Source organism: Lethenteron reissneri, chromosome 41, assembly GCF_015708825.2.
Source record: "Lethenteron reissneri isolate LAM-NWPU_2019-01 chromosome 41, ASM1570882v1, whole genome shotgun sequence".
NCBI classification, from domain to species: domain Eukaryota; kingdom Metazoa; phylum Chordata; class Hyperoartia; order Petromyzontiformes; family Petromyzontidae; genus Lethenteron; species Lethenteron reissneri.
The window spans coordinates 12766401-12891566 of NC_083819.1; the positions used below are offsets into that span (position 1 = coordinate 12766401).

The window sequence follows — 125166 nt, forward strand, 5'->3', positions numbered from 1 at the left end:
CGGACTCGCGCTAGGTCGCGTTACTTTTTATGACCTACCACGTGAGGAGTCGAGGCAGCCGGAGCGCCTCGTCACTGCGTTTAGTCACAGAGACACTTGGCGCGTTCGTTTTCTAGAGTTCGCTTTTATTGTGTTGTTCGCCGGGCTGTACATTGCTTCTTATTTAAGTGTTGCTGTTGTGTTGTTGTTGTTGCGTTACGGGGCACACTGGGGGGTGGGGTTTTGTTGTGTTGACGTTGTGTTGTGTTGTTGGTTAGCAGCCGGGCCGGCTGCGAGCTATGTGGGAGGGGGTGATGTAGTGGTGATACGCGCTGGGGTAGGGATCGTGTGCCAGCGCTTAGTGATTGGCTGTGTGGGTGGTGACGCGCGCTGACGGTCAAGGATCAGGAGTCAGCGCGGGGTCGTGGGTTATGTGGTGCTGATTGGCTGTGTGCCGGTGACGCGCTTGAGAGGGAGTGATCAGGTGGCAGCGCGGTGTGATTGGTTGGGTAGTGGTAACACGCGCTGGGGAAAACGGATCGTAGGAACAGCGCGTCGTCATTGGTTAACTAAGGAGTGATGCTCACGTCGAGGTCCGCATCCGCTCCGTCTCCCGTGAGCGGGGACTATATAAGGGGATGCACACAGGCGCACGGGCAGAGTGTAACCAGCGAAGACTGAAGACGGGCAGGAAGAGATAGGGCCCTGCGGTACCTAGTCCCGCTGTCCTAAAGGGACCGGGACTCTGTGTAACCCAGAGGCGGAATGCAGTGTGTGTAGCCAGAGGCATAGGGTCTACACGAGTCAAGTGAAGTGTGTGTAGCCAGAGGCATGGGGTCTACACGAGTCAAGTGAAGTGTGTGTAGCCAGAGGCATAGGGTCTACACGAGTCAAGTGAAGTGTGTGTAGCCAGAGGCATAGAGTCTACACGAGTTAAGTGAAGTGTATAGTCAGAAGAATAGAGACCACACGTTGTATCGTGACACGTCAAGATTTAATAAAAAGTGTGTTACCCGTCAAGGAGTTCCTGCCGTCATTTCCAATACTTCACAGGGGTTGCCGGTATGCGATGATGAACCCGAGTGGCTGCGGCGGTTGTGTGAGGAAAATCGGGAATTGACATCTGAGCAGCGGGCGCAACTTCGCCAGCTTTTGCATGAGTTTAAAGACGTTTTTAGTAATGGCAAATATGATATAGGCCAGACAACCCTATTACAGCATCATATTGATATGGGGAACGCACCTCCAATTCGATTGAATTCCCACAGGATGAGCCCACGTGAAAAATATTGCATTCGGCAGACAGTGGAGGAGATGTTGGCGCAAGACATTGTCTCTCCCTCCACCAGCCCTTGGGGGGGCGCTCATTGTATTAGTCATCAAGCGTGACGGCTCGTTGCGATTTTGCATGGATTTCAGGAAACTTAGTAAGCTTTCTGTTGCGGATGCATACCTGCTTCCGCGCATGGATGATTCTTTGGACGCCTTGTCCGGAGCGCGATTCTTCTCGACCCTCGATCTTTTGTCGGAATTTTGGCAATTGCCTTTGGATGAGGAGTCAAAACCAAAGACGGCTTTTCATACACCACAGGGGTTGCATCACTTCAAAGTCCTTCTGATGGGACTCCACTCTGCGCCAGCAACCTTTCAGCACCTTATGGAATTGGTTTTGTCTGCGTTGCAATGGGAATCGTGCCTTATTTAATTGGATGACGACATTGTTTTCGGGCGAAATTTCTACGAGCGCTTGCAGCGGCTGCGCTCTGTTTTTTCCCGGGTGCAGGACGCTAAATTGAAATTCACAAAAGTGTCACTTGCTACAGACGTCAGTTAAGTATTTGGATCATGTGGTTAGCACATCGGGGGTCGCTACTGATCCAGAGAAGACGAGCTGCGTGTGCACGTGGCCAACCTCCAAATCAGCGTCAGAGGTCCGCAGCTTTGTGGGGTTTGCCTCGTATTACCGCAGGCCCATTAATAATTGCACAACGATCGTGAAACCACTCCATGCATTAACAGCTAAAGGACACAAGTTCCATTGGAGCAAAGCACAGCAGGGTTCCTTTGAAGTGCTTCTTGACACACTCGCCGATGCGCCGCCGCTCATTTACCCAGATTTCTCGAAGAGGTACATCCTCAACACTGACGCTAGTGATACGGACATAGGTGCTGCCTTGTTGCAGGTGGTCGACGGAGTGGAGAGAGTAGTGGCGTATGGCAGCCGTGTTTTGTCCGCTGCTGAGCAGAGGTATTGTGTTGCACGCAGGGAGCTGCTTGCCATGGTCCACTTTATAACGTTGTACCACCCATATCTGTGTAATAAAAGACTTCATCAGGCACTGCTGGTCTCCGTTGCTCTTTTATTTAGTTTCCTTCTCGAACCCCGCTGGTCCTGACAGCGGACCAGCGTCTCCTCGCGCGCGCCCCGCACGCGCTCCCTCGTCAGCTCCTCCTCTCCTTCTCACACTCCGCTGGTCTTGACAGCGGACCAGCGTCTCCTCGCGCGCGCCCCGCACGCGCTCCCTCGTCAGCTCCTCCGCTCCCCCACTCCGCACACCGCTGGCCGACGGCGTGCTGAAGCTCCTCCAGCCACGTGGCTGATGGCGCGGATCCCCTCCGGCCACCCAACGTGGCTCAGCTTCTTTACTCCAGTAACTGACCCAGAGCCCTTTACCACGTGATCCTGACTCCTCCCCTTCCGGATCGTCAGATCCGGCCTTCCCATACTGCCCTGCTGGCTCCACCTCCATTCACCACGCTTCCGATTGGACCCGAGGTGAACGGCGGCCCCTCCCATACGCCCCCCATACTGGGCTCCGCCCCCCATTACCCCGGGCTGTGCGATTGGGCCAGAGCCCAGTAGCAAACCCCGTTTACGCTCGCATTACATGACCCCCCCCCCCCCCTGATGTAATGCGAGCGACGGCAACACATTTAGGAATCACAACCGACACTACGCAGAGCACAATAACGACGAACACGATCAACGAAAGGGAAGGGATCTGGAACGAGTGCGGGTCGCCAGCCCGTCCTTCACAAGAGGCGGCGCCCTCGGAGGTCGCAGTCCCGACAGGGTTTGAGGAGTGGCGGAAATGGAATCATCCGCCGCTGGTGGAGGCCTGTCCTTCCCAGCACCCCGTTCACCAGAGAGGTCCGTAATCGGGGCCTCCTGCAACTGCAACCGCGGCGGGGTTGGAGGGGCAGCGGGACCAGGTGTCCCCGTCACTGTGGTAGGCCCACCCGGTGCAGGAATCTTTTCGTCCGGCAGGATCACCGCCGGGCCATCTACAGGAGGCACGACAGGCGCGCTTGCAGGTTGAACAGGCAAGGGCAGTGGCGCGTCGGACGCGACAGACACCAGCAAGGCAACATTAGGAGATGACACATCGACACACGGGGCAACGTAGGGTTTCAATCGGGATGTGTGAACGTACCAATGTCGCGACCCGACCCGAACGCGTGTGGACTGTGGGCTAGGAACCTCAATCAGCACCACCAGCCCTTGCCAGGGTTTGTGCAACTTAGGGGAGGTCTCCACCGGCACCTGTGGGCAGTGGAGCCAGGCCATGTCCCCCACTCGCCAAGGGGACCCACGATGAGAGCGCCGGGTGCACCGTTCGTTCCGGGCCTGGGTCTTGGCCGTAGCCAATCGGGCCGCGTCCCGCGCCTCCGCCACGCGCCGAGCGGCATCGCGAATATACTCGAGGAGGGGTTTAACAGGACCCTTCGCCCGTGTGCCAAGTTGCACTTCCACAGGCAGCACATTCTTGCGACCGTACATCAAAAAAAAAGGTGAATACCCCGTCGACGCATGTGGTGCCATCCGGTAAGCGGAGAGCACTCCCGGGATATGCAAATCCCAATCGGCCTGCTTCTCGTTAACCGTATGGCAGAGCATGGCCGACAGGGTTCGGTTCAACCGTTCAACCATCCCATCAGTTTGTGGATGGTAGGGAGAGGTCCGCACCTTCTTAGTTCTCAGTGCGTCGCACACATCCCGCAATAGGTTTGAAGAAAAATTTCGTCTGTAAGCAGCCCCCTTGTCCATCACGTACCCGAACAGGAATGCCTCCGTGATAGAGGACGCCGACTGGTCGGGCAAAGGTCAAGCTATTGGCCATCGGGAAAGATATTCGACCCCGACCAGCAAAAATTTGTTCCCCCGAGCGGAGGGGGGAAAGGGCCCCAGAATATCCAACGCCACCAACTCGTAAACCCGCGTCACTTGAATCGACTGCACTGGGGGAACATACGATTGTTTGGGTGGCTTCCGCCGGGCACAGTCGGCGCACGCCCGAATATGCCCGACGACATCAGTCGTCATACCGTGCCAAAAATAATGACGTTGCAACGTCAACAAGGTTTTCTGCACCCCAAGATGTAACAACTTCTCAGCGTGCAGAATCCGAATCAACTCGTATTGCAACGACGACGGCACAACAAGGCGCCAGCGACCCTGCAAGCCCTCCCTCCACATCAACAACCTGTCACGGAGAGCTGCTCCCGGCATCCCATCAGACGACGGATACCCCTTCGACTTCGCAGCCTGACTCCGCAAGGCCCCAAGCGAGTCATCGAGCAATTGTTCACGAACCCACACAGAACGCGGCAAATTCAAAACCCCGTCGGCCGGTTCCAGACACGTGGAAGCTGCGGGCATCTCCACAGCAGACACGACAGGCCGCGGGGGCTGTGGAACCCGCGTGCACCTATTCGTGCCAGAGGCACACGCGCAGGTGAACCCCTGTGGCAATTGGGAGAGCGCGTCCGCATTAGCGTGGCACGAGCCCTTACGGTATTGAACTTCAAACGAGAACTCCTGCAAAGTTTCCAGCCATCGTGCCAGCTGGCCAGATGGCTGGTAAACTTTCAGGGAGTATTGCAAAGCCGCATGGTCCGTGCGCACAATGAATTTCCGGCCATACAAATACGGGCGGTATTGTCGGACAAAATGCACAATAGCCAACAATTCCCGCCGGGTGACGCAATAGCGGGTCTCCGCCGGAGAGAGAATGCGGCTCCCGTAAGCCACAATGCGTTCGACGCCACCCTTACACTGCGATAGGACGGCGCCAATACCCATGTCACTAGCGTCGGTATCCAAAATAAAAGGCAGAGCGAAATCAGGGTAATCCAGCGTCGGTGCTGATGCCAAGCGATCGCGTAGGCCGTGAAACGCCACCTCCTCCGCCGGCCCCCATCTGAACCTCTGGTTCTTTGCCATAAAGAGGTGCAGCGGCCTAGCGATCGTAGCAAAATTTGGGACGAATCTGCGGCAATAGGAAGCAAACCCGACAAATCGATGTACGTTTCCCACCGTGGCCAGATTCGGCCAGTCTCGAACGCACGCCGTTTTGTCCGGGTCCATGGCCACACCATCAGGGCTGACAATGTGACCCAAATAGCGCTCGGAGCGTTGCAAAAGGTGACACTTCTTGGGCTTAAATTTCAAATTGGCGGAACGCACCCTAGCAAAAACAGCATCAAATCTCTGAAGATGCTCCTCAAACGTGCTGCTGAAAACAATAACGTTGTCCAAATATATCAGGCACGTGTCCCACTGCAGGCCGGTCAACACGAGTTCCATCAACTTCTGGAACGTAACAGGGGCAGTGTTTAAACCCATGGGGAGACAATTAAACTGAAACAGGCCCTGCAGTGTACGGAAAGCCGTCTTTTCCCTCAACGATTCTTCCAGGGGGAGCTGCCAGAACCCCGAAGAGAGGTCAAGAGTCGAAAAAAATGTTGCCCCAGACAAGGCATGGAGGGAATCATCCATACGCGGCAGGGGGTAAACGTCTGCAACCGACACTTTGTTTAACCTCCGAAAATCAACACTAAATCGCAGGCTACCATCCTTTTTTTTTACCAGGACCACCGGAGCGCCCCATGGGCTGTTGGATGGAGAGATAATGTCGGCGGCCAGCATATCATCTGCTACGCCGCGGACATGATCCCTCTCTGCTGGGCTCAACCGATGCGGATTCATCAGTATGGGACTAGCATCCCCGGTATCAATGTGATGGGAGAACAACGAGGTGCGTCCCAGATTGAAATCATCTTTGCTAAAGACGTCAGAATATTTGGACAGCGGCGCGCGAAGCGCGGACCGCTGGTACGTAGTCAAGGACTCGTTTTCCTGACACAACCCGGCGATCCATCGATCGTCCTGCGACGTAGAGGCCGAAACCTCCGCCACGAGACCCTGGTGATCCGGATCATCATGGGCCGTGAAAGCGGTCATGGCATGGGCCAGGACCGTACCGGCCGGCACCACAACATTGTCCGCGCCTCGTTTAACACTTGCAAAAACGGAGGCTGACCCGGCTGAAGAATGGTCTGGGCTGCGACCAGCGCCAGGCCGCCCGTAACAGCGTTGGACAGCGACAACAACACATCCGCCGCCCCCTCAACTCCAGGCACGGGCTTCCGATAGTGCAGCAGAATGAGCATCTGCGAGCCCGGCGGCATGTCGACCGAAACGTCGGACAACGCCTGCACCTGGAGGTCCGGGGTGGACCGGCCCCACGGTGATGGCAAAAATAAAATCTTACGGCCCGCCGGTAACTCAATACAACCCTGATCGACCCTTATCTGAATCGGCATCTTCGCCAGGAAATCGGTCCCCAATAAGCAAGGCACAGCGAGGGACCTGGAGATCAACACCATCCCCAAAGCCGACACATCCCCAACGGAAATGCGTGCTTCCACCTGACCCACGATGCCCATACTCCCCCCGTTAGCAGCAACACACGAATCGAAAACCGGTCATACCCGCGACGGTGGAATGGATAGGAGATGGAATATAACGTCTGAGATGATAGTGGCGAACACGCCCGAATCGACTAAAATCCGCACGTCAATCCCCTGTATAGAGCCTGGCACGGTCGAAGACCCAGTAGCGGCTGCGACCACTCTGCGAGCCAGTTTCTGCCACTGTGTCATCGTCCGACGCGGATCACTTAGAGTCCCCCCGTTAAAACAGGCCCCCAGAACGCACTCCGACGGTGATGAATGAGATGACAGGCCTTGCCGGGTGTCTGATGCGTACCGACTTGCCTGACACGGGTGACTGTTCGACGTGGATGGCGCGTCCCTGGTCAGGGACTCCGGGCGAAGAGGTGGACGAGGGCGACTCCGGCAGTCACGCGCGAAATGTCCGAGACGTCCGCAGCGGTAACACGCCAAGTCGGCCCGCCGCCCGGCTCCCCCGGCGATCCATCGATGAGGGCCCCGAGCGCGACACCGCTCCCCCCTGAGGAACCCACTGGGCCACCGCCGCAGTGAGATCGCTAGGCCCCCTCTCGTCCGGGATGAAGACGGCCTTCGACGGTGTCCAACCAACGGCCTCCCCCTCCGCGGTCGGACCCCCCGTCCAGGTGGCCATTTGCGCCCAACGGCGCAAGTTGAACTGCGCGTCGAGGCACTTGGCAGCCAACCGGGAGGTCAGCTGCTCATGGCCGTATATGAGCAATGGAATGCCCAGGTCCTTCGACAGTTTCAACATCTTCCCCAGTATCAAGGACTCCAACAAGTCGGGCTCAGTCTCGGAATACGCGGCCATGGCCAGCTCAACCACAGCGCCACGGAAGACCACAGGTGATTTTTCCGGCGCCCGTTGTTTCTGGACAAATCTACGGTGTGCGTCATCCGGAGGCTCGTATACTTCCATCGAATGCCCCTTTCAGCGTCGCCTTCTTCGCAGCCGTGATGGAGCGGAACATTTTTAAGGACTTGTCATCCAGGAGCGTCGGCAGGACCTCCAAGGCTTCTGCATCCGTCCACTTGGCCGATCGGACAGCCGACTCAAAACGCCAAGCGAATGCGCTCCAATCCCCTCCGACGGTAAATTCTTTAATAGTCGTCAGACGGTGGCTACGAGTCCCCCCGCTGCTGTCATCCGAAGCAGGTGCCCCACGTGGCAGTGACAAGATGGCGGCTTCCCGCCAGTCAGTCGTGGCCGCGCCCAAGATGGCGGCGTCCTGCTGCGTGTCGGGAAAGGCGGGAAGCCTCGCAGAGGCCGCAATGGTGGATGGCTCGGCCCCACCCGAAGTTTCCCCCCAGAGATGCCCGACGTGTGGCTGTCCCGGAATCGTCTCTGGCGCGACCAGGGTGATCTAATCCAACAAAACGGCCCGTAGCGAATCAATTTGCTCCGCCACGAGCCGCCATCCGTCCTCGGCACCCGTTGACGCAGACGGCCCGGCTGCCGCGACGACATCTTGTACCCCTGTCGTGTCACTCGCCGCCGCTTCGCTCGCGCCCGCCGTGTTTAGGACCGCCACCGCCGGAGGAAGGTCCTCTTCGTCCTCTGAAGAAGGCGTAGGTAGATTCTTCTTCTTGAGATGACATTTCGAAGCACTTCTGACCCCAATGTAATAAAAGACTTCGTCAGGCACTGCTGGTCTCTGTTGCTATTTTATTTAGTTTCCTTCTCGCACCCTGCTGTTCCTGACAGCGGACCAGCGTCTCCTCACGCGCGCCCCCCGCACGCGCTCCCTCGTCAGTTCCTCCACTCCTTCTCGCACCCCGCTGGTCCTGACAGCGGACCAGCGACTCCTCGCGCGCGCCCCGCACGTGCTCCCTCGTCAGCTCCTCCACTCCCCCACTCCGCACACCGCTGGCCGACGGCGTGCCGAAGCTCCTCCAGCCACATGGCTGATGGCGCGGATCCCCTCCAGCCACCCAACGTAGCTCAGCTTCTTTACTCCAGCAACTGACCCGGAGCCCTTCCGGGCTCCCACCTATATCCCCTGTACCACGTGATCCTGACTCCTCCCCTTCCGGATCGTCAGATCTGACCTTCCCATACTGCCCTGCTGGCTCCACCTCTATTCACCTCGCTTCCGATTGGACCCGAGGTGAACGGCGGCCCCTCCCATACGCCCCCCATACTGGGCTCCGCCCCCAAATACCCCGGGCCGTGTGATTGGGCCAGAGCCCAGCAGCGAACCCCATTTACGCTCGCATTACATCTGTACGGCAGGGACTTCCTTGTCTTATCTGACCATGCTGCACTTCAGTACTCTTTGCGTGTAGACCAACCCTCCAGCCAAATGGCCCGTTGGATGGAAATTTTACAAGGGTACTCCTTTACTTTGCAGTATAGGAAGGGGATACGCCATGTTAACGCAGATGTGCTGTCATGCCTGCCCCCGCCGCCCGACTCATGTAGGTGCATGGCGGGCTCATCAAGGTGCGGGCCGCCCCTGCAGATGGCCCCTGATACGGTCGCCGCAGCCGTTTCGGGCCCTGCAGGCGAGGTGCACGCGCCGGACGATCGCATTTTGGGGTTCGCCCTCAGTGAGTGGGGACGCCTACAGGTGGAGGATTCCTCCCTGTTGAGATTGCGGCGCCGCGCTTCCCGGACGCCGAGGTCAGTTGAGCGCCCCTTATTACGGCTCATGGATGGACTCCTTTTGTGATGGAATGTCGAGCTTCAAAAATGTTGTATTGTTGTGCCCACGAGCTTATGAAGCAAACTTGTGCACATGGTGCACAATACATTGATGCATTTGGGAGTAAAGAAAACGTCATTACTTTAAAGACAGATTTCTATTGTCCGGGTATGGAAAATGATGTGCACTTGTTCGTTAAAGCTTGCCCTGAATGTGCACGTCGGAAGGCGCCCACACAACCGTACAAGGTGGCATTGGATATTTTGGGTCCATTTCCCGTTACCCAGAGGGGGCACAAATAATTGCTGGTAGGGGTTGAGTATCTCACCCGGTGGCCGATGGCATGGCCGTTGGTTGTCCAATTGGCGGCGTCCATAACCGAAGCCTTTCTGCAGGGGTTTGTGCAGGACAAAGGCACACCAGAAAATTGTGTCACTGACCAGGGTAAACATTTTTAAGCTGTTAAAGGAGGTGTGTGATTCCCTCGGCACTAAAAAGATTCGGACTTCCCCGTACCACCCACAAACAGACGGGATGGTTGAGCGCTTACATCGAACCTTGACATCCATGTTGTGTGAACAAGTTAATGCAGCACAAACCGACTGGGATTTGCACATCCCGTGCGTCCTGGCTGCCAATAGATTAGATCCACACGCCTCGACGGGGTTTTCACCCTTATATTTGATGTACGGATGGGAACTTGAGGCTCCCGCATTGGTGAAATTAGGCGTGCGTCCGCCAGGCATCGCGTCGGCCATACCGATTCCCATGCAGGTGACCCTTGAGCGGTTGAGGGAGGCTCGTGAGACCTCCATAAGTAACCATGGCGGGAAGGTGACAAGGCGTGGCTCCATTGCCCCATGGTGCCGGTGGGCACGTCACCCAAACTACATCGCCCGTGGCAAGGGCCGGTAGAGGTTGTTGATATTCAGCGCCCCAGTGCGTGCATATTCAATTCGGGCGTCGCCGGTGGTATGTGCACCCATCAAGGCAAAATAAATTTGAGCCACTGACTCACGATGCATCCAATCCTCAAATGGCCTGTGTCAGATGCGTCCGACAAGCCTATCACGCCGACCCTGGAACCCTCGGGGCCTGACGTCCTTGTAATGGCTGGGACCGAGCGGCCCAGTGGTCGGGACCTGTACTTTGGCTGGGTCAGGTCAGAATAGCCTCCCCTAGGTCACCCTTAGCCGGAGGACCCAGAGACCATAGCCCCAATAGTCGGGCACATCAATCCAGAGGCGGTACCTCCTTAGGCAGCGGGTGAAGGGGCCGCTACCCCTTCAAGTGTTAGGGTTCCCTACGTGCTGTATTGTAGCCATTGTTTATAAACGTGTTGTCTCTAACTGTCCGTCTCCACTCTCGTAAAACCTACACTACATTTGGTGTTGGAAGTGACCATTGGGATGCGTGGAAAAACACGTACCCGGAGCACGTACGGCGACATCAGTGACCGTCCAGCTGCGGGGCCGGCAGATCCGGCTGAAGACGGCGTCGCACTGCCGGCCGAGCAGCCGTCCGCTTCACCGCCCGCTTCACCGCCCGCCGCTCCCCCCTCACCGTAAAGCCCGCTGCGGGAGGCGCATCTTCGCCTCCATCCTGGGCAACATCCATCAAGTGGAGGCTGCTGCAAGAATGGGGGAGGCGGCGCAGCATTCAATGGACGCTCCCGCCAATTTTTTTGAAACTTCCACCATGCCGGGAGGAACTTCCGCCGGGCGCAAGGTGCCCGCTGGGAGCCGCATCACTTCCGGCTCCGACGGGAACCAATGAAGTGGCGCCGCGTCATCAGCGCCACGACCTCCACCAACAGGCGACATCTTGGCCAGCGCTGATGCTACTGTACCAACGACATCTACACCCACATCGCCACCTGAAGGACGCGCACCCAACGTCCAGCATCGCCTCCCGGCGCTGAAGGAGTTTTCCGCGGCTGGCGACGACTGGGCGGCCTTCCGGCGCTGGTTCACCTCCCACATGGATGACCGGCTGGTCGAAGGCAGAGGCGCTCCATGCCCTCCCGGCCACACTGGATGATCACGCCCTCGCCGCGTTCATCACGATCCCGCTGGTGGACCGGTCTGCACTGCAGAGCGCCCTCCATCAGATGCAGGCAATTTATGAACCGCCATCCGATTCCTGCCACCGCTTCGACATCCGGAGGAGAGTGGACTTGGAGTCGGCACTGGCGTTCCGCAGTGTGCTGATGGCCCTGGCGAGGGCCGCTTATCCTCGCATTGACCACGACTCGCTGGTGCTGCAGAAGCTCCTGAGCTTGGCTCGGGAGCTTTGCATTGCCTTGCCAGCGGCTGACGAAGACGACTTCTCGTCCCTGCGCGCTGCCAGGTGCATCCAAGCGCACCTGCAGCTTCAGAGGGAGGCGACCGTCGCTGCCCATGGTCACGACGCAGAGTCGGGCCATGACCAGGCCTTCACGGCATCATCGACAGGGAGCCAGAGGCCGGCCAATCGTCGGCCCCTGTGGGACTACCGCCAGCGAGACCGGCCGGCCCCGTGCCAGGATGGCACATCCATCACCTGCCACAACTGCGGCAGTTGAGGACACGTGGCGTCCGGCTGCCGAGCCCCCCGACACCGCATCTCCGGACCTCAGCCCCTGGCGCCTCGCTCACCATTGGTTCCATGGCGGATCCAAGCAAGTCGCGGCACCTCACGCTCTCGGTCCCCGCTGACACCGCGTACACACCTTCACACTGCACAGGGTGGCCGTGCGTTGGACGGGCTGGATCCGAGGGGATCGGTAACTGACCGGGCGCTCGGACCAGGTCAGTGGTCTGAGTTGGCCCATAGGGTCATTGCCGCGGCCACGGGATCCTCCGCCGTGGTGGGTTCCATTGAGGGGGTCGACATCCGTATGTTGGTCAACACAGGTGCGTTAGCGACTATCATATCGGATCTAATTTTTTACATTTTACCCGATAGATGCTGTCCCCTGTGGCCAGTTGATGTGCCATGCTTTGCCGCGAATGGTGGTTCATTGGGCATCATTGGACGAATCAATGCCCGGATCCGCATTGGCGACGTTCAATTTGATGGTCTCATTTTGGTTTCGTCGACCCTCGCCGTTCCATGCCTCTTTGGAACGGATTTCTAAGGGAAAATGTCCATAAAAATTCGAATTAACCAGGGGTGTATCGAACTCCTCTCCGGCTGATGCATGGCTTTCCTGCCCTCACCCACTTGGTTGTGCACTGCCATCGCGTACAGTTCGCATTCTGCCCGGGTCTCAGATGCTGGTTCCCCTCCGGCTTCGGAAACCCCTTGACTCTGATGCATTGCTCGGGCCTTCGAAAATGAAGGTGCGTGTGTTGGACCTCGTCGGTGTGCAGACGCTCGTAGCAGGTGACCGTGAGCCTTTTATTCAGGTCCTCAATGCAGGGTTGAGAACAGCCGTCATCCCCAGAGGTATGGTGCTTGCCCATGCAACACCGGCCCTTTCAGGGGATTCAATGGTGGGTTATGTGAGGGACGTGTCCCATTCTGATTCGCATCCGGAACCTGATGATAAATGGCTCGACGTGCTTTGCTCAGGTTGTACAAATTTGCTGCCGTCACAGCGGGCTAAATTACGAACGTTGCTGCACGGCCTTGCGGATGTTTTTAGTCAGGGGAAATTCGACATTGGCTGTACCAAATTACTCAGCCACCACATCGACACAGGTGATGCCGCTCTAATTCGACAAAACCCGTTCCGGTTGAGTCCGGTTGAGAAGGAGCAAGTGCGGGTAGCCGTCAACGATATGTTGGCGACTGATATCATTGCGCCATCCAACAGTCCATGGGGGGCACCGATCGTTCTTGTCAAAAAACACGACGGTAGCCTCCGGTTCTGTGTGGACGTCAGAAAACTTAACAAAAGCTCCGTGGCCGACGCTAACCTGCTTCCCAGAATGGACGAGTCACTCGATGCCCTGGTGGGTGGATCTCCTGTTCTCGCTGGGCTCCAGCGAGGACCAGAATATTGTTAGCCGCTCCGGCATTGCAACGGACCCAGAAAAGACCAAATGCGTACGCTCATGGCTGACCCCTACCTCTGTTGGGGAGGTGCGAAATTTCGTGTGCTTTGCCTCTTACTACCGGCGGTTCGTGGTGGAATTCGCGACTATAGCAAAGCCCCTTCACACGTTGACAGTGAAAGACGTCACATTCCGTTGGGAAGAATTAGAACAGGCCGCGTTTGACGCCATTCAAGAGGTGCTGGTTGATGCCCCTCCCTTGTCTTATCCAGACTTTACCATCCCATTCATTCTGGATACTGACACCAGCAACACCAGCATTGGGGGGGGGTGCTGTTACAAGTCGTCAATGGGGTCGAGCACATCGTCGCCTATGGCAGCAGGGTGCTATCACCCGCAGAGCAGTGTTACTGTGTGACCCGTCGCGTACTGCTCACTATCGTCTTTTTCGCATAGCAATATAGACCGTACCTATATGGCAGACACTTCACTGTGTGTTCCAACCATGCGGCGCTTCAGTATGCTTTAAGGGTTGACCAGCTGTCTGGGCAGCTGTCGCGCTGGCTCGAGATCCTCCAAGACTTTGCATTCACGGTTGTTTACCGGAAGAGGATCCGCCATGGAAACGCCGATGGGTTGTCGTGGCTGCCAACCGACAGGTGATGCACTTGTTTCCTTGGTGCGGGGCATTGTAAGCAGCCTGAATTAGGACCGCCCCCATCCCTCGCTGCCTTGGCTGGGGATGGGGTCGATGAGCATGGGGCTCCTCTCATGCCGATCGCACAGGACGCATTGCTGGTCCTCGGTTTGGACGAATGGGAGCGTCTCCAGACGGAAGACGTCTCCCTTCTCAAATTGTGCCACCGTGCACAGGATTCAAATGGGGACGGAGGCCGGAGAAGCCCCGTCTCATTCGTCACTCAAGACGGTGTTCTCTTGCATTGGGACGGCGGTTCCCAGGAGTACAAGTTGGTCGTGCCATCCTCCCTGCGGGGAAAGTTTGTGTGGGCAACCCACGGTCGTCTCTTACATCTGGATGTCCAGAAGATGCTTGCGACACCCGGGCATGGGGAGGGACATGGCTGACCTTCACGGTTGCACCGAATGTGCCTGGCAGAAACCTCCGGTGAGGCCGTCCTGCCCGCACCTCCAATCTATTCACGTTTCACGGGTAAACAAGATTGTGGCTTTGGATATCTTAGGTCCATTTTCCGTTACTCCTCGGGGTAATAAGTACTGATTGGTTGGGGTGGAATACTTTACCCGGTGGGCCATGGCCTGGCTATTCCCCAACCAATCAGCAGCAGCCATTATGGAGGCCTTTATTCAGGGCTACGTCCTGGATAAGGGTGCTCCCGAACGGCTGCTGACCGATCCACCTTGTTGCAGGACGTGTGCAACCTACTGGGTACACACAAAATTCGGACCTCGTCGTATCACTCACAGTCAGATGGTATGGTAGAGCGACTTCACAGGATGCTCACCTCCATGCAAAGCCACCAAGTGTCGGAGTCGCAGACTGAGTGGGACCTCCACGTCCCTGGCGTCCTGGCCGCTTATAGAATTGCGCCCCATGCGGCTACGGGTACTTGCCGTCCTACCTCATGTATGGCAGGGAAGTCTGCCTTCTGGTGGACATCCAATTGCGCATTACGCAGCCCGCACCCAAGATTAAAATCGCCGACCACATCCTTGCCAATGTCCGTCGCTTGGTGGATGCCCGGGAGGCAGCTAAATACAATTCCGAGGCATGTCAACTAGCCAGTGAACAGTTGCAGAACCTTCGCACGTCTCACCATGTTTGGGCGGAGGGGGACCGTGCCTGGCTCCACTGCCCCCAAGTACCACTAACTACGTCGCCAAAGCTGCTTAAGCTCTGGAGAGGCCCGGTAGAAATCGTCCGCGTCGTCCGACCCCAGTGCGTGAAGATCCAGCATGGTAGGCGGTCCTGGTTTGTCGACCCATCATGCCTGAAACCTTATGTCCACCCGCACACACCACCCACACTTCACGAGGGTCGAGAGCGCGAAGTGTCCGACGAGCCGGGTCGTGCCACTGAGGATTATAACTCTCAGCCGAGCTGTGTTGTTCAACCCTCAGATGCCGCGGGAGTGAAATTGCCCCGGCCGCCGGCGACGACCACCCCAGCAGGCACCCACTTGCCTGCCCAGTCGGGCGGCCAGAAAACCGGACGGACCCCGGACTTTCTGCCCCCACGGGCCTCGGCCACGCCAGATGGGCCAGCCACAAGGACTCGCTCGAAGTCCAGACATTTTTCTTGATCCCTGCCCATGAAATATTGTCCCAATCCACCCAGCACTTACCTTGCATTTGATTGGCCGAGTCCGTCGTTTCTCTTCTCTCTTTCTCTCTCTCTCTTCAACGTGGTCTAGCGGCCATGGGCCGCTCTGTCGCCATGTGCGTCTTGTTGGTGTGGCTGGAGCTTGGGATCGTACTATGTATATTGTGTAAATAGTGTATTATTTGTACAGGTGGGCTCGGGTATTTATGTGGGTCCACGCAGTTTTTGTTTTCGTTCCCGTTCAGTTGAGGCACACGTACACGTTTTTTTTTTATTATTAAGGTCTTTATTGATGTTATTGTTACAGCTAGGTCGGCTGGGTGCTACGAGGGGGGGGGGGGTGATGTTGCGCTGTAAATAGGGCTATAAATATACTTAATGGGTCGCGCTACTTACCTGTAGTTGCAGAAAGGGTCCACCAGGGGCAAAACCTCGAACCGGGACAGGGGCCACTAGATTTCTCAGCTCCGAGGCAAGGGAGGGTTGCGGGATGTGCTGGGATCCCCCGGGACCCCCTTGAAACTCTCTGGGAGGGAGGTGTGGCCATGGTGAAGTGTGGGGGCTTTCAACCCCGCGGTGAAGTGTGGGAGCTTTCAATCCCGCGGTGAAGTGTGGGGGCTTTCAACCCCGCGGTAAAGTGTGGGAGCTTTCAATCCCGCGGTGAAGTGTGGGGGCTTTCAACCCCGCGGTAAAGTGTGGGGGCTTTCAATCCCGTGGTGAAGTGTGGGGGCTTTCAATCACGCGGTGAAGTGTGGGGGCTTTCAACCCCGCGGTGAAATGTGGGGGCTTTCAATGCCGTGGTGAAGTGTGGGGACTTTCAATCCTGTGATGAAGTGTGGGGGCTTTAAACCCCGCGGTGAAGTGTGGTGGCTTTCAATCCCGCGGTGAAGTGTGGGGGCTTTCAGCCCCGTGGTGAAATGTGGGGGCTTTCAATCCCGTGGTGAAGTGTGGAGGCTTTCAGCCCCGTGGTGAGGTATGGGGGCTTTTAATCCCGAAGTGAAGAGTGGGGGCTTTCAATCCCGTGGTGAAGTGTGGGGGCTTTCAATTCCGTGGTGAAGTGTGGGGGGCTTTCAATCCCGCGGTGAAGTGTGGGGGCTTTCAGTCCCGCGGTGAAGTTTTGGGGCTTTCAACCCCACAGTGAAGTGTGAGGGCTTTCAATCCCGTGGTGAAGTGTGGGGGGTTTCAATCCCGTGGTAAAGTGTGGGAGCTTTCAATCCCGTGGTGAAGTATGGAGGCTTTCAATCCCGCGGTGAAGTGTGGGGGCTTTCAACCCCGCGGTGAAATGTGGGGGCTTTCAATCCCGTGGTGAAGTGTGGGGGCTTTCAATCCTGTGGTGAAGTGTGGGGGCTTTCAACCCCGTGGTGAAGTGTGGTGGCTTTCAATCCCGCGGTGAAGTGTGGGGGCTTTCAGCCCTGTGGTGAAATGTGGGGGCTTTCAATCCCGTGGTGAAGTGTGGGGGCTTTCAGCCCCGTGGTGAAGTATGGGGGCTTTTAATCCCGCAGTGAAGAGTGGGGGCTTTCAATCCCGTGGTGAAGTGTGGGGGTTCTCAATCCCATAGTGTGTTGACAAAGAGCTAAAATTAACATGAGAAAGGTGTTTCATTTAAATAGTCTGGCTGCGTCAGCACCACTGTGCATGAGGCGTGTCTCCCGTGTAGCATCGGTGCACACCCAGAAAGATTCATTTGCTGGGGTGTGTGGAGGTGGCTTGGCAGGCCTCAGCGCTCCTTCACAGAGCCTCCTCGTTCAGTATCTGCTGGTAAGCAGCCTTGAAATCGTCAGTGCTCATGTGGGGAAAGTTGTGAATATACTGCGGTAAAATATTGCTACTTCTATCAAGTAACGCACTATAGCAGGTAAAAAATATATATTAAAGGACGTTCTCAACATTTCCATCAACATGGCCTTTTCATAAAATAAGCAGTGCGAGGAAAAACTCCTCTTATTAAAATGATCATCTCTTGATACGAGTCCCGCCACATGTGCATGGTATTTACATTGTGTTGAGTTAATTACAATGTCTTATTTACATTATCTACGTCATGTTCTTGTTGTGCAACTGCTTTTAACTCCTTTTATCTGCTTGTGTAAACCAGGTCTCCATTAAAAAGAGAGACGGGCAGTCTGGTTGGAAAGGAAAGGAAACAACCAATTCCATCCAGTCGCATTTCTTGTGTTCCCCTGGGCTATAAAAAATAATTCGTTTCAGGTTGGGTTAGATCGTGTCAGTGTAATGCCGAAGTTTCTCAACGATAGCCCTCCACCACCCAAAAGAGCCAATCCAATCTAGTTATCGCATGGGCAAATATGCAGATTTATTTTGCATTTTAGCAAACCGGACGAATGTTGTAAGTTGAGCAGTTTTCAAGTCAACATTTTGCTGTTCTACGTGTGGCGACCGCCAATCCAAGTGATATCCAGGCTCAAATCCGCTTAGCTTGCGAGATCTGGCGAGATCGGCCGTGTCGCGGGCGAGCTGGCCCATAGATACTGCGCTTGGCTGTGTAATTGGTTGTCCTCCCCGCCCCCGTGAGTGCAGGTGGCGTTGGGCACTGTGCGAAGTCGTCAGCCTGCGATAGGGACGAGCAATGGGCACGCAGTGGGCGCAGATCGCCCTGCTCCTCCAGCTGAGCAGCGTGGCGCTTGCAGGTACCAAACTCTGTATGATTATGTTGAACTTATTTTGCAAATTACGTAGCTAACTGTGCTAATCGGAGGTGTGTGGGAAGCACAACAAACTAAACACAAAGAAATAACTTATAAAGAAATTAGTTTTCAATCTAGATTTAAAAGTGCATAGCTCCAGTCGCTTCCTAATTTCGGAAGAACGTTCCAGACGGCCGCAGAAGCGCATATGAAAGCATGCAAATACAGTGACCGTCTGTCTTTGTGTGGCACACTGTGAAACTATGGATTTCACAGGTCACACATACATCGACTCTCTTTGTTTTATCGTGAAAAATCATGAAGTTGCTATCACATAACCACATTGCTTATGTGATATTTGTTCTCAATCTTTGTGTGTAAAAGTTCCATCAACGAGAACCATCCAGTTCTCTGGGTACGAAGGCAACGTGTCTTCCCGAGACCATGTCCCAAACGACACAGATGTGGATTTCACCTTCCTCATTGTGGCCGTCTCCCGAAAGGTCATCAAAATCAAGTTTGAATGGCTCAGGTAAAAGCCCCCTTTGTGTGCACGCGCATTGTTGGAGTGCACAGATGGGCATGCACATCAAGGGCACATGTGCGCGTCTGGCCGTGTATAGAATGGATGTCCCATTGTCTCTGAGAAAACAATAATACCTTCCTCAATCGTAATCGCATGCCGTTTCACACAATCCGCTAACCCCACAGAAGCTAAAAATAAATGTGAGGTGCGTTTTAACATTTACTTTTGTACACGAGTGGATTTAACCACAGACGTCTTATTTTACGTTTAGAATGTTTATTTTTTATTTTAACACCACTGTATCCTCCGTGTATTTTTCAGACAGTTTCGCCATAAGGGGCTCATATTTTTTTAAGATTACACATTTGTTTAGGACCTATAGCTTCAGGCTCCGGCTGGAATGTTGGCTGTCTTATCAACAAGAACACACATAAAGTCAATTATGGCCTGAACTTTAAATTCATAAAAATATTTCCTGGGCAAATTCAAACCACCAACAAATGCAGCTCACGGACCAGAGTGGTGATCGAGAGCAGCCTAGGTGGGAAACGTCTGTAGTGCCACCAATTGTTTTCTTTACACTGCATGACCAATGAAATAAAATGATTTGAACATCACGATTAGTGTTGAAATGTATTTCCAAACCCACCGTCTAAAACAACTACAGCTACTACGTCGGGTGGTACGGGCTAGTGATAATCTGGTATGGAGCCGTGGGCTAACCGGGCTTCAACGCCACGTGTGGGCATTTAAATGCCAATAGTAATCACATGTAAAATGTCTTCAGTTATGATCCTCTCATTACGTGACTTTGAATTTTCACTTTTTTTACTTCCAAAAAATCTAAGCAAACTTTGTTTCTCGAGTTGAACTTGTGATTGGAAATTACATTGGCAACTTGCAAAATGCTTTCACCTTCTGGTGTGGCGGCAGACAGATTTTCTATGCAGAGTGTTTGTTGAATCGGTGGTGGGAGGTTGCATCTCAGTCAGTCGACCCATGGCACCTGGATCTGTCCCGTGACCTCCTGGCGTTCGACACTTCATGTGGCCTCAGCGTGCACATCGCCTGGCACAATCGTTGTGGTGACGTTACCGCCACTTAGTGGCGAATGGCGGTGGGAGTTGGGGGGTGCTTAAGGTAAGCCGAAGCAAACGGTGGTGACTGCGGCCTTGTGCTTATTTGACGGACCACAGCCTGCGGGAAGACGTGGTGTGCGCAAACGAGAGCCTCTCCGTTCTGGACGGAGCAGCGAGGGCCAACGCCCTGGTCGTGCTCTGTGGGACCTCCATGCCCTCCGTCTCTTTCAAGTCCACGCAGAGCAACCTGACGCTGGTGCTGAGGTCCACAGGGCCCCTTGTGGGTACGTCCGCCGCAGCTTTCTACTCCAACATAGTTTTTTTTTATTTCCCACTAGACAACCGAGCCGCGCCAGGGCTAGTACCGAGCCAACCTGGCACAGCTCACGAGGCGCCCGGTTGTTCATCCTCTTGAGAAGCGGAGTCGTGCTGCCGACGTGATGTGTCGCAATCCGCGCTCATCGATGTGGCACACACGCTTGAGTTGAGATTAATTGATACGAGTTAGAAAAAGCATCATAAGCAATGATGCCATTTTATGACGATTCCATTGTAGTAGATACCCTGTGTATACGTATCGTTGCAATGCTGTATGATGTAACTTACAGTTTAATGTTTTTTTTTTAATAAAATCCAGAAAGGGGCTTCAGGCTCAAGTACAGCTCTGTCACAGCTACGCCATCATCTGCAGGTGAGTGCAAGTTTTGATTTATTTACAAAAAAGCCCTCGCGTCCTGTGGACGTAACCGTCTATCCATCCTTGCTCATCCCTTCCTCTCACCAAGCCGCTCGCCCGCACAACTCGCCATCATAAACAACTTTTCAGAATTAAAAATACCACTTCACCCAACGCCTGTATTTCTATAAAGAAGCTGAGATCAAATTGGTAACTAAATGTCCGAGACAAAAGTATTCGACAATACCAATAAAAGTGTTACAATAATAATCACAGTTTCATCGTTGCCCTGTTTTAGCCCCATGCTATGAGTGTGCGCGTGTTTGTTCGCAGCCTGCGGAAAGACATCAGACTGGAGGAACTTCCCTTGGGATGTGCAGCTGTTCTTCAACAGTCGCTTTGCGGCCAACGGCACGATTATTGGCAGGAGGTGGATCCTAACGACCGCTAAGCAAATCGTCACTGCGTGAGTACCACCGGTCGCCGTTCTTCGAACAAAAAACCTCCTGCACACGCACTCGAGTCAAAGTTCACACTGTGGCACGCGCACGTGCACTCGCGATTCTCCATCTACATTATCTTTTACTTGTCTGTTGTATGGAATTTGGTGCACCCTTACAGTTGGACCCGCCAACGAGTTCCGGCAGGTGCACTAAATTAATATTGTTTTGAACCGAGCGTGTGTTTTTAAAGGTTCACTATCCCCATACAAGAAGACAGGTCTTGCTCATTAATTGCAGAGATGACCCAGGTGGTTGTAGGAATCGAACCGTTCCCTCGGCACGAGCTGGCTCGCGCCTCGTGCTTCGACCACTTGGCTGCCCCATCACTTTTCGCACTTGCAAATAGGCGCGGCGGGTGCGTCTCTTGCAGCCAAGACGTCCCGAAATGGACCATCAGGTACAGCGATGGCGTGTTCCACAGCGTGGGAATCATTTCAGTACACAGCCGATTCAACGCAAGCACGCACGACTACAACGTCGCCGTGGTGGAGCTGAGCAAAGCAGTGCCGTTCTCGGACGCAGTGAGTGCGGTGTGCCTGCCTCACGCCACGCGGCATTCCCCTGCTGCAGGGAAAGTCTGCTACCTCGGCAATGGTACGTATTCAACATCCTCTGCATCGTCTCCACACCTCCGATTATTAGCACGGTTGGCTACGTACAGTGCGAAAGAAGTTCAACATACATACATTCTCTACGCCGGGCGTGGTTTGTTCCCTGCGGTGAACGATCACACAAGTCGTTGTGTCCATCGTTTGTCACTGGAGTTGCGCTTCTCGATCATTTTCTGCGCATTATTTCAACTCGATCGTGAAGTCCTACTTTGCAGATGTCTTCGGCTCGTGACACGAGAAGGCCCAGCAGCCTCGATTTCAACGGACACACCGTCCCCCGTGACCCTTCATGAACTCAAATCCCAGTTGCCTTCATTCATAGTCAAGCCAACGGTAGTTTTTTTTCCGTGGAAAGATTCAGCCCCGTCATAGGACATGTTGAGCAGGAAATAACTTTGGCGCATTAACATTATCGTAAGTGAGACCTCCTGTGTTTCAGGGTACGGACTTCCCTTGGGAATACTCAGCCAGAGTGACTGCGCGTCTGCGCAGTTCTACGGCAGCGCCTTATCCAGCCGCATGCTCTGCGCACAGAACATTGAGCACAGTGGGTGCTGGGTGAGTATGCACACAAAGACAAACATCCCCCGTATACTGTTAACAGACTGTTGCGGCAAGTGCTGTTAGCGAGTACGCGTACGCACGCACGTGGGTACGTGATCATTTAAAAAATAACGAAGCGAAAAAAGACAAAAATGTCTTATAATTGTTTAACAGTTGCTGAGCATAGGTCCAAAACATCAAGTAGTCAGCAATAAACACCACTACTCTCTTAACTTAACACAGGGGTTTGCAATCAATAATATTACTATTCATAGCTGATGATCGGGTTAGGGCTACATAACGATCTGTTCAAATATTTGTCGTTAGAAACACACCACCACCCGCGTTTAATGACACTCCAATTCTCTAAACGCACGTTGATTCTAAATGTGGAGTGTAAAACCGGAGGACCCCGAGAAAAATCCATGCGACCACGATGAGAGAGACTTGCAAAGTCCAAATATATAGCAGGCATCGTCAGGGTCGGGATCAAACCCATGATATACTGTATACCAGGCAAGGTAGTTAACATACTCTTAGGTTTTTTCGGTAAAGTCATGTAGGTAAAAAATAAAATTACTAAAAGTAATAATAGAAATAAAAGAATAAATCACGACGTTTCGGAGGCAACACAAGTCTCCGTCATCAGGTGGGACCGTCACAGCTAAAATTACTGCATCAAGTGAGGCACAATTCCAAGAGACCAGCCCTTAAATACAAGTTAAGGGGGAGGGGCTTATCTGAATGTGGTAACCAGGGAATGGAACGTGGGGGTAGTGGGCGGGGCTACAAGAGAAATTGGCCAATGTCATCAATGTGCAAGAGAACAATCGGTGTACCTCGACCTAAACCGGTGTTGGTTGAGAATCCAAATACAAAAAAGCAGTACTGTTAAACGCTGGGGATGTCAACACTCGGTAAAGTAGAAAAGTACCTGTCAAATAAGATGGTACAAATATGTGTAGTTAAATCTTTTTTGCATGGTTAATAACATCTTTAATAACATCGGCAACATTGCCGATCATTGCTACAACGCTGTAGGCTCTCATGATATTGTTTTTTTCCGAGACCAAGGTGCTCTGCAAACCCTCTGGCTACCATCAAAGGTTTGTACACGAAGCCATCCAGATTTACAAACACAGACATAACTTCAACTGTGATGATGGGTACAAACTGAGTAATCATTGGAAACATGTTATTAACCATGCAAAAAAGATTTAACTACACATTTGTACCATCTTATTTGACAGGTACTTTTCTACTTTACCGAGTGTTGACATCCCCAGCGTTTAACAGTACTGCTTGTATATTTGGATTCTCAACCAACACCGGTTTAGGTCGAGGTACACGGATTGTTCTCTTGCACATTGACGACATTGGCCAATTTCTCTTGTAGCCCCGCCCACCACCCCCACGTTCCATTCCCTGGTTACCACATTCAGATAAGCCCCTCCCCCTTAACTTGTATTTAAGGGCTGGTCTCTTGGAATTTTGCCTCACTTGATGCAGTAATTTTAGCTGTGACGGTCCCACCTGATGACGGAGACTTGTGTTGCCTCCGAAACGTCGTGATTTATTATTTTATTTTATTTCTATTATTACTTTTAGTAATTTTATTTTTTACCTACGTGACTTTACCGAAAAAACCTAAGAGTATGAATCCTTGCAGTCACGAAAGCTTCAAATCAAGGTAGTTAACATCTCGCCAACGCGGCAATCAATTTTCACATTGCTATATCTGGCTGTGACAATTGTTAAAGTGCTTCAAACGGAGTTGGATCTCGGTTGGGGTTGACTCACCCCTTCATCCTTTCAGGGTATGACAAAATAGGTACCACTTTGATAGAAGTCATCAGAAGTTTTCCTATGTATAGACTTGTTCTGGCCACAGGTATGTGGATTTCCCACCACTCGCTCAGGACTTTAAACGGGAGATGCGCATGGCCTCATGTTTTTACTTTTTGATTGGACAAGCCGTTCATGTACCCGTTTGCATTCTTCCCCACCCTTATTGGCGAAATGTCCAGAGGGCCCTCGTCAGCCAGTGCCCGATGAACCCTGTGAGATGAAACTAACGCTCATTCTGGCTCGCATCAGGTCGCAAATCCAGATGCCTGGAACGTGCTTCTTTCTCAGACCTACAATTCCCCTCAAACGACATTCAATTTGTTAACGCACACAATTCATAAACATTGGAGGAGCGGTGGTGAAGCAGATAGCGCACTGTGCTCTTTATCGATTGATGTCTGAACCAATCCTGGGCTCCTTGGTCGCCAACCTACACTGACCAGTGTAGTGAAGTATGGTCAAAATAATCCCCTTGACTGACACGACATGGGGAAGCCTTCGTCCAGCGGTGGATGGACAAAGGTCTGTAAAGAATTATGAATGTGGTAACTAGATAGGGGGTTGAAACAAGCCATTGATGGGGGTATACAGCTTTTGACCAGCCCTCATTTGATGTATGTGTAGTGAGTCCAACTGAGTCGTAGACGTTGTTCTTTAGAGGCAACACTTTTATTGTAACATCAACCCGTTAACACAAAGGGGTAACTGCCCCTTCACCAGATACAGCCTCGGGTGGTATCCACCCAGCTAACTACTCTATACGTAAGAGTTACAGCTACGAAGGGTCAGACCCTCACTCGGGTCCCCGACCACATGTTGATGCCTCGTAGAGATTCCAGCTTGTAGACGTGGAGCTTCCAGCTTGTAGAACGAATAACCTGGTCCCTCCCAGGGACCCACCTTATATCCCCTCGGTTCGGGGCCGCTCCACCCAAGGCCCCACCCACCTTCTCGAGCGTTCTAGCTCCCTCTCGATCCCTCTCGAGAGCTCTCCCTGGACACGTGATCACCCCCTAGCCCCCCCACCTGGGCCCTCTCTGTGGACACTCCGGATCACGTGTCTATGGGGTCAACCAGAGTGCCATGGCCCGGGGCATCCCTGCCCCTGGGCTGGCACTCTCCCACTCCCCCTGGTGGGAGCCGCCACTACACGCTGTGCGTGGTGCCCGCGCTATCCCAGCGCTCACCAAGCCCCGTTAGGGCTGGTACTACACACGCCTACGGGGTGTACGCGATGACGGTGCATCGCACGCCGTGCTGTGCTAGAGCCGGCCTCACATAGCAACCCACCCGGTGCTGTCCGCGATGTAGGGACATCGTATGCCACGGCCCTCTCGGGCCGGCACCATACAGTGACATCCCGGATGTCACTACATATGTATGGAACAGTATAACATACACGACTAATACTGTGTGATCTTTGTGCCACTTGGCGGCCGGGTAGCGCAGTGGGAACGCTTGTGCCTCAGCAAGAAGGGCCTGGGTTTTTATGCCTGACTCGGGCGCCTTTCTCTGTGAAGTTTGTATGTTCTCCCCCTGTTCTACACGGGTTTCCTTCCATAGCTACAAAAACACACACAGTATAACTGTTATGGGCCACGCATCGCAATGATAAAAAAACGCCTGAAATCTACTTACTGTAGTTGGGATTACACGCAGCAACATCGCTCTCCATTGCGAAAACTTGGCAGCACCCTTCTGAAAAGTGTCTCGATACAAACGTGATGGTAATGATGAACATAGCGTTGCAGAGGGTCTCAGTTCCTGACGGACAGTTAGGCCTTGTGTTTAGCCCCTATCCGAAATATGTTGAGCAACTTTTCCCATCTTTTCTTACCTACTGCCGGCATTCTCCATTGGAGAGACATTTTGCAGTGCTATTTTCATCACGTTTTCTCCACCGCGTCTTAAATTTTATTTTGCTGCTACAGATGTCCAAATGATGTGCCACTTTGTTGCGCTAACATTTGTGGCCAGGTCGCTTCTGAAAAAGAAGTTAATACATCAGTGGGCTTTGCCTAGTAGGATGGGGATGGTTTAGTTTAATTTGTGTTTTGGTGATTTGTTTACCTTTCTTGTACTTTGCACTACTATCGTGTTTTAGTTTAGTTTGTTGTTGTAACGTTCTTACCCGCCCCTACTGCACATATGTGAAAAATAGCTCATCGGATTATTCCAGTAATAAATATTCTGATTCTGAATTTCTTTCTGAAACGTAATTATAATCATTATTTGTGTTTTAGGCAAACACGGCCCAGTCGCTGGTGTGCAGAGAGGAGGACGACAGGTGGTATGTTACTGGCTTGGCCAGCTGGGGCAACCAATGCAACTACCTACCAGCACGTGCATATCCCGGCGTCTTCACCAGGGTCTACAAGTTCCTCGGTTTCATCGAGGGCATCGCAAACTGACGCGGAACCATCGCTCTCAAACGGCTCGGCACACTCCTCCACCGGAGCAGCGCTGCTCCACAGTGTATGTCATCTCTGTGCTATCGGAACTGGACACGGTTCGCTCAGCAGTCGCCGAAGTACATCGAGGAGGTATATCGAGTTGGGTTTCGTTCACCGCATTGCCACATTGTGCACGAGTCGAATTCGAGGCGAACTGTAGGATACATTGTTCGTAGAAACTAATTTTAAGTAAAGTTGTAGAGGAATGTCATGTTATGTACAGTACATTTAGTACGAGTGTAGTTTGGACACAGTTTAGGCTTTCCACGTTGTGTTAAGGTTGAAACTTGGCTGTATCATTACAAGTGTAATAAACGACTTCCACGACGACTCTGAACTGGTGTCTTTCATTTAACAGAATGTCTGCATAGCTCCGTGCTCTCTCTCTCTGGGTAGTGTGCTTCCGGTGTTCAGAGGCCTGCTTAAGGCACGGCTCCGGCTGGAGCACGCGTACCACACACACGTCGATGATGTGCATGTATTCTTCGAACGCTGGGGAGCCGGAAAGGCCCTTTGCACCAGCGTGGACGGCACCCTCATGTTTACTTTCTGAAATGCTCGCTCGTCACCGTGACGTGCGCGATGACACCACAACCACGTGACTTTTTCTTTTGTGTTGTGTGCTGTGCTTTCAGCACCACAGCACGTAGATTTGTAACGATTATGTAACGTTTGTTTTCTTTTCGGTTGCTGCTGACTGGGTTTCGAATTGGAGTCGCCTCCGGTGCTTTTGCTGCTCGCGGCAATAAAAGTTGTTTAAAAGTCAAAGTCTCTCTGGGTAGTTCTCTCGCTTCCTCGTCCGCTGCTGTGGTACGTCTCCCTCTCTCTCTCCGTTCACGCCGCTGGCTGGGTGCGCTCCCGGAGGAGACACGGCTTCACTGGAGGTTCGCCACGTGGTCGTTGGCGAGGAGAGGTAGAGCGGTGATGCAGTCCAGACACAAGGCTTCCCACACTGACCTCAAGTACTCTCCTGCCTCCGCTTATATGCCCCCCGGCGGAGCTAAGCTCCACCTATGGCCACGCCCCCTCATGGAACGCTCTAGATCAGGCATGTCCAAAGTCCGACCCGCGGGCCAAACACGGCCCGCGGTCAGATTTCATATGGCCCACAGCTTCGGTCTTATAATGTGTTATTTATGGCTCGATAGCTCTGTCAGAATAAATAAATCATAAAACTTTAAAGATGTAATTCCTCCTTTCACCACACGGTGGCAGCACCATTCTAATGCTATCTGGCTCTGCATCCGTGCCGCGAACCCTTCTCGAATCATTTCTGCCATGGCGACTGCAAAAAAAAAGAGAAAAGTTGACAGTGAGGGCTGCCGCTTTCAGGAGCGGTGGGAATTACAATACTTCTTCACTGCAAATCGAGGCAACTGTGTTTGTCTAATTTGTAAAGAGACGGTTGCCTTGTTTAATGATTTCAACGTAAAGAGACACTACGAGACTAAACATGCTGCAACATACGACAGGGAGTGACCGTGCTAAAAAAGTGAAGCAACTCCAAGCTGCTCTGGCATCGCAACAGCGATTCTTCACGCGGGCCTGTGAGTCAAAGGAAAAAATCACCAAAGCCAGCTACGAAGTGGCCATGTTAATGGCTAAACATGGCAAACCTTTTACTGAAGGTGCGTTTATCAAAGACTGTGTCATGAAAATGGTGGAGAACATTTGCCCCGAGAAGAAGCAAGAATTTATGAATGTTTGCCTGGCACGCAACACTGTGGCATGGAGAGTTGAGGACATATCGTCAGATATTCAGAGACAACTGGGGGACAGGGGAGTGGCTTTTCATTATTTCTCATCAGCCTGCGATGAAAGCACCGATGCATCTGACACTGCACAACTACTTATTTTTTAAAGAGGAGTTGATGACAACATGAACGTGATAGAGGAGCTGCTTGACCTCAAAAGCCTTAAAGGGCAAACCAGAGGAACAGATGTATTCGTTTCTGTTTGTGAAGCTGTTGATGATATGAAACTACCATTGAGTAAAGTTTCTGGGATCATTACCGATGGTGCGCCTGCCATGGCTGGTGAGCGAAGTGGATTGTCCACACTGATCTGCAATAAAGTCAGCGAAGACGCAGGTAACACTATTAAACTTCACTGTATCATTCACCAGCAGGCTCTCTGCGCCAAACATCTCAAATTTGACGATGTTATGAAACCAGTGGCAAAGGCAATCAATTACTGTATATTTGCTCTAAAGCTCTATACCGCCGACAGTTTCAGTTCTTGCGTGACATCCAGGATGAATACGGTGACGTAATATATCACAACGATGTGAGGTCGCTAAGTCGGGGGTCTGCACTGCAGCGATTTTTCTCTCTCAGAGGAAATTGGACATTTTTTGGGTGAGAAGGGACAACCAATGGAAGAACTGTCCGATCCTGTATGGCTGGCAAATCTGGCTTTTTTGGTTGACATAACGAAGCATCTGAATGCGCTGAATGTTAATCTTCAAGGAAAAGATGCAGTATAGCCAGCTATACACTCACAACAAGGCCTTTGGAACCAAACTGCAACTTTTCCATAGACACTTGTCCCAAACAGAGGCCTGCACTGCGCACTTCCCAGCTTTGAAAGAGGTCATTGACAGTTTTCCACAGGACAACATCGGTGCGTAAATGAAGTTATGCAACAGCTATCGCATCTCTTTTTGTGGAATTTAAGAAACGCTTTCGGGACTTTGCAGTTATTGAAAAGGACGTTGCTTTTCTCTTCTCCCTTCTCCGTGGACCCTGATGATGCTCCTCCACAGCTGCAGCTGGAGCTCATTGAGCTGCAGTGTGACGATGAGTGCCGCGGAAAACACCAACAGTGTTCTCTTGTTGACTTTTACCGGCAGCTGGACAAAATCAGGTTTCCAGAAATGCGGTTATTCGCTAAGAAAATGCTGAGCTTATTCGGCTCCACATATTTGTGTGAGCAAACATTCTCAGTCATGAACTTAAACAAGAACCGATTGAGGTCAAGGATGAGTGACTCCCACTTGTGTGACATTTTACGCATCTCAACCACTGCCCTCAAGCCAGACCTGGTCTCTTTACTGAAATCTAGATCTCAGTATCACCCTTCTCATTAATGTCAGCAATTTAGATTTAAAGCTTTCGTGACTGCAGGGATTCATCTTCTTGGTTCGTTCGGTAAAGTCACGTAGAAGGGAAGTAATAAAATAATAAAACATAATAAAATAATTCTCACGACTTTTCGGCTACGACGCAAGCAGCCGTTGTAGCCGAAACGTCCTGAGAATTATTTTATTATGTTTTATTTGTATTATTTGATTACTTCCCTTCTACGTGACTTTACCGAAAGAACCAAGAAGATAGTGTCAGCAAGTTATCTGTTCCTTGATCAATCTGAAATTGAGTGTTTTGAACGGTAACATCTGTCACTATTAACAGTGAAAAGCCTAAAGCACACTAATGCACTTGGGCTTATGGCCCTGGTTTTATTAAACTCTTGAATAAGATTTGGTTATAGCTGTTGATGTTATGTGCCTCTAGATGTGACACAAACTATTGCTTTCTGAAAGATATTGTAAAAGACAAGGGCAAAATTCACTTGTTTTAAAGTTTAATGATAACAGACCACTTGGCATTACTTATAACTCCTGTTTAAAATGTTCATGAGGCAAAGATATTTAACTCATGGAAATTCAAGGTATTCTATACAGTTTGTTCAATGTTATGTGACTGAATGAAAGGCAGAAGTGTGTTTTTAGAGTTGTTCACGTCTGCCTGAGTGGCTTATATTTGGTTACATTGTCATTTGAAAAATAAAGGTAATTGTGACAATGAAAATTGTTTTATAAGTGTGTATTTTCATGTAACTTGTGTGGTAAAAAAAATGACAGAAGGAACTGTTGGCCCCCGGGCATCTTCGCTTTATCAAATTTGGCCCTCTTTGCAATAAGTTTGGACACCCCTGCTCTAGATGGTTCCCGAATATTCCCCGTAGCTCTGCCCGTTACCTTTGGCCTAGATTGAATCCTTACACGAACTGTACGAGCCGGCATTAAAAGGCGAATAACCAAGCAAAGATAAATCGGAACATCAGAAAAATCGAGGCATTTTAGAACGGGTCCGCAACGCCGGACCCTCTGCGGTAGCCAGCTGGAAGTGTAGTGGTCGGCAGAAGGGCGGAAGAGCGGAAGGGTCCGATGTAACAGGGCCGGACCCGGCAAGGCCATTGTCCGCGATGGCAGTCAGGGGTTCGGATGCTGTGGGCGACAAAACAGAAATCTTCGGAGGATCAACATGCAACCGCACCCCCTCCGGCTCATCGGACACGCCAGACCTCGGCAACCCAATATGTGGAGATGACGAAGCAACACGTGGAGGAACGAAGGGTTTCAACCGCGACGGGTGGACGAACCAACGACGCCGACCCGCCAGAATACGTACACACTGTTGGCGCTTAACCTCAATCACTTCAACCGGCCCATGCCACGGCTTGTGCAGTTTGGGAGAGGTGCCTGAGGGCAATGGAGCCAGGCCCGGTCGCCGACGGACCATGACAAGTTGTGGCCGGACCTGCGCGCACAGTGCTCATTGCACGCCTGCGTTTTAGCGGTGTTAACCCGAGCCGCCTCCCGCGCCTCAGAAATCTGGTGCAGGGAGTCCCACACATGGTCAGGTAGGGTCAATTTTTGCCCCCAACAGGCGATCATAGCCATTCAAAAATGCATCAGCGATGGAGGATGCGGATTGGTCAGGTAAGGGCCAAGCCATCAGCCACTGGGGAAAAAATTCCACACCCACCAAAAGGTATTTGTTAACCCTGGGAGTGATCGGGAAGGACCCCAGGACATCGAGAGTCACCAACTCATTGATGCGAGTAATGGAAATAGATTGCAGCGACGGATGGCATTTCAGGCGCGGCGGCTTCCGCCGGGCGCACTCATGACAGGAGCGAATATGTTTAGAGACGTCGGCTGTCATACCGGGCCAATAACAATCCCGTTGCAACGTTAGCAAGGACTTTTGGACACCAAGGTGCAACTGTGGTGCCACAACGACGGGGCCGCTCTGCCGAGCCAGGGAGCCGCCCGGCTTCGCCCACTGCACTGCCCCCCATCACCCCCCCCACATAAGCACACACCCGCACGCATTCCCCCCCCCCCCATAGAGCTGGAAGGGAAGGTTACCTGATCGACCGGTTTTTATCCGAGAGACCCTTATCGGGATTAATTCTCACGGTTTCCGGCGATCAGGGAATTGGATGACCCCCCCCGTGCTACGTGGCACCGCGGCGCTGCGGCCGGCCTTAATATGGTGTGGTCGCGGCGTGGGGCATTCGGCCACCGCGGTTGAGGCGCATTTCCCCCCACACACACTCCCACGGGTCGACGGGGCAAGCAGGGGAGGCACGGGACAGCATGAATAGCGGGGTCACAGGGGCTGAGGGTTGGGATAATTGCGCTTGAGCGCGCAGGCCCCATTGTTAGGAAGGGTAAGGGAGTAATTAGGATGTACGCCGCCAACGTCGCGCACTGATTAGCATATCAACAGCGCCCGGGAACCGCCGTGCGCGGGCTTGGGGTGCACGAGCCCATTGTTCAGCGCAGCATCCCCTTTGAGGTAGGGAGGATAAATAGAGGAGCGGAGAGGGGAAATCGCCCTTCTCTCCAGGCCAGCGGACCAGCAGGAGTTCCAGCCAGCGACCCGGACGTCCGTGCGACGCATCGAGGTACGCTGTTAGCGCAGAGAGCAGCGAACCTCCGCGGGCACCAAACAGTGAGTGGGGAGGTGAAGTAGGGTATCGTAAGCCGATAAATAGGGAATAGGTACAGGTTTAGTGGAATAGGCCAGCCTCGTCGACTCACTGATTCAACATCAATTCGCAGGTGGCATATAATAAATCATTAATAGCGAAGCGTGGTCTCGCGTGATCTTGTCGTGCAGTGTGAGCGTGTGGGTGCGCTGTGTGCACAGTGGTTCGCCACGTGAGTGAGCGCTGCGCGGAGCTGAGCGCGCGGGTTGCGCGTGGGTACGCAGTTATTCTGTGGTGCTGCGGCTCGCCTCGGGGGAGCGCTGCGCAGAGCGGTGCGAGAGTGGGTGTCGCGTGTGTTCACTCCGTGTGTGATACAGGTGCGCGAGTATAACGTGAGTTGAGTTGGAGTGCGCGGAGCGGCGTGTGTGTGGGCGTGCGTGCGTTCGCTCCGCGTGGGTTGCAGGCACGCGATTAGGAAAGGGAAGTATCGTAGTAGAGAGGGGCAGAATACTAATCGGTAATTAACCATGCCCATTACGCGGACCCGCGGTGGAGGGGAATCCGCGGGCGACGGCTCGCACACCATAGGTGAGGAACTTAGCAGCGGTTCGCTTAGCAGCGGGGGGGCGATTGATGATGCTAGCCCGGCCGTTAGCATTATCGAGGGAGGGATCTCGGGGGCTAGCGACCCCCACAAATTGGTGTCAGAAGTGGGATGGACCCCCGCGTTACCTCACGCTAAAATAAGACTAATATTTACCGGCCGGGGGGCCCCTTCGTGGAAGGCATTCGCCCGCAATCTCTTAGGGGCCAAGAAAATTAATGGATGGACGGACGCGCAGGCAGTACGTCAACTTAATATGAATCTTGATGGGCGGGCAGCCGATTTTGTAGAAGCGTTACCCGCGAGCGCACAGACACAGCTAGAGGAGCTGATGCGCCGACTCGATCAGCGTTTTGGCACGCGTGACGAGGAGGAAGCAAAATCGGCCTTAGAGGCGCGCCGGCGCCAACCTGGCGAAGATCTACGTGATTACGCCGAGGATGTGCGCGAGTTAACAAAGATCGCACGCCCGGGGTACGCAACTGATGTTATTGAGGAACTGGCCGCCGAGAAAATCCAGCGGTACCTGTCTCGCACGGCGTGGTGGCAGCCAGACATGAGCTGCCCACGTCTTCCCTTTAACACCCTTGTCGAGCGCGCACGTAAGTGTGAAAGAATTCACAGCGAACGCGCGCAGCTCCGGGGGCTGGGACGAGAACGCGCCATTGCGAGCCTGCTCTCGGAAGACGAGGAGGAGGAACAGGAGCTCGCGAGGACGGTAAGGGGCCGGGAAAGAGAGCCTCCAGTGTCCCGCGAGACAACCCCGGGATGGGTAGCTGGGTTACAGGCTGGCATGGGAGATATGATAACCCAAGTAGACGATAAAATGAGCCGAAATATGGCCAAGCTACAGTCTACCATTGAGACTGAGATGGGGGAACTACGCTCGACCGTAGGGGGGCTGGCCGGGAGGGTGTCCCAATTAGAGTCCGATTTGGGACAACTGCGTAATGGGGGGGGGAGGGAGCGGACAGGGGACCCGCTACGGAACCGCCCCCCCTCCCCGGGCATGTTATATGTGCGATCGCCGAGGGCATCTAGTGAGAGACTGTCCTCAGGTCGCCCGAGCTAGACAAGAGCTAAGGTCAAACACTAAGGCCCCCCTAGAGAGGGGACCACCGGGGGGCGAAATCGACGTAGCCCCGACACAAACAAGCTGTGAGAATAATGGCGAGCGAGTGATCTCCACACAGGTTCCAGCAACAACGCCCACAGAAACGGTGACTCCTGGCGACTGGCTGCGGGAGCTGGTGGCGGGGATCACGGGGGCCACGTCGCTGGTGGAAGGGGAGGTAAACGGAGTGCGTACCCGAATCCTGCTGGACACGGGGGCGGTGGCCTCGCTCGTGAGCGCAGCGCACTGCAGCGCGATCGGGGTCGACGTGCGTCACCTGCAGGCCCCGGACCGCGCGCTGCACACTGCGAGCGGAGCCGGAATGGGGCTGCTGGGGAGAGCCACCCTAGAGGTCCGCATAGGCAGCCAGGTGTGCACGCAGGAGTTCTACGTGTCGAGTGCGTTGTGTCACGAGTGTATCGCAGGCAACGACCTCCTAGAACGGTTGGGACTCAACGTGCAACCCCGCCAGCGATGCGCCACCATGGAGAGCAACGGCGAGCGGATACCGTTCCTGGGACGAGAACCAACGCGCCGCCGCTTTGCACCTGTGGCCGCTATCCTGGCGACGACAGTCACCATCGGCCCGCTCACCGAGATGCTGGTGCCGGTGGCAACATCCCCCACCGACCCCGCGCTCCGACCATCAGGGGAGGTAATGCTAACTCCTCACCCGGAGTTGGCAAAACGGTATGGGGTTGTGGGATCCGCCACGTTGGTAAACACAGATGGGGACCGATTGTTTATGCGGATGTTTAACCCCCACAATACCCCTGCGATACTGCGACGGCGCACCCCGATAGCCACAGTACACCCCCTGCACGCACGCCACTCTAACGACTCGGTGTTCGCACTCTGGGCCGAAGACCCCGGTCGTCCTGAGGGTGACCAGGACCTGGCCTGGCGAGTCGGCCCGACTCCCCGAGCCGAGGTCGTTCCCCTGCTCGACGCGTTACATGTACCATGGGCGGATTTACCTAAGGGAGAGGGCGATCGGCTGCGCGGGTTACTGCGGGAGTATGCCGACGTATTCAGTGAACACGACTCGGACGTGGGTCGGACCGATCTTGTTAAGCACCAAATTGACACCGGTGCAGCCCGACCCATCAAACTCCCTGCGTACCGAGTGGGCGCACCCGAACGCGCCCAAATCAAAGAGGCGGTTGGGGACATGCTTCGCGATAACATAATTCAGCCCTCGGCGAGCCCCTGGTCAGCCCCGGTGGTACTAGTAACGAAAAAGGATGGGTCAACACGGTTCTGCGTCGATTACCGTAAACTAAATGCAGTCACGCTCGGCGATGCCTTCCCTATACCCCGCATCGACGACACCTTCGACAGCCTCGCCGGAGCGCGATATTTTTCCACCCTCGATCTCGCGTCCGGGTACTGGCAGGTGGAGATGGCGGAGGAGGATCGGCCGAAAACCGCATTCACCACCCCGATGGGGCTATTCGAGTTTCGAGTACTCCCGTTCGGACTCACCAATGCGCCCGCGACGTTCCAGCGGCTGATGGAGTTGGTGATGCGGGGCTTGCAATGGGAACAGTGCCTGATTTACTTGGACGATGTGATAGTGTTCAGTAGATCTTTGTCTGAGCATTGGTCCAGGCTTCGAGAGGTGTTCCAGCGACTGCGAGCGGCTCATCTCAAGCTCAAGCCATGTAAGTGTTACATCGCACAACGCGAGGTGCGGTACCTCGGGCATCGCGTCAGCGAGGCAGGCGTGCACACCGATCCGGAGAAGGTACGCGCCGTAGTGGAGTGGCCACGGCCAAGGAATCTGACAGAGATCAGATCATTTTTGGGGCTTGCCACCTATTATCGTCGATTTGTAAAGGGATTCAGCGAGATTGCACGCCCTCTCACCCAACTCACCTCCCCTAAGCACCCCTACCAGTGGACGGGGGCCTGCCAGACGGCCTTCACCACTCTCAAAGATCACCTCACCCATGCCCCCACCCTCGCTTTCCCCGATTTTACCACCGATTTTATTTTGGACACCGACGCCTGCAGCAGCGGGCTGGGCGCGGTGTTGTCACAGGTACAGGATGGGACGGAACGAGTCATCGCGTACGCCAGCCGGACCTTGAGTGGGGCCGAGCTGAACTATTGCGTGACCCGCCAAGAGTTGTACGCCGTGATTTTCGCATGCAAACAGTTCCGGCCGTATTTGGACGGCAGGAGATGTCGCGTCCGCACTGACCATTATGCTCTGCAGTTTCTTCTTACATTCAAGGAGCTGCGGGGGCAGATGGCCCGGTGGTTGGCGCAGTTGCAGGAGTACAACCTGCAAATCGAGTATCGGGCTGGCCGGACGCATGCAAACGCGGACGCCTTGTCGAGGCGACCCACGGTGTACGCCGAGACGCGGGCGGAGGAGGCCTGCCCGTGTTTCACGGGGGGACGCTGCCGGCAGGCAACGGACCCCCGAGAGGCCGCGGCCACTGACCCCCCCCCCAGCGGGAGAGGGTGCAGTGTGCGCCACAGAGACCCTCACAGGTGGCACCGAGGATCCCGTCGACCACCCGGCAAGCGCGGCACCCGCGGCTCGGGACCCGATCGGACGGATCCAGGAGGACGTCGGCTGCGCCTTCCCGGGCCTAAACGACGAGCAGCTGAGACAGACCCAGCAGCGAGATCCGGATCTGGCGGCGGTGGAGGCGGCACTGCGAGAGAAGAAGGATGCACTACCAGGACCCTGGAGCGGTTTGTATGCCCGGTTGTGTGTAGAAAACGGGGTGGTGAGGGAACTGGCCGACGCTGGGCAGCCGGGGTGCATCTGCGTTCCCGCCCATGTGCGACCCCAACTACTACGACTGGTACACGACCACCCGCTCGGGGGCCATGATGGGGAACGGCGCACCCGGGAGACTCTGCGTCGCCAGTATCTCTGGCCTAAATTGGCGCAAGATGTGGCCGCCTGGGTGCAGGGCTGCCGGGCCTGTCAGCAGTGTGGGCAAAAGCCGGCGAGGTACCAGGTACCCCTGAGGCCGTTCCGAGTCAGTCGGACGAATCAGTTGGTCGGAATCGACCTGCAGGGGCCCTTTCCACGATCCCACCGGGGCAACCGATATATTCTCGTAGCGGTGGAATACTTCACCCGCTACCCCGTGGCGGTGGCTATCCCGGATAAAACAGCCCTCGTAGTGGCCCGGGCCTTCGTGGAAAACTACGTACTTAAGTGCGGGATCCCCGAACGAGTCATTACCGACCAGGGTAGTGAATTCGAGGCCGAACTATTTCAGGCGCTGTGCAGAGAGTTCGGGATCCAGAAGGACCGAACCACGGCGTATCACCCCCAGGCGAACGGGATGGTAGAGAGGATGAACCAGACTCTGGCCGGGAAGCTTAAACGCATGGCGGCCGCGAATCAACAGGACTGGGACGAACACCTTCCCTATGCCCTGTTCGCCTACACCACCGCCGTTCACACCTCTACAGGACAGACCCCGTTCCTAATGATTTTTGGTCGCGAGTCTCGCCTGCCCGCAGATCTGCTGTTCGGTGTCCCTCCGCCGCAACGGGAGGAAGGGAGCCACCCCGTGGAGCACTTGCTGGAGACCCTGCGAGGGGCCAGGGGCCGAGCCTACCCGCACGGAGAGGCCGCGCACCAGCGGCAAGAGCAGGGCGCCCGACCCCGTATGGAGCCCCCCTTCTACACTGCGGGCTCCGAGGTGTGGCTGTACACTCCCCGCGTCGGTGCCGGACAGGTGGGGAAGCTGACCACCTACTGGCGAGGACCCTGGATTGTGAGACGGCAGATCTCACCATGGACGGTGCTGATTCAGGGAGGAGAGAGGGGCCGGGAGATGGTGGTCAACATCCGCCGACTGAAGCCGTGGCGAGCAGCCCCCGAGGGGGGGAGCCCCGCCGTCCAAGTACCCCGAAACCCCGGGGTCCCCCCACCCCCCGTGCCCGGGGGCCTCGCGCAGTATATGGGCCCCACGGAGCCCCGGGCTCCGAGGGGCCCCGGGCGGGGCCGGGGGTGACGAGGACGGCGACCCTTAAACCCCACCGCCTCTGAGTTTGTTCCCCAGCCCGCAGGTGCCAGAGGCCGAGGGGAGCCGTTGGAATGGAGGAGGAGACCACCGCCGGAGCCCCAGGAGACGGAGCCGCCACCCCCGAGGCCAGCCACAAGGGCCGGGCGAATCCCGCGGACCCCGCGGCGATACCTCGTGGGGGCAACCCAGGCGAGGTGCTCCAGTCAACCCGGGACGGGGACTGGCACCCCGGGGGGCTATGTGGTGCCACAACGACGGGGCCGCTCTGCCGAGCCAGGGAGCCGCCCGGCTTCCACCACTGCACTGCCCCCCATCACCCCCCCCACATAAGCACACACCCGCACGCATTCCCCCCCCCCCCCCCATAGAGCTGGAAGGGAAGGTTACCTGATCGACCGGTTTTTATCCGAGAGACCCTTATCGGGATTAATTCTCACGGTTTCCGGCGATCAGGGAATTGGATGACCCCCCCCCCCGTGCTACGTGGCACCGCGGCGCTGCGGCCGGCCTTAATATGGTGTGGTCGCGGCGTGGGGCATTCGGCCACCGCGGTTGAGGCGCATTTCCCCCCACACACACTCCCACGGGTCGACGGGGCAAGCAGGGGAGGCACGGGACAGCATGAATAGCGGGGTCACAGGGGCTGAGGGTTGGGATAATTGCGCTTGAGCGCGCAGGCCCCATTGTTAGGAAGGGTAAGGGAGTAATTAGGATGTACGCCGCCAACGTCGCGCACTGATTAGCATATCAACAGCGCCCGGGAACCGCCGTGCGCGGGCTTGGGGTGCACGAGCCCATTGTTCAGCGCAGCATCCCCTTTGAGGTAGGGAGGATAAATAGAGGAGCGGAGAGGGGAAATCGCCCTTCTCTCCAGGCCAGCGGACCAGCAGGAGTTCCAGCCAGCGACCCGGACGTCCGTGCGACGCATCGAGGTACGCTGTTAGCGCAGAGAGCAGCGAACCTCCGCGGGCACCAAACAGTGAGTGGGGAGGTGAAGTAGGGTATCGTAAGCCGATAAATAGGGAATAGGTACAGGTTTAGTGGAATAGGCCAGCCTCGTCGACTCACTGATTCAACATCAATTCGCAGGTGGCATATAATAAATCATTAATAGCGAAGCGTGGTCTCGCGTGATCTTGTCGTGCAGTGTGAGCGTGTGGGTGCGCTGTGTGCACAGTGGTTCGCCACGTGAGTGAGCGCTGCGCGGAGCTGAGCGCGCGGGTTGCGCGTGGGTACGCAGTGATTCTGTGGTGCTGCGGCTCGCCTCGGGGGAGCGCTGCGCAGAGCGGTGCGAGAGTGGGTGTCGCGTGTGTTCACTCCGTGTGTGATACAGGTGCGCGAGTATAACGTGAGTTGAGTTGGAGTGCGCGGAGCGGCGTGTGTGTGGGCGTGCGTGCGTTCGCTCCGCGTGGGTTGCAGGCGCGCGATTAGGAAAGGGAAGTATCGTAGTAGAGAGGGGCAGAATACTAATCGGTAATTAACCATGCCCATTACGCGGACCCGCGGTGGAGGGGAATCCGCGGGCGACGGCTCCCACACCATAGGTGAGGAACTTAGCAGCGGTTCGCTTAGCAGCGGGGGGGCGATTGATGATGCTAGCCCGGCCGTTAGCATTATCGAGGGAGGGATCTCGGGGGCTAGCGACCCCCACACAACAACTTTTCACCGTGCAATACGCGAACCACAATGCGCCAATGGTCCACTATATAATCCCTCCACATCAAAAGGCCCTCCTGAAAAGCCAATCGACCACCTTCCACTGACAGAACCCTCACGCGTCTGTTCTGCCTGACGCTGCGGAGCCCCTGAGGAGTCATCCAACAGCTGCTCGCGCATCCATACGGAGCGGGGCAACTGCAACACATCGTCGACCGGCACATCCGCCCCATGCAAAAGGCATCATCTGGTCCAACCCATGTGAGACTAGGCTCTAAGGAAAGCTGTCTCGGGTGTGGACCAATCAACTTCAAGGACAGTGCACATTATCAGAGTTATGTTTTTTGTTTGCATTATGACTGCAGGTATTGTGGTCTATGTAAACATGACTCCTTGTAAAAAAGGTGTCAGTTTTGTTGCCAGATAGAAGGGTAAAAAAACAATTATCACCTTTCACATTAACAAGGCAGAAGTAGCAGTTATCCAAATGGTTTGTAGGTTCTCTCCAAACCATTGGCACACCAAACTTCAGCTTAGCATTCTTTCCTTTAGACCATGATCGCAAAGTTTCAACACAGGTTTTACACACTTTGTGAGGAGCCCAATTTTTGTCTTGGTCTCCAAGTCGTACTTTAAAGTAGGCAAGATAAACCTTCTTGACAAAGGTATTGATGTTGCGCCTTTGATCCTGCAAAGTGAAGCTGCCACAGATGTAGCAGAAGAAATCTGGGTCATTACTGCATTTCCTTCTTTCGGATGTTGTAGTCATTGTTAGATCACACCCTGCAGAAGAAAAATATTAAATAAATGTGGATATCTACATAAAATGATATTATAAACACACTATCCTAAAAATACAGCACCATATTTTAACACTAAAGCAGTCAATGACTCGCAACAACTTGCAATCATAAGTGACAGAATAAATTTCTGGTAAAATCAATGAAAATGGGGTATGCCGACAGCATAAAAATGAGATGTGATAGAGCATCAGTAGAGATGTGTGTGGATCGCTCTACAACACACTCGCCGTTGCTCACGTCACAACTTCACTAATCGGCTGTGTCGGGTGGAGGAGGGTTTACAACAGACATTTTACTCACGCAGCGATCCGACCCAATAAACGATCTTGAATCTGGCCAAACTTTCTCAATGTGCGTAGAGCCTGGTTTTACCAACTGGAAACCTCAGACGTGCATACGGAAGCACTGCAATTGGCCCCACTGCTTCACCAGCTCCTGCAACCGCCTCAAGGTTCTAAATCAACCCGTTACCACCACCATCACGGCGCAAGCACCACTCTAGGCACAAGGGGGAACTACGTTGTGCTTGCTTTATTGTTGACAAACGTTAAACACTTAAACACTTTGTAATTACATGCATGTCACGCAACTTGTGTGCGGCGTCACAGCCATTGTGCAACAAATCTGTTGTGTTTCCAGTGACATCACTCAGCCTCAACAATGCGTTGGTTTCACGTCTACGGAATAATCGGCACACTCATTTATAACTCTTTTGTTTAACAAAAAAATTTGCTGGTGTACTTTGGCATTTAGTTCACGGTGATATATTGCAATTATAAAATAATATACATAAAAAAATATCTCGGAATGTATTAACCTTGCTGTGTTAGGGCTGTTGTATTCAGTGACCAATGTCAGCAAGAGAGCACAGACTAAACCTACAAACTGGCATCTCTTAACTGAAGACAGGGCGCCTGATCAACTTCTCCCCACCCCCAAAGGTTGACATGTTTATCAACTGTTGAGGCTGCAAGTAATTTTTTTATGACTGCATAGGTCATTCACATAACCGATAGGCTTTTCAGTTTCACGACTGCCAATTAAAGAAGTAACACCGAGAAGCTATGGTCGGGAAACTCACCGAGGGCGACACTTTCTCCCAATGCACACACAGGCATTGACCCCACTGTCTGAGGGAGCCTCAAATAAATTGAGATTGGAGAGCCAAAGCGATGGGCTGTCACGCCAAAAATCTTACCATCATGAAAGCCATCAAACACAGGATCATATACATATATACTTTTAGGGTTAATCTACATCCCGCTTGGGAAACCCTAATCAGGCATTATAGTCAAAGGAACAAAGGACAGTATTTATAGAGCTGGGTTACTGAACTTGGTATGTAGTTGGAGGCATTGGTCAGGATATTCCGAGAAGAGGTAAATTACACAAATCTGGTGTTTTGGAGGTGTAAGGTACTGGCTTTATAGGAATAATTGTAATTCTAATAATAGGAGTCTTTCCACCAAATATCCGACCTGGAGGCTCTGCGGTAGAGCGAGCAGTTCGCAGGTTTCAAGTTCACATCCCGGTTTGGGAATGACTCCGTCATCTATCATCCCTCCAGTGTCGATAAAACAAACACCACTTGATGGGGAAGTCAACAGTGGTTGTCCTATGGAGGGATTCGCCCTGCCACAGGAATTAGGGAATTTCCACCACTGGCTCCGGGCTGTAAGCGAGAGATGAGCGTCAGCTCAATGCCAAATTGAGCAAGACCCGTCCATTGCAGTGCCGTTGAGAAATGAGAAAAAGCAACCACACTGTCTCGGTGAAGTCAGAGGCAACTTCGATATCTCTCACTGTGCTTAGCTTCTTCACACGAGGTTTCAGAGACGAGGGGAGGTGCTCCCTTGACTCGGGCGTGTCGAGCGATGGCGGAGTAAAGTACTGTACACAAGAGATAACAGTAAACAAGGTAGACGCTTGGGTGTAAATACAGAGGGCAGTTGAACGGGAACCATTACGTTCCTCACTAGCATAAACAAAGCACGTATATAGCACCATGTCACCGGAAGTTTATGGGTAACAACCGCACACCGAAACCTGTCACTCTCAAAGGGCGTCATATTTCCACAATGTCTCAGCTCTCAGAGGGTTACAAACTTCCGGTTCCCCAATTCCCACGTAGACTCAATTTCCTAACAAAAAAAAACAGCCTCCCAGGCACACAAGAGATGCCTCTGCTCACACAAACTGTAAACACGCAAATCTGAGAAAGCATTGTCTCCTTCACTCTTCAGCGATTTATAGTCGCTCGTAAAAATGTATTCACTTTTCGAATTAAACTACCTATTAGGAGTGATTAAATATGTGCTTGTGGTGGGCAGGCAAAAATAAATTATGCAAAAGCAGTTCAGGCGCGGGTACGGCCTTGTGATGACGAGGCGGCAGTGCGTCGGGGCTGCCACCCTCTCTGTACTTCATAGAAAACTTCCTTGCTACTTTACCGATTTCAAATTAAAACATCGCCGCTTCATTAATGATAATTCACACATTTCTTGCAATTTCTACGGATTCATTCTCCCAGATGACCAAGACTTGTGCTGAGGAACTAACGTAACCCTGACCTTAATGTGGGAGTTAACCTTCTTGGAAGTAGCGCATGCAGTGTTTAACATGGTCTGTGTCATTGTGTCACGACAGTGCTAGATTGGTGTTGTGTGGTGGTGCTGGTGAATAAGCTGCACGTGTCCTGTAATCCATCACTGGAGGCGAGGGTTGGTTGATCGGTAAAATAACAAAATGTTGCGAGACTCCCTTCGTGGGCGTGGAGGTATCATACCCAGGTTTTGCCAGCAGAATGCAGTACAGCAAAGTGTGGACCGATACAATCTGTCCCTTCTTTATGGGATAGTGTTGCCCCTTGCATGCATGGGTTTTCTCCAGTATCTCCGATTTCCTCCCACGTATAAACATTCACTAATTTGCTGAAAACATCTTAACATATCGAGAACTGCAGAGCAATTGTTGGCACTGGCTCACCACCTGGCATCATTCCAGCTTGTCTCTTGTTCCTCAGCCATTGTGAGTTACAATTTTAATGAACGACGATTGGATATAACATTAATCACGAGTATAACACGTAGGCTTTCGCGACCAATATTATTCATAATCAACGTTTTTGGGTTTAGATCGCGTTATTTATAAATGTGTCGTAACCCTCCACCACCCGACACGGCCAATCAGTAAAAAAGTGTCACGTTGACAAAAGACAATTAGTTCACTGCTTTAGCCCACCGGTGTGTTGAAGCGTGAAACCACAACAATTTACAATTTGAGTACGACGTTTCGCTGGTAATTGCATCCAGCATCATCGGGCAATTCGCCAGAATGGTGAGGCTCTGCTGTGTCTCCCGTTCTTATATAGAGCAGCAGCAGGGCGTAACGTTAGTGTAAGACTAAAAGAACACCAGAGAAATATTAAACTATCGCAAACATAACTGTCGGCAGTGGCAGAACATGCATGCTAACAGGGACACTCAATTGATTTTGACGTTGAAGTGTTGTGTAAAACTAGTTACTACTGGCAAAGACTAATTATAGAATCCATTGAAATTGAGAGAAACAGAAATAACTTTAATCGCTCAGACAGCTACAGGCTTAGTGCGGCCTGGAAGCGTATTATTAAATAAGATATATTACAATTCCTTATAAGGGAAACAAACACTAACTGATTACTAATGTTGCATAATCACAATAAAACACATTCCAAATGATTACTAATCTACAACTCGCATCGTAACAATAGCCTGATTACTAATCTAGTATATAATTACAATAACCCCCCCCTCAAATCTTTGCACCTGATGAGTTAATGAGTTAATGATGACGTCACCCTGCTGCTGCTGCTCTATATAAGAACGGGAGACACAGCAGAGCCTCACCATTCCGGCGAATTGCCCGATGATGCTGGATGCAATTACCAGCGAAACGTCGTACTCAAATTGCAAATTGTTGTGGTTTCACGCTTCAACACACCGGTGGGCTAAAGCAGTGAACTAATTGTCTTTTGTCAACGTGACACTTTTTTACTGATTGGCCGTGTCGGGTGGTGGAGGGTTACGACACATTTATAAATAACGCGATCTAAACCCAAAAACGTTGATTATGAATCACGAGTATCTGTGTGTGGCTTTTGTAGATTTAAACGTGCTCGACGCGTGCGCAATATGGCGTTAGACCTTTCCTGGCATTGCACAGCACAGGCTTGCATTTGCATCTTTATAAGAAAAGCGCCTGCTGCGCATGCTATTCACAACAGCCTTCAACCACCACAATCACCCTTTGGTTTCACCCCTGAATACCTTCACTATTCCCACTTTACAGCTTCATCGGACATACAAGTTACTCACACATTTTAGCTCATGTTCACACACCGATTTTGTAGTGTTACCAAACGTGTGTGTGCGTGCCTTCGTCTATAAAGGCGGCCGGGCGTGGTGCTGGCCTTCATAGGTGCTCGCTAACAGCACTTGCCCCAAAAGTCTAAGGCTATAAGGGGATATTTGTCTTGCCTTTGTCTATGGCAGTGAATAGTGGCTATTGCTTGATACCAATCCGTTCACTGACCTCTTGTGCAACAGTGGATGCAAACCTCTCCTGCGTTGGCTCAAACAGCCGCCTGTTACCCCACAAGTGAAAAGCACTCGCGGGCAGAACACCCTGGGACAGCTGGTGTAGTCACCGGGCACCGACGTAAACGTGCGGAGACCGGAGAGTCGCACCGTCCAAACACGTCGTGCCAAACATCCTCACATGCACACATGCATATATACTGTATGATGTCATCGCTACACAAATGTGCACCCCACTAAAACAACACGGGTTATTCCACACAAATCGTGCGCTACAAACACGCACACACACTACACAAGCCACACAGATATGCGCATGTACCGTACACGATTGCTATTCTACTTATTTGCAATTCCACACAGTAATCTCCTTGGAACTAGTTGCACCCTGTCTGTCGTTTTAGACGAGTGGTCTGTGAGTGTGAAGCCGTGGCCTCTGTGGGATGTGCATGGCACGGGACACACTTGGCCACCGAGGCCAGGTATCTCTACACATCAGACGGAGGCGGCGGGTCCGCAGCAGTGGAAATGAAATGCTGATGGCGATAACATAACGATAGGGAACACACCACGAACATTGCGTGGCGTTGAGCAAGATTTAAAACGATTATCGTTCAACCTTTTGTTCATTCATACAATGAACATTCTTTTGGTCCTTTTTCACAAAATTTCTATTGTGTTTAAGTAGTGGCATTTCGGTTCACAATGAAGCGTGTTTCCAATTCGGGATCCACAACAGCAGAGCTACGTGCCTCATTCTCTCTTGAGCCTCGACGTCACTGCCTTAGACAGCCTCCACGGTTCCACGTACTCGTACTGCACCGTGCGCTACGCATCACATATCAACCTCCACGGTTTCCCGTACTCTTACCCACCGTACGCATCTTCTAAGAGAGTGAACTGGAACCATCAATTTACTTCATAAAATAACCTGGCCCTGCCTCTAGTTGGTTACCCAGAACTCAAGCACGGGCCCTCAGTGACAGACACGAACACCGGCTGTGAGATGCACAGGCACCTCACAAAGGTTAATGAATAATCCTCTCAATGCTGAGTTACGTCGTAAAAAATATACAAGTTATTCATGGTTATCGCACATCAACTTCATGTATTGCAAGGTCACTGTTACAGATAAGGGGGTCTCGGGTACCCACAATACGCATCAAGCAAGAGGCAAATCGACAAGCGCATGCAGGACACATACTGCTGCTCAACTTGGCCTCGAGCACCATGCTCCACCACCTATGGGTCCCATTTACTTTCAAAGACCGCACTTGGGTTATGTGCAGCCTTCAAACTCCGCTGTGCGCAGCAGAACAGGCAGGCGGTGCACTTCGCGGAGCGGTAACGACGCGAGGGAAATGCTTGCCCCGTTTCCATAACCACCCAGAGCTGTACCGGAGCAAGGCTCAGCCTCAGGCTGAGCTGCTTAGCTGCCACGGTTTCCACGAGCGGGACCCTGAGCTGTGCCTAAGCGGCCCGCGTGTCTAAATGTGCTGCCCCCTTAGGGCCGGCAAAACACAGAACCAGCCACGACCTCACGGCTAATCATAGCAGCGAGACACTTGTGCTGCCGACGCGCAACATACGGTGTGAGTGCGTGACGGCGTGACATCACGGTGCGAGAGCGCAACGGCGTGACATCACGGTGCGAGGGCTTGACATCACGGTGCGAGGGCTTGACATCATGGTGCGAGAGCGCAACATCACGATGTGAGAGTGTGACGGCGTGACGGCGTGACAACACGGCGAGGCACCCATGCTGTCACGCCGTGACATCGTTCGACAACTTAAACACCGAGCCGAGTTTAAAACTACAAGGCAAACATAAAAAAATGCCAACTGTAATCGTTAATGGCCTCACCTATCCGAAACAGATAGTCACGGAAAACAACGATTTATTGTGCCATTTCCCCACTACCGACCCTGACCTCACCTAGGGTCCTGGCCCGTGGAGGTGTGCCCTCGGAAAGCGAGAAACTAAGCTGAGCCTACATGAGCGGGAAGGTGACGGGGGAGAGGGCAGGGGAGATGGAGAGGGCAGGAGAGATGGAGAGGGGAGACTTAAGGGGCAGGGGAGATTGAGAGCAGGGAGATGGAGAGGGCAGGGAGATGAAGAGGGCAGGGGAGATGGAGAGGTGGAGAGGGCAGAGGAGATGGAGAGGACAGAGGAGATGGAGAGGGCAGGTGACATGGAGAGGGAGACATCATGTCCACACAAGTCTCAGTTTCTTGTTCTTCACACCGACGCGAATAGTCATCCTGTGTCGTGTATGACAGAGATTTGCATCAAACTAGGACCCGTATCGAACAGAGAGATCCCTTGTCTATACCCATCTGGCAGTTAACCAGTATTGGCTCAAGCAAGCCTGACTGCTGACGAAACATTAAATGTCGAAAATGGTCAAGAGTTTCGATTTAAAGCTTTCGTGACTGCAGGGATTCATCTTCTTGGTTCTTTCGGTAAAGTCACGTAGAATGGAAATAAAATAATAAAAATAAAACAATAACAGGACCCTGCGGGGTGGGCTGGTAGGAACGAATAACCAAAGAATATAAACATAATGTATTATTACACTTGTTTAGCCAGGAAAGCCCCACTGAGTCTAAAGGTTTTTGTAGGGTCCTGCCAAGTGTTTGCAGTAGGGGGCGAGGTTGCTACACCGAATCGGATGATACGAAGGGAGAGTGTGAGGCCTAGTTCTAGGCTTGAGGCCTAGCTGTAGGCGTTAGGCCACTGTGAGTTAATTTTTAATTTAAATGTTTGAATTATTTATGTAAAAGCTTTAAATGTAAATGTTTCTATTTAAAAACATCAGGGAATGTAACATTGTAAAACATTAACTCCCTTTCACACACGCGGGGGTACGATACGAAGGGAGAGGTTGAGGCCTAGTTCTAGGCTTTAGGCCTAGCTGTAGGCTTTAGGCCGCCGTGAGTTAATTTGAAAATTAAATGTTTTTATTTATGTAAAAGCTTTAAATTTAAATGTTTCTATTTAAAAGCATCAGGGAATGTAACATTGTTAAACATTAACTCCCTTGCACACACGCGGGGGTACGATACAAAGGGAGAGTGATAGGCGTAGTTCGAGGCTTTAGGCCTAGCTGTAGGCTTTAGGGTGCTGTGAGTAAAATTTGAATTTAAAAGTTTTAATTAAAAGCTATATCAGGGAATTATAAGGGAATGTTACACTTGTTTAGCCAGGAAAGCCTCATTAATTTAAATGTTTTAATTAAAAGCAATCTGAGGGAATTATAAGGGAATGTTACACTTGTTTAGCCAGGAAAGCGTCACTGAGTCTAAAGGTTTTTGTAGGGTCATGCCAAGTGTTTGCAGTAGGGGGCGATGTTGCTACACGGTCGGACGGACGGTCGGACGGACGGACGATATAATCTATTGTAGGCTGGTCCACTTCGTTCCTACCAGTAAAATAATTCTCACGACGTTTCGGCCACAACGCAAGCAGCCGTCCTCAGGTGGAGAACAGGTCTGTCAAGAAGACAGATTCTGAATGATACACCCCAGGCTTGGAGCGACTATTTAAGCTGGGATGGAGGGGCGAAGAGCGCCTTGACAAAATAATTTGCATATCAAGAGGAATTTAGCATATTTATGGGAAATGCAGATATGCGATTAGTACTACTTGTGAAATGCATAGGAGGTTTGGCGGGGGGTTTAAAGTCATTATGCCCGTGCATTATGCAGGATTAGCAGCATCAAAGGGAGGGGATAGGGGTAACATTAATAAAGGGAAGGAATGTTAATAGTATGCAGCTGCAGTAATTAAACCACCACGTAAACAACTAAAGTATAAACTACATAGTATCATCAGTATACTAAATATACTCTCCAATAAGCTGAACTACTAACAGTAGGTAATACATTACAATTCTAATTCGCAAATATATTTTGTTGCTTCCAAGAAGATACTAAGAAGTATCTTTCACGCGACGGTCAATGGTACAGTGTATAGCGGATTGTATAATAAATAGTATAAAATTGTAATGTTTAATACAATGTACAAAGTAATACATGTATATAGTATCGTAATTGTATAGTGAATATACAGCAGTGTGATATACATTAGGGTGGGTAGAATAATACATAGTGTAATATTACAATGTATATAGTAATACAGTATATAATTTAAATTTGGGTTTGTCTATGGCAGTATATAGTACGGTGTAGACTCGTATGATGTAAGAGAATAAAGTTAAGCTGGAAGCATATTATATTTTTTGCGACATAGAATTGTAATGTATTACTTACTGTTAGTAGCTCAGCTTATTGGAGAGTATATTTTGTATACTGATGATACTATGTAGTTTATACTTTAGTTGTTTACGTGGTGGTTTAATTACTGCAGCTACATACTATTAACATTCCTTCCCTTTATTAATGTTACCACTATCCCCTCCCTTTGATGCTGCTAATCCTGCATAATGCACGGGCATAATGACTTTAAACCCCCCGCCAAACCTCCTATGCATTTCACAAGTAGTACTAATCGCATATCTGCATTTCCCATAAATATGCTAAATTCCTCTTGATATGCAAAATACTTTGTCAAGGCGCTCTTCGCCCCTCCATCCCAGCTTAAATAGTCGCTCCAAGCCTGGGGTGTATCATTCAGAATCTGTCTTCTTGACAGACCTGTTCTCCACCTGAGGACGGCTGCTTGCGTTGTGGCCGAAACGTCGTGAGAATGATTTAATTATGTTTTATTTTTATTATTTTGTTATTTCCATTCTACGTGACTTTACCGAAAGAACCAAGAAAACGGTCAAGAGCTTTCTTGTGTTGAAGCTGTACTGCTGAAATTATGCGCTGTGTAAAAACAAAAAGTTACTTGTTATGTGGAGGGGTCTCATATGTAACGGAAGAGGTTTGTCTGATTATTTACTTTATAACCTGCACACTCGGGACCGAGGGCTCAGCGTGGGACTGGTGGGACTGTTCCGAGGCTGGCGGCCGCCCGTGGCCTGGGTCCCCCTACATCTTGCCTTGGTTGTAGAATCAAGGGATTCGAGTCGAGGCCATAGAAAAACAAAACGTGCCACTGTTAAGGACGGCTGCATTGTAAACAGGAGGCTCCGGGATGAGTTTAAATACATAAACGTAAAACAAGGTACAGGTGCAGCCCTCAAATATAGGTTGTTTGTAAAACACAAATATATTGCAACATTAAAAAAAACTATATAAGTTTATGCTGTAGGTTAATGTGCGGCATAGATTACATTAAGTCCATGCTTGTAAAGTGGCTAAGTTTAATTCCCTTCAACTTCATCATTGTACTCCCCAAAGTACACAGAATGGCTTGGATAACAAAACCCAGCCTCCCATGTTTAGACTCTAACCGTACACCTTGTGATGTTCCTATCATTGGACACGATACTCACCGCTCTATCTGGTTGTCCAATGGGAAATGTGCCGGCTCAGTTGTTGGAGCCAGGTTCGCCGGCTCAGCCCGGTGTCCCACAGCACCCTGCCGGGCCGAGCCACCAAGAGGCCTCGGGCCATGACTGCAAGTGAACTCGCGAGCACGTGCTCACACCGAGCCACTTACACACGAGTGGGGTTTCGCCACCTTTTCCACTGCAGACCAAACTCAGGCAACATCTCTCAGTCAGCCTCAGTCTATCATCAAAAACTGTCCAGCAAAACTGAAATAAGGTTCAACACAGTGCCGCTACTGAGATCTTGGTACAAATAAATTTCTGCCACGCGAACACAGATGCCGGTTGCCGGAGTGCCCGGGTCAAACCCAGGCAGAAAGCAGCCCTACACGTGAGCCGACTTCGAGTCTAGTCGTCACGTCGCGGGGTCGTCACATCGCGGGGTCGGCACGGAAATGGGGCGCGTGCTTGGTGACGTTTCTCGTTCAGTTCATCTTCTCAGCTCTGCTCAACGTAAAAAAAATGCCGTCGGATAATTACAAACACACAGCTCACTTAAAAAAATCTAACCTAATCTGTGCCTATGCTAAATGTTGTCAGCCTCTGGCCACAGAGGGTGTGGGGAGGGTCAAGGGCTGGCGCACGGAGCCGTGTGGGGACGTGATATTCCCAGCCATGTGGATGATCCCGGAACGCACGCGCGATGCTTCCGGCCCACGGAGATCGGTCGCGAGTGGTTACAGACTCGCAGTGCCATCTGCTAGCTTTTGGTCATAATCAACCGTGACAGGCGAATATTTCACAAGCCAGTCCATAGAGCAGGATCAACTATGTGTGAGGATGCTATACAAAACAAACTAGGGTAAGAGTTGTGTTGTAATTGAAGACACGAGTGGACAATTCACTCACATGTGTAAAAAGTACACTTGCCCTCTCTTCAACATTCTCTACCATAGACAACCTTATTATCATGTACACCGATCAGAAAAAAAAAATTGGTAACTTAAATGGTACATTCATAATTAAGTCCAAAATATAATCAGCCCTGGGCATTTATATCAACTATATTCCTAACTAAAGTACTTGAATTCCCAAGATTTCATATACTCTTAACTTATTTAGAAATGTGAGAGTGCTCTTTGCTGCTGGCTGCTTGACTTGTTAGGCTATTGGGCCTGTGCTCATGAAGCGTGATTTAAACAAATGGTAGACAGCATGCAAAATGTGTGGGGGATTAGTGATTTTCAGATGTTAACGTTTGGAAATGTTCAACCGTGTGATTTCTACCTATTAAAGGTTGTGTTTATATTTTAAATAAGTCCTAACATGTTGTGATAGCAAGTGCTTTTGTTCTCAATACGGGTAATATTTTATGTAATTCGTTATATAAAAAAATTGGTGCTCCTGTAATAATTTTTATACCATAAAATCTGTTTGGAACAATTCTCTCTGTGTGTGCATAAACAACGCGCTTCTCAGTCGTTCGGTGATCCATGTTCCATCACTCCTGGTGTGCTTACGGTAAAAATGACGTACGAATAGAAAGTATACGTTCCACTTTTGTTTGCCTTCTTAGATGTTTAAAAAATATTTAACCCATTCTAAAAATCTGTTTTGCTCATCACGGTAATATTCTTATCAAGTTTTATCAGATAATATTAAAACCTGGTCGCTACAATTATTGCTTTTCCGTGAAGATGTTTAGGAGAATTTACCGACGTAAAGTTTCACACACGGCTACGTTCGCAACGGTGGCAGGGTGATGGCGATTGTGGCGTGCGTGGTCATCAACGCAGCCGCTCATACGAACGCGGGTCGCGCGTCCAGCGAGGTGGCCAGCTCCCGCACGAGCGCCAGCAGACGCGGATTCGAGAGAAGATCCTCCGTGGGAAGGGGAGGCCGCGACTCAGGAAACGAGCCCAACGCCTGGGGCACACAGACCAAGCGGCACGATAAACGTTCGTGGTAAGAGCAAGCGTGATGCACAGGCCTGCATGCAGCGTGCCATGCCGGGCACACGCCGCGTGTGCCGCTGTGTTATGATGCATGTGCCGTGTGTGCCACGCATGCATTGTTGTGATGCTTGTGCTGTGTGTGCCACGTACGCTGTGTTATGATGCGTGTTCCGTGCATGCTTTACCCGGAGTTGGCGATGTGCGCGCATGGCGCACGACATCAGGATGAACCGAGCCACCAGGCGGCGGATAAACACGTCCCCCAGGAAGGGCAGCCAGGAGGGCTCTAGCGCGGACATACGCAACACACAAGTACCCCGCTTCATATGCATTTCTCGTCGGGATGGCCACCACCAATCGATGCTTCAACTCAATCTCATTTTAGCTGAAATTGACGTTTTCTGTCAATTCTGTTACTATTGTCAATTTGGTGACGCAGGTGACTCTAGCAAATGAGACCATCTGGTTGACTCAAGCTCTATTAACTTTTTTTTTAAACACCTGCGCAGAAACTAGCCAAGCAGAGTTCATACACCAGGGCTTTAACATTTGCAAAAATACACGTCAACACGGTTCACTTTCCTGATGGAGACATTACACCAGGGGCTTCGACAACCCAGCTCAAAGAATGTGCATCTCTGGGAATGTGCAGATACCTTAAACAGCAGAAACACATTCCTTGCAATGCATAGAAGCAGATAACAACCACGTGAAAATGTACAGTTAGTGCATTTCTTAGAAGCTGTAAATGTATTTAAATGTCATTCGCGCTTGTATATTTTAGCTGCGACTGTTGCCAGGAAATATCATTAGTAATCTATGTAAGCTATGTGTTGAAGTTCTTTCGCACCGTATGTAGCCAACTGTGCTAATCAGAGGTGCGGGGGAAGGACAACAAACTGAACACAAAAAGCAAGTAAATATTAATAGCTGTAGAAACTAGACATTAATTATTTCGTAAATATGCAACCTCTATTCCAGTTTATTCCACGTAAAAGCTGCCTCCCCCATTTTGTTACATGCCTCCATCATCGTTAGCATTATGCTCATCGTTTGGCCTGTTCAAAAAATGTGGGGCTTTAGTACTCACTGTGATCTAAAACTATTATTTATTTTACCAGGTAAGGCCCGCTGAGCTCAACGTAGTGTCTTATATCATGTGAAAATGTATGATTGCCAAATACTCTAATTGCACGTTGATTGTAAATGTGGAGGTGAAGACCGGAAGACCCAGAAAAAAATCCACACGATCACGGGGAGAACATGCAAACTCCAGATATACAGGTGTCAGTGTCAGTATCAAACCCTTCACCTCTTTTTGTATACCAGGTGAGGGAATTAACATCTCGCCACTGCGGCACCCCACATGGTTACGCAAAATGCACTTGAACGGTTTCGTCCTGCGCATGGTCCACGCGCGTATGAGCAAAGCGCAAAGGTTCCCAGCGAGAGCTCCGGATGCCCTACCTGGCTGAGACGCCCCCAGAAGCGCCAGCGCCTCCACCTCGCCCTGCTGCACCCGCTCGCAGCATGTGGCGACGAGTGATGCGGGCAAGGGCCCCCCGATGCCGCACAAGCAGGCGAAGCCCGCCACAGGGCACGCCAGGAAAAGAGTCAACAGCCCACCGCCACCAGAGCCTGCATGTGTGTGCATGCGTGCGTAAATACAGGCAGGCACATACAGCCACAGCAACAAATACGAACGCTTGGTTACAAAGACCCCTTGTATAGCCTTCACAAACTGTTGGGGAAAATGCTGTTAGCGGCACAGCACACGAGGGGGTGGGTGGCAGTGCCATGCCCGGCCGCCTTCATCTCCCAAGTGGCGACGTTCACACATCACAACATTTGAGACCGAGTCGACCTAGGGGAAGCCCAGGACCTCATCACTGTGAGCGGGAATCGAACTTGGGTCGCCGGGTTCGTACAAAGGGAAAGATCCCCCGTATAGCCTTAACAGACTGTTGGGGCAAGTGCTGTTCGCAAGCACCTTTGCGCACACACACATCCATGCACTGTACGAACGTAATGTTATATTTAAGTGATATTCTCAAATGAGCATTGAGGCATTGGTAGTGATATCAATTCCCACTTCCCATGGCAGGGGTGAGTCTCCAAAAGGACGACTGTTGACTTCCCCACAATGTGGTAACAATTATAGTTTTTTTGTACTAAGCAGGCATATATAAATAAAGAAAGCATAGACGTGGTAGCATAATACAGTCCAACCATGAATTTTACTGCACTGCCCCGCAGCAGCCTATAGCAACCCGTTGTGTATGGTGGTCACCCATCCAAGTACGAATCGGCATAACCCTGTTTAGCATTTCGAGTATTTGGCTGCTATACATTTCCACATGATAAGCCACTTTGTTGAGCTATAAGTTGTGGCCACGTTGCTTTTGAAAAAGAGCTACATAGCTCAGTGGGCTTTACCTGGGAAAACAATAAGTTTATAGTTTAACAGTTTAAGTTTAGCTTCCAAAATCTGAGGTCGGGTGCAAATTGAGTCATGTGGCCATAGGCACAAGATTAAACAAACAACTTCAACACACGTGAAGTTCGATACCTGCGGAACAAGCACGTGTGGGTTGTGCGTGCATGCTGCGCAGAGTGCGTCGCCGTGACGACGTTGCCAAGCGTGGTCACCTGTGAGGTGCTTGGGGCACGATGTGGGGGACAGCAGGCACAGCAGGGGAACGCCAAATGGACTGTACACGCCCTACAAAGACAAAGATTCCCCGTATAGCCTTAACAGACTGTTAGGGCAAGTGCTGTTAGTGTCTATGATGGCCGGAATGGCACACGAGGGGGTGGGTGGCCAGCACCACGCCCAGCTGCTTTTGTGTCCTTCCTGGCAACGTTTACAGATCACACCAGGTACTCATTTGAGGCTGCGTCGACCTAGGGGAAACCCGGGACCAGTTCAGATAATCGTTACTGTTGTCACGAGGTTTGTAGCGCGGCTCGCTAACCGCTGTACTACCACAACCCCAAGTAACCTGCAAAAATCCCCCGTATAGCCTTAACAGACTTTTAGAGCAAGTGCTGATAGCGAGTGCCTATGCACACACCTTACACACACGCACACACATGGAATGTGTCTCAAAGTCAACCATACGGTTCAGCTGCTCTGCGGCTAAACACACTGGCTTGCATGCAGCAATACAATACAGCCTTCATCGACTTTTTAGACAAGAGTTGTTAGAGAGCACCCATTAAGGCCGGTTCTGAGCACGAGGGGTGGGGTTGCCAGCACCACAGCTAACAAAACCACTACACTGAACATAGAGATGAGAGTGATCGTGAAGGCTGTGACTAATGTGATTCCACAGATGAGTCTGACATGGCTGGTAGAGAAATGCCAATGACACTCGTTCTTTTTAGTTGATGAACACAGGCCCAAAACTAGACAAGTTGTAATAAATAAGAGTTGACACGTTTATTTAATTGAGCTGGGCTATTATATGAGCTTTGGGAAAGAGACGATGGGAGGGAATTTCTAAGTGGAGCAGTGCAAGGGATGGAGGGAAAATGAAAGTGAGGTGACCCGGAGTGCGGTGTTGTGGACAAAACAGTCAGTCTGGTAAACCGAGTCCTCAACGTGGGTAGAGAAAGCCATGAGTGAAGTTCACGGAAACAGTAACCATGGTAATAGTCGCAATAGAAGAGCAATAGGGAGGTGCCTGAACGTGTAACTGGGGTGAATCGATGAGGGCTGGCTCATCACTCATGGCGACCGTGAGGGCTCCACGTGGACACCTTGTAGGCTGAGCTGCTGGGCGAGTCGACGACGACGACGAGCGGCTTTCGGGTGAAGGGGAGGAGGTCACCGGGGTGCAGGCTGCACTCAGCGCCACGGCGCGAAACACACAACACCAGCGTCGGCGCCTAGCGGGCGACTTCGGCGACGGTCGCAAGGTGGGCACGCTGCACTGGCACTGCCCACAACATCCAACACGAGCACCGCCACTGTGTGCAACGGTTCCATTTCCTGTAGCGTGATGCTTCCGCGGAGGGGAAACGACAGCAGTGAACCCGGGCAGCTGCTGATGAACGAATACGGGCCTCATAGCGAAACTTGGAAGATAAACTAAAACTAGTGAACTATACACTTTTTTATTTTACCAGGTAAGGCCCACTGAGCTGATAGCTCTTTTTCAGAAGCGACCTGGCCACAAATCATAGCTCAAAATAGTGGCTCATCATGTGGACATTTATAGTAGCTAAATACTTCAAATGCAAGTTTATAATTGTGGAGAGAAAAACCAGAGGACCCAGAGAAAAATCCACGCAACCACGGGGAGAATATGCAAACTCCAAATATACAGGCAATGTCCACCATGTAATAACGCTGTAGTTTACATTGTTGTCTGCATTACCCTATAAATACATTTTCGCGATCCAAAAATGACGCGTAAGATGCCTGAGCATCTGTCTGCTTAAGTGAGCATGAGATGGTGTCCATCTTTCTCAGCAGCCCTCAGTCAGTAATGCAAATTCCACATTTCCATGAAGAGGTAGCGAGCGGCTCACCAATGTTTAAATTCTCACAAAGTAGTACGAATTTTATTCATGCTGAAGGGATAAGTTGTCATCCCGCAACTAGAGTTTTAACTCAAAATTTTTTAAAAGTCTATTTCAACTCTAAATTTAAAACTAATTTCCTTATAACTGTTTTTGTGTTTAGTTTGTTGTCCTTCCCCTGCACCTGCGATGAGCATGGTTGGCTACATATAGTGCGAAAAAAGTTCAATTTACATCCATGTATAGCTGTTAGATTCTGGGAGCTGCAATTACACTTCATTAGCTATGAGCAATGTATACGCACACACAGATAATCATAACTGAGAGTAGAAAACAAAACCATGCTGAAAAACTCACACGATTGAAAGAAAAAACACAAAATTCAAATAGATCTTTAAAAATCTAGAATCAGTGCAAAAAAGACATTGCTTTTACACTCGCATTCATACAGTTTTGGTAATATTTTAAAGTATTTCCAATGACAGACTGCAGAGGAATATGTTCTTAATATAGTGAAGATTGTTCCTTTTGAGAAGATTTAAATAAAAAGCGGATTTTGTTTGATTTTGTTTTTAAATTTCCATATTTTAATTATCAAGAGTTTAACTATGACGTTATCAGAGTCAATGGTGGCAGCAAAGTATTGGAGATTTCTTTGAAGCTTTCGTGACTGCAGGAATCCATACTCTTTGGTTCTTTCGGTAAAGTCACGTAGGTATAAAATAAAATAAATCACGACGTTTCGGGCGCAACACAAGCGTCCATCATCAGGCGCCCGAAACGTCGTGATTTATTTTATTTTATACCTACGTTACTTTACCGAAAGAAAGAAAGAGTATTGGAGATTGCATTACAGAGAAACTTATAACAACTGAGGGTTATTGTTGTCTACAGGGAAATGTTTCCGCGCTGATTACAGAACTCACCACAATGGACAAAGCCATTGACATGAAGGTGAAATCAAATGGTCACATGGCAGGCCAGGCCTCCACATCACCATCATCAAATATAGGCAAGGAATAATTCATAATCGAGGTTTAGGTTATGCCATGTCGTGATCTAGATTTTTTTTCTTTGGGAATCCCTCCACCACCCAAAACTGTCAAATTAAACTGTCACGTGCACGAGCGATTATTGTTTCAGCTCACCGGTGAGCTGAAGAACAAATCTCACAATCAAATTTAGCCAAGAGATACGACATTTCGCTTGGAACTGTGTCAAGCATCCTCAGGTCACGAAATATACGTGTGAGGTAGTCATGAAAGTTGACAAGGAGTACTTAAATACAAGCATTTTTTACTTCAGCAAAGCAATCCCAGTTTGGTGCTGGGAAAGTTACGGACAAAGCACGCTGGGACAGCGGCTAAATGCATGGGCATGAATCCGCGGTGGGCACCAGTGGATGTGGCGTAGCAGTGGGGTGTGCGCCGCCGCAGGCGTGGCCGGGTCTGGCGCTGCGATGTCGCGCCGCGTGTATGTCATCACGCCTCCCTGCTCGTACGGCCCTGGGCGGGGACAGGCGACATGCGCACGGTGTTACAGGAACGGCTCCCACGGCGCAGGCTACGGCCGCTGCTTTTAACAGGAATGCTTTTTGTACGCATGAAGTATATCGATACAGAAGCACGTTGGGACGCCCAGAGGGGTGGACACTGAAACAGGTTGGGGTTTGGAGAAAACTAATCTAGGAGCGAATGAAAGATAAGAATGAAGTACAGGACAAGTGGAAGGAACTACCAGCGTTAACCATCATAAGGAAAGAGTCCCAGACGCAGATGTTGGTGGCACTGGCAGAAAGGGAGTGACCTCCAACTGTATAGAGGTTGCGTGAAGGTTCAGGAAGATGGCCTTGGTTGGTAGAGCCGAGAAAATGAACAAGTGAGCGGCTGGAGATGAGAAGAGAAAGGCAGGTGTGTGGCCAAGTCGACGATGGATTTGAGAACATTGAGCTGATCCTGACAATGATCTCAGAATGACGAGAGTAAAGTAAAGGCATCCGAGTGGGTGATGTGGTCTCCTTTTACAGGAGTGGTGAAAAGTCTGACAGAGGTGTTTTGTACGATAAAGAGAATCGGGGAGGCCATACAAAAGGGATTTGGGAAGACCACAAAAGGATAATGCCTCAGACTCCCTATCAGCAAGATTTAAAAATTCTTTATTTAGAGCTGTTTTTTGTGTTTAGTTTGTTGTCCTTCACCAACACCTCCTATAGCACGGTTGGCTACATACGGTGCGAAAGAGGTTCAACATACAACAATTACATGCAGTTACGTGGTAAGCGGTAAAAAAGTTTTTTTTAGAGATTACTCCTCACAATGGAGAAATGTAGAGACCGAGTGCTGCGCTGTTCATCGGAGAGCATTACCTCGCTCTTTGCAGTCGGAAGGAGGGAACACTCCAGATGCCGAGAGATAGAGCAGCAGCGCCGAGTCAGGCGGCAACTCCTGCAACGCATAAGCAGACAGCACGGCCACATGCAAACCACAAACACACGTCCCTCGGAGAGCGCCGCCACTTACCAACCACCACTGGTGTGCATCAACACAAGCCACGCGTGGCACAATACAGCAGTAAACACCACGCCGCCACCACCACTGCCCATGCAACACGTGTGGCTAATGGTGTGAGCATAAAATTTTATCTTGGGAGCACATATACGTACACATACATCAGAACTGCTGGCTGTCTCGGAGCTGTGCCACAGGGCAGCTAACACACACACACACACCGACGCACCCTGAAGGCGGTGGCCACAAACGTGTAGAGCTGGCTGAAGGTGGGCTTGTACAGCAGGTACTTGTGGGGGTTTTCTCTACGACGCTCCGGAGGCTCCTGAGCGCACAAAGAGACACAGCCCTTACCAAACATGGCCATTTGATTTAGTCAATGTGTAATGCGGGCGCGAGCGACCTCCCGGATGTGACGTCACGGAGAGGTGGAGTTATGTGACGTGGGAGCAAGGTTCGGGTCCTTAAGGGATGAAACCGGAAGGAGACGGGAGAGAGTGGGAGACTGAGCAAGGGTAAGGCCACGCAGGGCGAAGCCAGGGAAGAGTGGCGCCGTCAGCCAGCGGTGACCAACTAAGGGAGCAGCCAGCGGAGCTGCGGGAGGAGACAGCAGTGGGGCTGCTGGAGAGAGAGAGCGGTTGAGGAGCTGCAGCGAGTACAGCCAGGGAGGCTGTGTATGGGAGACAGCAGCAAGGCTGCTAGGAGCTACGGGAGCGACAGGGAAACAGCCGCGAGGCTGTCCCGAGGCTACGGGAGCGACACGAGGAGGAGCTGCAGCGAGTACAGCCAGGGGGGCTGCGTGAGGGTAACAGCAGCGAGGCTGCTAAGAGGCTACGGGAACGACGGAGACCAACAGCGGAGCTGTTAGCGGTGACGGGTGTAACAACAGCGTCGGCACCGTGTGGAAAGTCTCAAAGGAGGACAGCCGTGTGGGAGACAGCAACGAACCGAATAAAGGACACCAAGCCAGACATCGTGGTCGAGTCTTTTATTACATTGGTGTCGGAAGTGCAACGGCATGTCGAAGCAAGTAAGAAAGAAAATTATTCCGGCGCCAGCATCGGCTTCTTCGTCCGACGACGACGACTTCCCTCTAACCATGGATTCTGCTGGGGTGGTGGAGGAGAGCCCTGCTGAAACGAGCGCGGGGACTGGAGTTGAAGATGTCGCTGCGGTGTCGGGCCCGCCAAAAACATCGGACGCTGATCCGCGATGGCAGCAGATGGCGGAGCAACTGGAGACTCTCAAGGACGTCCTGGCGCAGTTGAGTCATCTCGTCACGCCAAGGACGGCGACGGTGAGAGCAGAGAGTGCTCCACAGGCCGCCACATTATCTTCGCTTCCGACGCCATCGGCCACGCGGCAGGAGGCCGCCATCTTGCGCGTTCCGCGGCGGGAAACCGCCATCTTGACCACGCCGCGGTTCGACGCCATTTTGAACTTACCACCGGAGGAGCCATCGGTGGAGGGCGGAGTAAAGAGAAGTCGGAGTCGCCATCTTACCACAGTCAAGGAATTCGCCATCGGGGGCGATTGGAGCGCTTTCGCCTGCAGATTCTTGGCGGCGGTCCGTTTTGCGAGGTGGACCGATGCTGAGGCCTTAGAAGTGTTGCCGACTCTTCTGGACGACGAATCAGTTAGATTTTTTCGTTCCATAAAGGCCGAAAAGAAGAAGACATTATATGGAGTTTTTGAAGAAATGGCCGACGCCTACGAGCCACCTGACGATGCGCATCGGCGATTTGCTCAACGACAACGAGCGCCCGAGGAATCGCCCGTTGCATACAGGGGTGCGGTGCTTGATTTGGCTATGGCCGCATATCCAGAGACAACACCTGACCTGCTCGAGCCTCTCATCTTGGGCAAGATGCTCGAGCTGTCTCGGGATCTTGGGATTCCCATGCCTGTGTGTGGGCATGAGAAGCTCACTTCCCGGGCGGCGGCAAAATGTCTGGATGCACAATTCAACCTCCGACGGTGGAAACAAGTCGCGGCGTGGACGGGGGGGCCCGTCGCAGAGGGTGGCGCTCTGGGTTGGGACCCTACGAAGGCAGTCTACGTGCCGGATGGGGGGGGCCCTCAGGAGCTGACGGCCGCCTCCGGTCCATGGTCGGGACGCGGTGGGCCGGGCCCGCGCGCTGCACCACCGGTACGGGGCCGGCAGGATGCAAGGCCTGCGCTTCGGCGCAACGACGTCGAATACTTCCGCTGCGGGCGGAGGGGCCACTACGCAAAGGACTGCTGGGCCCGCATCCCGGGTCCGCCGCAACAGGAGGCCTCATCAACGGACAAGCCGACCAAGGAACCTCCGAAACAGGCAAGTCGGCACGCACCAGACACCCGGCAAGGCTTTGCACCTCACCCATCACCTTCGTTGCGCGATCCAAATGTTGTTGTTGAGGAGAGGCCATCGACGGGGCCTTGTCGCTCGGTGACGCAGTGGCGCAAGTTGGCACGGAGGGTTGTCGCGGCCGCTACGGGTTCGTCCACTGTACCGGGGTCTATACAAGGGGTGGACGTGCGCATTTTGGTCGATTCCGGGGCGTCCGCGACTATTATTTCGGATGTCATTTTCCATCTGTTGGGCATCCCACCCGGGGCCGTGCGTCCGGTTTACGGGTCGTGCGTCGCTGCGAACGGGGGTAGCATGGGCATCGTGGGCCAGGTGGACGCTAAAATATCTATTGGGGAGGTGTCGGCCTCGGGCATTGTGTTGATTTCAAGGTCCTTGGCAGTTCCTTGTTTATTGGGCACTGATTTCCTGGCTAAGATGCCTATTTTGATCAAAATTAATGAGAATTGTATTGAACTGCCGGGTGGCCGTCTAATCTCGTTTCTGCCGTCGCCCTGGGGGCGACCTGCTTCAGCCGCACAAGTGCAGGCGCTGTCCGTGGCATCTGTTGACATCCCACCTGGCTCACAGATGCTTATTCCCTTGCGGTATCGGAAGCCCCTGCCTGATCGGCTAGGAGCGGTTGGGGTTTTGTTGTCTCCGTCAGCCTCGATAACGGCCGGATTGGCGCTGGTTGGGGCACAGACCATCGTCCGGCCAGATCAATTACCGTTTTTACAGGTGCTCAATGCGGGTGCAGAAAACGTCTGCGTCCCGGCTGGTACGGTTGTGGCACATGCCACGACGGCATTTACGGCTCAGGATTGTTCGCATAGCCAGGGGGTGGTTGCTGGTGTTTCTGAGCCTGTGGCTTCAGATGATCGCTGGATTGCTAACTTATGTGACGGAAATTCTTCCCTGTCCGTGGATCAACGTGGTGCGCTTCACAAATTGTTATTGACGTATTCGGATGTGTTCAGCTCCAATGATTTGGATTTGGGACGCACCTCGTTGCTTTCCCATCATATTGATACAGGCGACGCTGCCCCTATTCGGTTGAATTCGCACCGAATGAGTCCCGCCGAGCGGGAACACGTTCGGGGGGCAGTGGAAGACATGTTGGCTGCGGACATTATATCGCCATCTAACAGCCCATGGGGCGCGCCTGTGGTTTTGGTTAAGAAAAAGGATGGCACATTGCGATTTTGTGTTGATTTTCGCAAATTGAATAAGATATCGGTGGCAGATGCGTATCCCCTGCCGCGTATGGACGACTCCCTCGATGCATTATCGGGGGCGAAGTTCTTTTCTACACTGGACCTCTCTTCGGGATTTTGGCAGCTTCCCCTTGACGAGCCCTCACGGGAGAAAACCGCATTCCGTACGCCGCAGGGGTTGTTTCAATTCAACTGCCTTCCGATGGGGCTGAATGCGGCCCCTGCCACATTTCAAAGGCTGATGGAGCTCGTGTTGACGGGGTTGCAGTGGGAGACATGTCTCATATATTTGGACGATATTATTGTCTTCAGCCGCACATTTGATGAACATTTAAGGCGGCTGGAGACGGTGTTCACGAGGATGCGCTCCGCGAATTTGAAATTCAAACCAAAGAAATGTCACCTACTGCAACGGACCGTCCGTTATTTGGGGCACATCGTGAGTGCTGAGGGGATGTCCACGGACCCGGAAAAAACGGCGTGCATCCGGGATTGGCCAACCCCGGCCACCGTGGGGGATGTACGTCGGTTTTTGGGATTTGCCTCGTATTATCGAAGATTTGTGCCGAATTTTGCGACGATCGCGAGGCCCTTGCACCTCCTTACGGGTAAGGGACGTAAGTTTGCGTGGGGACCGCCGGAAGAGGCGGCCTTTCAGAGTCTGCGCGATCTGTTGGCTACGGCCCCAACATTGGATTATCCCGATTTCGATCGCCCATTCATTCTTGATACGGACGCGAGTGACACAGGTATTGGCGCGGTATTATCCCAGTCTAAAGGGGGCGTAGAGCGCGTCGTGGCGTATGGTAGCCGGGTCTTGTCTCCCGCGGAAACCCGCTACTGTGTCACTCGCAGGGAACTCCTAGCCGTTGTTTTTTTCCTACGTCAGTTTCGACCGTACCTTTACGGTCGTTCCTTTGTCGTGCGTACGGATCATGCGGCCTTGCAATATGCGCTTAAAATGGATCAGCCATCCAGCCAGTTGGCGCGTTGGTTGGACACGCTGCAGGAATTTTCCTTCCAAATTCACCATCGGAAGGGGGTGCGCCAATGCGAACGCAGACGCACTTTCCAGATTGCCGCAGCGCTCCCCTTGCAAATGTGCGTCGGGGACGCATAGATGTACGCCCAGTCTATCCCCCCCTCAGCCGCTGGCGTTAGCTGTCGAGAAGTCGGATGCTCCTATGGAACCGGGGCCGACTGACGGGGTTTTGAATCTGCCGCGGTCTGTTTGCATTCGGGAGCAGATGATGGATGAGTCGTTATTGTCCTTGCGGAAGCGATCTAAAGTGGAGAATGGGAGTCCGGGTACGGATGGGGTACCGGAAACCGCGCTCCGAGATGGTCTGCTCATGTGGAGGGAAGGTCTCCAGGAGCGCTGGCGTCTGGTTGTGCCAGCGTCCCTGCGATACGAGTTGATTAGAACTCTCCATTGTGACACGCTATTACATCTGGGTGTGCAGAAGACCTTATTGACGTTGCAAAGTCATTACTTTTGGCACGGCATGGCGACAGATGTCGTGGGGCACGTCCGCGCGTGCCCTGATTGTGCCCGACGTAAGCCACCTAAACATCCTTATGTGCCGCCTATACAGTCAATTCAGGTGTCTCGGGTTAATGAATTGGTGGCACTGGACATTTTGGGACCTTTCCCACCATCGGCGAGGGGTAATAAATATTTGCTGGTTGGGGTTGAGTACCTCTCCCGTTGGCCGATGGCCTGGCCGTTGCCCGACCAATCGGCCGCGACCATTACCGACGCCTTTTTGTTCGGGTACGTTATGGACAAGGGTGCGCCTGAGAGACTCCTCACGGACCAGGGCCAAAATTTCTCTTCTAAATTATTGGCGGAAGTGTGCGTGGGCCTTGGGACTAAGAAAGTACGGACGTCCCCATACCATCCGCAAACGGATGGTATGGTTGAGCGGCTAAACCGGACATTGTCTGCCATGCTGTGCCATACGGTGAGTGAACAACAATCGGATTGGGACCTGCACATCCCGGGGGTGCTTTCGGCGTACCGGATGACTCCTCATGCGGCTACAGGTTATTCGCCGTTTTACCTTATGTATGGTCGGGAAAACGTGCCGCCGATGGATGTGCAGTTGGGAACCGGTGTGAGGGGACCTCGTAAACCACTCCCTGATTACATTCGGGACACTGTTCGCCGGGTCTCGGAGGCGCGGGAGAGTGCCCGCGCGGCTACGGCCAAAGCCCAGGCCCGGAACGAGAGGTATGCTCGACGTTCCAAGGGGGAGTGCCCCTGGAAGGTTGGGGACCTGGCTTGGCTCCATTGCCCGCAGGTGCGGCCGGGTACCTCTCCTAAATTTCACAAATCTTGGCAAGGGCCCGTCCGCCTCATTGAGGTTCCCAACCCTCAGTCGGCGCGTGTTCAGATTGGATCTCGCCGCTGGTTTGTTCACACGTCGCGCTTGAAACCATATGTTGCTCCCCTACATGATACGTCATCTCCTAATGTTGCCTTGCCGGGGTCTGTTGCTGCCGACTCTCCCCTGCTTGCGTCCATTGATCTTGCGAGAGCGCCTGTCGTGCCTGTTCCAGACAGACCGGCCGTGACGCCGCAGGTGACGAGGAGCCCTGCACGGAGGGTGCCTGCCAGGACTGCGGGAACTCCGGGCCCTGCGGCCCTTCCGACCCTGTTGCAGGCACAGTCGCGGGACACGTCCGGGGCTAATTCTTCAGGGACACGGGACGTTGGTGGACCTCCAACATCGACAGGAGGATAACGCCCTGTCACTCCTCAAACTCCGTCACGTTCCCGCTCTGCGGGTGGGCCGCCGACCGTCCGGGACGGACCGGCGACCCGCACACGTTCTAAATCCCTTGTGTTTCGTTGATTGTTATGTTGCATTGTTGTTCTTACTGTTATATTTATTGCCTGCTTCTCGTACGTTCGTTGATTGTTATGTTGTGTTGATTGTTCTTACTGTTATATTGCATGCTTGGTGTCCTTTGGTGTGTCAAGGTCGGTTTCGCCCGCATTACTGTTGGTATTGTTCAGCCGAGGTCGGCTGGGTTTTTCTCTACGGGGGAGGGTGGTGTAATGCGGGCGCGAGCGACCTCCCGGATGTGACGTCACGGAGAAGTGGAGTTATGTGACGTGGGAGCAAGGTTCGGGTCCTTAAGGGATTAAACCGGAAGGAGACGGGAGAGAGTGGGAGACTGAGCAAGGGTAAGGCCACGCAGGGCGAAGCCAGGGAAGAGTGGCGCCGTCGGCCAGCGGTGACCAACTAAGGGAGCAGCCAGCGGAGCTGCGGGAGGAGACAGCAGTGGGGCTGCTGGAGAGAGAGAGCGGTTGAGGAGCTGCAGCGAGTACAGCCGGGGAGGCTGTGTATGGGAGACAGCAGCAAGGCTGCTAGGAGCTACGGGAGCGACAGGGAAACAGCCGCGAGGCTGTCCGAGGCTACGGGAGCGACACGAGGAGGAGCTGCAGTGAGTACAGCCAGGGGGGCTGCGCGAGGGTAACAGCAGCGAGGCTGCTAAGAGGCTACGGGAACGACGGAGACCAACAGCGGAACTGTTAGCGGTGACGGGTGTAACAACAGCGTCGGCACCGTGTGGAAAGTCTCAAAGGAGGACAGCCGTGTGGGAGACAGCAATGAACCGAATAAAGGACACCAAGCCAGACATCGTGATCGAGTCTTTTATTACAAATGCAGCACACGCAGGTGTGGTACGTGCGGTCAGCACTACTATCTCAAGGCTGTTAGCGGGCATCTATGAAGGCCCGCACATCACACAAGGTACGAGCAACATCCCTAGTGGCAATGTTACTCGTATCAGGCAGATGTTTAAGGCTGAGTCGACCTATGGGAGGTCCAGGGCCGGTTCAGAAATTAGTTACTGGCGTTAGTAGTCATGAGCGGGAATCTAACTCAGGTCGCCGTGTTTTTAGCGCAGTGCACTAACCGCTGCAATACTTGCCTTGCAGCACCAACGTTTCTTACTCACATCCCTCAGCTGCTCCCTGTCATTCTTCTATCCTCTGCAAACCTAATACAGAACGGCCAGTCAAAGTCCACACAGGTGGTGGAATGAAGGTGAATTTAAAATCCAGATCCAGAAAGCCCACGTACAATTCTGCCAGTCCGCCCTACCGCAAACCAAATCAGATTTTGACTCTTACGGACGACGTGATGGTGCACTCCTGTGGTGCCCTGCAGACATTACACCTCTCTCTCTCTTCCTTATGGACGTGAACTGAGCAGCAACTACGAATCCATATCTCTAGAGTTCTAAATCCAGCTGCTGCTGGCTGCCGCCTTCAGAGCGCAGTGAACTTGGATCCCGCTCGTGCCCTTGGTGACCACCCGCGGTGGTGGACACGAGGCCGCGTCGCGGTGCGTCCCAGCCACGTTGAAGTCGTTGCGTTACTTTCCACACATAAACTAATTGGAACAAATGTAGTGATGTTAAATGGATCACTACGGTGTGTAGTGCCAAGTGCTGTTGAAACAGGCGCAGAGGCAAACACACCATGCAGTACCACTCAGTGGGCCACTAGGGGCATGGTACTGGGTGCTCGCAGAAGAAAGCCTGATGAGTCCTACCGACAGAGTAGGGGATTGCAGCATCCACCAGCGCCACAGGGAATTACCACAGAGTGGATCACTGGAAGAGTGTGGTGGGGAGCGGCTGGTGGTAGGGGCCATGTGAGGATGAGTCACCCCGGCACTGGGTTAAGCACGTGATGAGCCGGGGTGAGTAATGTGGGCCAAAGGTGAACGAGGGGGCACGGGAGGAGTGGCTGAGAACGTCGAGAGAGTTCCCGAAAGAGGCGTGGTTAAGGGCGGAGCCAGAGAGGGAACAGGTGTGGTGTAGCCTGGAACCGTCGGAAATATTCTGGACGTAGGACGCGGCTGAGGGTGGAGCCAGGCTGTGCCGAGAGATAAAAGGGAAGCCCCGATCACAGATCCGGGCTGTCTGCAGGTGAAGTGGAAACCAAGTGCTACGTCTACGTCTTCATCCCGTCTTCGACATCGTGGGTCAGGCAGCACATTGGCTGCTCTGATCCGATTATAGTTATCCCATATGCAAGAGAAATAGGTGTATTGGGGTTCTATGCATAACAAGAGTTAGAATAGGTGTATTTAGTCCCGTGTGTAACAGTGTTGCGTAAAGTGTAGAATAAACGTTGTTGCCTCCTAAATAGTGTCTCTGAATGACTCGCTACTGGAAGAAGAGTGGTACTGTGCATGTTAGCGTCTCTATCTGGCACCAGAGTGTGTATGGCATAGAAGCGGCCCTAAGCGGGCATGCTTCTGGTGACTGCCAGAAAGAGGGCACTTCAGGACATCACAGTCTGGGTGAACCCGAGAGGCCAAGTAATCAGGAGAGGGTAGCGAGGGGGGGCAAGGGGTGGCGAGAGGGAGACATGACATAAGGCCCAGAAACTTCTAGTAGGATCTAGAAGGGGGCGTGGCCTAGGGCGGAGCCAGGCCACACTCAGGGGCATAAACGGAAAGTCCCGAGCGCCGATCCGGGCTGTCTTTTGGAATCAACCCGCCGTGCTATGTCTCTTCGGTCGTCACTCTTCGGTCATTACGCTCGGGTTTGTGGGTCAGACAGTGCTTCACTGACTGACCCGGTTATCTAGTTACGCCGTTGTGGTCTAAGTTACTTGTGGTGGTCACCACCTACGTCGTTATCCCGTACGTTTATGCAGTTACCCTGTTGGGGTGTTAGATTAAATATGTTGCCTCAAGTGTGTGTCTCCATGGAACCCACTACACAAGTGTTGAGTAGTTCCAACGGACGTACTCGGAGACGAAGGTAAGTTAGGGGCTTCCGCCAGGGTTTATTAACATTTATCCATACTACACAGGGTACACAACTCCCAGGGGCTAGGGGTCCTACTCTGAGTCCGGGTCCCTGCCGGCTAGCTCCGGTCTCTCACCTCTACGGCTACCACCGGCTTTTCCCCAGACTCACTACTCGATCCCTATCATTATCCCTGGTTCCCTCTTCACCCTGTTTACTATCCCCGTTCCTATAGTGACCCCGCTTACGTCACGGGGTATCCCTTAAATACCCTAGGAGGCGTGACGTCACGTGCACTGCCCAGCGCGTGCGACTCCACGTCCCGTGATGTCATCGCACCGGACAGCGCACACAATGCCACCACTCTCCTCTACTCCTCTACATCACACCCCCCCCCCCCCCGTGAAAAAAAAACAGCCGACCCGGCTGCAATCACCCCGCAAGCGGGGCCTCACACCAGACCGAAGACCGAACAATCACGAGTTCGTGTGCCTGAAGGTAAAACCGGCTGCTAGAAAACTCAACCTTAGGGCAGCACCGGGGGCTCCGGTTCCCTACCGTACATCAAATACAAAGGCGAAAATCCCGTGGAGGCATGAGGGGCCAACCGATACGCCGCCAAGACCCCCGGGACGAACAGGTCCCAGTCTGACTGGGACGTGTTCACCTGGTGGCACAGCATGGACGTAAGGGTGCGGTTCAAGCGCTCTATTATCCCGTCTGACTGGGGGTGGTAGGGCGAGGTGCGGATTTTCTTGGTGCCAAGGAGGTCACACACCTCCTTGAGCAACCTAGACGAGAAATTCCGCCCCTGGTCAGCCAACAATTGTTCCGGCGCGCCCTTGTCAAACACGTACCCCTGGACGAAGGCCTCGGTGATAGAAGAGGCCGACTGATCGACCAAAGGCCATGCCATGGGCCAACGTGTGAGGTACTCAACGCCCACCAAGAGGTATTTGTGGCCCCGTTGGGATGCAGGGAATGGCCCCAAAATGTCGAGCGCCACGAGCTCATTAACGCGAGAAACCCGGATGGACTGCAGCGGTCCCGGACAACTGGGGCCTTCCTCCGCGCGCAGTCGTGGCAACCCTTAAAAATCAGTGCCACGTCACCCTCAACACCCGGCCAGTAATAGTCCCGCTTAAGGGTCAATAAGGTCTTGTGGTAGCCAAGGTGCATAAGCTTCTCGTGAATGGCTCGGGTTAATTTAGCACGCAGGCTAGTGGGCACAACCACACAACAGCGTTCCAATTGGGCATCCCAACGCATGAGGAGTCCGTCATGCACGGCGATCGCCGGGGCAACCGACGAAGCTGAGCTCCGGGCCTTATGTCCGATACGGCGCCGTAGCTTCAGCAGAGAGTAATCTCCATCTGCAAGCTGGACCATACCTCCCGGGGAAGTCCAAGGCCGAAATCCGCGGGCGCCGCCGCACCTGGAGGGGTGGCCGCCTCGGCCGACGCGACCAACTGGGCCGCGGCGTCCCCTGGGGCCTTGCAACGGCTAGAGCCCAGGGCGCAAGCACACCCGCCGCCTGCCGGCAATCGGGATAAACTGTCCGCATTGCCATGCTGTGTCCCCTTCCTATGGATTACATCAAAGGGGTAATCCTGGAGCACTTCGAGCCAGCGAGACAGCAGACCCGAGGGCTGACTAATCTTCAGCGAATTTTGCAGGGCCGCGTGGTCGGTTCGGACCGTAAACAGCCTACCATACAAATATGGTCTATACAACTGAACAAAATAAACTATGGCCAAAAGCTCCCTCCGGGTCACACAATATCGCTGTTCCGTCGGGGACAGAATGCGACTGCCATAGGCTACCACCCTCTCAACCCCGTCGACCACCTGAGCTAGGACAGCCCCAATTCCCGTGTCGCTGGCATCGGTATCGAGCAGGAAGGGTTTCGAAAAATCCGGGTACCCCAAGGGCGGCGCATCCGCCAAGGCCATGCGAAGTGCCGCAAAAGCCGCCTCCTCCTCCGCGCCCCAGTGAAACCTTTGGCCTTTGGCGGAAAGGGAGTGCAGTGGCTTCGCAATTGTCGCAAAATCGCGGACAAATCGGCGATAGTACGATGCGAAGCCAACGAAGCTACGCACCTCCGCGACAGATGTGGGAGTCGGCTACGTCCGGACACAAGCCGTTTTATCCGGGTCCGTGGCGACACCTGACGTGCTAACAATGTGTCCCAAATACCTCACCGATGGTTGTACCAAGTGGCATTTTTGGGGTTTGAATTTCAAGCCAGCAGCACGCACTTTGACGAACACCGCCTCAAGGCGTTGCAAGTGCTCGCCAAACGTACGGCCAAAAACAATAACGTCATCCAAGTAGATTAGACAAGACTCCCACTGCAGCCCCGCCAAGACCATCTCCATGAGACTCTGGAAGGTGGCCAGGGCCGAATGGAGACCCATAGGAAGCCGATTGAACTCGAACAACCCCTGGGGCGTGCGGAACGCTGTCTTGGGTCTAGAGGCCTCATCCAGTGGCAATTGCCAGAAGCCGGAGAGCAAATCTCAAGTCGAAAAGAACCGCGCGCCCGAGAGGGCGTCCAGGGAATCATCCATGCGAGGCAATGGATATGTTCAATCTACGAAAATCGACGCAGAACCGGAGACTCCCGTCCCGTTTCTTGACTAGCACAATGGGGGCACCCCAAGGGCTAGTAGATGGGGAGATGATGTCCGCCGCCAACATTTCCTCAACAGCCGAGCGGACATGATCTTTTTCCGCTGGGCTAAAGCGGTGGGAATTAAGTCGAAAAGGGGCCGCGTCACCCGTGTCTATGTGGTGGTCTAAAAGAGTAGTGCGACCCAGATCAAACTTACTTTGGCTGAACACATCGGTGAACCGCTCGATGAGGTCGCGGTGTTGCCGACGTTCCCCGGAGGACAACAAGGCATTCTCGTCGGACAACGTGGCGATCCATGATGCGTCGGGGTCCCCCGTGCGCATCACACCCACCACGACCCCTCCATCCGGGGCAGCGCTCTCGGGTGGAGGAGCCGGGGTCGCGTGTGCCAGGACGGCGCCGGCCAGGACTACGACCGGCAAGGGTCCCGAATTGAGGACCTGCAAAAAAAGGTCCTGGCCCCCCGACACGGCTGTCAAGGCGCCCACCAACCCCTTCGTCCTTGAAAAGTAACTTGACGGGGACAGGAGGATACCCGTCTCCTTGGAGCCCATCTCGAGCGGTTTGCGCAACCTAAGGGGTATCAGGATTTGTGACGCCGGTGGTACGGTCACCGGCGCTTTATTCAAGACCCGTACACCGGCGACCAAGGGAGACAGGACGGTAGGCGATTGTAGGAATTGCAGCCGCCTCCCTGACGGCATTTCCACACAGCCCTGGTCAATGAGAATTCGGATGGGCATCCTAGACAAAAAGTCGGTCCCCAAGAGGCATGGCACTGCCAAAGTCCTGGAGACCAAAATAGGCCCGGCCAACTCAATCTCGTCAACCCGAACCGATGCTACAACATGGCCCAAGATGCCCAAACTGCCGCCGTTCGCGGCGACACAAGCCCTGCGAACCGGCCTTAACGGACCCACGCTGCGGGGTAGCAGCCCAAAAATGGCCTCAGAAATAATGGTGGCCGACGCCCCCGTATCCACCAGGAGGCGAACGTGCACCCCTTGCACATATCCTGCCACTGCTGAGGAGCCGGCAGCTGCCGCCACCATCCTATGCGCAAGCGCATCCCAGTGGCGGGTCTGTCTGGGCCATTGAGGGGGTGATGACGATGGTGCACCTGACCCTTCGAGGACAACCCCATGACGATGGGCCCTAGCCCCGCTAGATGCATGAGGTGAAGGGAGCGGCCGCGCAGATGATGCGTCGCGACTCGCCTGGGGCCCCAGACCCGATGCCAACGAGGGTCTGGGAGAAGGTGGAGTCCCTTTTCCAAAGGCCCCCGGGGCATTCCGGCAGCCCCGCTCAATGTGGCCCCGCTGACCACAGCGGAAGCTGGCCACCGTGTCCGCCTCCTGCGGACGGGAAGGTCCCGGCCGCCCCCGCTGCTCCGGACGGCGACCACCCGCCCCCCTTCCTCGACCATCGGGCATCGCCAGGGCCGCGAGGGTGTCCACCCCCTGAGAGGTAGACCCCCCGTCCGGCGCCAGGACCCCCGCACACACCGCCATCTGAGGCCGTTGGCGGAGGGAGAGGTGCGCCTGAATGTTTTCGGCGACCGCCAAGGATGTGATCTGCCGATCATTGTTGATCGACAGAGCAATACCTAGCTCCCTTGCCAGGTCAAGCAGCTTCCCCAAGGCCATAGAATCAAGTGTCCTGCCGTACAGGTCAGGGTATGCAGCCTGCGCCAGGGCCAGGAGCGAGCAGCGGAAGGCCAGTGGCAGTTCCCCCTCCTCCCGCCGCGGCAATGAGAACTTTAGCTGCGCGCAGGACGGCGGCTCAAAAACGTTGGCCATTTGGATATAGGCCGCCGGGAGCGTAGCCCGATTGGCCGGATGGATGGACTTGAAGGCCTGCAGAGCCCTTTCGTCCAAGCAGGTCGGAAGCGCCGGCAAGGCCTCCTCCATGGACCAGCCGACCGACATGTATGCCGCGTCGAACCGGTCCTGGAAGGCCGACCAGTCGCCCCCTTGCGCGACAAACGGCGCGACGTCGGGTAACCGGCACTGCCATTGGCCGCGTGGCGCCGCGAGGTGTGGAAGCCAAGCGGCACCTGCGGGCCACCCGGCAGACGCGACATGGTGCGGCGGTGGCAGCGTTGCGGCACCCGTGGGCCACGCCGGAGACGTGGCAAGCGGCGGTGGTGCTGCGGCCCCCATGGGCCACGCCGTAGGCGCAGTGAAGTGCGGCTGAGTTGAGACCCCCATGGGCCACGCCGTAGGCGCAGTGAAGTGCGGCTGAGTCGTGGCCCCCATGGGCCATGCCGTAGACGCAGCGAAGTGCGGCTGAGTTGCGGCCCCCATGGGCCATGCCGTAGACGCAACGAGGTGTGAAGGCGCCTGCGCTTTCGCGACCCACCTGTCAGCGGCGGCGTACGAAGCCACTGCGTCGTCCGCGGCCCACCCCGCAGGCACGGTGAGGTGCGTGGCCGCGGAAGCCTCCCGCGATGCGGCGAGGGACCACAGCGTTGCAGCCTCAACGGGCCACGCCGAAGACGCGGCGGTATAATTCGGGCCTGCAGCGGCCCCCGCGGCCCAACCCGCCGGCGCAGCGAGGTGCGGGACAGCGGCCGTAGCCACGGCAACCTCCCGCGACGCGGCGAGGCACCACAGCGTTGCAGCCTCCATGGGCCACGCCGAAGACGCGGCGGTATAATTCGGGCCTGCAGCGGCCCCCGCGGCCCACCCCGCCGGCGCAGCGAGGTGCGGGACAGTGGCCGTAGCCGCGGCAACCTCCCGCGACGCGGCGAGGGGCGGCGGCATTGCGGCCTCCCCGGGCCACGCCGAAGACGCGGCGGTATAACACGGAGCCGCGGCGGCATCCATGACAAGGGACGCAGGCATGGCGAGGTGCAGAGCCGCGGCATCGCCGGTGGCCGGCCCCGTGAGCGCGGCGACAGGCGGAGCCGCGACAGCACCCGCGGCCCATTCCGGCGGCACGGCAATGTACGGGGCAGCGGCAGCCGCCGCTGCCCACCCCGGCGGCCCGGCGAGGACGGCACGCGCGTACTTACCCGGGGCCCCCCCGGGGTATCAGGATTTGTGACGCCGGTGGCAGCTTGATGTGAAGCCGCGTCGTCGCCGGCGGCTGGTCCCGCAGGAGTGGCGTGCCGAGAAACCCCGGCCGCGTCGGTGGAGAGACGCGGCGTCGCGGTCGCCATGGCAGCCATGGCGCCGACTTGCGACGTCGCAGCAACAATGTCCGCCGGCCGCCGCGTCGCAGCCGTAGCAGCGGCCGCATACGGCTCCCGAGCCAACATGGCCGCCGTGGATTGCGTCGCAGCCAACATGGCGGCCATTTCCGGTGGAGCGGTCGCTGGGAAAACGGCGGCGGTTTCAACGATGGCAGTTGACTGTTGCTCCCGTCCCGAGTGCGGGCCGGTTGGCTGCGTCCGCGCCTCCACCTCGGCCAACCTGACGGTCAGCTGCCCCACCGCCTGCAGGACCTGCTGCAGCAGAGCTGCGGGGATGCTCTCAGTCTCTGGCGGCGGCGGTGAGCTGGCACTCCCCGCAGCCGACTCCTCCCGCTCCGGCCCGCTCGTCTCCATGGGGACCATCACCGGGGTCCCGGGCTCCGGGGTCACTGCTGGAGCCTCCTCTCCGCCTTCGGCACCCTCCAAGTGATGTGCCGGTGGGTTCTTACGCCGTGCGCCCGATTTAGACATTGTGGCGACGGTGTAAACTACTGACACCAGTTGTTGAGTAGTTCCGACGGACGTACTCGGAGACGGAGGTAAGTTAGGGGCTTCCGCCAGGGTTTATTAACATTTATCCATACTACACAGGGTACACAACTGCCAGGGGCTAGGAGTCCTACTCTGAGTCCGGGTCCCTGCCGGCTAGCTCCGGTCTCTCACCTCTACGGCTACCACCGGCTTCTCCCCAGACTCACTACTCAATCCCTATCACTATCCCTGGTTCCCTCTTCACCCTGTTTACTATCCCCATTCCTATAGTGACCCCGCTTACGTCACGGGGTATCCCTTAAATACCCTAGGAGGCGTGACGTCACGTGCACTGCCCAGCGCGTGCGACCCCACGTCCCGTGATGTCATCGCACCGGACAGCGCACACGACGCCACCACTCTCCTCTACTCCTCTACACAAGTACCAAATTAGTCTGGAGGGGAAGAAGGGGTGTCGCACCTGGGGCCTGGCTGGAGGGGTCCTGTCTGCCGGGGCTACGTGGCCTCGGGGTGTTCGCTCCAGGGCCTGCAGCATGCGGAACATGTCCAGCGTCAGTTCGCTAAACTTCACCTGCAGCCACACGACACACGGCACGCAAGCCCTTCAGTCCTGACAAGCAGTGCAAATCTGATAAACTACGGTGACATGGCCCAGCGGTAGCATGTTCACCGCTTGTTGCGTAGATGTTAAAGATCCCGAGACGTCATTTGAATAAGAGTGAACCGGTGCATGCCAATTACATTGTTCAAATTTGCCAGATTTGAAAGATTACACCGCATGTTACTTAATTGGGAAACACATCGCAATCATCACTAATTTCAGCGAAAACCTGGCAGGGCCATCCTGAAAGAAAAAAGAGTCTTGAAACTCCACCTCCCAGACCCTCGTGAGGATTTCCTGGGTGAACAAGGGTACGAATAATAATAAATAATAATGATGAACACCTCCCCATTGCTCAGGTGAGTATGTAAATACCAAACCGGATCGGGGAGCGATGGAAAAAGTCGACCCCGTCAGACATCCAACCTCTAACCTGCTCAGCGCAGTTGCCGACCAGGATGGCGTCGGCGAGGGCGAGAGGGGTGGGCACCAGGAGGCCGTGCGGCCGGGCAAGCGCCTCACTGGGCGCCAGCCGGCACGTCGCCACGGCGATAGGGCCTCCCTCACCCAAAAACTGCCATGGATCGGCCTAGAGTAGAGTTGGGGAAAGTGCAGTTAAGGGGACAGAGATTGCCACTGTGTCGGCTTTCATGGTCGTGTTGCATCGAGGGAGAAAGTAAGCTGCTCAAGAAGGTCCAGTCACGTGGAGTGAAACATCGGACATCGTATCGAGCAACACGTGATACAACCAGAAAACACACCGGGAATAAAAACGGGGATTCATTTTCATCAATAACTTATCTGTAAGTTCATGGTTCAATTAAATACAGTGCTGATTATGTCCTTGCCCTTGTAAATCTAAACTTAATGTTTTTATTGACTCCATTATTCATCATAGATGAGTTTTATGGGTGGCGAAGTATAGTCAACAAATCCACTCCATTAACTGTAAGTATCTTCTTGGTTCACGTAGAAGGGAAGTAATAAAATAATAAAAATAAAACATAATAAAATAATTCTCACGACGTTTCGGCCACAACACAAGCAGCCGTCCTCAGGTGAAGACCAGGTCTGTCGAGGCGACAGCGTCTAAATGAAACACCACCACGCTTGGAGCGTCTATTTAAGCTGGGTTGGGAGGGGGGGGAAATGCGCCTTGACAAAATAATCTGCATATCAAGAGGAATTTAGCATATTTATGGGAAATGCAGGAATGTGACTAGTGCTACTTGTGAAATGCGTAGGAGGTGGGCGGGGGGTTTTCAAAGTCATATTATGCCCATGCATTATGCAGGATTAGCAGCATCAAAGGGAGGGGGTAGGGGTAGCATTAATAAAGGGAAGGAATGTTAATAGTATGTAGTTGCAGTAACTAAACAACAACGTAAAAAGCTAAAGTATAAACTACATAGTATCATCAGCATGCTAACTATACTCTCAATAAGCTGAGCTACTAACCGTAAGTAATACATTACAATTTTAGGTCGCAAAAAAAATAATATGCTTCCAGCTAAACTTTTAAAACTTTTTTCTTACATCACACGGGTCTATCCCGTACTATATGCTGCCATAGACAAACCCAACATTAAATTGTATACTGTATTACTATACACTACCCTATGTCTTAGAATAATACATAGTGTAATATTACACTATGTATTATTCTACCCACCCAACTGTATACCACACTGCTGTATATTCACTATACAATTACGATACTATATATTACCTTATACATTGTATTAAACATTACACTTTAATACTATTTACTAGCTGTACTACCCGGCTTCGCCCGGGACTTGTATCCACCACGGCCGGCCGCCTTTGTCTCCCCAGTGGCGATGTTAATACGCCACACCAGTTACTCGTTTGAGGCTGAGTCGACCTATGTGAGGTTCAAATAATCTTGATCGGTGGTGGCCATGAGCGGGAATCTAACTCGGTTCGCCGGGTTGGTAGCGCAGCGTAGCGTTAACCACTACACCCACCGCTCCTCACACACACAGACGCACACACACACAGACACACGCAGAAACACACAGACAGACACAGACAGACACAAAGACAGCACGCTAACCACTACACTACCGCTCCCCACACACCACACACGCAGACACACACAGAACACACACACAGACAGACACACACACACAGACACACAGACAGCACGCTAACCACTACACTACCGCTCCCCACACACCACACACGCACACACACAGACACACACACAGACACACACACAGACACACACACACAGACACACAGACACACACACACACAGACACACACAGGCAGCACGCTAAGCACTACACTACCGTTCCTCCTACACACCACACACGCACACACACAGACACACACACACAGACACACACACACAGACACACACACACAGACACACACACACAGACACACACACACAGACACACACACAGACACACACACAGACACACACACACAGACACACACACAGACACACACACACAGACACACACACACACACATAGACACAGGCAGTACGCTAAGCACTACACTACCGTTCCCCCTACACAACACACGCGCGCGCGTCCATAGGTACACATACACGCGCTTGCTGCAGACACACACATACACACACATACATAACCGCACATACACACAAACACATACACACACATGCATACACACAAACATACACATACATACAAACACACACATACATACACACAAACACATACACAATACACACACACATACATACAGACACACACATACATACACACAAACACATACAGACACATACATACACACATACATACAGACACACAGACATACACATAAACACATACACACATAGTCATGACCCGGCTTTGCCCGGGACTTGTATCCACCACGCCCGGCCGCCTTTGTCTCCCCAGTGGCGATGTTAATACGCCACACCAGTTACTCGTTTTGAGGCTGAGTCCCTCCCTCGCCACTCTGCCTCCCTCGCCACTCTGCCTCCCTCGCCACTCTGTAGAGGACGTGAAATTTGTATGAATTTACCGCAGAGTGGCGTGTTGGGTGTCGAGGCCTAGCACCGTGCAGAGCCTCCCGCCTTGCCTGATTTTCCCACCCGGCGAACGCTGGGTACGGGTGCCGGTCCCCCCCCCCCCCCCCCGCGCTATTAAAAATGGCGTCCACCCCGCGGAAAAAGTTGCTACTCGTTGCCAGGGGCAACCGCCGTCCAATGAAAGCGGCGAAGGCGTGGCTAGCCGTTGCCAGGGGCAACCGCCGTCCAATGAAAGTGCAGTCCACACACACACACACAGACACACAGACATGAACGATTTTATATATATAGATTATTATACAATATGCTATACACTATACCATTGACCGTCGCGTGAAAGGTACTAAGAGGAAGCAGCGGAGCAAAGAATCCATTCCCTGCGAAGAATACAAGATATATAGTCCATGTCAGTGAGTGGAACGCGGTCTGAAAGTCACCGTAAACGTGGATACAATCAGTTAAGATCCGAAATGGTTTATTACGTCCTTCCAATGATTGCTAAGCCGGAATCCATCTGTGATGCCGCCGCCACGAAGCCGTTCGGCAGGCGCCCCATCCCCGACCTCGCCACCACCAAGCAACAGAGCCAACCCCTTGTCCCCCTCACCTCACCTCACATGAACACACCCGCACGCATTTCCCCCCCCCCCCATAGAGCTCCGAGGGGAGGTCACCTGGCCGACCGGTTTTTATTCGAGAAATCCTTATCGGGATTAACTCTCACGGTTTCCGGCGATCAGGGAATTGGATGACCTCCCCCGTGCTACATTGCGCCGCGGCGCTGCGACCGTCCTTAATATGGTGTGGTCGCGGCGTGGGACATTCGGCCACCGCGGTTGAGGCGCATTTCCCCTCACACACACCCCCACGGGTCGACGAGACAGACGGAGGAGGGAGGGGACAGCATGAATAGCGGGACCGCAGGGGCTCTTGCGCATAGTCATGGAGGGTTGGGATCATTACGCTTGAGCGTGCAGGCCCCATTGTTAGGAAGGGTAAGGGAGTAATTAGGATGTACGCCGCCAACGCCGCTCACTGATTAGCATATCAAAAGCGCCCGGAATCGCCGTGCGCGGGCTCGAGGTGCACGAGCCCATTGTTCAGCGCAGCATCCCTTTGAGGTAGGGAGGATAAATAGGGGGGCGCAAAGGGGAAATCGCGCGCTTCTCTCCAAGCCAGCGGACCAGCAGCAGCTCCAGCCAGCGACCCGAACGTCTGTGGGACGCATCGAGGTACGCTGTTAGCGCAGAGAGCAGCGAACCTCCGCGGGCACCAAACAGTGAGTGGGGAGGTGAAGTAGGATAATAGCCGATAAATAGGGAATAGGTACAGGTTTAGTGGAATAGGCCAGCCTCGTCGACTCACTGATTCAACATTAGTTACCAGGTAATAAATCATTAATAGCGAAGCGTGGTCTCGCGTGATCTTGTCGTGCAGTGTGAGCGTGTGAGTGCGCGTGTGTACGCAGTGATTCTGTAGTGATGCGGCTCGCCTCTCGGGGGAGCTGCTGCGCAGAGCGGTGCGAGAGTGGGTGTCGCGTGTGTTCACTCCGTGTGTGATACAGGTGCGCGATCATAACTTGCGTAGTCGGTGTGGAGTTGGAGTGCACGGAGCGGTGTGTGTGTGTGTGCGTACGTTCGCTCCGTGTGGGTTGCAGGTACGCGATTAGGAAAGGGAGGTATCGTGGTAGCGTAAAGGGGACATAATACTACGCGGTATCTAACCATGCCTACTACGCGGACCCGCGGCAGAGGGGAATCCTCGGGCGACGGCTCCCACACCATGGGTGAGGAACCTAGCAGCGGTTCGCTTAGCAGCGGGGGGGCGATCGATGATGTTAGCCCGGCCGTTAGCATTGTCGAGGGAGGGATCTCGGGGGCTAGCGACCCCGACACATCTTCTCGGTTGACATTGTCTCTGTGTTTGTATATGTGGATCGCCTCATGAACGAATTCTTCTTGCCACCACCATCCATCCCAGAAGAATTCCCTCATCAAGACTCTATACCATAGAGCCCAATGCATTTCCGACCAGGAACACATTGCCAGTGAACTCAAACACGTACGCCAAGCTCTTAAGGCTAATGGTTACTCCGACTACACAATCCGCAAAGCCATCACTCCAACCATCAAGAAGGATCCTGTTGAGGAGCCTCTCAAGACCATCACCTTACCCTACATTGCTGGGGTCACAAAAAAGATCTCCAAAATCCTGATTAAACACAAGATTCAGGTCCGATTCAACACAGTACATAAAATCCGTGATCTGGTCCCGTCTGTAAAAGATGTGGTTCCAGACATACAGTACCCTGGCGTCTACAAACTAAGTTGCCTCTGTGGTAGCAGTTACATTGGAGAAACCAAACGACATGTCTCGGACCGCATCCGTGAACATAAAGCAGACTTGAAACACGGTAGGACAAACACCTCAGCCGTGGCAGATCACTGTTACAATTCAGTGGGTTCACATGATATTGACTTCTCCAAGAAAGAAGTTCTCTGCAAGCCATCTGGCTACCATGAGAGATTCGTTCATGAGGCGATCCACATATACAAACACAGAGACAATTTCAACCGAGAAGATGGATTCCGGCTTAGCAATCATTGGAAGGACGTAATAAACTATTTCGGATCTTAACTGATTGTGTCCACGTTTACGGTGACTTTCAGACCGCGTTCCACTCACTGACATGGACTATATATCTTGTATTCTTCGCAGGGAATGGATTCTTTGCTCTGCTGCAAACTTCCTACCACCACTCTCCCATTGACATATTTCGTTGCTTCCTCTTAGTACCTTTCACGCGACGGTCAATGGTATAGTGTATAGCATATTATATAATAATAAATAGTATTAAAGTGTAATGTTTAATACAATGTATAAGGTAATATAGTATCGTAATTGCATAGTGAATATACAGCAGTGTGGTATACAGTTGGGTGGGTAGAATAATACTTCTTCTTCCTAGCGTTGTTCCCGCTGTGGCGCAGGCATTGTCTTCTCCATTTGGCTCGGTCCAGGGCATCTTCAGGGGATGCGTTGACCGTCTTCATGTCTTCCTTTATTCGATCCATCCATCGCTTCTTCGGACGTCCGCGTGGACGGCGGCCCTCTGGCTCAATACGCATGGCAGTCTTGGCCACTGATGACTCTTCACTTCGCATCACATGGCCGTACCACCGAAGCCTTGCCTCAAGCATCTTGTCCGCAATGGGGGCCACACCAAGTCGCTTCCGAACGTCTTCGTTCATGACACGATCCCATCGAGTGAGTCCAAGGCTCCATCTGAGCATCCTCATCTCCATGGTGTGGAGAGCTTGTTCGTGTACAGTTGTGGCTGGCCAGCACTCGGATCCATAGAGTGCCACCGGTCGGACGATGGTCTTGTAAATTTTTCCCTTCAGCCTATCCGGCATTTTCCTATCACAGAGGACTCCGGTGACTTGCCTCCACTTCATCCATGCCGCATTGACTCGTGACCTCACATCAGTCGTGATGCTACTATCTGAGCTGATGGTGGAGCCCAGGTACTTAAAGTCTGTCACTTTCTTCAGATCTTCTCCGTCAATGCTGATGGTGCCGTCGGTTTGGGGGCCACACTCCATATACTCCGTCTTTTTGATGTTGAACCTCATCCCGTTTTCGTCCAAACGTTCCTTCCACAGGCGCGTTTGTCTTTCCACTTCTCCTCTCTCTTCATCTGAGAGGAGGACGTCATCCGCGTAGAGAATTGACCATGGCAGGGGCGTGTGCAGGTCGGCAGTGATCGTGTCCATGCACAGGATAAACAGGAGTGGTGACAGGGCCGATCCTTGGTGCACTCCAACGCTGATGGGAAATGGCGGTGATATGCCCACTGCACACCTGACTGCACTGGTGACATTCTTGTATAGGAGTTGCACCCAATGCACATAGGTTTCAGGGACTCCATGGGATCGAAGCGAGTGCCAGATGAGGTCGTGGGGGACCCTGTCAAATGCCTTTTCAAGGTCGAGGAACGACACGTGCACAGCTTTGTTCTTCTCTCTGTGCCTCTCCAGCAGGAGCCTCGCCGAGAATATGGCGTCCGTAGTGCCACATCCTTTGACGAAGCCGCATTGGTTGGGTGATAGGGTGATGATGTTTCTAATCCTCGTGTCCAAAACTCGCTCAAAGATCTTCATCGCATGACACAGGAGCCGGATTGGCCTGTAATTCGAGCATTCTGCCACGTCCCCTTTACCCTTCCAAATTGGAACCGTTGTGCTGGTCGACCAGGCTTCTGGGACCTCACCGGTGCTCGTGATGGTGCTGAAGAGCTGGGTAAGGAGGGCAGCACCCTGCCTGCCAAGGATCTTCCAGGCCTCAGCAGGGATATCGTCCGGGCCAGTCGCTTTCCCATTCTTCATTCTCTTGATAGCTTGTTCCACTTCGGTGATGGTGATAGGCGAAACCGGACCGAGGACGTGTTCAGCGCTAATAATAGGTGGGTGGGGAAATTCCTGGTTGCAGATTCCAGAGAAGTAGTCACTCCAGCGTTGAAGGATGGCGGGCGGGTCTCTGAGAGGTCTGTGATTCTCATCCTTTATGCATTTGACCTGACCAATATCCTGAGTCGAACGATGGCGCGCCTCTGCCAGTCGATAGATCTTATTGGCACCTTCTGGTATTGAGCTAATTTCACCGCTGCTACTACTCGCTTCGCTGCCGATTTGCAGTTTCTGTATTGTTGGTAATCCAGATCTGCAAGCGTTTTCCGCCACTTCTTGAAAGCTAGCTTCTTCTCTTTCACTGCTAGCTGAACTTCTTCGTTCCACCACCATATTTGCTTGTCAATGAAGCGTTTTCCCGGCTTAGTTAGCCCCAGTGCTTCCGTTGCTGCTGTGCAAAGTTGGCCGGCGAGATCTTCCCAAATAGCATTCGCTGGTCGGTTGGTGTTCACGTCAATCTGATTGAGGGCGACTCTCAGCTGATCCTTGCATTCCTTCATCCGGCACCACTTAATTTGCTGCTGTCCCGTTATTCTAAGACATAGGGTAGTGTATAGTAATACAGTATACAATTTAATGTTGGGTTTGTCTATGGCAGCATATAGTACGGGATAGACCCGTGTGATGTAAGGAAAAAGTTTAAAAAGTTTAGCTGGAAGCATATTATATTTTTTGCGACCTAGAATTGTAATGTATTACTTACGGTTAGTAGCTCAGCTTATTGAGAGTATATTTAGCATGCTGATGATACTATGTAGTTTATACTTTAGCTTTTTACGTGGTTGTTTAGTTACTGCAGCTACATACTATTAACATTCCTTCCCTTTATTAATGCTACCCCTACCCTTTGATGCTGCTAATCCTGCATAATACATGGGCATAATATGACTTTGAAAACCCCCCGCCCACCTCCTACGCATTTCACAAGTAGCACTAGTCGCATTCCTGCATTTCCCATAAATATGCTAAATACCTCTTGATATGCAGATTATTTTGTCAAGGTGCATTTTCCCCCCCTCCCAACCCAGCTTGAATAGACGCTCCAAGCGTGGTGGTGTTACATTTAGATGCTGTCGCCTCGACAGACCTGGTCTTCACCTGAGGACGGCTGCTTGTGTTGTGGCCGAAACGTCGTGAGAATTATTTTATTATGTTTTATTTTTATTATTTTATTACTTCCCTTCTACGTGACTTTACCGAAAGAACCAAGAAGATGAATCCCTGCAGTCACGAAAGCTTTAAATCGAAATTTAACTGTAAGCAGCTTATACGCCGACTGCACACAGCGCCAGTACGTACGTCTACAAACGCCTGTATCTCCTGCAGCACCATCCTCCACTCCTGCTCATCGCCACCGTGCTGTCTGCTGTACGCTCCCACCTCATTGGTCAACTCCTGCGAACACACAACGCTTAATTAAATGCAGAAGAGCAGTGTATACACAACATATCCATTTGCGTCTTTGAGGGGTACATAAGTAACAAAATAAACGAGCGGATAGTACGCCTCCTTCAAATTTATATCTCGCCGCATAGAAAATACAGTCGTCCCTCGCTTAACAGGACATCAGTGAAAGTTTTTTGGTTAACGTTACACCTCTCATAGTGCATAGTTTTGACTAATGTTAAAAGTGAGATTCAGTACGTAAACATTATGTACGCGGGTGCCAATTTCGACCAGTACGTAAGTGGGTTGCGCCATGCCCTCAGCCAATCAGTGACGTACATTTATGAGTGCATAGACCTAGACTGGCTTTGTTTACATTATATTTTCTGTTTTGGCAGCAGAAACAGCTATCTTGCAAACTCATGCAATTCCTATATTTGATTAACAGTAGTTTTCGTGGAACGGATTAAAAACGTCAATCGAGGGACTACTGTATGAGCATTTTTAGACATCACATTAGCCAACATGGCCAGTCAAGCCCATTTGAACCAATGCTCGTGAACTGCTAGATATTCAGAAGCAAGGACCCTCTCTGTTCGAAGTCGGTCCAGTCGGTCCAGTCGGTCCTAGGTCCAAGTCGATCAGCACATAAGTGGGTTGAATCCACCTAATGTCACCGCTGATTGAAGATGCCGGTAGCTCTCTCACCGTGACCAGGTCGCGCACCACATGGTACTTGTGAAGTAGCAGCGACACGACCACGAAGCGCGCGACGTAGCGCAGCTTCTTCACGCACAGGTCCGGACTGCATTCCACACAGCAGCGCAGCCACCGACACAACATAGCACGCACACACGGAACGTCATCCACTGTGTCCGTAAAGGGCCTCCTCATACAGGTTCCAACACATCACAGTCTCATTTCACTGCAGAAGAACATGAGTTCAAAGGTTCAGTCATCATCAGTTCATCAAACCCTACTCAATAATGTTTTATATTTGTGCCAGTTTTTTTACCTAATTATATTGTGACTCACGTGATGGAAGATGAAGACATTTCCATTAATATCTCTCAGAAAACAGTACTTCACCCTATGTTATAAAAGCACATCGGAAGGTGACAAATAAGGCTAAGATTTTGTCACCGAAGTCATGGTGGTCACGCATATCGTGAATTAGAATAAAGTCTAAAGTTAAATCTTGGCAATGGCTGTTGCACCACATTAGATGAGGTCCATAACATTTATTTTGGGTTCAATCGCGTAAATATAAATGTGTTGTTAAACCCGGCACCACCCGATACAGCCAATTAGTAAGGTTTGTTACGTAAATAGAACATTCCAATTCGTTACACGTACAGCACACCAGTGTGTTGGAGAGCAAATCCACAACATTTACAATCTGAGTACGACGTTTCCCAGTATTTACAACTAGCTTCATCAGGCGACAGCCAGATTTGTGGAGAAATCTTCCTGTTTCATTCCTTAAATAGATGGATAGATGTGATGACGTCAATTTTGAGCCCTTCTTGTAAAAAGGGGAAGGGATTAATGAATGCATACAAATTACAATGGGGATCCATTGCCGGTTGGGTTTTTCATAGGGTAATCAACGTACATTGTGCATGCACATTGTTCTTCTACCTCCTGTCGTTTGGTGCAATAAAATAGCAGTACCAGTTATTGTCTGCGAACAGCTAATTTATGTATGGTGACCTGAATAGGCATGCATTTAAACAATGTATTATTTAATGATTCGCTTCGAAGCAGCACGAAACCTGTAGCTATCTGAACGGTTAGGTGCTTCCAGGGTTGGGGGACAAACCGGCCAAGGCAAACATGAGTAATCAACCTGCGGAGATGCAGACATACGCACATACACAGAGGTGGAGACAGACAAGCTGAGACACGGGCACAGCCCCGGGCTCCCGTCAGCCCTCACCGTGTGTCTGTGTCAGCGCTGTTGTAGTAACCGCGCTGTCTGATCGCCGAGTAGAAGGAGAAGGCCTCGTTCAGGTACCCGGTCTCAGACGTTCGCAGGCTGCAGGCAGAGCAGGCACCACTAAAATACACGCCGCACTGCATCACGGCACCGCTCAAGGCAGGATCAACAACTCAGCTAGGAGCTCACTGAAATACGTTTGGTTTTATCTGGTGTATGGTTTATCAAAAATTACACTCAATTTATGTACAAGTAAGAGTCATTATGTAATATCCAAAATTTTCCAAAGCTCCGAAAGGTTGCAATAATGAAAACGCAACAGTAAGACAACACAGAAATAATGCTGGTGTCATGTCAAGAGGCCTCTCTCGCTACAACCACTAGGCTACAGTCAATGCTAAGTGAAGAGTGGCTTACCCCAAGCAAAGAATTTGACTGGGAACAACAAATACTCGCTACAAGAACGTCTCACATGAAACCGTGGCCTTCGAGAGACTGATGCGGCAATGCTAACGCAGTCACCAACAATAACAATATTTGTGTTGTTATTATTAATGCAATATGAGTATTAATGATTCTGCTGGGTGGCATGGTGGTAATGCATTTGACTCACTATCATAAAACAGTTTCACATTCAAATTCCTGTCATGGGTCACTAAAATGAGCACCAATTTGTGGGAAGTAAACAGTGGCTGCCCAAAATTTTACCCATAGGCTTTGCGAGCAATATTATGATTCAATATTGACAATTGGGTCAAATCGCCACATGAGCAAACCGTGTGTGTCGTACACCCTCCTCTACCCGACACAGCCAGTTAATAAAGTTGTTACGTGATGAACAATCGTGCCAATGTATGCCTGCTTCAGCACCACTGGCGTGTTGTTGGGGAGAATTGTTAAATGTTGTGAGATCGCTCTCCAACATACTTGTGTGCTGAAGCATTAAAACATTGCCAGGTTTGTTCATCACGTGACAAGTTGATTAATTTGCTGGGTCGGGTGGATAGGGGTTAAAAAAACTAATTTATTATTAATCAGTGGCTGCCCTACAAGGTGGCTGGTTCTCATGTTTTAACAATGTGGGATGTCCACCACTGGCTTAGGAACACCGTGGGAGATGGGCATAACCCCTGAGCTCATTTGAGTCTACGGAAACTTAACTGGCATTTAATAGAATGTAGTTAGATCCTATTTGGTCACCTCAATGAATTATGTTGACTGTGATCCTTTCCCCAAGCATCATGGTGAAGAAGAGGAGTTTTACGATAGCTAACAAGTGAGTTTTTCAGATGCCAAACCTAAAAATGCCCTTGACAGATAAATACCGTAAAAACGTTTCACCGTCACATTTGAGAAAAATGCTACTAAGCGCCAAGTTAAATGGTTATAAAGTGAGTAGTGCGGTGCAGCATGGTTACTAGTAGTGATAGTAGAGCTGCCCGATCTTGGAAGCAATCTCCCCAATCTGCCATCGCTTCAGGCCAAACCGTGCATCCAACAACTGTCTGCACACACACATGCGGACAGGTACACACACATGCATGCACAGTCATAGCCTTCGCAGACAATTGGAGCAAGTGCTCTTAGTGAGCACCTATGAAGGTCGGAATGGCATATGGGGAAGTGGGTAGCCAGTACATTTTACCAGGGACTCATTTGAGGCTGAGTCCACCTAGGGGAGCCCCAGGACCAGTTAAAATAATCATTACTGGTGTTAAACGTGAGCGGAAATCTAACTCGTGTTGCCGGATTCATAGTGCAGCATGCTAACCATGAACCTACCGCTCCCCATAGATGCCCACACACATAGATACACATACGCACGACATTACGTCAATCCAAAGCAACGCACAACTCACAGAAGCACAGTGACCCTGAGCCGCTGGCAGAAAGATCATATTCCTATGACAGTGGACAGGCTGTCCACACTACAACCACTGATGCCGGTTGTGCATGGGCTCTCACCTGGCCACAAATGGGATCAGTTTACCCCAAACGAAATTTTACCCTGCAGTTATCCAAATGTGAGTCGAGCATTCTATACAATGCTGTGTATATATATGTGTATATATATTTTAAAAATATCCAGTATTATTTCGTTATTCGTGAGGGATATGTTCCGGGATGTTCTTGAATAGCACATTTCATGGAAAATTATATTGGCCTACAAAAACATTTAAATGCATTACCTAACATAAATATGTAAATAAGCTTTTAAATCCACACACAAATTATTATCACATACACAATAAAAATTGGTGATAATAAACATAATGTAAATAAAAATGTATATTCAAGTATAAAATAATAGTATATAAATGAACTTACCTGATCTCATAACTTTATCTCATTAATTTCTGACATCACATTCTCTCTCATCACTTTTTCTCATTACTTTCTTTCTCTCTCTCTCCAGATGCAATAGTGTATAGTTCCAGATGCGATTCGTGGACAGCAAAAATAAAGGATAGCAAGTTCGTGAAAAATGTGGGACTACTCTACTGTATATACACGGTATATTAATAGCATATACATCCAATTTGGTAACACTGTTGGCAAAGCCATAAGTTCATATTCAGAAGGATACAGTATCAAATCCTGGCGGGAGGTTTACTTAGTCCATCATCGCTGATAGAAATGAGCAACACTTTGATGGAAGTCAACAGGGGTTGTCCTATGGAGGGACTCGGCCTCACCATGGGAATGTATAATTTCCATCACTGGCTCTGGACCACAAGTGAAGATGATCGATGCCCAAATTCTATTTTGACACTTTAATATTTGAATTTAAATACATTTGCTGGTGACACGCACACACACTCGCAGTAAGGGTGCGTGTGAAAGCACCGCTGTGCACAGGCGACGTTTAGGGAAATGGCCCTGATTCAAATGTGAATATATAATTGCCAATATGAACGTTTTGGCTAACATTAGAACATTCACAAGATGCGCCATTGCCCAAAAAGTCATAAAAAGTAATGGTCAAACTCAGGAATAAATTTATTGACTCTGTGCACATTGGCTTTAGAGGTGAGCTCGTTAACCACGGGGATATTCAGCCACTTACTGTCTGCACAAACACAGCAACACCATTAAATTTGGCCAACACGAGCATATTCACAGGTACGCAAGCGGCGCTCATATAATTGTACGTGTCTTTACTTAGGACACTGCAGCTGACGCACCGGTTCTGCTGCTGGTGTTTCCATAGGCGTGTGTACACATCGAAGGTGCGCGTGAAGTGAGGTTGCCAGTGGTTTTGTCCATACTGCGGCAGGTCCCTGAAGAGTGGAGCCAGAATGGAAACATTGCTAATATAAAAAAAAATGTCACAAAACAAACCCCTGCAGTCAAATTATTTACAATTGGGCAGAAACACAAAAACAATACTAGTAGAAGCATACACCACATAACACTACATGATTCCAGGGTTATTTCAGGATCATATGGCTGGGTGGCTCTGTGGCAGGGCACTCCATTTACAAGTGAAACATGATGAGTTCACATCCAAATGGGGGATCGACACGGTCCATCAGTCCTCTGGGGCTAAAAACATGGGTACCATTTTGCAGGAAATCAACAGTGGTTATCCCATGGGTAGTCTGAGCCCTACGATAATGTGAAATTTACAGCAATGACGCAGCGCCACCAACAGATGAGTTCTTGATTCAGTCCTCTTTTCTGTTACTCTCTACATTCAGCTGATTAAAAATCTTCTTGTTAGACTTGTATTAATAATTTGTGGATACAGAGCTGCAGTCTTCATGCTTCGATGTGTACACATAATGCTTTGTCTGCTGCTTTATTTTCAAGCTCCTTACATTTGACGTATTTTGCTATGAAAACGTCCTGTGCCCTTGATTCGCTGTCAACAAATGTGCTAAAGGCATTTTTTCTGGAGCTGCTGTCATTCATTTATAACAAGGGGGACATTTCTGAAACTCCAGCCAATCATAACAAATACGTGCAATTTATCACATCATTGCAGAGTCAGTAACACGCCACACCACAGCCAAAGGAGGCCAATGCCGACTCTTCTGATGTCGAGAACTACAGACCAATCTGCAACCTAACCTTCATGTCAAAGGGTGTCCAGAGAGTGGTCTGTCACCTTCTTGGAGCAACATGGCCTTTTTTTATAGGCTTCAGTCAGCTTACAGGTGGTACCACTCAACAGAGACTTCAGTTCTCATGGTCATCTCAGGCGCTCTCCTGGCATCTGACCATTGCAATGTAACACTCCTCACTTTACTTGATTTGTCGGCTACTTTTGACATAGTCAACCACAGCATCCTCATCGACCGTCTTCAGAAAGCTTTCTGCATCCACGGATCCATGCTGCCATGGATCAAGTAATTCATAGTGACGAATACAAACTTCTGCTTTCGGACAGCAGTCGACTAAATCAACGGTGCAGGTGGCGGCATGGCGCAAGGCAGTGTGCTGGAACTATTGTTCTTCCTCAAGGTTGCCGATGTCATTGGCTCGTCATCATGGTCTCGGTGTGCGTTCCTATGCTGATGACACGCGGCTCTACTCTCACAATGGAGCTTCCATCGTGCATCGCACAGCTTCCACACCTGGTCTTGTGTATCGACAGCATCAACCAGTGGATGTCGTCCGTTTGCCTAACCCTAACTGCTATAGTGGTGAATCGTTACGCGCACGCCTGCCTAGTGTGCCGACATGGAAATGTGCGCCACACACGAGCGCATACCGTAGGCCGTTGAAGAGCTGCCGTGACTTGTCAAGGAGGTACGTAAATTCGGAGACGGCACGCCTCTCGTCACCTGCCATGGGCTCTGCTGTCTCGATCCCCGTGCCCTGCCCACTCACCATTGCGCTCATCCTGCCCTAGAGCACACACACCATGAGCAATCAACTCCCTCAGCATTCACACCGTATACTCACCTCAAATCGCTTTAGCACGCAACAGCATATGGCAACAAACTTAACACAGCCTGCAGAGCCTTCTATTAAAAAAATATAGTCTTAAATAAATAAATAATATGTGTGCCTTTCATTGCTTGGATTATGTATACAAATGGATATGTCATTGTGTGCTTGCTATGTGTGTGTCAACTGACAACACTGGACACCCTAGAAAATAACGCGTTCCATCTCGTGAGATCAACCAGGTGAAATATATTAATAAGTAAAGTTAATAAAAAACACAGATATATGTGAACTATATTTATAGCCCATTGAGACAAATGTCTCGTGAGCAAGAGAGATTTAATGGGTGCAAATGTCTAAGACAAAACAAAATAACGATACAATTGTAAAAATCACGTGTATGTGGCAAGAATGTGAAAATCATTGTGATATGCGCAACAAGAAAAGTCACGCAAAAAAAGCTTTCAACTGTACATTTCGCACAGGTAAATGGCAAATGTGCAGTGTTGTGAAATAACAGCAGCTCCTCTGCCATCACCTACACAACAAAAAACCCACGTCATTGCGTTTAGGGGTAGTTGCTATAGCTTTCTGCTTAATGAGTTTCCAAAACATTTGCAATGCAGAAAAATAAAATCTGTGGGAACCACATAAACATCACTGAATACTCCTTTGTAATCAATTACTCTAGCCCCTTTATAAATAAATGTTGGCTGCCCAACAATCCTGCCTCCCCCCTGATGGTGGGAAACTCCTTATAGGCCACAGCGAGCATGACATGGCTGATGATGCCGATGATATAAGGCCACAACCCATCACCTCCCGTCCAGCGGCGCATTTGGGAACAAGAGTGCAACTTTTTTCTCCAACTTATGCGATCAGTTGAGCTATCGAACTGATACAATCAGTAGAGTAATCGATTACTTGAGTGATCAGATATCTCAGTGCTAAATCAGAGTTAAAATCACCGATTCCTTTCCAGGATAAGTGGAGATTATGATGGTGTGATATCATACAAAGCATATTTTTTGCATGTTCACGTGTGCCCGCACACGTGCCTGTTTCGCCAACACATGTTCACTAACGTATTCACACAGGCATGAACGCATCAACAGATTTAGTTTTGAACGAATGGGCAGGTGATTAGGGTTCACACGACATCCGTACAGCACACAAACCAGACCACGTGCATTAGGATGACAAACACACACGAACACATGTGCACCTCACCACATGATGCTATGCATCAACACTAGAATTATTCATGGACACGTGCAGCAACGAATGAACACATAATACACTCATGCACCTAACCGTCTGACATACGCACATACATGTATTGTAAATGACACACACAATGCATGAATCACATAATCCAGCACGGGTACTTTTTCATTTGTGCTGCTTTCATTCTCTGGACCCCCCTGCAGTCAGTGCTTGTCGACTCCCTGCCCTAGTCCAGCCTTAAGATATTCTTCGATGACCTCATCCCTTTGTCAGTCTCTATGTATTTATGAACATGAATGCATTAATTATTCCTCCCTTTCCCCGGGACACCCACGTCTCTCTGTCGCGCACAGCAGCGACTTGTGGTGCGTGGAGGAACACGACAACACGCGCCTCCGATTAGGCTACGTACGGTGCAAAATACGTTCAACATACATACATACAGACACGGGCCTGAACGTCAACGCGCACACACGTACACAAGTGCACACACAGGCACACGTGCAGGAACAAGACACGTCCCACACATGCAAACACACGTTGTGCTTACACGTGCACATACACGCCTACACACACGCATCTGCACACAAAGATCCTCCGTATAGTTTGAACAGATGTTTGGGGCAAGTGCGGTTAGCACTACACCTGGCCACTTTTGTCTCCCCAGTGGCGATGTTAACACACTGCACTAGGTACTCATTTGAGGCTGCACACCCACCTGAACGCACACACACCTGCACATACACACAAAAGAGCAAAGTCCCCCCTAAAGCCTTCACAGACTGCAGGGTCAAGTACTGTAAGCAAGCACCTATGAAGGCCGGCACGGCACACGAGGGGGTGAGTGACAAGCACCGCGCCTGACCGCCCTTGTCTCCCCAGTGGCGATGTTGCACTTACACACACCTGCACGCACGCACACACCTGCACATACACGCACCTTCACGTACACACACGCGCGCCTGCACAAACATGCGTCTTCACCCGCACACACCTTCACACCCCTGCACATACCAGTGACGTGCGGTGAGGTCAATGGCTGGGGAGGCACTGGCTAGTGTCAGAGCCAGATTCACACACTGAGGGGGGCGTGGCCTCACTGAGGGGGGCGTGTTAGACACATCCCCCTCAGTGAGGCAGATGTGATAGCTGCCTCCCCTGGTGCTTTTTCATTGCAGTTTCATGACGAGACCGGCGAGCCAAAATATCTTTATACACACACGTGAAATAAGTTACCTGGAGTATGGAAGGCGAGGAGATGAAATGAAGGGGTCTATAAACATTACATTGGTGACATACTGAGATAGTAACAGGCACGCGCTTATTGCCCACGCTCCATCCAGTTACTGAGGGGTTTTGCAATCAGAGGGGAAGCTGAACTCGTCACTGCCTCACCACTCGTCGCTTCCAGTATTTTCAGCAGAGCTCCGCAAATTCGGCGATTTTGACTATAAAAATGATTGGAATCGTACAGAAATGACATTTATAACACAGATCAGTGGAAAAATCTTAATATTTATTTTATTTGATTATTCTTTTTTTTTTACTTTTCGTAACAGATATTCACATGCACACGAGCCTACACGCACACACACGCACCTGCACGACACACCCCTGAAGGTACACACACGCGCCTGCACACACAGACACGCACCTGCATGTACAGTGAGGGAAAAAAGTATTTGATCCCCTGCTGATTTTGTACGTTTGCCCACTGACGAAGAAATGATCAGTCTATAATTTTAATGGTAGGTGTATTTGAACAGTGAGAGACAGAATAACAACAACAAAATCCAGAAAAGGCATGTCAAAACTGTAATAAATTGATTTGCATTTTAATGAGGGAAATAAGTATTTGAACCCCTATCAATCAGAAAGATTTCTGGATCCCTGGTGTCTTTTATACATGTCATGAGTTGAGATTAGGAGCACACTCTTAAAGGGAGTGCTCCTAATCTCAGCTTGTTACCTGTATAAAAGACACCTGTTCACAGAAGCAATTAATCAATCAGATTCCAAACTCTTCACCATGGCCAAGACCAAAGAGCTCTCCAAGGATGTCAGGGACAAGATTGTAGACCTACACAAGGCTGGAATGGGCTACAAGACCATTGCCAAGCAGCTTGGTGAGAAGGTGACAACAGTTGGTGCGATTAATCGCAAATGGAAGAAACACAAAAGAACTGTCAATCTCCCTCGACCTGGGGCTCCATGCAAGATCTCACCTCGTGGAGTTAAAATGATCATGAGAACGGTGAGGAATCAGCCCAGAACTACACGGGAGGATCTTGTCAATGATCTCAAGGCAGCTGGGACCATAGTCACCAAGAAAACAGTTAGTAACACACTACGCCGTGAAGGACTGAAATCCTGCAGCGCCCGCAAGGTCCCCCTGCTCAAGAAAGCACATATACATGCCCGTTTGAAGTTTGCCAATGAAAATCTGAATGATTCAGAGGACAACTGGGTGAAAGTGTTGTGGTCAGATGAGACCAAAATGGAGCTCTTTGGCATCAACTCAACTCGCCGTGTTTGGAGGAGGAGGAATGCTGCCTATGACCCCAAAAACACCATCCCCACCGTCAAACATGGAGGTGGAAACATTATGCTCTGGGGGTGTTTTTCTGCTAAGGGGACAGGACAACTTCACCGCATCAAAGGGACGATGGACGGGGCCATGTACCGTCAAATCTTGGGTGAGAACCTCCTTCCCTCAGCCAGGGCATTGAAAATGGGTCGTGGATGGGTATTCCAGCATGACAATGACCCAAAACACACGACCAAGGCAACAAAGGAGTGGCTCAAGAAGAAGCACATTCAGGTCCTGGAGTGTCCTAGCCAGTCTCCAGACCTTAATCCCATAGAAAATTTGTGGAGGGAGCTAAAGGTTCGAGTTGCCAAACGTCAGCCTCGAAACCTTAATGACTTGGAGAAGATCTGCAAAGAGGAGTGGGACAAAATCCCTCCTGAGATGTGTGCAAACCTGGTGGCAAACTACAAGAAACGTCTGACCTCTGTGATTGGCAACAAGGGTTTTGCCACCAAGTACTAAGTCATGTTTTGCAGAGGGGTCAAATACTTATTTCCCTCATTAAAATGCAAATCAATTTATAACATTTTTGACATGCGTTTTCTGGATTTTTTGTTGTTGTTATTCTGTCTCTCACTGTTGAAATAAACCTACCAATAAAATTATAGACTGATAATTTCTTTGTCAGTGGGCAAACGTACAAAATCAGCAGGGGATCAAATACTTTTTTCCTTCACTGTACACACCCCTGCACGCACAAACACGCACATGCACGTACACAACCCCGCACGTACACACATGCACACACAGACACGCCCCTGCCCGTACACACCCCTGCACCTAACCACACGCGCCTGCACGAACACGCGTCTACACGCACACCTACACCTACGTAAACACACGCACCTCCCTTACACGTACACACGCGCCTGCACGCTCAGACACGGACATGCACGGACACAGCCCGACACATGCGTCTGCACACACACGCGTCTGCACGCACACACCCCTACACGCACACACCCCTACACGCACACACCCCTTACACGCACAAACACACGCCTGCACGTACACACGCGTCTGCACACACACTTGCACACACACGCACGTACACACCCCGACACGCACACACACACACACGTCTGTACACACACTTGCACACACACGCACGTACACACCCCGACACGCACACACACACGCACGTACACCCTCGACAGACATACACGCACGTACACACCCCGACACGCACACACACACACGCACGTACACACCCCGACACGCACACACGTACACCCCCCGACACGCACACACACGTACATACGTACACACCCCGACGCGCACACACACGTACACACCCCGGACACGCACACAGCACGTACACACCCCGACACACGCACACGCACGTACACACCCCGACACACGCACACGCACGTACACACCCCGACACACGCACACACACACCCCGACACACACGTGCACACCCCGACACACACGTACACACCCCGACACCACACACACGCACACCACGACACACACATGTACGTACACACACACACACACCCCGGACACGCACGTACACACCCCGACACACACACGCACGTACACACCCCGACACACACACACGTACACACCCCGACACACACGCACGCACACACCACGACACACACGCACGCACACACCACGACACACACGCACGCACACACCCCGACACGTCCATACCCCGACACGTACACACCCCGATGCGCACACGCGCTCCAGCATCCACGACCGCTCACCCGCGCTGCACAGCTCCAGGCTTAACGTCAGCGAGTGACGTCACGCGCGAGCCGACTACGACGAGCCACGCTGAACAATGCAAAGCGCGATTCGAAAATCAGGAAAATACCAAACTGCTGATGAGTCAACGTATGTCGAAACCGGACAATGGGATGTGTACAAAAATATACTTTAATTGTTTTTGTGTAGAGGGCTGGTATTGTGGGAAGGATGCGTCTACAGTATTGTACTGAGGGACTACTGTGTGTTATCTTGGTGTTGTCTGGGGCTGTGTTGCTTTTTCTGCCTTGCACTGTATTGATAAATCGGACTTATATAATTAATTTCTTATTTATATTTAGTGACTTGCTTACCATTATCTCTATTTTGCACTCCTATGTGTTTTTTGTACTGTTTGCTATTGTAACTTGCTCATCCGCCAATGCTGGATATCTGTGAAAGAGAGCTTCATAGCCCATCGGGTTCCTCCTGCAGTCGAAATAAAGATTCTGGTAGTGAATTGGCAGGGCCCTCTGTTCCATGCGTGTCAGGGCTATCGTCACAAGAGCTCTGCGTGACGTAATATCACAACACGTGACAACCGTCCCCCTGTAGTCAGTCAGCTTCACACGCGATGATTCGTCGCTTTACGGCTCACTCCCCCGGTGAGTTGAAGAACAGTTGTCAAACACCAAATGTATTCCTGCGATAGCAAGCGATTTAATTTGGTTTGCTGTGTCGGGTGGTGGAGGGTTCTAAATCATGCAAATTTGATCAGATCATGACGTTTCCTAAGGGGCCGTCCATAAATGACTTCACGCGATTTTGGACGATTTTTGACCCCCCCCCATCGTCACACGGCGTCACAAAACGTCAGACCCCCCCCCCCTCAAATATGACGTTACAAAGCTCTGCCCCCTCCCCCCAAAAAATAAAACATGCTTCAAATCGCTTTAAACTATTGTCATTGTAGTGCGTATTTAATATGCCGCTGCACTCTGATGTCATAGGAGAAAACATTTATTAAAAGTCTATATAATTAAGTAGAACGTGTTGATATTTAAAGTTGCGCATTTTGATGGTGACGTCACATTTCTCACCCCCCCCCCCCCTCGTCACACATCGTCACAAATGTCGGACCCCCCCCCCCTAAGTGCGTGACGTAATTTATGGACGGCCCCTAACCAAAACGTCAATTATGAATTAGGCACGTAGGGTTCCCTTCTAAACAAATATCACTTTGTGAAATAGCCCCCTCCCCATGAGTTTTAAGCCTTAACATTTAATAATGCACCCATTACATGGGTAAGGGAAGCTTTAGAGTAAACGTATTCATCTTATATTTGTTCAACTGACAGTCCAAGAATGTGTTGTTTTTAAACTGTCATCACATTTTAATTGTATAATTACGGTTATTAGATTGATAACATTAATTACAATACTGTATTTCTGTTTTTACGAGTTGTAGGGTACAATTGTAGTGACATTGAATGTGTCACTGTAGCGCGTGCCGCTGGGAGATTTGTAGACAATACAGGGTGTTTAAAGAAGATGCACACAATTTCAAAGCAGTATATTTCACGATGGTAATATGTTACAATTACACAAAAAGTTACAAACGGTTTAATGAGTTATTAAGTTTTACTAACCATTTTATAAATGCTCTATGTGTCCCTCCACCTGCTGTACGGACAACATCGAGACGATAGTTTAATTCGTCCCAAACGCCTCTCAAAGTGTCTTCTTCCACTGCCGTGATTCTGTTTTTGAGGTCATCCAGATTAGTCGCTAATGGTGGCACAAAAATTCGGTCTTTGACGTATCCCCACAAGAAAAAGTCGCAGGGTGTGACGTCTGGGGATCTTGAGGGCCAAGAGTGTAGCGCCAAGTCTTGGGGTCCTGTGCGACCTATCTAACGTTGAGGCAGTGTGTCTTGCGAATGACTGAGGCTAGGGCAGGGGTGGGCAAACTGTTTGACTCGCGGGCCACAATGGGTTCTAAAATTTGACAGAGGGGCCGGGCCAGGAACAGATGGATGGAGTGTTTGTGTGAACTAATATAAATGACATCATTACATGAAAGGATTTGGCCTTTAACGGGTAGCAAAGCATTTATTTGCAAGGCGATTTAACAAATTCACGAACATGAACAATACAAAAATATGTCGTAACGTGACTGATCAAACATCATGAGGACATCTGAGTCCTGCGCCCAAACCAATTACCTCACTTGAACTTATTTATTATCTATATTAACATGTTAGAGCAGCCACGCAGGCTGTGTGTTGGAGATTTGGCTCCAACCTCGCCGCAGCAACACAATCACTTTCAGTTTCAGTGGGAACAGTGTTGTTGATCTCCCATTTTTGCCAGTGCATCCAAGTCTGGAGTTATTTTGATTGTGGCAATTCTCAGGATAGATCTGAGGTGCTGATCCGTTAACTTTGATCTGTGACGGGCTTTATTGGCGTTCATGACGCTGAATGTCTGCTCACACACATAAGTCGAGCCAAACAAAGTCAGTATCTTCTGTGCAGTCCTCCGGAGGTTTGGAAACGTGGCTCTGTTAAGTGAAGCATAAAAGTCATTCAGTTTAACAGAGTTGAACTTCTCCTTTAGGATGGAGTCAGACTAAAGATCTATCAGTTCCAACTGCAGCTCCTGTGGTGCTGTTTCAAGGTCTTGTGACAGGGGACAGGACACCAGCTGAAGTGACTGTTCAATGTTTTCGAAATCAGAGAACCTACGGCAGAATTCTCCGTGCAGGTCCTCAAGTAATTTTCTGTATTTTTTGCGTTTTGCGGTGCCTCTTCCTGCATGGCAAGTGTGGGGAAATGAGCGAAAGATTTGTTCACAATTTGTCCAGAGAACAAAGTGAACTTGGATTTGAAGGCTTTCACATGTTTGTACATGTCGTGAACAAACTGATCTTTCCCCAGTAGTTTCACATTCAGCTCATTCATGTGTGAAAATATGTCCACAGCAAACGCAAAGTCACTAAGCCAGTTCTTGTCGCTTAGCTCCGGGAATTCGTCAGATTTCCCCATCAATTACAAAAATGCGATGATGTCCTCTTTAAACTCCCACACTTGTTGTAACACTTTCCCTAAACTTAACCAGCGGATACGAGAGTGGTACAGCAAGTCCTGATGATCCGCATCAGTTTCCTCCAGGAACGTAATAAACTGACGGTGCTGAAGTCCCCTTGTTCGTATAAAGTTCACAAGTTTTACGACTGGATTCACGACATGATTAAGCTGCAATACAGACTTACACAGGGATTCCTGAAGGATGATGCAGTGAAGGAAAATAAGATCCTGGACAGGTTTTTTCCTCTTTCACTTTATCCTGGATTATTTTCAGCAGCCCAACATGCTTCGTAGCAAAGTGACGGCTGATCTTGTACTCCTTGAAAACTGCGACAGTTTCTCGGCATATCAGGCATACAGCCTTCGATTGGACTTCAGTGAAAAGGTATTTTGTTGTCCACTCCGTGTTAAACACTCGGCACTCATTGTCCACTTTTCGTTTCCTTGATCCGCTCATTTTACAGAAAGGCTCACAGGGCAAAGCGAAAAAGTGAAGGGAGCACCGCATCTAACTCAGCAATGTAAACAAACCCTGAAAATGGCGCTGACGGCCCACAATGCATTGCGAGATCATGCGCCCTTTCGAGCCCTATACACCACACTCCCGGTCAAAGTGTGCCATCTAATGGCGAAATGGGGGCATTATAGGCGGAAGGTAAAATTTCATTTAATAATAATATTTGGACAAGTTCGGCGGGCCGGATTAAAAAGCCCAACGGGACGTACTTTTTCCATGTCTGGGCTAGGGGCTGTTTGTGCACTGGGAGAGGCATCTAGCGGTAATCATTTGAAACTCTTTGCTCTGCCCTTCCAAGTGGTAAGAGTTCATGGGCAGTTCGTGGTTGTATAGATGTAGCGATTTCAAATAGGGTCCATCGTTTTAAAACACTCTGTAGAATTAGGGGTAACAGCCCGTTTTACCAGTTGCACTTGTGGGCAAGGCACGGAGCCCTCTGGGGCATCGGTCCCCAACCTTTTTGGCACCAGGGAGCAGGCTGGCCACGTGGTGCAAGGACAACAATCTCCACCTGAATGTTGAGAAGACGAAGGAGATTGTCGTGGACTTCAGGAGAGTGCACACCCAGCATACTCCGCTAACCATCAACGGTGCTGCAGTGGAGAGGGTGAGATGCACCAAGTTCCTGGGTGTGCACATCTCTGAAGACCTGTCGTGGAGTCACAACACTGCATCACTGGCCAAAAAAGCCCAACAGCGCCTGTATTTTCTCCGCAAACTGAGAAGAGCAGGAGCCCCGCCCCCCATCATGCACACCTTCTACAGAGGCACCGTTGAGAGCATCTTGACGAGCTGCATCACCGTGTGGTACGGCACCTGCACTGTGTCCTGCCGCAAGACTCTGCAGCGCATAGTGAGAGCAGCTGAGAGGATCATTGGTGTCTCTCTCCCCCCTCTTCTGGACATTTATAACACCCGCATCACCAGCAAAGCAATCAAGATTGCAGGTGATCCCACCCACCCATCTCACAGCCTCTTCAGTCTGCTGCCGTCAGGGAGGAGACTGCGGAGTCTTCCAGCCAGGACCAGCAGGCTCAAAGACAGTTTCTTTCACCAGGCTGTCAGGAGACTCAACTCCCTCCCTGCTCTACCATCACTCCCCCCCTCTGCCCGCCCACCCCCCTTTGCCCCCTGACCCCATCCCCCACACACACATTCACTCGTACATCCTGATCTCTGGACTGCACATTGCACTACATCGCACTACCACACTGGTTTAAATATCTTATTTCTTTAAATACTTTATTTAAATAATATTTTACATTTTAAAAATTCTTGACTGTTGTTTATTTTATTATTTATCTTGTGTTGATCGCCGATTGTTTATTGTTTATTTATGTCTGTTAATTGTGATTAATTTTTTAATTGCTTGGTTGCACCGTGGGACCAAGAGAGAGGACTGTAATTTAATCTGTGTTGTATGTCATGCATGTTAACACACTTGACAATAAAGTGACTTTAAGACTTTTAAGACTTAAGGTTTCGTGGAAGACAATTTTTTCACGGAAGGGGGGGGGGTCATCATTGGGTCTTTTCCCCTTTTCAAAGAAGCTCTCCAGCGACGTTTGTTTTTTACTCATTTTGGCTAGGGTTAGCTTGTGGGCTTACCAAAACTGACTGAGACAAGTGCGCAGTGCGGGAAAGAGGCACGGACGGAAGTGGTAAATAAAATCATGGGCGGGCCATGCGCAGACTCACCGCTCACCTCCTGCTGTGCGGCCCAGTTCCTAACAGGCCACGGATCGGTACCGGTCCGCGGCCCGGGGGTTGGGGACCCCTGCTCTGGGGGATCCAGAGGGGTGCGGGGCTGAGGGCGGAGCCTGGCCATGCTGTTAAGGATATGGGGCGAGCTCATTATATCCTGAACACAGTCGGGGCGGCCGGGATCTGGAATGGAACTTGTCGTGCCGCCGTCGTCGTCGTGATCTTCGCCCTCTGCAAGCTGTGAATCTGGCAGCATGTTGGCTGTCCCGACCCGGTATATAGTTATCTCCTAAGGCTGTGAAGGCCAGAATAAAAGGGAGTACCTCCTACTCGTGCCTGTGAATTAGCACACTGCAAAATTATGAAGGTGACATGTTGGTAACAGCGATGAAGATAATAATGGGGGTGTCGATGCCTCTGCGTATGAGAGGCTGATGTGCGGCTGGCATCGTGTGGCGCTTGCTGTGTTAAGGAGGCCCCCACAGCCTATGCAGGATGAGCAGTATTCTTAAACGCCCAGCATTCAAATGCCATTGTCCGATCGGGGGACAGCTGTGAAAGCGAGGGAGGAGACCTCGTCTCGAGGATGCCAGGATCATAAGTGGGCAAATCAACTAAACTAGGAACGATTCGTATTTTACTCGGTAAAGTTAATTGAGATATAACTGTTTTCAGATGTGACCTGGCCACAAATGCCCAATTTATGTGGCTTATCATGTGGAAATCTATAGCAGCCAAATACTCGCATGTGGATTATAAATGTGGAGGGAAAAACCGGAGGACCCGGATAAAATTACACGTGACTACAAGGAGAGGGAACACACAAATTCCAAATATACAGCAGGCTTCATGGTCGGGATCAAACCCACGACTTCCTGCATCCGAAGCAAGGTAGTTAATATCTTGCCACCGTGGCGCTGACAGTGGAATCCTAGAGGAACCAATGGCTAAAGAGACAGTGAGCCGCGAGAGTCTGGAAGCGCTGCAAAGATTCAGATGGTACTCTTTGGTTATTTCGGTAAAGTCACGTAGGTAAAAAATAATAAAAGTTAAAAAATAAAAATAAAATAGTTTAACACGTAGGCTTTCGCGACCAATGTTATTCATAATCAACGTTTTTGGGTTTAGATCGCGTTATTTATAAATGTGTCGTAACCCTCCACCACCCGACACGGCCAATCAGTAAAAATGTGTCACGTTGACAAAGACAAATAGTTCACTGCTTTAGCCCACCGGTGTGTTGAAGCCACAACGTTTACAATTTGAGTACGACGTTTCGCTGGTAATTGCGGTTTTTAAAATTTTATTCAGTATCTCGGCGGTGACAACAAACCGAAAAACAAACCGATACCCGAGGGGGCGCCCCCTCACTCGCGCCCTTAAGGTCCCGCTCAGTCACCGACCCATCCTCTGGGCCGGGATCATCCGTGCCACAGCATCGGAGAGGAAGCCTCCCCTTCCAGCCATGCACACCTTCACCCCCGGATGCTGGCGAGGACCTCCCCCCCCCCCCCCGCCCTAGCCCACCCTGGGCAGCGGCCACTTCCATCGTTCCCTTGCGGCCTCGCGCCCCATTTTCCCTTGGTCCATCTCTACCACCCTTTCCAACAGTCTCCAACGGGGACGTCAGGGACCCCTCCAGCCCCTTCTTTCGCGCTTTCCACAGCGCCTCTTTCGTCGCTCCTATTACAGCCCACACCCGGTCCCTGTCCTCCCTCCCCACCCCCCGCAGCTCTCCCCACATGACGTCCCGTGCCGTCACCCTTGATAGAGCGAAACGGGCCAGCAACGGCTTACTCCTCCTCCAGACTTCCTGGGCGAAAGGGCACGCCACCATCACATGCGCCGCAGTTTCATCCGCGTTGCAGCCCCTCGGGCACTTGGGGGTATGCGCCATTTGGCGGCTGTACAAGTAACCCCGCGTCTCCAACCTGTCTCGGACAGCCAGCCATGACAGGACCCGCTGCTCCTTCGTGAGCACTGCCGACGCCACATTCCTCCAAATCTTCCCGTGCGTCTCCCTCCTCGCACCGGCCACCTCGTCACAGGCCTCCTCCTTCTCCGCCGCAGCCCGCACCTCCCTAGGGGCTCACCGACCCCCCCACCGGCTCAGGCCGTGCTGCCCGACGTAGCTCCCCACCACGTCGCTAACCCCGTCCCCCGGCCAGTCCATAGGGGTGCTCCTTCCTGCCTCAGTCATCCCGAGCCCCCGCAACCGCCACGTCAGTCGGTACCTCATATACCACGCTGCCTTGCCCCGCGGCTCCGCAGAGAAGAACAGCCGCAGCGCATTGCAGACAAAGGTCGATTGCAGGATATACCCCACATTTGGGGCACCCCTCCCCCCATTCTGGACCTGCAGACACATCCCTCCTCACCCTCTCCATCCCTCCCCCCCAGATAAACCTGAAAATCGCCGTGGTCAAGGCCTTAACCTCCCTCCCACCTGGCGGGAATACCTGCGCCAAGTAGTTTAGGGGTGGTAATATTTCTGTTTTAACCACCATAATTCTACCGGCCATCGTGAGCCGCCTCCCAGCCCACTTACCCAGGCAGCCCTTTGCCTTCCTCACCCCCTTCTCCCAGTTACCTTCCCCCATCCTATCCCCACAGAAAAACACCCCCAGTATCTTTATCCCCTCTGTTTGTAGACTCAGCTCCGGTGACCGACCCTCGAAAAGCCTCGGGTCTCCAAAAACCATAAGCTGACTTTTCCCCACACTGACCTTCAATCCGGAGGCCGCGCAGAACCTCCCCATCCCCTCCATTGCCCTCCATACCGATGCCACGTCCCTGCATAGCACGGCCACGTCGTCCATGTACAGGGTCACCTTTCCCTGCTCCTTGCTCCCCGGTATTACCACCCCCCCAATCCTCTGGTCATTCCTTATCATCTGCGCCAGCGGCTCCATGCACATGACAAATAGCACTGGGGACATCGGGCATCCCTGCCGCACCCCCGATCCCACTGGGATGATGCCGGAGCATTCCCCATTTATCGGGAGCCTGGCCCTGAGCCCCCCATAGAGTCGCTTCACCCACTCCACCAGGGGCCCGCACACCCCCATCCTCTCCATCACCGCCAGCATGAATTCATGAGAGAGGCGGTCGAAGGCCTTGTCCAGGTCCAGACTTAGGATCCCCAACGGGCACCCCCTCTCTCTCTCGCCTTCAATCGCCTCCTTCAAGACCACCAAAGTGTCCGTGATCCTCCTCCCCGGGACCGCACACGTCTGGTCCGGCCCCACCACCCTTGCCACGATCTTATAGTCCGCGTTCAGGAGGGTTATTGGCCTCCAACTTCCCAGGTCCCTACGCTCCCCCTTCCCTTTATAAATCAGTGTCACCAGGCCCTCCTGCATGTCGTCCGGTACCTGCCCCTCCTCCAACGTTTCCCTACAAATTTGCACAACATCCTCCTTCAGGAGTTCCCAGAATTTTATGTAAAGGTCCGCCGGGATCCCGTCCGGGCCTGGGGTCCTGTTCTTGTTCAGCCCCTTCACCGCCCCTTCCACTTCCTCCCATTGTATCCTCTCCCCTAGCGCCTCCGGGTTCTCAACCCTCTTCTCCAATGCTCCCAGCAGCTCCTCCCGCCGCCCCCCATCTATCCCTTTCCCTTCATACAACTCCCCATAAAAGTCCTCCGCTACACTAATCATCCCTTCCGTCGTCACCTGTCTACCCCTAGTAGGACTAACCAGCTCCCTCATTTCATTGTCTCCCTCCCTACCCGCCTTAAGGAAAAATCGTGTACACTGCTCCCTATCCTCTGTTGCCCTGACCCTCGCCCTATACACTAATTGCCTAGCCCTCTTTTCCAGGACTGAGGCTACCCTCCCCTTCATCTCAGCTATCCTTTCTTCCACCGGGAACCCTAGCTCTAGCAGCCCATACAACCTTTCTAACCTAGCATTCCATTGTCTCAAATCCCTACCCACCCCCTTTCTTCTACTGTAACACTGAAAGAACGTTCTGATCCTACACTTTACATGCCCCCACCACTCCACCCTCGTGGGGAAGCACACCTGCAGCGTCCTCCAGCTGGCATACGCTCGCTTGAAATCCTCCACCAACTCCTGCTCCGCCAGCAAGCCCACATTCATATTCCACACGCCTTTCCCCCTCTCCACCCCCCCTGGGATCACAAGCCCCGCCACCACCATTCTATGATCCGAGAGGGGGAAAGGTTCCACCCCCGCGCTGCCCACGTTTACCTTGTCGGAAACGAAGATAAAGTCAATGCGTGACTGTGCTCCCCCACTCTTGTCCGCCCACGTGAACTCTGGTCGCGTGCCGTGCACCCTCCTGAACGTATCCACCATCCCAAAGGTCCCCATCAGCTCCCTCAGTTCCCTGGAAGAGGAATCTAACTTCCTCCTCCCCTTCACCGACACCAGGTCCGCCAGGCCTAAGGGGCAATTAAAATCGCCCCCCACGATGACCTGCCTCCTGGTGGCCAATAGGCCCGCCAGGCTCTCCCACACCTCCTTCCTTTCCATGCACCGTACCGGGGCGTACACGTTTATCAGCCGAAGCTGCACGCCCTGGTAAGTAGCGTCTAGACAGAGAAGCCGACCCGGTATTATTTCCTGGGTCCCTTCTACACTCATTCCCCGTCTTCTTAGGAGGGTGACCACACCTGTGCACCTGCTCTCGTTGCTGCCGGACCAAAAGTACTGTCCCTTCCATCCGTCCAGCAGAGCCTCCGACCCTAGGGTGTAGGGGAGGTGACATTCCTGGAGGAAGATTACATCGCGTCTGGTGAGCTGCAACCACTGCATGATTGCCCCCCTCCTTCCCTTCCCCTTCATCCCTCTCACATTGACCGATGCTGCGGATATGTCCATGCCGGGGCGTGATTTATCCCGTGTCGGACTCCGGCGCGCGCTCCCCCTTCCTGCCTTTGCCCGCCTTCCCCTTAACCGTTTTCCTCCCCTTTGATTTACGGGGCTTTCCCTGGATCAAACGTTCCCCCCCTTCCCCCCACCCCGACTCCCCCGAGTCCGGCGCGGATCCTGAAGGGCTCGTGTCTTCCTGGGGGCCAGCTCCTATCAGGACTCTGTCCCGGTTCCTTTTCCTCCCCCCCCACTTCCTCCCATGCTTCCTCCGCCTCTTCCTCCACCCGCTGCCCCACCTCGCCCTCCTCACCCGTCACCTCCGACCAGTTCCCCAGCGGCGTTCCCGAGCCCTCCATACCGTCTCCCCTTCCCTCCTCCGCCCCCTCCAGTGATGGTGGTGCTCCCTCCCCCGCCGATCCCCCTCCCTCACCCTCCTCAGGGGGCCGCGGTTCCTCCACCTCCCCTTTCCCTTCCCCTTCACGCTCCCGGCCCGCTTCCCGTCCGGCAGCCTCCGTCGCCTCCTCCACCTGTCCACTCCGCCATGCCCGCGCCCTGTTAGCGTAGGATTCTGGGCAGGTCCTGTACAAATGCCCTCTGCTGCCGCACAGGTTGCAAAGGGCAGGCTCCCCGCACTCCTCCACCGTGTGGTCCAGCGCCCTGCACCTGTAGCAAACGCGCGCCACGCACGCTGCCGCCAGGTGCCCCCCCCCCCCCCCCACACCTCCTGCACAGCTTGGGCTGTCCCGCGTACACCACGTAGCCCCTGTTTCCGCCGATGTTCAGAACACTCGGGACATGCTTCAGTGCCCCCCCCTCCGTCTTCAGACGCACCCTCCACTGCCTGGCCCCCGTCCATATCCCCGCCGCATCCAGCACCCTCTTGCAGCCCGACAGGACCACACAGTGCTGCCGCAGCCACACCTCCACGTCCTGATCATGCAACGCTTCATTATAAAGGAACACGGTCACGACCTTCGTCTCCAGGTCCGATAGCAACCGCGTCCTCATAGACGCCAGCGGCTTCTCCCCCGCCTTCTCCTCGAAACGGGCAAGGAATTTTTGCAGCAGGATGTTGGTGGTGAAGCTCGCATCGAATGCCCTCCCCCCCGGCAGGGCAATCAGGCAGTACAAGTCCTCCACCTCCACCTGCAGCATTCCCAGCACAACCGACCTCACGAAGGTCGTCCTGTCCAGGGTGACCCCCTTGGCCACATCTTCCTTAAACTCGACCCGCACGCAGTTGTGCCTCTTGGCCTGCGACGGGGTCAGGCCCGCCCCAGCTCCACCGCGCCACCTCCCCGCTCCCCCGCCGGGCCTCCCCGCACCCACCGGGCCAACCCCCACCGTCTTCTCCCTCCACTGCCCCCCTCCCGGCCCCTGGGCTGCGGGCGCCTCTCCTGCTCCTTCCTCCCCCTTCCGATCGGGGGTACTCCCACCCCCTCCTCCCGGCGCTCCCCCTCGTTCTCCTCCCCGCTCCTCCCTCCCCGCGCTCTCCAACCCCTCCACCCCCCCCACTCTCTTCCCTTGTTGCGCCTCACCCGACATCACCCCCGCACCAGACGGGCCCGCCCCGCTCCTACGGTCTCTCGCAGCGCCCCGGGCGTCTTCCTCAGGCTGCGCCGTGCGCCGCGTCTCCGTCTCCATCTCCACGTGCTCGCTGCAGCTGGGTCACTCCTCCCACTGCGCCCGTGGCTCACCCACCCTCCGGCAGCAAGGCCACCCCAGACCACCCAGTCTGGGGCCCTCGCACACCCCGGGGTGGCTGGAAAACCCACGGGACACCGACGAGCCGCAGCAGTGTATCAGGGAGAACCGGTTCAGGAACGCGTTTCGCTGGTGATTGCATGCAGCATCTGCGGGCCATTTGCCAGAATGGTGAGGCTCTGCTGTGTCTCCCGTTCTTATATAGAGCAGCAGCAGGGTGACGTCATCATTAACTCATCAAGTGTCATCCACATATCTAAACCAAAAGGATGGTTTTAATGTGCTCGAGGCAAGTGCTCTGGTTTCAAAGTTTTCCATGTACAAATTTGCTATAGCAGGAGATAAAGGAGAGCCCATTGCTGCTCCCTCCCTTTGTTTAAAGCAGGGGTCCTCAAACTACGGCCCGCGGGCCACATGCGGCCCGCCGAGGACATTTATCCGGCCCATGGTCACTAATTGGGCTGCAGCTTGTGAGCACTAATTGGGCTGCGCTGGTGAGCACTAATTGGGCTGCGCTGGTGAGCACTCATTGGGCTGCGGTGGTGGGCACTGATTGGGCTGCGGTGGCGAGCACTGATTTGGCTGAGCTGGTGAGCACTGATTGAGCTGCGACGGTGGGCACTCATTGGGCTGCGCTGGTGAATGGTTCAATGGGCTAATTGACTGGACTTGCCCCCCAGGCCTAAGGCTGCCAGCCCTCCCCTGGCTGTGCTTGACTGGCTCTCCCTCCCTCAGCTCCCTCACTTGCCCCTCGGCTCCACTCCCAGTGATATTCCTGTGTGCTGGGGATGTAGATCCCCAGCACACGCACCGCTGAGTAAATGATAGAGGGGTAATAACAGAGTGATCTCTGATCTCTGGAGGCGCTGCCTGCTGTTTTCCCGTGCTGGTCAGTGACAGACAGCCGAGGAGTAGGAAACCCAATTTAAATGACAGTAAGTGCATTTATATTCTGATTGCTATTCAGTTGTTGGAGGTTATATGTTGTATGTTGTGTAAGCCCCGGTTCATACTGTTGCGATATCTGAGCAGTGCGAGTTCAGCCATATGCTTGTATGGCTGAACTTGCATTAGATTCGGAAGAAAAAAGGCACATGTGCCTTCTTTTTTCCTGCAGTGGAATCGGATCGCATGGGTCTTCTCCCCATGCGATCAGATTCGTACGTGAGTTCGCAGATCGCACTGCGATCTGTGAACAAAACTGCAGGTGTAATTAACTTTTTAATGGCACCCACACCAGTGTGAGCCTGGGGTAAAAGCGGAGTTCCCCCAATCAGACTGCATTGATGGGCAGTGCAGTTTGTATGTCTCTGTGTGGGCAAAGTTATTGCTGGTATATTGTTTTTGTAGCGCTGTATATATATTGAAAGAGAAAAATTGACTCGGAGTGTAGGATATTCAAAGAACAGTGGACTTATGATTACTTTTTCATGCAGTACAAGGAAAGAGCTGTGTGTCTGATATGCCAGAATATAGTGTCTGTGTTCAAAGAATACAATTTACGTCGACACTATGAAACTCAACATAAAGATAAATATGATTGTTTGGTCGGAGAAGTGAGAAAAGATAAAATATTAAAACTGAAAAATACATCAAGTCAAGCAGCCTTCATAATTTCTATGCATCTCTCCCCTCTGAGACATATCCTCATCTCAGGAACCATGCACTCAAAATGGCAACCATCTTTGGCAGCACTTATGTCTGTGAACAGACTTTTTCCAGAATGAAACATTGGAAATCTCCAACCAGATCTAGACTAACGGATGCACACTTGCATCACTTGTTACGACTAGCAGTGACAAATATGGAACCGGACATTGACCATCTCATTAGCCAAAAGCAGGCCCATAATTCCCATTGAAATACTGGCAAGTTTGTTGATTTAACTTTACTTGTTCTTCATTTTAAATATTGTATTTGTTCCCGTTTGTTTCTTCACTTCAAAATAAGATATATGCAGTGTGCATAGAAATTTGTTCATAGTTTTTTTTAACTGTAGTCCGGCCCTCAAACGGTCTGAGGGACAGTGAACTGGCCCCCTGTTTAAAAAGTTTGAGGACCCCTGGTTTAAAGAATTCGCCTCTCCATAAGAAGGAAGTGTTATTTAAACAATGGTCTGCGAGTTTCGGAATATCTTTTGATACACTGGTAAAGAATACAGGTTTACCAAAAGATATTCCGAAACTCGCAGACCATTGTTTAAATAACACTTACTTCTTATGGAGAGGCGAATTCTTTAAACAAAGGGAGGGAGCAGCAATGGGCTCTCCTTTATCTCCTGCTATAGCAAATTTGTACATGGAAAACTTTGAAACCAGAGCACTTGCCTCGAGCACACTAAAACCATCCTTTTGGTTTAGATATGTGGATGACACTTTGGTTGTCTGGCCACATGGTAAAGATACACTTAACGATTTTCTAAATCATCTCAATGCACAAAACCCGGCCATTCAGTTCACCATGGAAATGGAGGTGAATAACACACTCCCGTTCCTGGATATTTTACTTGGGCATGGCCTAAATGGTAAAATAACACACAGCGTTTACAGAAAGCAAACGCACACTGATGCCTATCTGAATGCAGATTCGCATCATCACCCAGCTCAGAATTCCTCTCTTATCAAGACGCTCATACATCGGGCTAAAACAGTGTCAGATGGTGAAAGTCTAGTGAGAGAGATTAAACATGTTAAAGAAGCACTAAGACAGAATGGCTACAATAATGCTCAAATTAACAGAGCACTAAAAGCCAAATCACGATCGCAAAGCAACACTGCTGAAAGCGATCAGATTATTAAAACAATAAAAATACCATTTATCTCAGGAGTAACTGATAAATTAGCCCGTGTTTTGCAAAAGCAAAACATTACAGTAAGATTTGGCACAGTACACAAAATTCAACAACTAGTAACGTGCACTAAAGACGAATTACCTAAATTATCAACAGAAGGTGTATATCGGATTAATTGTGTATGTGGCAGATGCTATATTGAACAGACAGGGCGTAACGTTAGTGTAAGACTAAAAGAACACCAGAGAAATATTAAACTATCACAAACACAACTGTCGGCAGTAGCAGAACATGTGAAGTACCGGTGAGGACGCTTGACACCGAGGTTGAGGCACACGTGTATTCATTTTACAAGTCGTCACGACAGGACAGTACTAGAGGGGGTATCGGCCCCCTCACCCGTATACTGGGGATACACCGCTAGCTATCCCTGACCTACCCCGAGTCCTCCACTAATGGGCTAGGGGAGGCTGTCTGGCCCGACACTGGTGAGTCGGGCTACGGTACCCGGAGTCCCAGAGTGCTGACTCTGGTTCACGGGACCACGCCGCTGGCTCGGTCCTGCGCGGCCCTGACAAGGGCGGCGTCTCAGGGGAGTCCAGGGCTCTAGCTACCCAGGTCTTCAATCTTCCCTCCTTTGTTCTAATACTGAGCCCCGAGCTCTCTCTGTCATCCCCTTTTATTTCCCCTCCCGGATCACAACCCCGGGCAGCCCTACCCCCAGGCTGCCCGATGCGGACGTCGTTGCGGGCACCCCCCCCCCATGTACTCCCGGAGCTCCGCCCACTGTGTTTGTTCGCCGTTTGATCCTATGTACAAACAGCCCCTCGATAACAGCCCTACATCACTCCCCCCTGCACAGCTCGCAGCCGTCCCGGCTGCAACAAATCCAATAAAGGTACCTTTACCCCTTGACCCTCGTGTGCGCCTCATTTTTTTTTTCAACAGAACGCGAATTGAACAACAACAATAACCATACCCCCGAAGGGAGAATAAACCGACGCGCCCCCCCCCCCCCCCCCGAATAAATACGAAATCCGTAAAAGCAAAGTATATACATTCGCCAGGAACCCCCAGCGCACACACAACACTCACACAACACACACACAACACACACACAACACACACACAAGACACACACAACACACACACAACACACACAGCCACAACAACAACGTGCCAGGAGCACCCCACCAACGCAGCGCCCGGTAACCATAACACGTGAAAATTTTTCAAAAAAACTAATGTTTTTTTTTCGTCTTCCTGTGCATTACAAGAGTCTGCGCATTCTTGCGCGCGTCCTTGCCGCAGGCCCGTCACATGGGCCAACCCCAGATGGCGGACCATCCGATGGCAGCTGTCCCTTTCGAGGTGAGTCCGCGATTGAAGTGGCGAGACCCTCGGCATCCCCCGTGTGGGTTGATGGGCGCGAGCCCGTCATTCCTGATGTACCTGGGGGCGGAACAGCCGGCAAGACGTCAGGCGAGAGCAACAGAGACGGACCCTCCGAGTCGGTCGACCCCCCACATGTTTGGCCCCGCGTGTGTGGAGTGGGGCCTCGCACCGCAACGAAGGGTTTCAGCCTAGAGGGGTGAACGAACCACCGGCGCTTCCCCCACTTGATACGCACGCATTGAGGTCGCAAAACCTCTACCACCTCGACGGGGCCCCGCCACGGCCGCACCAGCTTCGAGGAGGTCGCGAGTGGTACCTGGGGACAGTGCAGCCATGCCCTGTCCCCTGGCTTCCACTGCAGCACGTGCGCGCGTGCCAGTCTGAGGCGCTCATTCGCCTTTTGACGCCTGTCGGAATTTAGCATGGCAGCATCCCGTGCCTCAGTCAGTTTTTCAAGGTTAAATTTAACGTGTTCGTCCAATTTAGTCTTACCCAGCGGCGCGGGGATCTGCAGCTGTGCCCGAACAGGTGGGTCATGTTCGCGGCCATACATGAGAAAGAAGGGTGAAAATCCCGTCGCAGCATGGGGGGCCAATCTGTATGCTGCCAGGACCCCTTGAATTTGCAAGTCCCAATTGGTCTGTGACTCCGAAACCTGGTGCGACAACATAGACGTTATGGTGCGATGCAGACGCTCGACCATCCCGTCAGTTTGCGGGTGATAGGGAGAGGTACGAATTTTCTTCGTTCCCAGGAGATCACAGACCTGTTTGAGGAGTTTCCCGGAAAATTTTTTACCCTGGTCGGTCAGCAGCCGCTCCGGAGCACCTTTGTCCATGACGTAGCCTTGGACAAAGGCGTCCACGATGGCTGCTGCCGACTGATTGGCCAGGGGCCAGGCCATAGGCCAGCGCGTAAAGTACTCAACCCCTGTTAACAAATATCTATTGCCCCTAGGGGTGGCGGGAAATGGGCCCAGGATATCCAGCGCTACAAGTTCGTTCACCCTGGAGACTGTGATGGACTGCAACGGCGGGTTCGACTCCCGTGCTGGTGGTTTGCGCTGCGCACACCGAGGGCATGCTGCCAACAGATCCGTGACATCCCGCGTCATGCCCGACCAAAAAAAGTCAAGCTGGAGCAAGGCGAGGGTCTTTGGGTACCCAGGTGGAGGAGGCGCTCATGAGCAGCCCACACCACCTTACCCCGTAACCCAGAAGGGACCACCAGCCGGTGACGGTGGGATTTCCCGTCCCAATGCATAAGCAACCCCGCGTGCATTTCCCATGCGTCGGCATCACCTGTCCCACGCCCCCTCTCCCCGGCGCGACGACGCAACGCGAGGAGGGAGGTATCCTCCATCTGGAGGCGCCCCCATTCGTTAACGGGCAACCCAAGCAGGGAATCTCTTCCCTGTTCCGCGATATCATCGGGGAGCAATGTTTCATCATCGGCGGCGGCCGCCAGGACTGGAACCGGCATGTCCTCTGCTGGCCTGCAACGCCCCGACCCCAGGAGGCATGCACATTCGGAGGCGGTTGGCATGCGCGACAGAACGTCCGCGTTGGTGTGGCGAACGCCCTTACGGTAGGTGGTTTCGAAATCGAAATCCTGGAGGACCTCCAACCATCGGGACAATTGTCCCGATGGCTGTTGAACCTTCAGGGCGTACTGCAGTGCCGCATGATCTGTACGGACGGTGAAATGCTGACCGTACAGATATGGGCGATACTGTTGGATGAAATAGACAATTGCCAACAGTTCCCTACGGGTGACACAATATCTTTGCTCCGCTGGAGACAACACCTGACTGCCGTACGCAACCACCCGTTCCACGCCGTCAACCACCTGGGAAAGCACACCTCCAATACCCGTGTTGCTCGTGTCGGTGTCGAGCAAAAACAGCGTCGAAAAATCTGGGTAAATCAAGGGAGGAGCTTTCACCAGGGCGTCCCGAAGGGAGCAGAAAGCAGCTTCCTCATCCCGACCCCAGTGGAACCGAACCCCTTTAGATGTTAAAGCGTGTAGGGGTTTGGCAATCGTCGCAAAATTAGCGACGAAGCGTCGGTAATACGACGCGAAGCCAATAAAACTCCTCACCTCTCCCACCGAGGTGGGAGTCGGCCAGGAGCTGACACACTGCGTTTTGGCGGGATCGGTAGCAATACCCGAGCGCCCCACGATGTGCCCCAAATAACGCACCGAATCGCGTAACAAATGGCATTTTTGGGGCTTGAATTTAAAATTAGCAGCCCGCATCTTTAGGAAAACCGCCCGCAACCTCTGGAGATGTTCGTCAAAAGTTTTTCCAAAGACAATAACGTCATCCAAATAAATCAGGCACGACTCCCATTGTAATCCAGCCAAAACCAATTCCATCAACCGCTGGAAAGTTGCCGGCGCTGAGTGTAAGCCCATCGGCAACCGGTTGAATTGGAACAGGCCGTGCGGTGTACGGAAAGCAGTTTTAGGCTTTGAATCATCGTCAAGAGGAAGCTGCCAGAATCCCGAAAGTAAATCTAGTGTGGAGAAGAATCGCGCTCCCGCCAAGGCGTCGAGCGATTCGTCCATCCGTGGGAGCGGGTATGCGTCGGCAACCGAAATTTTATTAAGGCGCCGAAAATCCACGCAAAACCGCAACGAGCCGTCCTGCTTTTTAACCAGGACAATCGGCGCTCCCCAAGGGCTGGTGGAGGGAGAAATGATGTCGGCGGCTAACATGTCATCGACAGCCGATTTGACATGGTCCTTTTCGGCGGGACTCAACCGAAACGGATTTTGGCGAATTGGCGCGCTGTCACCCGTGTCAATATGGTGACGCAGCAGGTGAGTACAACCCAAATCGTATTTATTCCGACTGAAAACGTCGGAAAATTCCCTCAGTAGTGATCTAAGCTGTTGGCGCTCTGAATTTGACAGGTCCGTCGATCCCGCACAAAGCGCGTCGAGCCACCCTTCATCGCTGTCCGAATGCGGGTGCGTCCGGGAAGCAGTGCCAACGTGGTTCGCGACAGGTACCTCGCAGGGCACCGGCGTCGCGTGAGCGAGCACCGTCCCTTGAGGAACCACTACTGTCTGCGACCCCACATTGAGGACCGCGATGAAAGGGTCCTCGTCCCCTCTTACGACGGTCTGGGCCGGAATTAAATGAGGTCCATTAACCCCGGCCCTAGACGGTCCCAGCATAACACCCTGATCCCCAACGCCCTTAGCGAAGGGCCTACGAAGTTTCAGAGGCACTAACATTTGAGCTCCCGGCGGCACACGAACTGTTTTAACGACGAACGCCGGTACTGTTGCGAACGCCGTCCGAGCCGCAGCAGGGGAAGGCAGGAACGCCATGCGTCGCCCCGACGGAAGCTCAATGCATCCTTGGTCGATCAAAATTCGAATCGGCATTTTGCCTAAGAAGTCCGTCCCCAGCAGGCACGGAACCGCCAGCGAGGAGGAAACAAAAATCGGCCCCGACAATTTGATGTCCCCGATAGAAATTTGCGCTCGAATCTGTCCCATGATGCCGAGAGAGCCCCCGTTAGCGGCATAGAATGGGACGTTAACCGGCAGTAAAGGACGGCTCTGTACAGGTAGAATATTGTAAATTAGCTCCGAAATGATTGTCGCCGATGCCCCCGTATCGACTAGGATGCGTACTTCTACCCCGTCAATGTGTCCGACCACGGCCGACGACCCCGACGACGCGGCCACCGCGCGATGGGCTAACACGGACCACTACCCGGGCTCGATTTGAGTCCCCGCAGTGATCCGTGTTGGCCCGTCGCAGCGCAACATCGGCCCCCCGTTCGTTGTGGTGCGAGAGTGTGCGACAGGTGAGTGCTTTGGCCAAACATGTGTGGTGCCGCGACTTGCCGGATCATGTTGCTGGAACTTGGGAGGAGGAGGGCCGGCGTCCTGACGAGGCGTCGTCCCGCGCTGTCGAGGAGAGCGGCACCCCGAGGCGACGTGGCCCCGGACGCCGCAGTTGAAACAACGCGGGAGCGCCGTCGGAGATGATGGACGGTCGAAGCGGCTCGACCCGTCCCGGCCCGACAGTGCTCCTGTCGCCTGTTGCCGTCGGTGGTCGACGGCGTAGAGCTCTTCCGTCGGAAGGGTGGCTGCAGCCACCGCACGCCCGGCCGATGCCCTGCTGGCTTTCCGCCGCAGTGACAGAAGGTTGGCGTGGAGGAGCCGCGCAGCCTGGAGAGAAGTCATCTCCGCGTCCTCCTGTGCGACGACAGCGATGTCGAGGTCGTCTGCCAGGAGGAGGATTTTTTCCGTGACCATCGCGTCCACGCCGTCGTCGTCCATACGAGGAAAGGCCGTCTTCGCCATCGCCAGGAGGCTCGTCCGGTATGCCAGGGGCGACTCCTTTTCACCCCGCTTGCGATCGTAAAACTGCTGTCGGCATTCAGCTGAAGGTCCATAGACCCCGCCCAGCAGCTGTAGCGCCATCGGTAGCGTAGAACGCTTCTCCCTCGGCGCCGATGTGAGGGCGGCGAGCGCGTCGCCGTCGAGGAGCGCCGGCAGCGCGCAGAGAGCCTCATCGTCCGACCAGTTTGCCATTTCTTGGTGGGCAAGGAAGCGTTGCCGAAAGCCGCCCCAGTCTCCCTCCGCGCCGACAAACTCCTTAAGCGGGGGCAGTCTCTGGTGTAGCGCAGCGGTTGTTGTAGAACCCCGCAGGTTGTTGTCACCACGACTCGGCTGTGGCTCGGCGCGAACGGCCGATGGAATCGCCTGTCGCAGCTGCGATGACGCACCCCCCGCCGGTGATGACGCGGCAGCTCCAGCGAGGCCGATGTCGGAGCCGATGTTCAAGCTGGCCACGCCCTGAGCAGCCGCGGCGTCGATGGCGGGAAATTCAAATTTCGACTCTTCTGAAATGGCGGGAAGGCGCCCCGGTCGTCGGCTCCCCTCGCCCCGTGGTGGACCACCAGCCCCCAATCGCGTGATGGTCTCCAGCGTGGCGGCAGCGGCATACAGCAGCTCCGCTAGCCTTTCGTGAGCCAGCCGTAACGCGTCTGGCTGCGGCCCCTCTTCATTCCGATGCCCCGGTAAGAAGGCGTCAGGCCCCGGCTGCACCATGTCTTGTGGAGCCGTCTCGGGCTCGACGATCTCAGCAGTGTCTTCCTCCTGCGGTACTCTGGCCCGAGCTGTATTGCGCGTTTCCATGTTCGTAGTACTTCTGACTCCAGTTGAAGTACCGGTGAGGACGCTTGACACCGAGGTTGAGGCACACGTGTATTTATTTTACAAGTCGTCACGACAGGACAGTACTAGAGGGGGTATCGGCCCCCTCACCCGTATACTGGGGATACACCGCTAGCTATCCCTGACCTACCCCGAGTCCTCCACTAATGGGCTAGGGGAGGCTGTCTGGCCCGACACTGGTGAGTCGGGCTACGGTACCCGGAGTCCCAGAGTGCTGACTCTGGTTCACGGGACCACGCCGCTGGCTCAGTCCTGCGCGGCCCTGACAAGGGCGGCGTCTCAGGGGAGTCCAGGGCTCTAGCTACCCAGGTCTTCAATCTTCCCTCCTTTGTTCTAATACTGAGCCCTGAGCTCTCTCTGTCATCCCCTTTTATATCCCCTCCCGGATCACAACCCCGGGCAGCCCTACCCCCAGGCTGCCCGATGCGGACGTCGTTGCGGGCACCCCCCCCCCGTGTACTCCCGGAGCTCCGCCCACTGTGTTTGTTCGCCGTTTGATCCTATGTACAAACAGCCCCTCGATAACAGCCCTACACATGCATGCCAACAGGGACACTCAATTGATTTTGACAACGTGGAAGTGTTGTGTAAAACTAGTTACTACTGGCAAAGACGAATTAGAGAATCGATTGAAATTGAGAGAAACAGAAATAACTTTAATCGCTCAGACAGCTACAGGCTTAGTGCGGCCTGGAAGCGTATTATTAAATAAGATACATTACAATTCCTTATAAGGGAAACAACCACTAACTGATTACTAGTGTAGCATAATCACAATAAAACACATTCCAAATGATTACTAATCTACAACTCGCATCGTAACAATAGCCTGATTACTAATCTAGTATATAATTACAATCACCCCCCCCCCTTGAATCTTTGCACCTGATGAGTTAATGAGTTAATGATGACGTCACCCTGCTGCTGCTCTATATAAGAACGGGAGACACAGCAGAGCCTCACCATTCTGGCGAATTGCCCGCAGATGCCGGGCGCAATTACCAGCGGAACGCGTTCCTGAACCGGTTCTCCCTGATACACTGCTGCGGCTCGTCGGTGTCCCGTGGGTTCTCCAGCCACCCCGGGGTGTGCGAGGGCCCCAGACCGGGTGGTCTGGGGTGGCCTTGCTGCCGGAGGGTAGGTGAGCCACGGGCGCAGCGGGAGGAGTGACCCAGCTGCAGCGAGCACGTGGAGATGGAGACGGAGACGCGGTGCACGGCGCAGCCTGAGGAAGACGCCCGGGGCGCTGCGAGAGACCGTAGGAGCGGGGCGGGCCCGTCTGGTGCGGGGGTGATGTCGGGTGAGGCGCAACAAGGGAAGAGAGTGAAGGGGATGGAGGGGTTGGAGAGTGCGGGGAGGGAGGAGCGGGGAGGAGAACGAGGGGGAGCGCCGGGAGGGGGGGGTGAGAGTACCCCCGATCGGAAGGGGGAGGAAGGGGCAGGAGAAGCGCCCGCGGCCCAGGGGCCGGGAGGGGGGCAGGGGAGGGAGAAGACGGCGGGGGTTGGCCCGGTGGGTGCGGGGAGGCCCGGCGGGGGAGCGGGGAGGTGGCGCGGTGAAGCTGGGGTGGGCCTGACCCCGTTGCAGGCCAAGAGGCACAACTGCGTGCGGGTCGAATTTAAGGAAGATGTGGAAGAGGGGGTCACCCTGGACAGGACGACCTTCGTGAGGTCGGTTGTGCTCGGAATACTGCAGGTGGAGGTGGAGGACTTGTACTGCCTGATTGCCCTGCCGGGGGGGAGGGCATTCGATGTGAGCTTCACCACCAACATCCTGCTGCAAAAATTCCTTGCCCGCTTCGAGGAGAAGGCGGGGGAGAAGCCGCTGGCGTCTGAGGACGCGGTTGCTATCGGACCTGGAGACGAAGGTCGTGACCGTGTTCCTTTATAATGAAGCGTTGCATGATCAGGACGTGGAGGTGTGGCTGCGGCAGCACTGTGTGGTCCTGTCGGGCTGCAAGAGGGTGCTGGATGCGGCGGGGGATATGGACGGGGGCCAGGCAGTGGAGGGTGCGTCTGAAGACGGAGGGGGGGGCACTGAAGCATGTCCCGAGTGCTCTGAACATCGGCGGAAACAGGGACAGCCCAAGCTGTGCAGGAGGTGTGGGGGGGTGGGCACCTGGCGGCAGCGTGCGTGGCGCGCGTTTGCTACAGGTGCAGGGCGCTGGACCACACGGTGGAGGAGTGCGGGGAGCCTGCCCTTTGCAACCTGTGCGGCAGCAGAGGGCATTTGTACAGGACCTGCCCAGAATCCTACGCTAACAGGGCGCGGGCATGGCGGAGTGGACAGGTGGAGGAGGCGACGGAGGCTGCCGGACGGGAAGCGGGCCGGGAGCGTGAAGGGGAAGGGAAAGGGGAGGTGGAGAAACCGCGGCCCCCCGAGGAGGGTGAGGGAGGGGGATCGGCGGGGGAGGGAGCACCACCATCACTGGAGGGGGCGGAGGAGGGAAGGGGAGACGGTATGGAGGGCTCGGGAACGCCGCTGGGGAACTGGTCGGAGGTGACGGGTGAGGAGGGCGAGGTGGGGCAGCGGATGGAGGAAGAGGCGGAGGAAACATGGGAGGAAGTGGGGGGGAGGAAAAGGAAGCGGGACAGAGTCCTAATAGGAGCTGGCCCCCAGGAAGACACGAGCCCTTCAGGATCCGCGCCGGACTCGGGGGAGTCGGGGTAGAGGTGGGGGGAGGGGGGGGAGCGTTTGATCCAGGAAAAGCCCCGTAAATCAAAGGGGAGGAAAACGGTTAAGGGGAAGGTGGGCAAAGGCAGGAGGAGGGAGCACGCGCCGGAGTCCGACACGGGATAAATCACGCCCCAGCATGGACATATCCGCAGCATCGGTCAATGTGAGAGGGATGAAGGGGAAGGGAAGGAGGGGGGCAATCATGCAGTGGCTGCAGCTCACCAGACGCGATGTAATCTTCCTCCAGGAATGTCACCTCCCCTACACCCTAGGGTCGGAGGCTCTGCTGGACGGATGGAAGGGACAGTACTTTTGGTCCGGCAGCAACGAGAGCAGGTGCACAGGTGTGGTCACCCTCCTAGGAAGACGGGGAATGAGTGTAGAAGGGACCCAGGAAATAATACCGGGTCGGCTTCTCTGTCTAGACGCTACTTACCAGGGCGTGCAGCTTCAGCTGATAAACGTGTACGCCCCGGTACGGTGCATGGAAAGGAAGGAGGTGTGGGAGAGCCTGGCGGGCCTACTGGCCACTAGGAGGCAGGTCATCGTGGGGGGCGATTTTAATTGCCCGTTAGGCCTGGCGGACCTGGTGTCGGTGAAGGGGAGGAGGAAGTTGGATTCCTCTTCCAGGGAACTGAGGGAGCTGATGGGGACCTTTGGGATGGTGGATACGTTCAGGAGGGTGCACGGCACGCGGCCAGGTTTCACGTGGGCGGACAAGAGTGGGGGAACACAGTCTCGCATTGACTTTATCTTCGTTTCCGACAAGGTAAACGTGGGCAGCGCGGGGGTGGAACCTTTCCCCCTCTCGGATCATAGAATGGTGGTGGCGGGGCTTGTGATCCCAGGGGTGGTGGAGAGGGGGAAGGGAGTGTGGAAGATGAATGTAGGCTTGCTGGCGGAGCAGGAGTTGGTGGAGGATTTCAAGCGAGCGTATGCCAACTGGAGGACGCTGCAGGTGTGCTTCCCCACAAGGGTGGAGTGGTGGGGGCATGTAAAGTGTAGGATCAGGAAGTTCTTTCAGTGTTACAGTAGAAGAAAGGGGGTGGGTAGGGAGTTGAGACAATGGAACGCTAGGTTAGAAAGGTTGTATGGGCTGCTGGAGCTAGGGTTCCCGGTGGCAGAAAGGATAGCGGAGATGAAGGGGAGGGTAGCCTCAGTCCTGGAAAAGAGGGCTAGGCAATTAGTGTATAGGGCGAGGGTCAGGGCAACAAAGGATAGGGAGCAGTGTACACGATTTTTCCTTAAGGCGGGTAGGGAGGGAGACAATGAAATGAGGGAGCTGGTTAGTCCTACTAGGGGTAGACAGGTGACGACGGAAGGGATGATTAGTGTAGCGGAGGACTTTTATGGGGAATTGTATAAAAGTAAAGGGATAGATGGGGGGCGGCGGGAGGAGCTGCTGGGAGCATTGGGGAAGAGGGTTGAGAACCCGGAGGCGCTAGGGGAGAGGATACAATGGGAGGAAGTGGAAGGGGCGGTGAAGGGGCTGAACAAGAACAGGACCCCAGGCCCGGACGGGATCCCGGCGGACTTTTACATAAAATTCTGGGAACTCCTGAAGGAGGATGTTGTGCAAATTTGTAGGGAAACGTTGGAGGAAGGGCAGGTACCGGACGACATGCAGGAGGGCCTGGTGACACTGATTTATAAAGGGAAGGGGGAGCGTAGGGACCTGGGAAGTTGGAGGCCAATAACCCTCCTGAACGCGGACTATAAGATCGTGGCAAGGGTGGTGGCGGGGCGACTGGGGAAGGTGGTGGGAGAGGTGGTGGGTCCGGACCAGACGTGTGCGGTCCCGGGGAGGAGGATCGCGGACACTTTGGTGGTCTTGAGGGAGGCGATCGAAGGCGAGAGAGAGAGGGGGTGCCTGTTGGGGATCCTAAGCCTGGACCTGGACAAGGCCTTCGACCGCCTCTCTCATGAATTCATGCTGGCGGTGATGGAGAGGATGGGGGTGTGCGGGCCCCTGGTGGAGTGGGTGAAGCGACTTTATGGGGGGCTCAGGGCTAGGCTCCTGATAAATGGGGAATGCTCCGGGATCATCCCAGTGGGATCGGGGGTGCGGCAGGGATGCCCGATGTCCCCAGTGCTATTTGTCATGTGCATGGAGCCGCTGGCGCAGATGATAAGGAATGACCAGAGGATTGGGGGGGTGGTAATACCGGAGTGCAAGGAGCAGGGAAAGGTGACCCTGTACATGGACGACGTGGCCATGCTATGCAGGGACGTGGCATCGGTATGGAGGGCAATGGAGGGGATGGGGAGGTTCTGCGCGGCCTCCGGATTGAAGGTCAGTGTGGGGAAAAGTCAGCTTATGGTTTTTGGAGACCCGAGGCTTTTCGAGGGTCGGCCGCCGGAGCTGAGTCTACAAACAGAGGGGATAAAGTTACTGGGGGTGGTTTTCGGTGGGGATAGGATGGGGGAAGGTAACTGAGAGAAGGGGGTGAGGAAGGCAATGGGCTGCCTGGGTAAGTGGGCTGGGAGGCGGCTCACGATGGCCGGTAGAATTATGGTGGTTAAAACAGAAATATTACCACCCCTAAACTACTTGGCGCAGGTGTTCCCGCCAGATGGGAGGGAGGTTAAGGCCTTGACCACGGCGATCTTCAGGTTTATTTGGGGGGGAGGGATGGAGAGGGTGAGGAGGGCCGTGATGTGTCTGCAGGTCCAGAAGGGGGGGAGGGGTGCCCCAAATGTGGGGAATACCCTGCAATCGACCTTTGTCTGCAATGCGCTGCGGCTGTTCTTCTCTGCGAAGCCGCGGGGCAAGGCAGCGTGGTATATGAGGTACCGACTGACGTGGCGGTTGCGGGGGCTCGGGATGACTGAGGCAGGAAGGAACACCCCTATGGACTGGCCGGGGGAAGGGGTTAGCGACGTGGTGGGGAGCTACGTCAGGCAGCACGGACTGAGCCGGTGGGGGGGTCGGTGGGCCCCCAGGGAGGTGCGGGCCGCGGCGGAGAAGGAGGAGGCCTGTGACGAGGTGGCCGGTGCGAGGAGGGAGACGCACGGGAAGATTTGGAGGAATGTGATGTCAGCAGTGCTCACGAAGGAGCAGCGGGACCTGTCATGGCTGGCTGTCCGAGACAGGTTGGAGACGCGGGGTTTCTTGTACAGCCGCCAAATGGCGCATACCCCCAAGTGCCCGAGGGGCTGCAACGCGGATGAAACTGCGGCGCATGTGATGGTGGCGTGCCCTTTCGCCCAGGAAGTCTGGAGGAGGAGTAAGCCGTTGCTGGCCCGTTTCGCCCTATCAAGGGTGACGACGCGGGACGTCATGTGGGGAGAGCTGCGGGGGGTGGGGAGGGAGGACAGGGACCGGGTGTGGGCTGTAATAGGAGCGACGAAAGAGGCGCTGTGGAAAGCGCGTAAGAAGGGACTGGAGGGGTCCCTGATGTCCCCGTTGGAGACATGTTATGTTGCGAGGAGTCTGTTGAAAAGGGTAGTAGAGATGGACCAAGAGAAAATGGGGCGCGAGGCCGCAAGGGAACGATGGAAGTGGCCGCTGCCCAGGGTGGGCTAGGGCGGGGGGGGGGGAGGTCCTCGCCGGCATCCGGGGGTGAAGGTGTGCGTGGCGGGAAGGGGAGGCTTCCTCTCCGATGCTGTGGCACGGGTGATCCCGGCCCAGAGGATGGGTCGGTGACTGAGCGAGACCTTAAGGGCGAGTGAGGGGGCGCCCCCTCGGGTTTAGGTTATTTTTTCGGTCTGTTGTCATGGCTGAGATTCTGAATAAATTTTTAAAAACCGCAATTACCAGCGAAACGTCGTACTCAAATTGTAAATGTTGTGGCTTCAACACACCGGTGGGCTGAAGCAGTGAACTATTTGTCTTTGTCAACGTGACACATTTTTACTGATTGGCCGTGTCGGGTGGTGGAGGGTTACGACACATTTATAAATAAACGCGATCTAAACCCAAAAACGTTGATTATGAATAACATTGGTCGCGAAAGCCTACGTGTTAAACAATCATCAACATCAGTAATGGTAATAAGAGCTCTTTTGTTTTTGCTGTTGTGACACGTTTTTTTAGAATTGATCCTGAAAGATGCTGCAGAGACGGAGCAACCTGTGCCTGTGCCGGTGCCTGCTGAAGAAGAACTAGAGGACATGGAAGGAGAAGGGCTGTTTGCTGCATACCATAAGAGGCAGAAAAGGGATGTTGGGACCCCACCAGCAGTACAGCTAAGTCACTACATTGACATGGCAGAAGGACAGAATGCCCTCTTGTTCTGGGCACTGAACAGTAAGACTCTTCCTTCACTCTTTCAAGTAGCCATCCGAGTCTTGGCAGTGCCTGCTTCTAGTGCTCCAGTGGAGCGAGTTTTCAGCCATGGTGGCATCATTCTGCGTC

At 52.6% G+C, this 125166-nt stretch overlaps 2 protein-coding genes across 11 annotated transcripts; one reads left to right on the forward strand and one right to left on the reverse strand.

Annotated features, from left to right (window-relative positions):
* The first annotated feature begins 17353 nt into the window (after window positions 1-17353).
* LOC133352714 (transmembrane protease serine 11A-like) lies at window positions 17354-27136 on the forward strand. Of its 2 annotated transcripts, XM_061568535.1 has the most exons (9): window positions 17354-17417; window positions 18198-18307; window positions 18689-18836; window positions 20027-20193; window positions 20547-20600; window positions 20919-21051; window positions 21459-21682; window positions 22139-22257; window positions 26334-27136. In XM_061568535.1, exons 2-9 carry the CDS (start codon window positions 18247-18249, stop codon window positions 26499-26501), a joined length of 1074 nt encoding a protein of 357 aa, XP_061424519.1. In that variant the 5' UTR covers window positions 17354-17417; window positions 18198-18246; the 3' UTR covers window positions 26502-27136. The 2 variants fall into 2 exon arrangements, with proteins under 2 accessions (XP_061424519.1, XP_061424520.1); XM_061568536.1 differs by lacking the exon at window positions 17354-17417 and having other exon boundaries at window positions 17785-18307.
* Window positions 27137-30165: 3029 nt separating this feature from the next.
* SCAI (suppressor of cancer cell invasion) lies at window positions 30166-96941 on the reverse strand. Of its 9 annotated transcripts, XM_061568667.1 has the most exons (20): window positions 96875-96917; window positions 93421-93533; window positions 91204-91340; window positions 89672-89767; window positions 87905-87991; window positions 86487-86585; window positions 85256-85352; window positions 84461-84556; window positions 76098-76253; window positions 75524-75634; window positions 59640-59735; window positions 59269-59347; window positions 58300-58408; window positions 56139-56220; window positions 55026-55098; window positions 53844-54014; window positions 52562-52662; window positions 50425-52347; window positions 42249-42335; window positions 30166-30771 (listed from the first exon to the last, which is right to left on the reverse strand). In XM_061568667.1, the coding sequence occupies exons 3-18, from the start codon at window positions 91332-91334 to the stop codon at window positions 52222-52224; spliced, it is 1710 nt and encodes a 569-aa protein (XP_061424651.1). In that variant the 5' UTR covers window positions 91335-91340; window positions 93421-93533; window positions 96875-96917; the 3' UTR covers window positions 30166-30771; window positions 42249-42335; window positions 50425-52221. The 9 variants fall into 9 exon arrangements, with proteins under 9 accessions (XP_061424651.1, XP_061424652.1, XP_061424645.1 ...); XM_061568668.1 differs by lacking the exon at window positions 42249-42335; XM_061568661.1 differs by lacking the exon at window positions 30166-30771 and having other exon boundaries at window positions 40958-42335; window positions 96915-96941.
* Between the last annotated feature and the right edge of the window lie 28225 nt (window positions 96942-125166).

Bases quoted from the DNA above. Each gene is read 5' to 3' on its own strand.
- LOC133352714 (XM_061568535.1), top strand. From the start codon at position 18,247: ATGGGCACGCAGTGGGCGCAGATCGCCCTGCTCCTCCAGCTGAGCAGC. The intron at 18,308-18,688 runs GTACCAAACTCT...TGTGTGTAAAAG, and splicing joins GAGCAGCGTGGCGCTTGCAG to TTCCATCAACGAGAACCATC. The intron at 20,601-20,918 runs GTGAGTGCAAGT...GTTTGTTCGCAG, and splicing joins AGCTACGCCATCATCTGCAG to CCTGCGGAAAGACATCAGAC.
- SCAI (XM_061568668.1), bottom strand. From the start codon at position 91,334: ATGAGCGCAATGGTGAGTGGGCAGGGCACGGGGATCGAGACAGCAGAG. The intron at 55,099-56,138 runs GTGTCCACGTGG...TTGTCTTTGTAG, and splicing joins CCAGCAGCTCAGCCTACAAG to GGCGTGTACAGTCCATTTGG. The intron at 54,015-55,025 runs GTGACCACGCTT...ACACACATGCAG, and splicing joins GTGCCCCAAGCACCTCACAG to GCTCTGGTGGCGGTGGGCTG.